The following is a 144,179-nucleotide window of genomic DNA, read 5'->3' on the forward strand; positions in this document are numbered from 1 at the left end:
AATATGGTAAGCGCTTTCAGTGGTAAAAATATTCCACCTTCTTCAGACCCAGAACAACATAAAACTGATGCTTATATAGCTTGTAGTTAATTATCAATTAGTCATTCAATCAACCAATAAAAATAAAACCAGATAAAAGTACAATATTTAAACAGTATGAAACCTGCTCTAAAATGTTACAATGTTAAGTACATAATACTCAATTTATAAATAACATTAAATATATATGTATAACATGTGTAAATGTTATACTAAAAAATCACATTTTAAAAAGCTACTAGGGCAAAACTGAAAATGTATAATATGTGATAATAACATAAATTTACTGTAAGAACTAAGATATTTAGCTAAGTATAGACACATAAAAAATATATAGTAATATGTAAAAAATAAATAATTAATTGCATGCTGGTTAAAGACCAAAATCTGATCATAATAATACTGAATATATGACCAAAAACAAAGTCCATATTTTTATATATATAAAAAACTGTGTAAATGTTACTATGTTTCAAACTTAATCAACAAAAAGGTACAGTATCAAATTCAAAATCTTGTATGCAAAATTAATATGTTATCTATTTAAAGCTTTTAACTTTAATACGATTTTAATAGACACAAATTCATTTAAACCAGGGAAAATGTATGCAGCCGTTTTGATTTGCCAATACAACTCATTGTGTTCTAATAAAAGTTGCCAAGGCCCCCCTCTCGGGTCTAAAAGTGTTTGGTGTATAACCAAAAATCAAAACTCATGTGTTTGAAATTGTAAAATATGCCGAGCAAGAGCATTGTTAACATTACCTTTACTAACAGCATAACAATGCTCGTATATTCTTTGTTTTAGTTTCCGCTCGGTTTTACCTATATAAAATGAGGGACAAACCTGACAGCAAGCTGCATATACTACAGCTTTGGACTCACAATTTAAGGAGCCATTTATTGTGTAGTGTTTGTTATTAATATTGATGTCAGTAGTCACTTGAATGTGTTTACACTGTGTGCAATGCCCACATTTATGCATACCTTTATGTACCCACTTGTTCGTATCTAGATGCTCATTCTTATGCCTTTCCAACAGATTTTTAAGGTTAAAACCCCTTCTAAAAGTGAAGCGGGGTCTGATACCTAGCTTAGTACAAGTGGACGGTTCTTCCAAAATTAATGCCCAATTTTTTATAAAAATCTCTTTGACTCTTGCCGTGTCAGCTGAAAAAGTAGATAGGAAACTGAGATGTAATAACGTGACACTGTCATCGTTTTTGTCATGCTGTCGTGTAATTAGATTAGTATTGGTAGTAATACCATCCTTATATTCTCTACTAGTTAAAATAGGTTTAAACCAACCTGTGGATCTCTTATCTTTAACTTCTGTAAGTGTTTCTAAAAATAATTTGATAGGATACCCCCTACTTGTGAACATGGACTTCATCTTGTTACATTCTAAGTCAAAGTCAACATCTTCAGTAACCATCCATGCAGCTCTCACCAACTGGCCTTCAACAACTACCCTTTTCTGGTGATATGGATGTTCACTAGTATAGTGCAGGAAGGCATTGGAGTAGGTAGGTTTCCTATAAATAGTAGCTTTATACTGCTTGTTATACCTGTCATTAATCAGTTGTACATTAAGATATGTTATGCTATCTACCCCTACTTGATAAGTGAATTCAAGAAAATTGGTTTTGTTGGTTATGTTGTATGAATCCTTCGATCAGTTTGATGTCACCTTGCCATACCAGACACATGTCGTCTTGGTATCTGGTGTACCATAGTACATTTTCCTGAAAAACACTATCAGGGAACAAAAAATTATGTTCCCAATATGCCATGACACTGTTGGCAAAACTGGCACCACATGGGGACCCCATGGCTACCCCTTTGTTTTGTAAAAATATATTCTTGTCAAACATAATATAGTTATTTGAAAGAATCAGATCCAAAAGTGTTTCAACCAGACATATTTTATCATGCTCTACATTCTTGGACAACATAAATTCTCTCACCCATTCTATACCCAATTGGTGGGGGATGACTGTGTATAGATCTTTTACATCGATCGTAACAAAAACATTGTTGTCCTTATACTCCAAGTTGTTAATATTATCCAGGAAACTCCATGAATCACAACATATTTGTAACTCCTGGTTAATAAGTGGTTTAAGAATAGTATCTACCAATTTAGCACAAGCAAAAGTAATCGAACCCCTACCATCAACAATGGGTCTAAAAGGGGGGTTCCTAATATCCTTGTGTAGTTTTGGAGTCCCAAAAATACTAGGAATTCTAGGTGCTGCCATAGAAAGATACTGAAAGGTGTCTATATCAATAGACCCTTCCAGAAATAAATCGTCAAGAGCAGTTCTAATGTGCCTGTATGCAGTATTAACCTGATGTAAACTAGCAGGGGTATATACCTCAGAATCCATGTGTTCACGCATCTTACTAATGCTAGTTAGACTGATTCATAAACACCATGCCCCCTCCCTTGTCTGGCTTCATAACTCTAATACCACAATTGTGTATCAAGTCGATGTATTGCTTGTCCTCAGAAATAATGTTAGTGTGCGTTAATCTAACATGTGTATCATTATCTGATAGTCTCCTTAAATCTATCTCACACATTTTTTCAAAGGACATTAATGTCGGTACAAGTGGGGGGTTAAACAAACTAGAAACTCGTAGAGAGTTCACAAGTGTAGAATTGGTCCCCATCAGAACCGCAATTTGCGCACATACATTTTAAGATCAACTATCATTTTTACAAAATTAGTTTTCTGATGGGGGACAAAGGAAAGACCTTTAGCAAAGAAATCAACCATATTTTGATCTACAGTTAAAGCAGTATAGTTGAAAATTTTAAAGTCACTGTGTGTGCTCAATAACATTTCTGGTTCATTAGGTGCAATTGGTGTTATCTCCTCCTCTTGTTCCTCCGATTATTTAATATATCCATGGAATCCGTTGAAAGAAGATGAAAAAACTGCAATAAAAACAGAAAAATGAGATTTAAAATTTTCCATAATGCAGGGGACTGTCTGTGAAGAACCCTACTTGATAAATTACATGTAAAAGGAAATATGAAGTATAAAATTATGAAAGAAAGAAAGTGTCTTGAATGTAATGTGGAAGAGACAATACAACTTTGAATGTACAAAGAATAAAACATTTCGAGAAAAGTTTAATAATGACAATAGCTGGGATTTAGAAATATCAATATGAATATGACTTTGTATGACAATACTGACAGATGTTGGAAAATAAACGATAACAAACTGAAGAAAATATCCAGGAGTAGCCATCAAACCACGATGCAGAAGCCAAAAAGATATTTTATTGAAGACAAAAGCTCAAATCAAATAAACTGTGAAGCGCTTTTTGTTTGATCTATGTCAAACTTCTTCAGACAAACAGCAGCAATGATGTCATTTCCTTATATAATTTCAAATTGTCAGCTGATGAACAATCTAATGATGTCATTTCCTTTTCACATATTGGTTATCAGTAATGTGCCATCTACTGGTTGGTTACCAAAATAACTGGATGTTTTTACAAAATTCATTAAAAAGAGCACAAAAATTCATTTAACAAAATTCTAATAATAATATTCTGAAAAATGTATATAAAATATATTAAAAATCTAATTTTTAAAAAATTTTATATAAGCATTAGTAAAAAATCTAATTACACACAACACTGTGCATCAAACATTGCAAACTTGTAAAGCATAATTCTAAATATTAATATTAATATATTAATGTATTTTTTCCCCTGTGCAATGCTTTAAGTTTTAATACTGGAGTGATAGATGTTCTCTCATTGAGACCTGGCCATGTATCAGATTGTGTCAATATTTGCCATGTTAATTCTTTCAATTCTAATAAAAGTGGCCAAGCAGACCTATCACTAATAGTAACATGATCTATAATGGCAAAACCGAAAGAATGAGAAGAAAATTCTTTTATATGCTTGGCTAAAGCATTATGTTTAATGCTTTTTTTGATGGCATAATCATGCTCATACAACCTACAAGTAAACATCCTCTCGGTTTTGCCTATATAAAATGCTGTGCATTGGTTGCACTGGGCAAGATACACAATTGCTTTACTTTTACAATTGTATGTGCATCTAATTCTATATGTGATGTCTCTGATTTTAAAAATAGAACCTGTGTTAATTTTATGACACCATTTACAGGCACCACATTTCACCATACCTCTGTTTTTCTTATTACGATCATAACAACCATATTTCAATATTTCTTTAAAAGATTTCCTTTCTTATATACCACGTTCACTGTGTTGGGCAACATGTTGCGACACAAGTTGTCTTCCATAACAATGCTCCAATTACGAATCAAAACATCTTTTATAAGACTGTGATCGTAAGTGAATGTGGTAATAAAAGATTTCATGAATATGTTGTTTTGTTGAAAAGTTGTTCTAGTAATAGTAGTATGCTCATCATGTGAATCTGCCAGGTTGACCATGGGCTTGTTCAATATGGGTTTATAAAATCCAATTTGACGTTTAGTAACAACTTCCTGAGTCACTACATCAAGTAAATCATTTGGGTATCCCCTGCTCAAAAACATACATCGCAGGTTGTCACATTCAGCTAGAAATTCCGTGAATGTAGTTATCATGCGAGCTGCTCTTACAAGTTGACCTTTTACCACTGCTTTCCTTTGTTGAAAAGGATGACAACTTGTGTAATGCAGAAAAGAGTTACTGTAAGTTTTTTTCCTATAAATGGTTGCCGTGTAACATTTATCAAACTCATTTTTGACCAGATGGACATCCAAATAATTCAAAAAATCAAATGTTACTTCATAAGTAAATTTTAAAAATGTAGTAGTACTATTAATGTGTGCCAAGAATTCATTCAAATAATCTAAACTACCTTTCCAAAAGATACAAATGTCGTCTTGGAACCTCTGATAAAATCTGATGAACTTGTTGTAAATACTAGAAAAGACATGTCTTCTCCCAAAAGATCATCACAATGTTGGCATAAGCACCCCCACAAGGGGAGCCCATAGCAATACCACTTTTTTGGAGATAATAATGGCCATCATGGGTAAAGAAATTGTGGCTCAAAACAAGTTCAAGTAATTCCATAATTAAATTAGTTAATGTATTGTCAATTTTTTGTTCAAGTAAAATTTCACTTACCCATTCAAGACCAATATCTTGGGGAATAACTGTGTATAAATCTTTTACGTCAACTGTGACCAAAATGTCACTAGTGCAATATTCTACTTCATTTACTTTTTCTAAAAAAGACCATGAGTCTTTGCAAATATGTGCAAATTTCTGGATGATTTTTTTAAGTTCATAATCAACAAATTGCGCACTAGCTGACGTAATTGACTGACGTCCATCAATAAGAGGTGTCATTGGAGGATCCAGGCTGTTTTTATGTATCTTTGGTATTCCGAAGAAAACCGGAATTCTTGGTGTAATAACACGTAAATAATTATATTGCTCTATGGTAATTCTCCTCTCTAAAAAAATTTCGTTTAACTGTGAATATAGCCTATTGTAAGCCTGGTTTAATTCATTCAAAGAAACCTTAACATATGTTTCTGTATTTAAAATATTACATAATTTTTCATTATATGAATGTTGATTCATTATAACAGTTTAATGCTTTTTTTGATGGCATAATCATGCTCATACGACCTACAAGTAAACATCCTCTCGGTTTTGCCTATATAAAATGCTGTGCATTGGTTGCACTGGGCAAGATACACAATCGCTTTACTTTTACAATTGTATGTGCATCTAATTCTATATGTGATGTCTCTGATTTTAAAAATAGAACCTGTGTTAATTTTATGAATGAATAAATGAATTTTGTAAAAACATCCAGTTATTTTGGTAACCAACCAGTAGATGGCGCATTACTGATAACCAATATGTGAAAAGGAAATGACATCATTAGATTGTTCATCAGCTGACAATTTGAAATTATATAAGGAAATGACATCATTGCTGCTGTTTGTCTGAAGAAGTTTGACATAGATCAAACGAAAAGTGCCTCACAGTTTATTTGATTTGAGCTTTTGTCTTCAATAAAATATCTTTTTGGCTTCTGCATCGTGGTTTGGTGGCTACTCCTGGATATTTTCTTCAATACTGACAGATGTAATATCAATAAATGGGGTAAAGTATTATTTATGATAATCTAGGGAATGCAGAAAAAAAGATGGACCAAACTGACATGTAATACAGAAAATGAAGATGACTGTGAAATAAAGGTTGAAAGGCATAAAAAATGTTACAAGTCACAAGAAATGAGTAATATTAATTGTTTAAGCTATTGCTTAAAATGCTAAACATAGTCTTCTGATGTACAGAACAGTATAAATACTTATGATAGAAGTATACAAAAATATATAATAAAAGAAAATGTAAACAAAGCACCCTTACTCTTTTCAATAAGCACTATGGGATCTTTTGCATCCACCTGACTACCACTCAGGCATATGGGTCCATGGTTTAAAGTCTCATCCAAATGGTGAATTGCCAGAGGGTAGAGGACTAGTTCTCTTCACACCACTCAAGGGCTAGAGGGAGATTATAGTAGACCCTAAAGATTTATGGATGGAGTATTTTTGGGTGATATTTAGAGGTTATCTTAGATGGTAGCAATCTAGCAGGTCTATATCACATTGTCAAATACTTTAAATTCAAGCACCTCTTTGTTGAACCCTATTGGTTGAAGTCTTCATCTGTAATTTCAGCAAACTTTTTCCCCACAGTAAGTAACCAGTGGGCCATTATTGGGAATTTTCCCTTTTCCCCACTGTAGTGCAATCTCAGAGTTGGTATATTTAATTGGGGGGGGTTACTCCCCTCACATGGGGGGATGTGGGCAGTGCAGCACCCCACCAGGGTGGGTTTTAAAAATCCTGTTTTTGTTGTGGTCAGTAGGTTGGCTAACTTGTTACTTACCATGGGAAAAAGTTACACTGAAACGATCGTTCAACAGATGAAGATTTGACAAATAGGGTTCGATGAAGAGGTGTTCAACAGTTAAAGAGTTTGCTGACATGATATAGACCCCAATCTAGTAGTATTTAGTGAGAAGACAGAATTAGATCTGCCAAGAGTGATGAGTAGTAGTGATTTGCCTGTCTGCTACTACCACAGCTACATGTAGCTTGGAATCAATGACTCTTTACTACTTCTCTCACCATAAGAAAAGCAGTAGCAATAAGCCCAAGTTGGTTTCTAAGAAGCAGATGACAGGCTCACTAACAGTTGTATTTTCCCAGGTGTTGCTGGGATCAGTAAACTTGTTATAGTCTACACTTGGTAAAGTCCTTGGAGAACACATATGCATCTCAATGCAACAGAAAGCCAAACTGCACAAAATGTTTCCACCAAAATGGCAACAATACTAGTCAGAAAGGCCCCCCACACAGATTGCTGAATCAGGCGCAGTCAGAAAATGATGCGCCTGCACTTCTCATGCCAGGAGGAAAGTAGCAGCACTAATTATGAAGTGAAATCTAAGAAATTCTCAGGTTATGCAGAAACTGGTAACCTCTAGGATGTCTAGCAAATAATAACTCACTGTTTATTCTGTCTCCAGGAACAAAATAGACACACTAATCCTAGCCTGAGATGTGGTCCATAGGTCCATAGGTCCATAGGTCCTGTAGTGATCAGTAGATTTGTCCCAAATTTTACAGATTTTAAAAGGAAAAGGAAAAAAGGTGGTTATTACTCTATGTACTGCAATGTGTACTACGTGGCTGGGAAGATATGAAAGAGAAGGTAACTCAAGGGACAGAGCCTTCCCAGTTTGATGCTTTATTGCCCAGTGGTATGAGAGGATGAGATAACACTGGGAGGAGCTTCCAAAATCAAATTTACAGTGGGAGTGGGCAACTCCAGAACCACTGAAAGAAAACTATGCAGTATGTAAGGGTCAAGCTTTACAGATACTTCTAGACAGAAACTAAATCCTTTTGTAAGCACAATTATAAGTTACATAAAAACAGGACACATAAACTATGGTAAACATAGTCATATAAAAGGATGTAGGCAAATATATACATAAGTGATTTACACCAAAGCTATGAGTGTGAGCCAGAATTAGCAGAAAGGAAACAACAGTTAAGGGCAACTGTAATGTTATTACTTTCTCCATGTAATATCATTTAGTCGTAGCTGACTGCCATACACTCTTCAGTAGTTTTTAACTTTTTCATTTAAATTTTTGGATCACGGTCCACAGGTCATAAAGGTCTACTACACTTTTCTTATTCAAATTTCATATTGCCATTGAATGTAGTTTGTCTCAGGCTGCTTAACACAGGCTTGACCATATACATTTTGTAATGCTCACTATTAGTCATTGCCCACAGATTTACATCCTATTGCTTTGTTGGCAAAATGTTTATATGAAGAGCAATCAGTAATACTGAAAAACTACAGAGAGAAATTTGTATGTGTGATCATTTCAGCAATAAACTAATCATTTATCAATTTTATTGCACAAAATTAAGAACAATCTGGAAAATCACAATATGCTTTTCACCTGCTTACTAACTCTTTGAAGTGGGAACTGTTAGTCACAGATGAACAAACAGACATGTCTGATTTACACCCCTAAATAAAACTGTGTGGGGGTGCTCTGAAGACTAGGAATACATATTTGGGTATTACACTACAAATTGCTTATTTTATATTGAAGAAATTATTATAGTACAGAATATCAACATATGATAATCATTTTATAGCTTGTGGATGGTATTTCCCTTCAGAGTAGGAAAATCAGAACAGTAAAGGCAGACATCAAGGCAAAAGAAACATTAACAGGTGGGCAGATTAAGGGACATGGAAATCAGGTAATATCAGACAAATATGTCATAGTGGGCAAGAAGGCCAGTATAGCTAAAGATAATAATACACTTTTGAGTGTTTGTTTTTTTCTTTATATGCTTACAGCATTTGTGTCAGTTGTTTTAGTGCTCAGTGAATTTGGAAAATGCAATTTTCAGAGCAGTCTGAACAGCTTTTCAAGTGTTCATTGAATCTAAAATATTAGTTCAAATGTTTGAACTCATTACGAATAGCTGCATTTTCTTTTTCTTAGTTTGTCTCCACTTTTTCAATCAAATTACACATGGAGCTAGAAAACTTAAGACATTTGTCTAAATCCTCCACTGAGCTATTTCTACAAATACCCACAACTTTGGAATACTTGTGTAATTGCACACAACACATGGATTATCTGTGTAAATGCTTAGACAATTTAGAGTACTGTCTAATTGTCCTGAGCATTTGAGCTACTTGTATGTCTCCTAACTGACCATTTGTTGATATAGAGGGGATTTTTGGATATTTTAGCATATGCTTCACCGACTATGTAGCTTAATGTGTAAGGCTTTGGACTGCAAAGCTTTATGCCTATGCCTGCAGCCATCTTGGCCATAACATAATGGGATTTGCAGCAAAGCACATGCCACGTCATTGTTTTCTCTGAGGTGCTAGTGAGATAAGTGAATGTGCAGAATTTGGGGACTGGAAGAGTATGCAGTACAGTCTGGAGACCAAAAAAGAGAGTGAGAGAGAAATATGAGACAGATACACATGCACATGCGCGTGCGTGCACACACACACAAACACACACACACACATGTACATGCACACACACACACATGCATTCATACATAGATAAATTAGAGTTCAGTTTGTAATGCTAACAGTTCACTATGTTGCCAGCTGTAAGAGCAATTCTTGTTCATTGACAGCTTTGTTCAGTGACTTGCAGTTGGTCGACTATAGCACTGTGGTGGGTGCTTTCACTTTAGTCTCTATAATGCAACCACGGAGTTAGTGTATATATATGGTACAGAGATATGGGGTGAAGTTCCCATGTACAATACTAACAGGTATGGTGTGGTTCTTAGGCAGAATATGATATGTACGTGTATGTGAGATGTGGTTAGTGACAGGAAAATTGGATGTGTCTCAGTAATCTGGTAAGATGGCTGGGTGTGCGCTGAGTAAGTTAGTTCCGTTTTCTGCAGACATGGTTGAAAATAAAATTTGTCCCCCCATTATTTTATTCTTTGTCTAGGGTTCTTGCTCTAAGAAGTTACGAGGTATCTAATGTACCTATTTCTAGATGCCCCTGTTTTCAAGATTGATTTACCTGTTCACACAACTTTCTGAAAATCTGAACCTCCCTCATTACATTTCAGTTTTGCAGCTGTCCCATACACAGAAAATCACATTATATGATGAACATACCAGTGGCACCAGCAATTTAAACAAAGAAGTTACACATCTTACAGCTCCTTTTCCTGAAGCAAAAGTAAATTACATGGCAGGATACTGTCTCCTTGATAATGTGCTTATATTTTTCCATCATTTTGTGAATCTGTTTTTTAAATGTGTTTCTAAGTATTATTCCCTAATCCTGGAAGTAGGAAGAGTTATGTGATGTTTGGTATTTACATTTTATGTTAATTCGATTTCCATAATTTAGCTGGATATACCTACTTTTCAAGGGCATTTGCATGTTGAGAGGCATGCTTGCAATCACCAACAAAAACAATCATCAGGAAGGTCTTTGCTTTCACTTGGGGAGATCCACCCCCATACCCCAGGAACATAAATAACTAACTACAGGGTCATACAACTGAAGAAATGGAAAAAGTATTGATTTCTGTTATAGTCAACCTCCTAAAGTTCAATTGTAACATAACTTGGCCAGCTACACCGCCACCATTTCCCATAAAACTCGGCATGCATGCAAAAAGTGTTCATCGACCAAACTAATGAATACATGTACATATATAGGTCTATATATAAAATGGTTTAGGAACAGCTTCCCAAAATGATTGTGTTCAACTCAAACACAAAAACAGCACCCTGAAATGCAAAGAAAAATTTAGCTGACAACTGACAAAGGGATATTTTATCAAGAAAAAAACAGCCCTTTCGAAACTGCAAAACTTCAAAACAATCAGTGCTCAATATTAATTTAGAAGAGGCACAAACTGACATACATGCAAACAACCACACACACACACACACACACGCACACACACACAATACATACCAAGCCTGTAGCTTCAGATCTGAAAACCTGTAATATACATCAAAAAGTGCTTCCCAAAGTTGGTGTGATTTCAATGAATGATACCAGACTCACTAAATTATAAAATATGGGGCTCAACACAGAACCCTGTAGTGAATTGTCACAACTCGTATTTTGCTGGACATTTGTTCTATGCTCAACATAGATGTGTGTACATTTGCACTGGCAATATATGTTCACACAAATGCAGTAACACATTGAAATAATTCCTCAGCCCCAGCTCCTAATGCTATAAGACTTCATAGAAGTCTGTTTTACAGCATCATTTTGGGCCTTCTAATATCCACAGGAGATAATTTTATTCTGGATATCAAAGAAATGTTATGCATATATCTTACACATTAGTTCACAGCACTACAAACTAAGCAGAATAAGCTACTCATTTACATCTATGATTAAACTTGCCCACTTTTTATTATTTATATTTGCTGGATTTAAGAACAGCCATCATGAAATAAGAATACAGTGTAAATCTTGCCGACTAACTCAGTTTGTGATATTGTAATGTATTTAAATTGTGCCTAATAAATTGAAATGATCCTTTCTTTGGAATATTTGACTTCTCATATGATTGAGCTACAACATACAAAACTATATGTTTTTCTGTATTACAGAATTTTAACCCATTAAAATTAAACTTAAAATTCATTTTAGTTTCACTACAGCAATTGAGGATATTGTAATTTTCTTTAATAAAGAGAGTCACAAAGACTATTTTACAATAACTATAAAGAAAACATTGTTTGTCTTAAAGACTGGAATAACAGAGCTTGATTTTATTTCATACACTATACAATAACAGTAGTACTTAGGCTATACTATAAAACCAACATTTAAGAAATAGTATTATAGAATACTGGTTTACCAAACTACCTTCACACTCCTTTTTACCACCACAAGTGAAAACAAGTGGAATGTTTTCATTGTGTCCCAGATAACTCTGTAATTATATTACGCCTTAGCATGTTATAGCACTTCTGCATTTCAAAAAACACATCTTTAGTTGTTATATTTTCACATATAACCCAACAAGCCGACTAGACAATATGCTGAAATATCTATTAGGTAAAGAACTGTTTGCAGTTTTTCTCCATATGTTCTCAATTTGTGGAGTGGGTAAGCATAAAACAGGCTCTGGAATGTCAGAAAGTTTGGGTTGGATGTTTGCTGGGTACAATTCAAAGGCTCTAACACTATCGTTATAGATCTGAAAACCAAATGCCTTCCAGCTTGTTTTTTTTTTTTTTTTTTGCAGCTAAACTTAAAACATGATTTAGCACCCAAAAGACAGCAAATTTTACAGAAGAAAGTCAAGAAAATATAGATACATTTTTTTTTTTCATTTGAAGTGTTTTTTTTTTCTATTTAGGAAAGAGAGTTAATATTTTAAATACTATAAGTAATATTATCAGCTAGTCTTCATTGTTTATGTGCATTTTAATATATTATAGGATTTTGTTGTGAAGATCTTAGTATTGTCACTTAAAATTGTCTTTGAAAAGGAAATGTATACTATTAAAAGAACACATTGGTAAATACAAACATACAAAAGTAGATACTGTTTTACACTTGAACCCTGGCAGTCAGAACTATGACAATCACAACCATGGAGTGCCTACCATAGGTTCCACCACTATGTGGTGCAGGGTCTGTTATCACTTAATAAAGTGAAAATGTGCAACCCAGGTCACTGCAGTTAGTAAACCTGCTTACATTATAAGCAGGTCCTGTGGTGAAGGAGGAGAACTCGCATTCACTGTTAGTAGTATGACAAAAAAACTTGATGAGGAGCGGGTCTGCACACACTTCAATGTGAGAACATGTGCTTAGATGCAACAAGAGAGAAAAATAGGCATGCTACTTTGAAAGGATCTCTGCAATGATTTAATATCTTTTTGACCATAAAAGGAGTGGAAATGGATGTATAATATAATGTATAAAAGGGGCAGCAAGCAGATGAGAATAAATAAAAGAAACAGGAAATGCAGGAGTAGAAGGGGAGGGAGGTTAGATTTTTTTTGGATTGAAATATTCACACTGGATTGAGAGCTGCACAAAAATAGTGAGGACATTGCTGATGGTAAGGATTCACCAACAAATAGGTGACAGCATTGTCACACAAGGGAGGGGAATATGGAATATTGGGATGGGGGGTTACGGTGGGTATGGCCTTCCTTGACATACTGCTTGTGCAATACACAGAAAGAGGTCAGGCAGCACCCTGACCACTCTATCCATTGAGCATGTCATCCCACCTCACAACTCCATCACTGTTGGAAGCTGTGTCAGTGAACCTCCCACCAGTGATGAAAACAGATCTGTTGTTGGTCATCTGATCTTTCTGCTGTCCTGGACCACAATCTACTCTTCAAGTTATTGTTTAAACATAAATTTTAGATAACATATTAAGGTGACTTGATTACTTTGCTATTGTTATAGTTGCAAACAACTGTCATTTGTAAGGTAACTAGGTATCAATTTTTAAAGCTGAGGGAGCTGATTTCAGACCACTGTTCTGGTTAAGTAACTTGCTCAGATTTACATAACAATGATAACAGAGACTGAAGTATTCTGCCATGAAATTACCATCTTAACCTCACTAGCAGCTCATGCCATTATCCCTTTGTTCTATACGGTCAAATCGTCCATCAGCCTATATGTGTAACCTTCCCTTAAAGTGCTTCTTTCAATCCAATGTCTGCATGTTGCCAGGAACCTCAAGACCACCATTTCTGACAAAGTATGGCCTATCATTTCTTGTCAACTTAGAAGTATTCTGAGCCAGATAAATGCCAAGTTGCACTTTTGGCGCATGTACTTTATTCCAATGATTTACTTATTTATTTATGTAGTCTGTGTTAACTCTATAAGCTTCAGCATTTATTTATTTATTTTACATTTGTTGACCTGGATAGTCCGACTGGATACATGTCCATTTTCAGTGGAGGCCTGGGGAGAAAAGCTCCAAGATAATAATACACATTGAACATTTAGTAAATGCTAGTTTCAAGCAGATTACAGTCATAACCAATACCAGCATTTAGCACATATAGTACTTATTATAAAACACTTTACAAAACATAACATTATTTTCAAAGTTAAACATGCATAACATTACATTCAGGTTTAAGACACACTGAGCAGCAGTTATATAATTGACCCTTCCTGAAATGGAGTGGTAGAAAAAAGTTAGAAGTAGTTGAAGGTAAGGCACCTAAGAAATAGAGAGGTCACTAGTCAGGGTTAGTGCAAGGATATAACTAATGAGTTTTGAAGTAGTTCTTGAGTTTGTTTTTGAATTGAGTTAGTGAGGGTTCTAGGGTCAAGTCAGCTGGGAGTCTGTTCCATATTTTTCCAACAGAGTTGGCAAACAGAGAGTCCCCAGCTGAGTAGTTGGATTTGTATGTTTGAACTAGGAGTCTAGTGGAAGATTGCAGTGGCCGGGTGCTGGTGTAGGGGCTGATAATATTTTTACTGCAAGTGTATCTTCTGGTTGGTAAAGGACTTTATGTGCCACTATTAGCTAGTTGAACTGCAGTAGACTTGGCAGTTCAAGCCATCCTAGGTGATTTAGGTTGTAACAGTGGTGTGTCTGGTAGGCTGTGACAGTAGCAAATCTGGCAATGTGGTTATAGCAGGATGATAGTTTATTAAGATCTGTTTTGTTTAAGTTGGAGAATAGTGGTGAGGCATAGAGAAGAGCTGATAGCAGATGGGAATGGGCAATTGCAGTTCTAGCAACTGGGGTAAGGAAAGGTTTGATTCTGTAAAGAGAGCCAAGTTTTTTTATTAATGGTTTTGATAGTTTGATTGATATGTGCATCAAACTTCAGGTTGTTATCAACTATGACACCCAGTAGTTTAGTTTGGGCTTCTGGGGAGATGATAGTGCCATTGTTAGCAGTTATGTTAAAGGCTGGCAGGGGGGTCCTGCATGTGGGGGAGAAGAGGAGCAACTTAGTTTTGTTGGGGTTTAGGATTAGATGTTGATTGGAGAGCCATTTTTCCACTGTATTGAAGGTAATTTGGGTTAATGTGAATAAAGTAGCTGGTGAGGTGTCAGAACAAATCAATGTGGAGTCATCCGCATATTGAATGCAGATAGCATCAGGGATGACTGAATGAAGGTTGTTGATAAAGATGGAGAAAAGAAGGGATCCCAGTATCGAGCCCTGGGGGACTCCTAATGTGATGGGTAGACGAGATGATAGCTTGTCCTGCCATAGGACTGCCTGTTGCCTGCCCTGCAGGTAGGATTGAAACCACTGGAGTGCATGGTTGTTTAAGGAGAAGGCCTTCAAGGTATTTATAAGCATTTTGTGGTCAACCATGTCAAAAGCCTTGGATAATTCTAGAAAAACTGCTGAGGATAGTTTGTTATTATTGCGTTGTGGTTATTGACGTTAGAGAAAGAGAGGATGGCAGAAGTAGTACTGTGGTGTGGCTTAAAGCCATGCTGAAAGCTGGACAACAGCTTTCTGTGTGTGAGGTAGTGCATGAGTTATATGTGTACACACTTCTCCATAATTTTAGCTAGAGGTGACAGAATAGCTATGGGTCTACAATTTGACAGTTCAGTGGAACTACCTCCTTTATGGAGTGGTATGACATGGGAGAATTTCCATATAGTGGGTACAGTAGCTTCAGATATAGCTCTGTTGATCAAGATAGAGATGGGGTAGGCTGTGGTGTCAGCAGCCTTTTGCAGATAGTCTGCTGGGAAGAGGTCGGCAGCCAGGGTGGTTGGTCTTAGTTTCCTAAGTAGGGCATGAATAAGTTGGGTAGGAACAGGTTGGAAGGTAAAGTATGTTTAGGTACTGGGTGTGGCTACATTAGAATTAGGAGCCATTGGGAGTGAGTTGACTAGCTAGAGACTGAATAGTCTCTGTGAAGAAGCTGTTGGAGTTATTAGCAACGTCTACTGGGGATTTTTGTTGGGAAGCTGAGGGAGGTGGAGTGGCGGTTTGGCCTGGGTGGAATAGTTTGTTTATTCCTGCCCAGAACTTTTGAGGTTTGTTTTGGTGTTTTTGCAGTAGATGGTAGTAGTGGTTCTTTTTGTCTAAGGTTATAGATTTTTTGTCATTCCTTAGCTGTCTGAATCTTAGTTGATCAAGTGGGGATTTTGTTTTTCTGTAGGTGGCCCATGCTTTGTTTCTGAATGAAATTTTGGTTTTGTTATCTTTAGAAAGCCATGGTACAATATTAACTTTGGTTCTAATAGAGTGGCTGGGAGCATGGGAGTTAAGAATAGCAAGGAATTTGGTGTTAAAGTATGCTACTGCTTCATCTAGGGGGATACTTTTTAGTACTGACCAGTTGCATGCCTTAAGTTCATTTTGAAACTTGGTGAGAATAAAATTCTTGTTGTTTCTTAATGTTCTATAGGTAGGTTGGTAGGAGCAGTCTATTTTGAACCTGATTACATAGGTGAGACAGTGGTCACTTAGGTCATCAGGCAAAGTGCCTGATTTATAAGATTGAAGATGGGTATTGACAAGTATCCAGTCTAAGGTACTTTCCTTGTTATTGAGTTTTCCTGTCCTGGTGGGGAAGGCTATGATTTGAGTAAATCCATAGAGGTTTATGTGGGTTGTGGGGGTTTCACAAGAGCAAATGTTCCAGTCAATGTCGAAATCCCCAAGAACAGTTGTTTCTTGGGGGTGGTTATTGGATAACCAATATAAGAAGTCTTCTAAGGTTACTGTGTTCCTCCCTGGGGGAATGCAGACACAGACAATGTTTACATTTTTGTTTTTGTTAATTTGTAGTTTTGAGATAAGAATTTCAGCATTATTGTACTGAGGTGATTGTAGGGTGTCTATGCTGACAGATATGGTAGACTTGTAAAGTATGGCTACCCCACCACCCTTTCTGGTGGTACGGTCTAGTCGAAACATACTATACCCTGGTGGCAGAATCTCATGGTCCTTGGTGGCAGGCTTCAGCCATATTTCTGTTAGGCATAATATATCTGGGGAATGAACAGCTAAGAGGGCATGCAGGTGCTGATTTTGTTATTTATGCTCCTAATGTTTAGATGGCAGGCCATCAGTGAGCTAGGAGGTCTATTTGTTGGAGCTCTGGTGATAGGGGATATAGTAGGGGGATTAGGGCCAACAGGTGGGGATGGACCAGGGTTTGGATGGATGTCGCCATCCTTTGTGAGGTTGTAGTGTATCCTGAGTATGAGTTTTAAGATTTTTAATAAAGTTTTGTAATAGTTTGCAGTTTTATGACTAATGTAACTAGGTCTAGTAAGATGGTAGTATTTAGGGGTTAAGGAGGTAAGCATGAGGGGAGTGAGTAAGGGTGCATTATTATCTGTTGTAGATGGAATGGATGTTTGGAATTTAGGGTAGTGGAAACCTGGGTGATCCTGATATTTGTAGGCTGTTAGGATATATGGGATGAGTAAAAGGGGTAGAAGTAGAGTTAATAAGACTGTTTTGGGTGATAGCATACCTACTGAATGGTACTTGACATTTAGGCAAAAGGAATAGTAGAGTTGGAGGACTGGTGGTATCAGGTTGAGAGTGGTGCTGTTGAATGACAAGTTGTTACTGATTGGTTTAAAAAGTAGGGTGTGGTCTAGTACCAATAAATGTAGCAGCACCAGGGGCGGGAGGAATTTGGTGGCAGGGTGGGGTGCAAAGCAAGCCCAAGCGAAGCAGGGATGAACCAATGCCTGTACTAAGTTGTAGCAGTTGAACCTGTATGAGAAAAGGGGGGGGGGGGAGGCAATAAGAGTGGTTAGAGGAATACCTTGATTGACTGACACCACACCAGAGGTGAGTTGAATGCCTACAATCTGCACTTTAATTTTACTTAATGTTTAGCAGGAAAGACCAGACCAACAGTATACAATTCTGAGGATTATTACAAGGGTTACTTGTTCAAATGTCAGACAAGTAAGTAAAACTTTTAACAGGAATCTATGTCTTGAGTGTTAAAAAGCCAGAAAGGTATAAATTATACCTGTAAAAATTAGGGTCAGAGAGACAAATGTAAAAGTCAGTGTACTTTAGTTACAGGGGAAGGAGGCAAACACTCGGGTAGAAAAGAGCCCTATGGCTGACCAAAATGGTGACTTGCTTAATTACACAACACTGTAAGAGAAAGCTTAACAAATGTTTTTTTTTTTTTGTTTGTGTAACCTACTCTGGTTAATTGCTGGGAGAAACACTTTTTGTTGTGTTTTCCAATTGCAATCCTGTAGACACCGTTATTCAGGAGCTGCAGCTTGTTAGTGTAGGTAAATGTGAAGTTCAACTAGGAAAAGAGAAAAGCAGAGATTCTAGGGTAAGCATTAAGGCAACAACAGGCAGTTATTTAATAATAGTACATTCAGAAAGGTTTTTTTTGGGGGGGGAGGGTACAGAAGCACACTTCAGAATGGATTAAGATTGATAACTAAGAAACCTTAGCAAGAGAGCAATGCAATAAACAAAACACTTATCAGATTTTAAAGATATACCAATAAAACTAAATCAATTGTTCACAATTGTACAACTAGAAAATGTCAGTAAAAGCAATTCAGGTAAAGCTAGCACAAGTTATTCATGCCATAAAAGCACTTCATCAATGTGTGTGTGCAATTTAAACATTAAAAAACACATGCAGCAAGGAGGAGCTCTGATTATACACTTTCTCTAGGTACAGGTTCAGTTTAAACACAAATATTACCACAGAAATTCAGTAAAGTCACTAGCTACTTATAGGGCTTCTGAAACAAAAATAGAACAGTCTGTGCAGAATCAGAATTTAGAATCAGGCCATTCAGTTACACACAAAAAACAGTAAAACTCCATACTATGAAGAAACTTATATTGAGTCACACCAGGTCAGCCAAGGGGGGAAGAGAGAGGGAAATCCTAAGCACCTAGGTTTGAAAATGATGCCTGTACTAAGTTGTAGCAGTGTAGTCTGTATGAGGAAGGGGGGGGGGGGGTAGTAGAAAGCAGTAGGAGTGGTTAGAGGAATACCTTGATTGACTGACACCACACCAGAGGTAAACTGAATGTAAGGGCCTACAATCTGCACTCAGGACTGTAATGTTACTTGCACTCAGCACTTTAATTTTACTTATGTTTAGCAGAAAAGACAGACCAACAGTATACAATTCTGTGGATTATTACAAGGGTCACTTGTTCAAATGTCAGACAAGTAAAAACTTTCAACAGGAATCTATGTCATGTGTTAGAAAGCCAGAAAGGTATAAATTATACCTGTAAAAACTAGGGTCAGAGAGATGTAAGAATCAGTGTACTTTAGTTACAGGGGAAGGAGGCAAACACTCAAGCAGAAGAAAGCCCTGTGGCTGACCAAAATGGTGACTTGCTTAATTACACAGCAGTAGGTGTAACGTACTCTGATTAATTGCTGGGAGAAACACTTTTTGTTGCGTTTTCCAATTGCAGTGCTGTAGACACCGTTCTTCAGGAGCTGCAGTTTGTTAGTGTAGGTAAATGTGAAGTTCAAAATGAGTCACACCAGGTCAGCCAAGGAGGTAAGAGAGAGTGAAATCCTAAGCACCTAGATTTGAAAATCATGGAAAACATGGAAAGATTAAGGAAACTACAATTCTTACAAAGGAGTTTAAATACCAAGAAACTGACTGGGTAAACTACTCGGCACCAAATGTTTGAAAATTAATTGTAAATGTTGATCAAAACATTTTGAAACAACTAGCATGAAATCCAACTAAACATAGCAATATCTTACAGAAGATATTACACTGACAACCTTAAGACTCCTATTGCTTTCAACCCATGGTTATTAAGGTTGCCACCTTTCGTTGTGGCTAAAACTGGAGTAAGTCCACACCCCTCACATCATAATGTAACACCGCCCATTCCTGCCCCTTCTCCCATCCATGTTCTGCCCATTTTGTGATGTCACTAGGACACCAGCAGATAGGAACGCCCTCTTTTTTCCATTCCTGATGCCTGTTTTCAGCCAATTTACTATGCTTTTCCATAAAAAAGCATAGTAAATCAACTGAATTAACAAACTTCAATAGTGTGTTTCCTTTTTTCAAACAAAATACTGGAGTTTGTACACTGTTTTCCTGACTACCAGAGAATCAATTTGATTTCTGGATAGGCCAGAAAAAAAACAGATAGGTGGCAACCCTAGTGGTTATACTCTCTGTAATTAACACAATGCACAATATAAACAACAAAATCCATGAAACAACATACTAATAAACTATATAAAACAAAAACCACTACCCAGATGTCACAAGAAACTTTTTAATACTGTTTTTAGCACTTTTGTTCCAGAATCAAAGGAATCTCATTAGAAAACAAAGTAACTACTTCCTGGATACATTTAAAAAGCCACAAAGGCACCAAGTGGCAATACTTAAAAAGTGCATAAACTTTAACATAACATAATAAAGTGCTTTAGTGCTATAGTGCAAGTGCAACAATAAAAAGCGTACTATATAAAAAGTATTGTGTCTTGAAAGCATTGTCTGTAAAAAATATCAGTTAAAAATGTCAATCTTTTGAATATAAAAACAACTTATAATAAAATTAAGTAATAGCAGCTTTAGCTTTCAAAGCAGGTTTGATAGAAAGAAAATCATTCAAGCCAAGGTAAACTGCTTCTGAATGATGGGGTTTATGCACTTTTTTAGCACTGTCACTTTAAGAAGTTTGGCACCTTTGAGTTTTTTAAATGCATCCAGGAAGTAGTTTGTTTCTGATTAAGTTAGTTTGAGTCTGGAAAAAAAGCACTAAAAACACTATTAAAAAAGTTTCCTGTGACATCTGGATGGTGTTTTTGTGGGTCTATATTATAACATCGAAGTTCAAAAACTTTGAATGTTATAATATCGAACCCAGTAGAGCGAACGCTTGAAATAGCAAAGCTGCAGAACACCGAATACTTTCCTAGTGAAAGTATTCAGTGGACCATTTCTGCAGCTTCACTATTTCCTCAACTGTGGAGCGAAGGTTATGGACCGGGTTAAGGTAAGTGTGTGAATGAAGGTGAGTGTGCGATTGGGTGTGGGTTAGGTGAGTTAGGGTTAGAGCGCGGGTCAGGTAAATGTGCGATTGTGTGGACGTGAGGGTTAGGGTAGGGTAGGTGAGTTAGGGTTAGGGAGCGGGTAAGGTGAGTGTGCGATAGTTAGGGAACTTAGGGTTAGGGTTGTGTTAAGGTAAGTGGGTAGCTAGTGGTGTATGTCTGGTTTAGTGTAGGGTTTCATGAAGTGTATGTGTGTGGATAATTTATTTTGGTGTGCTTGAGTTGTGTGTATGTTTGTCGGAACAGTGAATGTTTTCCCTGGGAAAAAATTTGCTATTCTGCCTGTTCAGTTTTCTGGTGTTTTGATTGAATGGGTTCGATATTATAGCATTCAAAGTTTTTAGACTTCGATGTTATAATATAGACCCATTTTTTGTTTTATACAGTGCACAATATAGAGGATTATGAATTGACTGCTAATTATAACCCATTTATTATGTGTTTGAGACATGGATGCCAAAATGTTTACCTTCAGAGTGAAGCTCAAGAGGTGACTCATCCTTGTTGAGAATACATAATTTAGGGTTATGATCAGATAACTGATCATAATTCTTTGTACTGCATGGAGCTTTATTTTCTCCATGTACTATTAGTAACAGTAAAAAAAAGGAAAAAAAATGCTTAGTGTTTTATGGCTTTCTAAGCTGTAAAGCATTTAGCCACTTAGCAAGGTCTGTCAGAAAGGCAGTGTATCCACAGTCCCTTTATGTTTACGCTCACCTTCCAAACCTCCTAATTATCCAGATTTTCACAGAATGTCCAGATGTTTGCCTCATTTGTTTGTTCTGTTCCTCATAAAGTTTGTGATTTTCAGATTATCCACAAAAGATTGAAATCACTGAATAGTGACATATTTTTGAGTTTCAGAGTTTGTATCTTTCAGAGAAAATGCAGACGAACACATATCCTGTTATTCTAGCTACTTTCTTAGTTTGTAAAAGGAAGTAATACCTTATTAGTGTGGACAGCAGGCAGAAACAAATCTTTTATTTCTGACGCTGTCATTTTCTGGTCAGTACTGGCAGATTCTACTGCCTAGCATGGGACCCAACCTTAACAACTTCAGTAGGGGTGCTTAACATTTGTTAAGGTTGAGTCTTGCTCCACAGTAGTGCTTAACTAATTTGCATTTTCCTGAATATCAGAGCGTAATCACTGTGCTCTATGTACTACATCATTTTTATTTGTTTATTTTGTTAGTTATTTTTTTGTTGGCCAGGTTAGTCCCACTAGGCTAGTGGCCTCTTTTCAGGAGAGGCCCAGGGTGTTATTTCTGCTACTAAGGGAAACTTGGTCGGGGCATCAGGGAACTTCTCCTTCTCTTGGTAGTAGGGGAAAGCATTTGTGTGTGACACAGTGGACTTCCTGTTCCTGTTCCAGGTATGGAGGTGGCCTGGAGAAACAGGGAGAAAACATGTCTGATTCATCTTTTGCTGAAACTGGAATGAAAGTTGATGAACATGTAGTTGAAATGGTAGAATTGCTACCAGAAGTTGTTTCTGATGATGTGGGTACAGAAAAACAGTGACACTGGAGGAAAAGGGGACTGTGGCTGAAACAGAGATGGATTCAAAAGAAAACTTTCATACCAGATTGTTTGATGGAGAGACAGTTGCCTCTGAAAAATGCATAATAACAATCCTCCAATCTGGGGGGGGGGGGGGAGTTGTGGAACGATTATTTGGAAGAAATGGTAAACTAAAATAATCCAGAAAATACAGCAGCAATTTCATGGAGCGACATCATGGAAAAAATAGAAGAAGAAACTGTACCAGAAAATGTTCCAGAGACAAAAAGTTATGCACAAACTGTTGGAGAAGGAACAAAGAAGAAATAAAAGAAACAAAAAAAGAAGTATACAGTAAATGTGAGCAGTAAAAACAGAAGAAATTTTGGACGGTTATGAGGTCTGGGACTCTGTCATAGTATCTCTGGATGTCAAAGCAAAAGAAGTAAAAACATTTGTATTAATTAATAAACAGACGTTTTCTGACTTGATATTTGAGACTGGGCAGGCCATGGAAAATTGTTTGGGTGCATATGAACAAAAGAAAGATATTTATCAATGGTCAGAATATATGGTGCAATCTTTTTACAGACAAACAAAAAAAAAGAACAATGATCTAGTTTAGAACTAATGTTGAAGCAAAACAACTGAAAGAACATTTCTTAACTATATGTAAAGAAGTAATGGACACTTCAAAAATATATGATCAAAGAGGACTATGGACTGGGGGATGGGATTGTGAAGTAATTCTGAAAACAGAAAATAATAATGTTAAGCATGTACCTAGTATTATTAATGCTCATGGTAATAGGGGTTTTGTGCAATACAGGGGTCAACCAAAGTCGTGTTATTTTTGTGGGAAAAAATGATCATTTAGTCAATGAATGTGCTAAAAAAGATGTTATTTATGTGGTAAAACAGGGCATAATGCAAAACAATTGTGATTTAAAGTGCAAAAATGTTGCTAGTATTGGTCATTCATGGCTAGAATGTGAAACAAATGTGGAAGAAAATGTAAATGAAGTTATACAGGTGAAAGAGATAGAAAATGTGTTATAGAAGAAAATATACAAAAAGAAGTGACTGGTAAAGAGGCTGTACATGAAGTTAAAGAAAGAAATAAGGAAAAAGAAACAGTGGAGACAAATGTGGAAGAAAGTGACTGGTGTACATTAAGAAATAAAAATAATTCCATTGAGAAAAGAGTAAAGAAAGGAAAAGAAAATTCAAAAACATAATGCTTAGAGAAAATAAGAAAGGAAAGGGATAACAATTTTATTATACAATGATCCCCCATTAATATTCCAAAATGTGCATGCTGATTGGTCAGCATGCATGTTGTAAATCAGACTTATACTAATGGAAAAAGGTCCGGTCGCCTGGACTTTTTCCATTAGTATAAGTCTTTTTTTTACAGCAATGGCGAACGTAAGTAACAGAGATCTTCCTTTCTCCGTTACTTTTTTAAAGCTGTCTCGCTATGTTAAAAGGGTTTAACATAGCGAGACAGCTTTAAAAAAAGCAACAGAGATTCTCCATTGCTTTTTTAAAAGCTGTCTCGCTATGTTAAGCTCCTTTAACATAGCAAGACAGTTTGTAAAAAGCAACAGAGATTTTGCTTTCTCTGTTGCTTCCACCCACAGCTCTGATGTACTGCTTAAACATATGCATGCGCAGTACATCAGAACTGCCACAGAATACCAGACAGCTGTGGAAGGGCAGCAAGGAGGCATTATACAATGCCATTATTTAAGAAAAGTAATATTTTTTTTCTTAAATAATGTCATTGTATAATAGCAATAACTCAAATCTGGGTGTGGGCAATGCTGAATTTACCCACGGTTATCTTTGTTTGGCCACTCGGACTTCACCCTCATGACCAAACCACACCAACCGTGGGTAAATCCAGCATTACCCACACCCAGGCGTGGGTTATTGCTATATTATATTAACTGTTCTTAAAAGCTGAAAATAGATTTAAATGTGAACAGTATGAAAAATCTTAAGAGGAGAATAGGTATATTATGGTGGTGTGCTGAAGTAGATGCACATATTGTTTTAGAAGATATCAGATTAACAGAGGAAGAAAGAACACAAACTGAAACATTTTGGAATGTTGCAGTAGTTTGGAACATGGGGGGAAAACATGCTCAGTCATATGCATATTATGTCACAAAAACATTAAAATATTAGATGTAACCATAGTGGAATTAGGATGAATGACAGTAAAAGACTTGAGATGGAAAAATATGTGTATAGAATTATAGCTTTATATGCATATGTTACAAAAAAGAGAGAGAAATGATGTTTAAAAATATTCTTGAATATGTTTGTGTAAAAATGGACATTATAGCAGTGGGTGATTTTTAATTGTAATTTAAGAAAAAAATAAAAGCAAATGTGATGTTAAAATGGTTAAAGAAATTATGAGGAGTGGAAAGTCAAGTGTATGGGAAAAGAACCATTGGACCTACAAAAGCAATGAAATTGGGACAGAAATGTATTATTTTTTAACATCTAATACTTTAAATGTTAAAAAAAGGAATTAAGAATGCTGGGTTTTTGAATCATGTGGCTATATGTGTTAAAGTACAGGAAATGAAGAATATATAAGAATAGGAGAAAGAATAAAGAGAATTAATGAAAAGAAATTACATTTAGAAGAGAAAAAAAACTTATGGAATTATGGAAAAATCATTTGAATATGAGAGTTTTATAAGAAATGGCCTGTCCGGTGGCTTATTTTAAAGAGAAATATAAAAAAACATTTTTAGAATGTTTAAGGAAGAAAAAAAAAAGAAAAGAACGATATAATATATTAAGTCACAAAACATTCAGAGACTTATTAGAGAAGAAAATTTCATTTTATGAAAAAGAAAGAAAAATACATAAAAGGAATCAAATTAAAATTAACAATTTGTTATATAAACAAAAATATTGTTTACAGGGAAAGAAAAAAGAAGTAGCACCATATCTGAGTAAAATAATAAAAGAAGGAAAAATAATAAGAAAATTAAAGAATAAGGAAGGTAAGCAAATAAGAATATATGAAATAATTAAAGGATATGTATTGGAATTATTTATTAAAAGAGAAGAAAACAGAACAAATTTATAAAGGTGAAAAATTAAATAATGAAGATAATGTGTATGTAGAACAAAAAATAACTATGAAATAATTGAATGAAAATCTAAAGGATATTCTGCAACAGGACTGGATGGAATTGAATATGGCATATATAAAGAAATGAAGGAGTGGCAAAAAATTATAGAAGTTATGAATGAATGGTTAGAAACTGGAATTAAAGAGAAAGAGATATGTGCAGGAGTTATAAAATTTATATTTAAAAAAGGAAATAAAGATGAGATAAAAAATTGGAGACCTATAACATTGAATAATATGGATTATAAAAATTTTATGAGAATAATAACAAAAATGTTACAAAAAAGGGATAGAATTTATGACGAAAATGTATTCGTAAGAAAAGGAAAATGAAGTCAAGAGTTATTATGGATATTAAGAGAAATAATGATGATATCATAAATAAAAGTGTAGAAGTGAAGGTTATGATAGGGGATATAATTAAAGCCTATGATAATATTCAATATGAATCATTATAGGGAATTTTGCAGGTATATAATGTAAGCAAAAAAATGCTCCAAGTAATAAAATCGGTTTATGGAAGGAACTATGTGAAACTATAATGTAAATGGCTGGATTGGGGAAGAAATAAAAATAGAATGTGGAATAAAGCAGGGCTGCCATGCTAGTAGTGTAATTTTGTCATTAGTTATGAATGTAATAGTGAAGGAAATTAATAAAATGTCAAGTATCAGTGGATAAAAAATGATGAAGTAAGTACAATTGCCAGCAATGTATAATTATGCGGATAATATTATACTAATTGTTAAAAATAAAGTATGGAAGGAAGAAGTAAATGAAAAATTAAAACAATTGGTTTAAATATACATAAAGAGAAAATGATTTGGTTTTAAATGTATGATAGGAGGTATTCAGTTCAATGAAAAATATATAGATGTATTAGAAATAATATTTGGAAGGAATGAATACAGACAAAAACAATGGGAAAATGTACTCAAAGAAGTAAAGAATATGACTAATTTTTGGAAATCATATAGATTTTCATATAGAAAAAGCACATTTGTTGAACATCATGGTAATAGGAAAAACAACCCTGCATTACTTTGTGTCTACTCCCTTCCCCATCTTGAACCTACACACCTCCCTTCCCACCCCTGCTTAATTGCAGAGGTATCAAAAAACCTGATGTAGAAAGGCACCATATTTTGACTTAGCTTTTCTGCCTTACTTCACAGGAATCCCCAATAGTGTTATCGCATGTAAGTACACTTACTATATTCTACTAAACAGCTACTGCCCTGTTTTCACCTCCTATCCCCTTTCAACCCTCTGCATCCTTCTAATTTCACACACAGTGCCTTATGCTAGTGCCTCCTTACCTCTGAGCTAGTTCTCAGCTTCACTGATAATTTACTGCTGGCTTTCTTCCTTCTCCTTGGCTCTACCTGCTCTGTTCACCCTGTGGGCTCACTCTGCTCCCCTACCCTGCCCCCAATTTCCACCAACCCCCCACTACTCCTACATTTATTTCAACTACTCCCCACTCACTCAACACAGCCATCCAGTCAAACTTTCCCCTCTTTACCCCTCCTCCTTTCACCCACAGTAATTAAATACATCACTAATTAAAGACATCACTCTTTCACTACCCCCTCTCACCCCACAGCTCTTCTCTCCAACTACAACTCCTCTCATATTAAACTACCTTTTTCCAACCATGTTTTCCTTACCGCTCCTAACACTCCAAACCCCCATCTCCTTCGTACAACTCCTAACAACTTTAAACCATGCCAGCTCCTATACCTCCAATCAGTTTCCACTCTCTACTCCTTTCCATATTTCCACACAAAACCATCTCCTCCCTCATACAAATAATCATTTCTTTTCTATCTCCTCCTCTCTGTTTCAGCTCACCCTCTGCACCTTTTTAATCCTAAAATTATTTCCAAACTGCAAAGACACTTGCTCTTAAACAAATACTAGACCATCCAGAATACCCTAAATTGAAACCAAAACACACTAAAATAATTCCTTCAATAATCTCATCTTAGCTGGAGACATTCACCCCAACCCTGGACCTAACCCACCCACAAATAATTACCACCCTCCTTCCTCAAACCTTTCATCCCCCTACAATACTCTTAAATTTTTCACACTTAATGCCCAGAGTTTCAACAGCAAAGCACATCAGTTTCAAGCATGGCTAAGTCATAACTAACCTGACATTGTAGCCATCTCTGAAACTTGGCTCAAACCCCACATCTCTCACTTTGAAATCCTACCCTCTGGATTTCACACTCTTAGATGTGATCACCCAAAGAAAAAAGACAGAGGTGTTGCATTAATCTATTCCAATCCACTTACCTTAATTACCCTACCAAACCAAATTCCTAAATTTGCCAATGCAGAACTAACAGTCAGTCTATTAAAAATGAACAATCACAAAAGCCTCTGTACCATCACCCCTTATATCCCACCCAGAAATAACGTCTCAACCCTTGAAGACATACTCCAATGGGCCTCAGCTGAAATTAACCTTGAAACTTGCATACTAGGTGATGTAAACATCGACTGGAATAAAATCAACAGTCCCATACCCTCCCTGTCCATTAACCTCTTTAACTTTACTCAAGTAATCCACTCCATCACCAGACCCAATAAAACAAATCCCCCAGGATCCACTCTTGATTGGATCTTAGTCTCCCATCCAAATAAAATTACCAACTCTGGCACCATCCCTGACTCTATTAGTGATCACCTCACAGCATTCATTTACCGTGCAACCACCTCCCACCCACACCAACATCAATATATTCAGACCCACAACCTTAGTAAATTTGACCCCAAAACCTTCTCTAACTATCTCAAACAAATGAATTGGAACATTCTAAAAACCCTTCCACTCGATAAAGCCATAGACCACTTTTAATTCTACTTTCCTAGATGCTCTAAATTCTGTAGCTCCACCAAGGAAAGCAAGAATAAAAACTATAACTGTCCCTTGGCTAACCAAAGAAACAAAGCAAATTATTCATCAAAGAGACAAATCCTGGAAGCGTTACCAAAAGAATAAACTTCCTGAAACCCTTCTCTAATATACACAGCTCTGTAACTTTGCAAAAAAAAACAAATCTTCAAAGACAAAAATCCTACTCCACTAAGCTCCAGTCCAAACATCCCCAAAACCCTAGGCTTTTTGGAACTCCATAAACTCACTCCTCAACCCAGGCTCCAAAAATAACCCATGTCTGGACCCAAGTAATTCTGACCTCGAATTAGCCTGACTATTCAACTTTTTCTTTATAGAGACAATATTCAACCTAACAAAAACCTTTCCCAACAAAGACCCATCTCTCCTACATTCCACCTCATTTAAGTCCCCAAATAATATCCCCCCTATGTTTGAGCTTAAACCTGTCTCCACAAACTACATAAAAATACTTCTATACAAACTTAAACCCTGCTCCAATGCACCTAACAACATCCCCTCTTCTTTTCTCAAGTCTGATGCCGATGGTATAGCTCTCCCAATTAGTATCCTGATTAATACATCTATAAAGGAATCCTATGTCCCTAAACTCTTGTGTTCCACCTTTATTCTTCCTCTCCACAAGGGAGGCAAAAACACTAACATTTCAAACTTCCGCCCTATAGCTCTTCTCTCTTCAATCTCCAAAATCCTAGAAAAATTCATCCACCTCCAACTTATGCCTTTTCTGACTAAAAAACAACTTCGTACCCCTACCCAACATGGCTTCCGACCAGGACATAGCACCATAACAGCTCTACTCTCATTCTTAGAAACTGTCAATCAAGCCCGAGATTCTGGGAACTTAGTATCCACAGAGCTCCTAGATCTCTCTAAAGCATTCAATACTATTTCCCATAAGCACCTTCTAAGTCATCTAAGAAACCTAAATCTCTCCCAAAACACACTTTCCTGGTTCTCAAGCTATCTGTCAGATATCAGGCTGTGAAATGGAAAAAAGGCACCTCATCTTTCTTAACCACTCCTACCAGAGTACCACAGGGGCCCATCATTGGACCAATGCTGTTTAATATCTTTATCAATAACTTTCACTCTGCTATTCCTAATGCCAAAGTCATCCAATATTCAGATGAGTAGTCGAAAGAGAATACACCATAGGGGTGAAGTGCCTTCACACAAGAGTCCAAGAATATATCAAACAAACAGAATGAAAGGCACACCATGACTATCGAAGCAAACCTTCTATAGCTCAAAAACTCAAAAAATCTCAAAAAATCTTTATTGCCAGTAAGCACTTTCACGTCACACCGGACGCTTCTTCAGACTTTAATTAAAGTCTGAAGAAGCGTCCGGTGTGAAGTGAAAGCACTTACTGGCAATAAAGATGTTTTGAGATTTTTTGAGTTTTTGAGCTATAGAAGGTTTGCTTCGATAGTCGTGGTGTGCCTTTCATTCTGTTTGCTCAATATGCAGATGACTCTACACTTGTCTGCTCTGCCTCTAACCTCTCTGAACTCCTATCTAAAACTCAGACTGCCTTCCCAACTACTGAGATCTGAATGTGCCAAAAATCACCTTTCTCTCAATGCCAACAAATCTAAAATACTACTATTCACTCCCTCAAAATCTTTCTCTGTTGATAAAAATTCCTTCCAAGTCCTTAGCCAAAACAACTCTCCGATCGACGTTGTTCCCTTTCCCAAACTACTCGGTGTAACTATAGAAAAACACCTCAAGTTCAACATCCATATTCAGCAAAATATAAAGGAAACCCACCAAAAACTAGGTATGCTATACAGGAACAACCACTTCCTCTCTACTTCTACCAGGCATACTCTGGCCTCCTCTTACCTCCTTCCCTCCCTACTGTATGGTGCCTCACTATTAACTAACCTATCCTCTTCCATCACTTCCAAATTTGAAAGCTGTTATAACAAAATTTCTAAATTTGCCACCAAAGCCAAACATTCCATACATCACTTTGTTACCCTCCAATCCCTTAACTGGTTAGAATTCACAAATTACCTGGAATTCCTCCAGCTCACTACAGCACATAGACTAATATTTAATCCAACCAAATGCCCAGCACTAACCAACATCCTTCCCCCATACACCCCAAACAGAACTCTCAGATCTGAACACCAAAACTTTATTACTATCCACAAACCTAAACATCCTGCTGGACAACTTCTCCTCTCCTTCTCCTTAGGTAAGAAATGGAACTCTCTCCCTTCCACACTAAGGACAATGTCAAATACAAACAACTTCAAAACTCAGCTTTACACCTACCTCTCCTCCAAATGGAAATGTAACTGCATTCTCCCTACCTAGAACTCTTTAACAAAAGCCCCTGGAAGGGTATCCTCCCGAGTTCCTAAGCACCTTATAGCTGGCTATAACCTTCTATAGCTAATTCCCATATGATCTCTCACATTCTGTAAATATTGTAAATAGTTTTTGACTTTGACTTTAACTGTGTTTATTTGTTAAAATATATCTGCACAATATTTTTCCACTATAGGCAATATTGCTCACATTTTGTATTATCTGATATGTATTTGTAGTTGTACCCCATTTTTACTGGACTGCTATCTTTACTGTAATCTGTTTCATGGAGCTTTCCCCACCGGGCCTCCACTGAAAATGGGCTCTCTGGGCCCAGTGGACTTCCCCGGTAATCAAACTGGAAATGAATAAATAAATAATTGTTTATGTTGATAACATCTATATGATTCCTGTTTAGTATGACAATGAACTAATGATGATTATAGTTTGTTTTATATGGGCTCTATACTGAATCCTGTCAAGACAAGGATTCTATATATGAAAGATGAGTAAGGAGGCTTGGGTCTAATAAACCCAATAGCACATGCAGCATTTTTAATTTTATATAAGATATTAAAAGGAATTGTGAAGAAAAATAAAAACTTGATAGAAATGATACTATATTATAAATACAAAGAATTGTGAGAAGGAATGGAAGTTAAAAATAAGAATGTAAATGAAGAAATAAAAGAGTACCAAAACAAAACTGTGTTATGGAAAATAAAACAAGAATATATGTGAGAAAATAGAAAACAATGGTACTTAAATATTATGAAAGCATTTTATTGCATTGATCCATGGAAAGATTTAGAAACAGATAAGAAAAAAGACATAATAATGAAATATAACATCTATAAAAAGATTAAAAAATGTAATGATTTTTTATGGAGATTGTCTATTAGAAAATTGCTGGTTAAGGCAAAAATGCCATACAAGAAAAAGCAAAATAGAATATGTAACAAATGTGTAGAGTTTGAAACTACTGAGCATGTATCTTTGAAATGTGAAAGAGTTAATTTGTGGGATGAAATATGTAAACACAATACTGTGAAAAGTTTGTTAAAATTTGAGCAAATAAATATGGAGATAATACAATTTGGTTACTACAGAGCACAAAAACAGGAAGAAGTGAAGAAAATGAACACAGTAATATTTTATGTTTCATGGACTATATGCAACGAGAGAGTAAATGAAATCAAATACAATGGAGAATGGATTTTGACAAAGATTCTGGTGAAAATAATGTTTTGGTTGTGGATAAAAGAGTGGGGGATGCTTAAATTGAAAGTATAATGTATGAATATTTGTAAATACATGTAAATAATGTAAATATGTAAATAATATGTAATGTATATATCAATGAAAAAACTTACTGTTTGGAGCAGCTAGATGGTGTTGGAGGGCTCCGACAGCAGCAAGAAAAATGACTAAGGGAAGCAGCTGCATAGAAGAGGAGAAAAAAAACTATAGGGAGTTTGGTGGTGGAAAACAAACATTTTGAAAAAAAATTGATAGATATCAGGTATTAGAATGCAGATAAAGATTCTTGTGTGGTGGATGATGCAAATAAGTACCATTTATTTGTCTCAATTGAGAATGAAGTAAGTCTGTGGAGGACTTGCAGATGATATTTTGTGGAAAATAATTGAGCAGGATGATCTGGCTGACAGTTCTGTTGTTTCATGTGGTGAGATGGCAAATAACTTTTTGGGAAGTACTGAGGGTGGTAATGTGGAGAAGAAACCAAGTGATTTGTCAGAAAAGAATGCAGAAGTTAAAATTTATGCAGCAGAGACAGAAAGTAAAAGAAGAAATCAGCAACAAAGTGAGGAGTCTTGTTTTGTGACAGCAGAAAATGCAGTAATTAAAGCATCTGCAGCAATGACAGCAGACAAAAAAGAGAGAGCAGCAACAAACTGTAAGAAAAACGTTGGTAACTGTTCTGGGTTTACATTTGAAACTGAGGGGCTGATAATGAAATTTGGGGAACCATGTAACAAAAAGAAGGACATTTAACCATGGAGCAATTGTTTCTTTTCTGGTATAATGTTACTTTGCAGTTTATAACTGATGAACTTGAGAATAATAATATGTCACAAATGCATGCAGGGTTTGTGTGAAACTGCTGAAAACACTGCTGAAGTAAGAGATGAGAGAAACTTGAGGAAAGAAGGGTAGAGGTTTGAAGCTGTTTTGGAATTTGAAAAAAAAAAAAAAACATGGTGAAACATTTGTCAGGTGGTAATTCTCTGGCTGGTCATAGAGGGACATTAAGATATGCTGGCCAGCCTAAATCAAGTTTCTTTTGTGGGGAATTTTCTCATTTAATTGATATTTGTGACAAGATATAAAGTAACCAGTGTTGGGACAAATGAAATGAAGCAAGACGTTATGTGTAAAGAAATGAGGGCATTTATGAATACATAGTCAAGAGCAAACAGTAAATAATGAAAAAAGAATGGAAAAAGGAAATAAATATCCATGAAGGACAACAACAGGCAGGCTAGAGGGTGAACTAGGTGAAGAAGACACTGTAAAAGAAGAAAAAATATGGGGAGGATAAAGGAGGAAAGAGATTGCATGTAGGAAGAGAGGTCAGGAGAATGAAGTGTCACTAATAATTTTTGAAGATCTAGCCAGTGAAAAATCTGGTTCTGAGTATCAATGATTATTTGCACGTAAACCTAGGAACAATATTCCTTAGGATAAAGAGTAAAAATGAGAATGTGAAAATTTAACAATATTTCCCCTTAACTAAAAAAATAAGGAAAACCACCAATTTTAGAGTGCTTTCAGTAAATTTGAGCAGTATTATTAATACTGTAAGAAGGATAGGGATACTGGAATGATGTGTTAAATGTGTTGTGGATGTTATTCTTTTAGAGGATATAAGATTCCTGTCAAATGAAGAAAGACTGCAAATAGAAAAAATGTGTGGTGGAAATAAAATATAGAACTTAGGAGTGAAAATTCCTCTAAAATGGCTGTGTTATGTAAAAAAATAAAAACAGTGAAAATACTAGATGTAACATTGGTATGGATGGGATTGTTAACTGTTGTGGATTTGAGGTGGAGAGAACATGTGTATAGAATTATAGCATTATATGCATCTATAACTACCAAGGAAAAAGAGAATTTGTTTCATCAAATATTAGACTTTGTGGTGGTTAACACAAAAACTGTAATTGCAGGGCATGTTAATTGCAATTTAAGTGTGAGAGATGAAATCGAAGTATGTGGGGGAAAAAACAAGAAGTGATAAAATGTGGTAAATTAGCTGTGTAGAAAAAATGTTCATGGATGTATAGAGGGATGGGTTTTAAATCTGAAACTGAGTCTTTTACATCATCAGAAGAATTAGGGAAAGCAGATATCACCAGGTATGGTGGTACAGTGGTGCAGTGGATAGTGTTGTTGCCTCACAGCAAGAGGTTCCTTGTTTGATTCTCGGCTGGGGTGCCTTCTATTTGGAGTCTGCATGTCCTACTTGTGTTCATGTGTGATTTCTCTGGGTGCTCTGGTTTCCTCCCACATTTCAAAGGCATGTAGAAGGTGGATTGAACACTCTAAATTGGCCATAGGTATGAGTATTATGTGGGAGAATGACCATTGCAGATGATTGTTACTGTTGAAGTGACAGCCTGATCCCATGTGCAAAAATGTGAAAAAAGGGTACTGGATGGGGATAGCAAATGGTGCTACAGTTGTGACAGGTTTTTCTGACCACTTCGCAGTATGGATGGATAGGATGGAAGAAAAGGAGTATATTAAAATAGTAAAAGAAATAAGAATAAATGAAATCAGAGAGTAAGAAGTATTGCAGTTATGGAAGGATCATATAGCCCTGAAGGACTTCTTTAAAAACTGGCTTGAGTGGTGAATTGAACTTAAAAAAAAGAAATATATAAAAATATATAAATATAATATATAATAATATAATATAAATATATAAAAAAGTTTTTTTTTCAGTAGTAGGATGATGTTAGAAAGGAAGACAAAGTAAAATATTAGAAAATGTATAGAAATATATTAGAGAATTTATTTAACATTTGTTTACCAGGAATATCCAACTTGGAACAAAGCCAATTTTCAGCGGAGGCCTGGAGACAAATGCTCCAGATGCTAGGCTTTTTTAAAGTGGGAGAAAACCAGAGCACCCAGAGGAAACCCATAAAAACAAAGGGAAGACATGCAGGCTCTGTACAGAAGGCACCCCAGCTGAGAATCAAACAGGAGAATCGCTTGCTGGGAGGTGACAACACAACCACTGCACCAATGCACCATCCAGAATAATGCAAAAGAGTATTAGGATATGGAAAATGAAATGTGTAATAAACAGCAAGAATAAAAAAGGCATTACTGTTTAGGCAGAAATACTATTTACAAGGGAGAAGGGAGGAAGTATCTGCATATTTGAGTAAACTAATAAAACATGATATTAGTACAATGAGAGAAATGAAAAATGTAAAAGGAGAGGTAACAATAACACAGGAGGAAATTATTGGTATTATAGTACAGAGTGTGGAAAATAAGAGAGAATAAAAAGTAAAGTAAGGTATCTTTTAGCTTTTTCTTGACTAGTTTTGCTTACTGCACTTTAAAAGCAGTTTTAGTGTGGTTCTGTTATTTCTGCTGCATTTTACTGTTAAATCGTTTTACTGTGTGTGAACCTTGTTTTCAGCTTATAGTTAATAATTTAAACTGCATTTACTGTTGTAGGCATCACACTCAAGTGTGATAGCCTTTTCTGTGCATATTTACTGTTAAATTGCATTTTTCTGTTTTCTGTGTAAATAATTTACTGTTAAATTGCATTTTTCTGTTTTCTGTGTAAATAATTTACTGTTAAATTGCATTTTTCTGTTAATAATTATTTCTGAAGGTAGATTTTCTGTGAATGTTGGAAGACCAGGATAAAGCATTCTTATTAAAATAGATCATAGTGTCCAGAAAAGTAATGTGTGAACCCATACTAGATATATTAAATTTAAGGAAATGTAGACTAGTGGATATATTATTAATAAAATATCAAGCCCCTCTATTTCTGCCAATCATATTGGATTTTTACACACCCACTATAAATAGCATAAACTTGAATGCTATTTCTGAACCGAATAGATACACTGATGTAAATGAGAATGAACGGGATTCAAACCAGGAATCTACACTTATAAATACACATGAAGCTAACCTTTTTACTGATTCTGTCACTAATGTCAAACATGCAAACCATAACTTGGACTGGGTTACTAGTTTCCCTGTTCCCATTTGTAGGGATTCTAGTTACATTAAATGATATTATTGTAAATAACTGGGACATTTTAACTAGCAGTCAGGACATTTTATACAAATTAGGTACACACCCTGTGTTTACTTTTAAGAAAACTAAAACCCTTAAGAGTTTATTTGAAAATAGGGATTCCCAATTTTTATTAACCTCACCTGAATCCAATAGTATAACTATTAATACCCCAGGTATGTTTACATGTGGAAAATGTGTGGCTTGTAATTACATTTATACAGGATCTTATTATAAATTCAAACAACAATTATACTATTAATTTCAAATGTTATTATGATTGTAAATCCTCTTATGTTGTTTATGCTGCCACATGCCTGTCCTGTGATTCATTTTATATTGGAAAAACTACAAGGAAGCTATCTTCAAGAATTAAGGAGCATTGCGCTACAATCAGACACTCAGACTTTCGCAATGCTTTAGCAAAACACAGTATTTTATGTACTAACTTCATAGGTTTTAGATTTATTGTATTAGAAAATGTTGATTTGTTTTTTGGGATGCCAACAACTTATTAGAGGTTAGGGAACTGCTTTGGCAGTTTAAATTAGGAGCTGATGCCCCACCTGGTCTAAATGAGAATCTAAATATTAAGTGTGTGCCTAAATGGAGGTGTTAACTATTTTTATGGTTAACTTACATACAAGTTGCAGTGACAGTTTTTTTACTATGGTTACAACTTTTTACTATGGTTACAGCTTATTTAAATATGCATTATTTATGCCTTTACCATTGGTTTATTCACACTAATATTGTTGATATTTTGCACTTATACATATGTATTTTATTGGTGGATTGTTCTCAGAAAACTCCCATATTTTAGGCATATATATATATATATATATATATATATATATATATATATATATATATATATATATATATACCTTATACTGTATGTCATATTTCATCTGATGACGTCCCAGTATCAGTAAAGGGATGAAAGCGCTAATTATCGGCTCTTTCTTAATTTTGTATATAAGCCATAGACTTGAAGTTTTAGATTATGTTAAACTTATGGTAGGTGATATTAGCAAGGCATTTGATACAGTAGGACCTAATGCTTTGTGGGATTTTATGGAGAAATGTAGAACAGGTAATAGAATTAGGAGAGTGTGCAATCCATCGCTCCTGCTCATCAGCTATATCAGCTCCCAGTTCATTAATGTATCTCAAGTTAACATGAATGCAGCAGCTATTTTATCACCATGGTAATGATTGCTTTACAGTCTTGAAAAATATATAGTAAGTAAAAAATATCAGCATGGAGTAACTGTAATCAAGCTTCTTGAATGTCGGCAGACTAGGGTTGAACCAGGGAACCTGCAACACTTTTTTTCATAGGTACTCAGTCACAAATAATTCAGAATTATATATTGTCCTGATAAAAATTACTGATGGGCGTCATGTTAGTATGAAGCAGTTAATGATTATATGAGGTGCACTAGACTGAAACAATTGTGAGTAAGTAGAAAATTTAAGCAAAAAAAAAAAAAAAGGAACAATGTCACCTGTTCAGTTATTCCAAATAAATTTATCACTATGTGATACACTGACCTGGTTATCAAAAACATAATCAGAAAATATAGCAATAATGTTACCTGTTATAAAATATACTGTCTGCAGGTTTTGATATCAGTGTTGTATACAGTTTTGAAATATGCAACATATTCTCATGAGTAAACTTATTATTTCTTTGTGGACAGCTGCATGTTTTTGCCTTTGATCTTTGTTTTAAGAAAAATCCTTTCATGACCATGAATTGGCCATGGTTATTCTCATGACTGTGTCATATGAATTCAAATAGTCAGTAGTCAGCTGTCCTTCATCCCTCCCTACCTACCATGTTTATTACTGCTGTTATTACTCAGTGATTTGTTTATTTTTTTGCTTTTTGTTTGTACAGCTGTACAGGACAGCAAACATCTCATGCGTTTATGTGTGTAACCAAGTTTTCTGCTACTGTCTTGACTTATTTTGCACATTCACGTTTGAATAAAAATCAGTAAACAAAAACTCAAGCTAGTCAGTAGTTTGCATTTAACCAGTACTGATCTACAAACAAATGATATACTGTGACTGTCTGTAAACAAAATCTACATTTCTGAGTGTTAGACTTCACCAACAAAGGTCAGTGATTTGTGTTTTCCTGCAGCACTGGCACTAGTTATGCCATTCTGTTTACTGAAGTTCATTTCATGTGTATTTAACTGCAGCTCCACAGGCACGTTTTGTCAGTGTAATGAGAAAAGTGATGAGTTCCATTTATATTTATATATATTTATATTTATATATATTTATATTTATTTATATTTATATTTATATATATTTATATTTATTTATATATATATTTATATATATTTATATATATGAGTCCCAGGTTATTGAAGTTTTATGGTCAGGGCCATGTGATTGAAGTTTTGAAACTTTGAAAGTTTTGAATGGAGATCGTGGTACAGCACAAAACAGGAAATTTACCATTTTCCACAATGTAGTGCAATCTCCAAGTTGGTATATTTAATTAGCAGGGGGTGTGTGGGGTGCAGGGAGACTTGCTCCCCCTGCAAAAATATTAAAAATATTTCTTTTTAATGTTCAAAGTTCCGAAACTTTGATCCTATGGTCTCAGCCATATGAATTTCAAAGTTTCAAAATATATTTATGTGTGTCTGCCTGTACCGACAAAATTTAAAAAAATAAATTTCAAAGAATAGTGTTTACCCTGGCTCTGTAACAGCAGTCTAGCCAGGCAGACATCATACAAACCATGATGTACAAATTCACTTTTGATGAGACAGCATTTTGCCCAGCTCAGTAGCATAAAGTATTCCATCTACAACCATATTTATGAAAGACAAAGGGGCAAAGAAGATTGGCAGATAGCGCAGAGAACTGAGGCTATAAGCTGTTAACACACTGCTTCCAATATCCAGGGTTTGAGACTCTCAATCTCTATTTACCTGCTATGTGATTCTGAGCATGCAATTTAACCAGACAGTACTTGGCAGCATTTGGAAAAATGACTAGGATCCCCAATGGTTTCTTATTGTACATGCCTTGTAAATACCTTAAAACAATGAGGGGAACTGTGTTCATAGTGATGTGCACATGATATTCTACTAGATGTATTATTGAGTATAAAAATATAAAAAAGTACATGATCTGCATCTTAAACTATATATTTATAATGTATAAACTTTTCTACAAATTATCTCTTTTTTAAATCACCTAATTTTTATGACCTACACTAGCACATTTGTGTTAAGAGACACCAGCATGTGACTTTCACGTCCATTTTAGAAATGTTTGTAAATGCTCATGCTCCATCATGAAGATCAAATACAAATCAAGTGGTGATTTTCTATCCCAGGGCAACATAAATAACACAGTTACATGTATAACATGTTATTGTACTATTTGTAATATTGCTTATATTTGTCTGCTTGCTTCTATAGACCCCGTGTGCTAATTAAAGTCGGTGTCTACCAAGGCCTTTAAAATACCATTCATTCTGTGGCTTCAGCCAGTAAACCCATAGGAGATCATTTAACACAGAATGACTCTTTCAGCTATAACATTCTTAACTCCTTCTGTCAGCAGCATGCCACAGTCCTGAGAAGTGACTCTGATTAATTAGGCTTTACTGCATAAGCAGCCTTGGCTCTCATCCCAAGTGCTCACTGTCGCCTTGTCTCATATGATAAAGACTGCTGTTAGTTCACAAAGCTGTTAAATGTGAGTGAAAAGGGAAAAATCAAAGGCAATAGGTACTAAACAAGCAAGGTATTTGTCCAGAGTACTGATTAATTTATGCTCAGCTGTACCCTGTAATTATTTTTACATATTTATTTATGATCCATAGTTGTTTTCTTTTTTTCTTTTCTTGTGAGTGTGTGTATATTCACAGACCTGCACTGTTGTGAAAGTTAATTAGTTCAGCATGTCCCACTTCATTCATAATGTGTTGATGTTCCAGAAAGTTAGGACAGAATTTGTTTAACTCACATTTGTTTTTAAACAGACTGACTGCATACAGCAAACCAGGTTCTTAACATTATTTTGTTGATAATTTTTAAAGACACAAGATTGCTATTAACATGGGGAATGTTATTATTCTCAGTAATCAGCATCCAACATTTTAACCTGACTGCTCTTATTTTGCTAACAATGAATTCATTTAGCTGAAGTGCAGTGAATGCTAAAAGTTCTTTCATGGCTCAGTTTTCACTCTTAATTCTAGATTGAACTCCCTGTGAATTAGATCTTTTCAGAGTGATGAATTAAAATATACACAATGCAGTCATGGTATCATAATCAAGCCTGGCTGCTTGCTTTGTTCATTGTTGGGTCAGCTATCACTTTCCCTGTGTAGATCAGTCACATGTTTAATGCTGACCAAAATACATTCACTGTTGTAGTTTTACTATTCAAATTCAAGTTATAATGGTGTTTCTAAGTGCTTCCATTATTTTTTCTCAGTCCTATCTATTATATGTCCACTGCAAAGAGCATGAGTGGGTGCCACTGTGCCTGCTAGGGGAGATGCTGGCTCAAGTGCGTTGTACCAGGTGTACTTATTACAGTACAACTAGTATAAACATACTGACCACCACCCAGGCAACTTGGGTTCGATTAGCGACTCGGGCTACTGACAAAGCAGCAGGGGGATGCACATGCCTCTCCTGGGTAAGAGGGAATTCATCACTGACACTCCCTCAGGAAAGGTGTAGACAAAAAGGGGAGGTGACCTCTGATGTAGATGAAAAGCACAGGAGGCAGCGAAGGAAGTGCGTAGAGTATTTGAAGAAAAAAAAACCTTTGCTGGAAGCAAAGATGGCCAAGCCCCCAGAATGCCCTTAGAATTTATGTCCATCCCCAGCAATACTGGAATAAGTCCAGGGTATAAGAGATTAACTGTTAGACTCAGTGTGGATATGAGACACTGGGAACCCAGGCTGGTGGGATGAAGTACATGGGAACAAAAGTAAAAAATATGTAAAAAAATAGTATAAGCATAAAGAAAGGATAGTTCTGTAAGTAGCAGTGATGAGCTTTATTCTGGTTTTCTCCAAGGACCTAGCATTGTTTTCAATGAAGTGTTTCTCCTGCTATCACCAAAGATACAAGCGAACTATGAACAAGATTGTTATTATTGCACTCTTCCTGGTTTGCAATGCAATATAATGAGATTCCCAGTTACTGTGAGCTAATATAATCTGCCGGATTTTTTTGTTTCTTGGTCTGCCTTTTCTACCAGATCAATTGCTAATTATCATGTATACCTCAGTGTTGTTATTTATTTATTTTCTGTGGAAAACAAAGTTATTTTTGTCCATGATTCCTTGCACTTTCATCAGTACCTCAAGCATGATTTCTTATTTCTTGCCTTCACCACATAGTTCAGATCTTTTACAATTCCTTTATTAATTTCTTAATCTACCACTCATATTTCTTCATTTTCTAAACAGCTTTGTTCATCCACATTTTTTTTATTTGGGAGTAGTTACTAATCACTTTTAAGAATTCAAGCACATTTTCTAAACTTTATCATTTATAACTCAGTCACTGTTGGGTGAACCTTGACTCAAATGTCTTTGCATTTTACTCCAGACAAGGTCTTCCCCAACTACTGACAAATATACCTGCTGCAAGTTTTACCCATCTATTCAAAGCCATCTTCCTCCTCATTGTTGATGATAATATCAGTATTTTGGATCTTTCTTCCTCTTTCTTTGTTAACCCTTGTACCACCTGTGTCACACGTCACCCTTCTAACATCCGTTGCTATGTCCTTAGGTTCATAGGTAAGTAATATGCCAGCTGCCTTTGTGGGTCATTTTTAGCCTATCCAATTTCTCTTTCAAAGGTGAGAATCAGTCTCGGTACCTTGTGAGTGTAATGTAAAAACCTTAACCATTACACCAGCCCTCAACCCCATAATGGTATGGCTTCTACTGACTGGCTTACATCACTGTGTTCATTATTGTATTGCTGACTGGAGATTTCTCTGGTAACAAATCCTAGAATAAAGATCATTAGCTATTATATAATGATAGCTCATTACTATTCAAAAACATGCACACTGATTGAACAGGCCAACCAGCGTGCCCAGTGTAAATTGAGCATATATCAATAGAAAAAAGTCCAGCCACTAAAGTACCACTCAGCAGCCAAATTGTTGATTGGAATATGCTGTGGAGAGACACCACAAAAAAAAAAAAATTAGAAAAATCAGGTACATTTAGAAAAATAAAAGAACAGACATGTACCCAATTTTCTTTTTTGCACTATCCCTCTGTAAATCTCAACAGGCTCTTGTACCTATCAACTGTCCAGCTCTTCACAGAATATCCTGATTTTTGCCTCAGCAGAAACAGAGATTCTCTTTTTCCATTGCTACTATTACAAAAAAATCAACAGACAGAGATTCTTTTTACTCTGTTACTTTTATTTGACAACACTAATATACTGTGCAAGCATGGGAATGTAACTCCCATACACATGTGCAGTACATGAAAAATCACCAAAGAATGGTAAACAACATGGATGAACACTATGGCACCATTATACAAAGACAGCATTTAAGAAAGGTAACTGATTTCCTTCTTAAATAAAGTAAATGTAATTGTATAATAGCAATAACGTATATCAGGTTTTTGGGTAAGTCCTGATATAACAACATCCACTTGTGAGTTAATATATTGTGTGCTTAATTATATATCACTTCTGTCTCTTTGAGCTCCTGTTTGACTTTGCATAACCATTCCTAGGTCTGTCCTGCCCGACATGAACCTGCAGAAACCATTTACTCCAAAATGTGCAGTCATATATATCTTGACCAAATTACTATTTAGCTGGGTCCACGGCCCACCCCATACTTTAAATCATTTACTTTAAACATGGAGTTGGTATATATATAATTAAAGAGATGTATAAAATTTATATATATATATATATATATATATATATATATATATATATATATATATATATATATATACACACACACACACACACACACACACACATACACACACACACACGTGGGCAAATATAATTAAATGTAAGACAAAAACTAATTTTGTATTATGTACGTGTATGTGTGCATGTATGTTTCTGGTATCTAATTAGAATTTGCATAAAATCAGTGGAGAACTGTATATAAGGGGAGCACATTATCTACAATTCAGAGATGCTGGTACATAGTTCCATTGTCTCTGGGTTTGACACTGTAAAACATGCATCATGGGTTAATTACTTGTATGCTGCTCCTAACTGCCTATTAACCTGTCACATGCCAGGCATTTCCTCATCAGACCAGATAGGCAATCTATCAATCCATCGAGAACTGATTCATCATTTTGGTCAAGACCAAGGGAAAAGGCTTTGTAACTTACTGCAAAGGTAAGGCAAACTTGAAGGTTTTTTTGTATTAGTTAAGAAGATACAGGTTTGCAGCTTTCCTACAAATGGGAGCAGCTGAGAGTATTTGTCTTCCAGGTAATAAGCCTTCAGCAAATTGCCTGTTTGGTCTATTATGCTCTGCCTAGTAGGCTTTTGCTGAAAAAGGTCCTCTGTGCTGTAAACTCTATTTGCCCATAGATAACACGTTATGTTTTTCTGACAAACTGTGACAAACTCTGTGGCACTCTCAATCCCCTGTGCTGTCTGCAAGGTTTCCAAGCTCTCCAGGTCTGTTATTAATTGACAAACAGTCCCTGCTTAGACTTAGAGTTGCAAAGATCAAACCCAAACTATTAAAAAATTACCAACACTTTGTAAAAAAAATAAATAAATAATTCCAAATTGGAATTCCTTAAAATTAGGCTATATTTGAATGATTTTACTCCAAATTGGAATTCCTTCAAATTAGAATATATTTGAATGATTTTACGGAATTCTAAGTTGGATTTATGTGATGTCCAAGAGAAAGTTAGAACCATTGTCCGGGAAAATGTGAGTTCCTACACATAACTGACTCTGTGTACTAACAGTAAAACATGTATTTTCTCAGCTATGCTTTCTCCATTATTAATTGCTAGACTATCAATGTTTAGACTCACTGTTGTGAGTAAAATGGATGCCCTGTTTTTCACTTATGTATCCCTGTCTGCATCCACTTCTAACAGTGAATCTAAAGTTCACATCCACACTATTTTTCCCAGTTTAGACTTGGCACTTCAAAGAATAAACAAAAGTCCTTTGTCCTGGACCATGTGCCTGCCTCCCTGCAAATGCCTTTAAGGACAAATAGTAATTGCAAAACACATTTTGCAGCTTTTATTGCTTCTTGTAACACTGTTAATAACTGCAGTTAGCTCATTGTACAGAATTTTCTACTGACCCTGAAGAACCATGGTTTCTTTGTTGCCACGTTTCTCTACGAACAGTTGTCCCTTTTTTACTCTTGGTTTAATTTGGATGTGAACACTTGATTCTATAATAAAAAGACTGTATGTTAAAAACTTATTTTCTGACATTTGTGTTTCTGGTTCCTGTCTAAGCACATCAACAACTTGTTCCATGCTAGGCTTACATGAGAGTGTTACCTTCATCTTAGTGTTAATGCTTCACTTGGTAAATAAGCTAAGAATGGTATTTTGAACTTTAATTTTTTAACTTTGTTGACCAGTCCTTTTTTCCTAAGAATATCTGTAGTTGTTCCAACTGTTCTAGCAAGTATCTACTCCATAGTTGCACTCCTGTGTGGTACTTTGAAGGATTGAGTGGCATTCCTGTTGTTTTGCTCTAAGGTGGTCTGGCTTAATGTTCATGCAGTGTTTTGCAGCACACTGTTTACCTGTGTACAACATATTTAATGTTTAAACATACAGATTAGTTACTGGTAGTTATGAGAATTTAATTCTGCTGTTTATCTGATAATTTGCCTTGAGTATTTAGATGCATTTGCATGTATACATTTTAATCTCTCAGCTTTTAAAATCAGTGCAGGACTATCACAAATTACTGCAGGGGATCAAAATCATAGTATTTAAAACTGTTCTGAATAAATTCACACCCCTGGTGATGGAGGCATAATGCATAGGTTTATACTCTTAGGGGTCAGATCCTGTTCTACTTAGGCCCTTTAGATGTTAAATATAAGCAGACACACGACTGTATCAGAAATGCATCTTTACTGCACTGTAACATATTTAACAATTAAATGTGCACAATTTTGTATGATACAAACTACCCCCTTTGCAATTAACATTCACCAATTCAAACATGACATTTAATTATTTAATTATGGTCTGTCACCACACATGCTCAAAGTGAAATTTATTTTATTTAACATTTGTTCACTAGAAGTACATTTTCAGTGGAGCCCCAAGGAAAATAGCTCCAAGTACAATTAAACAATTTATACTTTATAAAAAAGCATAAAAACAGAGAAAAATCATAACATTGATATAGATAGAACAGAACAATAATATTCAAACCATTATAGTAGGTATGGGCTAATTGAATGGGGGCTCATGCAGAAAAAATAAGGAAAACTAAAAAAACTCATGAGTAATAAATGTTCTCATACATAGTAGTAGAGCTAGCAAATGATTGTTATACATAGAAATATTATGCATATGTAGAAGTGCACCTTGGATGGGTGAATGGGGGTTGGGAGTAGGAATAGAGATGAATAGTGTAAGAGAAAATAAAGTAGTTGCAAGAGTGAGGTGAAGGAATGAGGATATGGTATGGTCAACCAGGTGCTATGCATGAACAAGAGTATGGTCTGGTAAGCCAGGTGCCATGCATGAATGAGGGTATGGTCAGCCAGGTACTATGCATGAATGAGGGTATGGTATGATCAGCCAGATGTTATGCATGAATGAGGGCATGGTATGATCAGCAAGGTGCTATGCAGAAATGAGAGCACAGTGTGATAAGCCAGGTGCTATGCATGGGCAGAGCCAGTTTTTAGATAGGTGTTCCTTGAGGAGATGTTTAAACTTGGATGGGTTTATGGTATTTATGATTTGTTGAGGGATGGTATTCCACATTTTGGATATTTGACTAGAGAGTGTCAAAAGCTATTGTTTGCTTTGTTGACTTTTAATAGGAATTTGTTAGATGATCTCAGGGTCCTAATGTTGGAGTATGGTTATACAAGATTTTGGAGTGCTGTGCATTTATCATGTTGGTATATGATGGTATGGGCAGTTGTTATTTGATTGAGAGGTAATAAACTGGGTAGCTCTAGCTATTGTAGTTGACAGAGAATAGCACAGGGAGGGATCTGTAAGGGGTGTTTGAGGCAAATCTGGAGACTTTGTTGTAACTGGTCTCTAGTTTAGTTAAGTCAGTTTTTTCAGGTTTGAGAAGATGGGAGAGGCAAAGAGTATGGTTGACAGTAGGTGAGTCCTTGCAATTGATTGTCTGGTAGAGTTAGTTAAGAATGGCTTCACTCTGTAGAGTAAGCCTAGTTTTATGTGGGCCTTTTTATGACATCTGCTAGATGCTTGTCAAATTTCAGGCTGTTATTGTTGGTGACTCCAAGTAGTGTGGTGTATGAGACTGGTTCAGTTTTGGTTTTGTTGGGCAAGTAGATAGAGAAAAGGGGGAGTGGGGTCAGTTGATTTGCTATTTGAGAAAAGCATTAATTTAATTTAATTGCTCAATCATCAGAAGTACTAAAAAATATGAACGGCATAACTCTAAATGCTGTTTTTCATAGGAAATCACTGCCAGTGCAGTTCCTAAGGGTGTACTTGCAATGATTCATGTGTTTCTCCCTTCTTTTTTTCCCCATATAATTTTTATTATTTTTTAAAAGATTAAAATTGTACAAATCAAATCAAGAAAAAAGACAAAAAGGAACTATTTACTTAAGTCCACAACAAAATTAGAATAGTGAACAAAGCCATTAATATTTTTCTAATAAATCATTTAGCTTTTGCCAATATTTACTTTGATGTGTAATATTCAATGTCCTCATTTGTGAGGTTGACAATTCTTCTTACATACATCTTTCAGTGAGAGATAAAGCAGTTTTACATTTCCAATTTTTAGTAACCACTTTTCTTGCTATAGTTAAGCTAGGCCAAAGGAGGGGCACCTGTACTCTAGGGATAGCATCTGGTATTGGGGCATTAAACAGAATTAGTGAGTAGGATATAATACATGTGTCTGACCACAAAGCCTGAGAGAAACCTTTAAATTCATTCCAGAAAGGTACAACCATTTTTGCATTCTAATATTATATACATCCAATCTGCAACAAAGTCACAATTACATCTCCAGCATTTAATTTTTTCAGTTTTATAGATTAATTCAAGTTTGCTAGGAGTTAAAAAGATTCTATGAAGAAATTGCCAACTATAAATGTTCCAATAAAGAGAATATGTAGTTTTCCAACTAGATTTTAGAATATTTTTTTATCTTTAATAGAAAACTCACTTCCGTTTATCTTTGAATAACTCCAAATAGAAGAATTTATGATTGTATATTCTACTCTTAAGAGCTTATATATTATTGATAAATATGATTTATTATTTATAGACTATTATTAATACTAAACAGAAATTCTAAAATGTTAGGAATATTTTTCCTGATAATCCATTAGGATTTTAATTTAATCATTTACATGTTTATCACAATTTTGAATATTTAACCAATTATTTTTTTTCTGAAGAGTATTTTGAAATTAATAAATCAGGAGTGTATAATTTATTCCCATTTTAAGAATTGGTGCCAGAATAATTTGTTTCCCTAAATTCTAACAGTTTAGTTGTATTAAATGTCTCTAAACAACCACTTGTATTGGATATAGGGAATAATAGGAAAAGTAAGTCTTTGACTATATAATTAGTATTTATAAATATCTTAAAGGTGCATAAGATATAATCTACAAATAGGATAGATATTAGATTTTTTTATCAGTTGTATAGTAGTGATTTAAGATCCAGTAAAATCTATTAACTCCAAATAAAGTGTGAGGGATTAAAGTGTGTTCCTTATTTTGAATTAATCTTTCATGTATAGATTTCCAATTAGATTGATAAGAACAGTTTAACCATAATGATATTATGTTTAAAATAGTATATTTTTCATAAAGTTTAATATTTGGGAAAGCCACACAACCATCCTGCCAACTCTTAGTATGCCAATCAAAAGATATGCTTGGATTATTAGATAACAATAAAAATGTAATAAGAATTGAATTTAACTTATTGAAATTTTTTAGTGGGAAGAAAAATTAATGACCGCATATAGAATAACATTTTAATAGGATAACCATTTTTATCAGAGTAAGTAAATCTTTCATTGTAAACAAGGATTGATTCCAATTATTTACTATATTTATTAAATTGGTATAATTAATTTGAACTGATTCTTTTATTGAGGATGTGATAACTCCAAGATAATCAATTTGCATATTATCTTAAACAATGTAAAACTCTTTAGATAATTAGCAATTGTTTTATTTATTAGTAATTTTTTAGTATTATTACATTTCAGACCTGAGACCATTTCAAAATAACTTATAGATGCAATTATTTGTTGCAATGACATTTCAATATCACCAGTGGTTATTAAAATATCATTTGCAAACAACTGAATTTTGCAACTAAAATCGTTATCAATAAAGAAACCTTTACATTTATCATTCAATCTAGTATAACTTGCAAAAAGCTCAATAACTAAAGCAAACAGTAAGAGGGATAGGGGACAATATTGCTTTGTACCCCTTACGGTTTTAAAAGAACTTGATAAAAAGGAACACATTTTCACAAATGAACAGGAGTTATTATAAAGATTTGTAATACGATCTATAAACAATTCAGAAAATTTGTATTCTCTAAGCACTTTAAATAAATAAGGCCAGCTAATAGAATCAAAAGCTATACTGAAATCCTAGCTTATAGTTGTCTTTTTTAATTAGCTATATTGATTAAAGTATTTAATCTAATTATATTATCATGCACTTTCCTATTTAAAATAAAGCCTGTCTGGTCCTCATTTATTGCTTTTGGTAAAATATGTTTCAAACTATTAGCAAGAATGGACATAAATAAGTTATAATCAATATTAAGCAAAGATATAGGCCTATAAGAAGAACAGAATTTATGGTATCTGTCTTTTTTAAGAATAGGAGAAACAAGAGTATAATTCCAATGGAAGGATTAGAGATGTTTTAATCTTTTCAAATACTTTCAGTAAAATACTTACTATATTATCAGGTGTTAATTTATATAATTCTGGGATTAACCCATCAAGTCCTGGTGCCTTATTACTAATTTGTTCTTTTAGTTCCTGTAACAGAAATGATTTATCAATGTTGTTTTTTGTCCTTTGGTTAAATGTTGTATATTATTTTTAAGAAAGTTATCTGTAGTATTAATATATTCTAAAGTTATTATTTTATTATTAATATTCTCACAGTGACATCTAAACATTCTAATATATCTTTTATGTCAGTTACTTATTTAACTTTTAATGGATTAGCAAGGAGGAAGTAAGGATAGCTATGAAGGGGATGAAGAATGGAACGGCTGTTGGTCCAGATGACATACCTGTGGAAGCATGGAGGTGTTTAGGTGAAATGGCAGTGGAGTTTTTAATCAGATTGTTTAATGAAATCTTGGAAAGTGAGAGGATGTCTGAGGAATGGAGAAAAGGTGATTTGGTACCAATTTTTAAGAATAAGAGTGATGTGCAGATCTGTAGTAACTACAGTGGGATTAAATTGATCAGTCACAGCATGAAGTTATGGGAAAGAGTAGTGGAAGATGGGTTAAGAAGGGACGTGATGATAAGTGATCAGCAGTATGGTTTCATGCCAGGAAAGAGCACTACAGATGCGATGTTTGCTCTGAGAGTGTTGATAGAGAAGTACAAAGAAGGTCAGAAGGAGTTGCATTGTTGTTTTTGCAGACTTAGAGAAAGCATATGACAGGGTGCCTAGAGAGGAGTTGTGGTATAGTATGAGGAAGTCAGGAGTGTCAGAGAAGTATGTAAGAATGGTGCAGGATATGTACGAGCTTAGTGTGACAGCGGTGAGGTCTGCGGTGGGAGTGGTGGATGCATTTTAGGTGGAGGTGGGATTACATCAAGGATCAGCTCTGAGCCCTTTCTTATTTGCAATGGTGATGCACAGGTTGACAGATGAGATCAGACAGGAGTCCACATGGACTATAATGTTTGCAGATGCCATTGTGATCTGTAGCGAGAGTAGGGAACAGGTGGAGGAGATGCTGAAGAGATCGAGATAGGCTCTAGAGAGAAGAGGAATGAAGGTCAGCAGGACTAAGACAGAATATATGTGTGTGAATGAGAGGGAGGATAGAGGAATTTTGAGGATTTAAGAAGTAGAGGTGGTGAAGGTGGATGAGTTTAAATACTTGGGATCAATGGTTCAGAGTAATGGTGAGTGTGGAAGAGAGGTGAAGAAGAGAGTACAGGCAGGATGGAGTGGGTGGAGAAGAGTGTCAGGAGTGATTTGTGACAGATGTGTACCAGTAAGAGTGAAAGGGAAGGTCAACAAGAGGGTAGTGAGACCAGCTATGTTATATGGGTTGAAGACAGTGACATTGACAAAAAGGCAGGAGTTAGAGCTGAATGTGGCAGAGTTAAAGATGTTAAGATTTGCACTGGGTGTGACGAGGGTGGACAGGATCAGGAATAAGTATATTAGAGGGTCAGCCCAGGTTGGAAGGTTTGGAGACAAAGCCAGAGAGGCAAGATTGCATTGGTTTGAACATGTGCTGAGGAGGGATGCTGAGTATATTGGGAATAAGATGCTAAGGATGAAGCTACCAGGTAACAGGAAAAGAGGAAGGCCTAAGATAAGGTTTATGGATGTGGTGAGAGAGGACATGCAGGTGGTTGGTGTGACAGAGCAAGATGCAAAGGACAGGAAGAAATGGAAACAGATGATCCACTGTGGCGACCCCTAATGGCAACAGCCAAAAGAAGATGATGACTTCTTTAACTTTTACCCCTTGTTTAAATTTTGTTTTTCTGTTATAATTTGTATTATTTTTTTTCTTATTTCTAATGGCTAGTTTATGTAGACTTTTAAGGTTAATTGAATATGAATAAAGTTTCCATTTTTCCAACTGTATTGATATTATATGATGTAAAATATCTAGATATTTTTGATTTAATACTTTTAATTCTGAATTTATAGCCTTATCATTAGGCTTCATATTTAATTTTAGTTTATCTATTTTAGATTGTAAAGTTTTTAATTCTTTATCCCATTCTTTCTTTTTGCATAAATACCAATTTTTAATTCTTCCATATAAATATGTTTTTAATGAATCCCATAGAACAATTTCTGACACTTCACAATTATCATTAATTTCCATAAATTGTTTAATTTCTTTTAAGAAAGAATCTTTAAAACCTTTTAGTTGTGTTATATAAGTCGGAATTCTTTGGTTGTAGACTAAATTATTAGACTTCAAGGTGATAGTGATTTTTTTTAGCATTGCACTTGGACAAAGGGCAAGATGTTATTAGTACTTTTTCAGTTTTAGAATATAAACCATTTGAAATGAAAACTCTGTCAATATTAATTTGAGTACCAAATCTAAATGAATAATGTGTATAATGTAATGATTTAGTAGACTGTAAATCATATAAATCACGCATATTCAAATTTGTGACAACATTTTCTAAATGTTTTCCTGCTGACATTAATTTTAAAGCATGTCTGTTAGTTATGTATAGTAATGATATTTAATATTTTCTTAACCATTTTCACTCCAATTCCAGGAATACAATATGTATTTACCAATGTATAAAATTGTTTATTAATTTCTACTATTATCAATGCTGGCATACCATCTTTGTCAGATTATGTATTTATGATTTTAGGTTTAGGTAATGCAGTTTTCCAAAGAATCAGCATGAATATCTTTTTGATTTGAAATATGAACCTGCTAATATAGTATAATCTTTAAACAATATTCTAGCTATATTTATTGTGTGTGTTTCCTGTAGGAAGATTATATCAGCTAGGTGTAAATTTAAATATTTATTTAAACTGCTTCTTTTTAAAGGACTATTAATACCATTAATATTTAATGAAAGACAGTTATACATAGACATTTAAGAAAGAGAAAAGGAATTATAAATCTAGAGGTTAATGATTTATCACAAGGTAAGTAAATCCAGTTACTTTGAAACATTACTGTGGACCAAAAAGGAAAGGTTAATATTAGATATTTAAATTTAATAATGTTGGAACCATCAATCATGGAATTAAACATTCCTAGTTGGAGGTAACCCATCCAAACCACTCACAAATCAGTCTATATCAATGCAAATAGAAAAAAAGAGCAAGCATATGCTACTACTTCCTAAAAGAAATTGCAATTTGTAAATAATAAACAAATGCACACTCATAGATAATTATGCATCACTAAAAACCAATGAACAAATGAAGTTATAACTGCATTATGACCATAGTAGTTTAAACATTATATACATATAAATAGGAGAAAAACATATGAATCAAGTTTTGTATATCATAGCTATGAGCCAGTATCTTGTCACTGTATAAATAATATAAGAATTGTTGTCATTTCAAAAATATGTAAATGAATCAAGAGCAACTTCAGCTATATGCTATATAATCAACCATTTATTATTCTCATCTGATTGTTACTATTTTCTCTAGATTCCTATCTAATTTTAGAATTTCAAGTCATATATTCTAATATAATAGGAAATATACCCAAATCAAATGAAGAAAATTATGAGTGGTATAAAATAAATATACCTACATAATACATTTTAAATACTTAATATAAAGTATTTCTATAATACCTGGGTGCATTTTCAAATTAAAAGTACTAGTGTAACCATAACATTAATAATAGTAATTTTAATTTATGAGAGTGTATATAAGTAATGTGTTTGTATATTAGTATTTTATATCAGTATTCAATGGCATATGTTTTCATAATTAAAAAAATTAGAATAATGAAATTTATATTACATTATTTAAACTGTAATGTCAGATTAAAATGTAACTTTACGTGTAGTTGTGACATAAGCAAGAGTACCAAGGTCCACATCAGCAGAACAAAACTCCCCCAAAAGGGCCCCAAAACAACCCCAAGCCCACAGGCCACAAGGACATCTATTGAAACATGCTGAACTATTTAATTTCAAAAAGCATGACAGCAAATATAAGGTGCATAGGTCCAGATCTCATATGTTCTTCAAAAGATATGTTGCACCAGTTTATTTTTTCTCATTTCAAGTTTCCCTTGCACACAACTGGTCAGGTGACAATATACTCCACATAATATTATTCACTCTCACATCCATCATTGCTAGAAACTCTGGACCAGTTTTGTCATTAATGAGATTGGAAGACTAAACTTTGCTTCTATAAATTTCCTAGATATATTTCAACAAATGTCCTCATAATCTATGAACCCAGAATCATCCCAAGATCCCTCAAGAGAAGCCCATTCAACCAGCACAGACCCAAGAACCCCCAACCATACCACATACACACCTTTATTTTTTTTTCTTTTAATAAAAAGTACCATATTTATTAATAATATAAAAGGCTAACATGATGTATTTAATTGGATATAAATTGTCTGGTCTTGCTTCATGTTATCAGGTATTTTATTTTATAATTTTCACTACAGACTGTGACAGCCCCTTGAATAGACTCATCATGTTTACTGTCACATTAATATTGCAAGTTATACTATTTAATTTATCATTATCCACAAAGAAATGTCACATTGATATGCCATAAATGAGGTAAGAAAAAACAGTTCTAAACTAATTACTAGCATGATATAATTGATCATTTGGCTTCTACATATCTACGCTGAAAAAAAATAATATGTTATTACAATTGTCCCCTAATGCTTTGTATCTGCATTCTGGTACTGTATTTGCATTACTTATGCTCATAACTATGTGCTATATACCTGTTAAATAATGATACCTGAATTATTAATGCTGCTTATATTGTTTCTGACTATATGCACACCGGATGTGATTTTTATCTCACAAAACTATTATCAATGAAAGGCCTTAACAATGAAAGATTTAATTTATCCCAATTTGCATGGGAGCATCCAGTTAACCTATTGGGATAAAAACAACTTTTTATGCCAGCAGCTGAAGCTCATATTAGCCCTCATAGCTTGGATCCTAAATCTGCAGCTCAAAAAATAAATAAATAAATAAATAAATATTTCCAAAGAGTCATATTGCAAGAAAATAGCCACAACTATGTTCTTATCTTAAAAAAGGGAAAAGCCGTAATAGCATTTGTTTGATTCTCAAGCAGAATCTGCACTCTGAGCTTTGTGTGTGTGTGTGTGTGTGTGTGTGTGTGTGTGTGTGTGTGTGTGTGTGTGTGTGTGTGTGTATGTCTGTATAAAATCTTATATTCATGTCTACATTGGCATAATTCTAAAACTTAATTTGTACAGCATGGAAAATAACTTTTAATTAATTAATCATACATTTGCCTGTGAAATAGTTTCATTTTTAAATCTTCTTCCTTTTGAAGCTGGGTCAAAGTTCATTTCCATGTTGACATATTTCTCATATACTGTGTTCAAATAGTATGTGCAAATTGTACTTGCTAACAAGTAGCTTTAGCTAAAGAAAATGTATTTTCATAGAAGATTAAAATGAAAGCGTTAAAGGTCATGTAAAGAGCTTAGAAAGATGGTCTTTAAAAAAAATGTTCATGACCACTTTTTTATTTCATTAACATTTGTTTACCAGGAAATTCCAACTTGGAACAAAGCCAATTTTCAGCGGAGGTTGGGGAGAAATGCTTCAGATGCATGTATTTGTAATGTGGGAAGAAACTGGAACATCTGGAGGAAACCCACACAAATGCAGGGAGGACATGCAGACTCCACATGAAGACACCCCAGCCGAGAATTGAACCAGAGAGCCTCTTGCTGTGAGGCTACAATGCTACTGCTGCACCACTGCACTGTCCTCAATTTGTGTGTGTACATTTAGCCTTTATTGGACAGTAACAAAAAAAGTTAAATATAGTAATTTGATCAGCGAACTGATAACAGAAAGCCTTATCAAAATACCAGGGTTAAATAGCTATGACAATTTTTTATATCAGATGTAAAGCTCTTCACATGACCTCCCAAATAGCCACAAACTATAACATGAACTACAAAGAAGTTAACGGTATACAAGCAACAAACAAAAGCTTGGAAGTATAATTTCTGTCAGTAAAGTACCGCCTCGACCAAAACAGCAAGACTAAAGTGGATCATTTCAGATATATTACTATAAATGTTTCCCTTTCTTTTCATAGTTTCAAAGGTGTGTACTAGGCTAATGGCCCTGGAGCTTTTAAAAGCCTAGCCCATAGGATTACTCTGGCATAGTGCCAAGCAAACTTAGTTCCCAGTGCCTCTGTCAAGTAGACCACGGAAGTGATCCCCAGGGTGAATTTTCTATTTCCCATCCACTCATCAAGATTTCTCTTGAAGAGGGCTAGTGAGGTGCTCTGTTTGACATGTATGGGAAGTCTATTCCATAGCATGGGCAGTCTCTGGGTTATGAACCTGTCCCTCCAGCATGTTCTGTTGATTGTGGTAATGAGGATGAGGTCTCTGGAGTATGTGGAGGGATTGGGATTTCTTTAGATGTAGCATTTCTAACAGAGTTGGGTCAGACATGGCTTTGTAAGTCAAGCAGAGATCGCCTCTAAGTAGGCGATATGGGACAGAGAATAGTTGGAGTTTTTTGAGTCTGTCCATATAGGACAATTGTTTAAGGCCTAGGATCAACTTTGTGAGGTACTTTTGCAGCCTCTCCAGTTGTTGCAGGTGTCTAGTGAGGTACATGCCAAATGGGGCATTGTACTCGATGACTGGCCTAATGAGGAAAGAGCAGAAGGAGACAATTACCTCTTTCTTCCTGGATGCAAAACCATTGATAATGAGATGTGTGACATAGAAGGACTTTCTGACTACAGTGGCAATGTGGTGGTCAAAAGAGAGGTTGCTGTCAACTTGTGTTCTGAAATCTCTTATAACGCCTTCTGCGTTGAGTGGACTACCATTGATGTGGTAATTCATGGGAACTGGGTTTTTCCCAAAGGGGATGGTGACACATTTTTTGGCACTGAGCTTAAGGCCATGGTTCTGACACCAGTCATCGGTCTCAGTGAGGCCTTTCTGTAGGATGTCAACATCACTTGGGGAGTTAATAATGGCTCCCAACTTGCAGTCATCTGCGAACTTTGTCAGCCAGAGTTCCTTCGTGTTGGCCTGGACTTCAGAGAAGTAAATACCAAACAGGACAGGACCCAGGACCAATCCCTGTGGGATTCCACTCATGACTGGTCAGTAGTCTGACTTGGAGTCAGCTACTTTCACACTATGGGTTCTATCTTTAAGCCAGTTTGCAACCCACCTAGTGATATAGGGGTTAGTGCCTAGCTTAGTGAGTTTTTCTATGCTTCCTGAGTGGGGAATGGTATCAAAGGCCTTGGCCATATCAATGTAGGCTGTATGAACCAACTTGCCTTCATCTACAACTCTGGTGACTGACTCAAAGAGTTGACCAAGTTGAGCAGGCATAATCTACCCTTCATAAAACCAAACTGTGTGGGATCCAGAGTTTGTAGATTCCCTATATCCTTGTTTATTAGGTCCATGATGATGTGTTCTATAGCTTTGCATATCAGACTTGTCAGGCTAATGGGGCGATAGTTCCCAGGGTTTGTAGTCGCCCCTCCTTTGTGGAGAAGGAAGACTATAGCAGTGTGCCATTTGGTAGGGACAACACCTGAGGTGAGGCTGTGATTGAACAGGGCACACAGGTGAGGTGCCAGTTCACTCTGTATTTCATGTAGAACACAGCCAGGGATATTGTCAGGTCCCATAGAATCTGTATTCTTGGCCTTGGACAGTGTTGTTTTAACCTGTGCAGCAGTAATACTGGGTGCCTAGCAATCTACTGGCATTGTGATTGGTCCTTTGGGATTGAGGGGTAAAGGTGACAATGAATCTGTCAGCCAATATATTGGCAATATCTGTTTGCTTGGTATAGGAGGTACCATTGTGCAGTAGCTCAGATCAAATATGGGTATTGCTGTGGAGATTCTTTACATAACTATAGAAGTCCTTGTGGTTGTCTTTACTATCTGCTGCAATTCTGTTTTCATAGATAGCTTTAGAGGATTTGATGAGGGATCTCAACTTTTTGTTGAGGCTGATAAGGGAGTTTTTCCAGTCTTGGGACTTCACCTTATTCCGCATCAGTTTCCTCCTTCTGTTGTGGAGTTTGTTTATAGCAGGGGACCACCAGATTTGGCTTCCTTTTTTGGAGGAGAGTGTCTTGGTTCTATTGGGTATAGAGAGAGCCATGCATTTGTGTACGTGTTTGTACAGTGCATTGGTGTATGATTCAGCAGTCATGCAAATATTCTCTATTTGTATGGGTGCCGTGAAGTTAGCCACCTCTGTTTTTAGGATCCCAGAGTTAGCAGTTTTTCATGGTGGTTACCTTTGCGAGAGTGGGGGGGTGGTAGGGATGTGGATTTCCAAGGTGATTAGTTTGTGGTCGGATCTAACCAGGGAGGAGTGACTTTTGGTGTAGAGCAACAGTCGCCCATGTTAGTAATGACCAGGTCAAGGATGTTGTTACCTCTAGTGGGGGTAAGAACACGCTGGTCCAGGGCATTGGAATTAATGAATTCCAGGAAACGTTGGGCAAGTGTAATGGTACATGAGTAGTTTTCCCAGTTAATGGAGGGGTAGTTGAAGTCGCCCAGTAGGAGAGTGTTAGGTTGGACCCTAATATTCTCCAGGCTGCTTAGGAATGTGGAGTGTGAGTATTGGGACATGGTTGGGGACCTATAACAGGCTATGACCTGAATCGCTGTCTTACCCAATGTTAGCTGCACTTGAAGTATCTCTGATGCATTATGTTGGGCTACCTGTCTGGAGGTGTGCACATCCTTTATGAATATGGAAATGCCACCACCTTTGGAGCGTCGGTTCAAGTTCTGGGGCCAAAAGGTGTGGAATGAGTTATAGCCTGGCAGTGCAGGGGTGCTTTCTGCTGCCTTGAACCAGGTCTCTGTTACAGCACAAATGTTGATGTTCTCCATTTTAAGAAGTGCTTCATGTGAGTGCATTTTGAGATTTAGACTTCTAGCATTGAGCAGCATGACCCTCAGATTGCATTTGTTTGTAGCTGTTACTGTGGTAATTTGGTCTTTGGAACACCACCTAAAAAAGACACTACAGGGGTGGCAAGAGCCTTGGTCAGTATCCAGAAGCCCAGGGGTGACAGATGCAGGTCATCTCTAGCAAAACATTGAGGTCTGTCAATCATGCCATCCCAGGCAGACAGATACTGGATCCCCTTAGAATGACACCAGAAACTTAGCCAATTGTTGAAATCAATCATTTTCTGCTTGCACTGTGGTATCATTCTGGGTGATGGTGGGATGCTGCTCAGGGCTAGGGTCATACCTGCCTGGGCTACATAATCCAAGAGATCCTCCATATCTCTTTTCATGTAGTCCAGGGAGGTATGTCTCAGGTCATTCACACCCACATGTACAATGACAGAGTCATATTTGTACCTGTTGTTGAGGGACCTGAGTGCATGCGGTATGTGGCAGATCCTGGCACCTGACAGGCAGCTGACTGTTACTTTCACCTTATTCAACCTAGTGAGTGGGACATCAATGTGCCTCACTATCGAGTCATCTATGCCTAGTGTGCTGGGCATGCTGTTTTGCCTTAGAGACTTTGATTGAGTGGCACACGGTTTAGGAGAGTTATGTGTCTCATGAATAGTGTTGTGTTGTGGTGATCGAGTGCATTTCTGTCTTGGACGTCTCTGCTGTTTGCGGAGATTTTTATTGAGAGCCTCTGGGAAGGTGGGTGGGTGGTTTGTGTTTTTATGTGAATGCAGTGCTGGTGTGTGTTCTGGAGGGCTGTGTGTTCCATGTGGTGTAGTACAAGTGTTGACATTCTCCTCTTGACCAGCTATTCCGGTCTTGGCTGGAGAGGGTGTGGCTTTCAATTTGGATATATCAGTGCATCTCTCACAAGTCTGAGTGATGTGAGGTAAGAGGAGAGGGTTGTCGGTGTACATGAGGCAGTTGCTATATTGCCTGAGGATGACCAAGTTCACCAGGTTAATAGGAGAAAGCACAAGGAATTGACCTTTAGACATGCCTGAAGTGGTGAGCATTAATAATAAGTGCTGGAGCTGTTTCCTTGTAAAATGTTTAGTGCTGGTAGCACTTTTGTGTGCTACAATAATTGCTACAAGAAGTCTGGTATGGTAAAGTGCTAGACTAATAAGATAGTAAAAGTGTAGGCGAGGAGAGAACTAGCACATCTAAAGGAAAAATTGAAGAGCAGACTTTGGCACCTCTCAGAAGCTTACAAACAGTCCTGGATACAGTAAATCTGCGTCTGGACTAGACCAGCTACAAGAAGGGTGGGAAACAAGTGCAAACATGGGCTTTTACACCAGAAAGTTGAAAGAGATGGAAAATCTTACCAAACGGCCAATAAACTACAAATTCTGGGCCAGAAACCACTTATCTTTTGGTAGATAGGCTACCTAGTGCTTACCACTCCCACTGATAAGCTAGAAGGCTTCCCTCCAACACAGAAAGGCTTGTGGGGCTCAGACGTTTACATGCAGTCCTGGATACAGCAAATCTCATCTGGACTAGTCTAGTTACAGGAAAGACGGGAAAAGCGCAAATGTGGGCTTTTAAACCAGAAAGTTAAAAGAGATGGAAAAACTGCCCAAACAGCCAATAAACTACAATTTCTGGGCCAGAAACCACTCCTCTTGTGGTAGATAAGCTACCTAGTGCTTACCACACCCACTGACAAGCTAGAAGGCTTCCCTCCAACACGGAAAGGCTTGGGGTGGCTCAGAAGCTTACAAACAGTCCTGGATACAACAAATCTCTATCTGGACTAGGCTAGTCACAGGAAAGGCAGGAAACAAGCTTGAATTTTTTATTTTTACAGGAAAGCAGCTAACAGCACTAAAAATAATTCAAGTGCAGTGCAAGCTAGCACACTTGCGTGTGTAGCAATATTAAAGCAAATACCGTTTAAATAAATGCGATTTATTCAAACTGTATTCTGAACTGAACTCAATTATTTTATTCAACTTTGAAAAGTTAAAAAGTGCCAAAAAATATACTTACCAGCTGAGAAGCACACTCAGTTAGAACACAAGGAGATTCTGGCAAAGTTTTTTTTTTTGTTAGTAAAGTGGGAAGAGAGAAAGGAGAAATAGAAGATAATTCAAGGTTAAGGACCTAAGTGGGTTAGCCTTCTCAAATGTTCTCCCTGTGTTAGGTAGAATGAGCTAATGACACTAGACTGGGATAGAGCTGGAATAGAGCTGAACAGATGGGACTGGTAGGAGTATCTGAAATCAAAATATGATCTCACTGTAGTTGGTAGAGTGAGCAAATGAGATGGACCCAGGAGGAGTGTTCAAACACAATACAGGAGGGGAAGGCAATTCCAAAGCCGCCAAGATTAATACCGCAACAAGAACAAGGAGGGAGGGTGGGAAACTAACTACAGTGAGACAGTGAGACCGCAATATTCAGTGAAACAAATAAACAGAAAAATAAAATGTGGTACTATCTTTAACACTGCAAGTTTGTACTTATATCAGCTTGTAATACAGTTGATGTAGGTATATATCAGCCACCCAAACAGCTCAGATATTCAGCAGAAATAAATTCACAGATAACTGACTAACACTTATAAGCAGAGAGAAACCCTCTAGGCTAAGAGTTCAACACCAAATATCAATGAAGTGAAAAAAATAACCCCCACTTACTTCAGAGAGACCACAATAGTCAGTGAAACAAATAAACAGAAAAATAAAATGCAGTACTATCTTTAGCACAATATTCGGTGAAAGAAAGAAATAAACAGAAAAACAAAATGCAGTACTATCTTTAACACTGCAAGTTTGTACTTATTTCAATTTGTAATACAGTTGATGTAGGTATAATCATTCAGGGAATCATAAATGCATCAGTAACTTTAAGCAGTAAATATATATCAACAAAATATATAAAAAACAAACAAAATAAATATAAACAAAAACGGAGTGCAGGAAGATATAAAATGCTAACAAAGAATAATTATAACTGTTGCAAGTTAAATCAATATATTTTAATAAAACAAAAAAGAGAAGAACAAGCGCTTTCATCTCCACATTAGGAGACTTTATCAATTTCAAATATAAAACAAACTGATGCCATTTTAAAATATAGCATGCCCACACTGTAACCTAATCAAAAACGGTCACCAAGGAATACATGAATAAATTAGCAAATGCCAGCCCACATAACATTAGAGGCAAAGGTTTTAAATTAAAGCAATACAAGCCTATATGAATGAACGATATAAGTAACATGTCTGGCAAAAAAGAGCAGTTGCTAAAAAATTGCTGCTAATAAGACAAATTAAATATATGCAATAGCTAAAATTAGATTTAAAACTCGAAATGCCCTATTAACACTATAAACATAAACATGAATATACAGTGCACAGAAATACATCTATACAAACTAAACGCAACATGAAATCTTACTCTACTGTGCAACAAATGTGCATCTGTGTGAGATTCATGTATAAAAATCTAATATAATAACCTTCTAAAAGGGGAACACACTCAGAACCGGGAGCAGTAGATAAAAAAATGTGTGTTAATAAATGCAAACTAATATAAATTCCAAAGTAAAATTCATCAGAATTCCAAAGATATAAAAATATAAAAACAATAATCAAAACAAAATATACAACACTATGCAGATAAACATGTACAATGACATTGATTAAACTTAATAGATACAAAAATATGCACACTAAATATATATAATTAACCACACAAATATATATTTTTCATAAAAAAAATTAGTATACCAAATATATATATATATATATATATATATATATATATATATATATATAAACCTATGTTGTATTACTATAAAAATGTTATGTGTACCATAAATAAGCAGAATTTATCTCTCCAAAGATCTCAATTTTAAAAAAACAAGTGATAGAAAATGACTCACCTGGCCATTGCTAGTCCTAAGCTGCCATAAAACTTCACTTCTCTCAAGCAGCAATGGCCAAGGACCACCTCTTGGATTGTGTTCGAAAGGTTCCACCACAACAAATTTAAAACCATGACCCACATACTCTGCACAATGCTTGGCCAAGGCACTGGACTCTCTTTTAAATCTTATGTCCCCCAGATGCTCATAAATGCGACTCCTTAATTTCCTCTCAGTTTTCCCTATATAAAAACAGGGACATTTACAGCAAAAAGCACAGTAAGCCACCCTTTCTGTTTGGCAGTTTCAATTTTTCTTTAAACATACTTTAACGTCATTGATTTTATAGGTAGAAGCTTCAAAAATATAATTACAATTGTTACATGACCCACACTTCTTCATGGTACCCTTACACAATTTGTAACTACCATTTTCAAACATGTTCTTGAGAGAACGACCTTTTCTGTATACAATCAAAGGTTTTTCACCAGCACATTGCTTAACATCACCACAAGAGGACAGAATGACCCAATTTTTTAATAAAATATCCACAATGTACTTTCTTTCCAAACTATGTCATAATGAAAGCTAAATGAAAATTGGGTCCATTGTTTCCATTTTGTGTTCCCAAAATAGACATTTCATAATCCCCTGTTGGCAGCAATGTGTCCAAATTATTGTGATTTATAATACTGGGAGATATCACAACATTGTCGCAGGTCAAAATTGCACAAAAAAAGCCCCACTCCCTTTTGTTGATAACCTCTAACATAAGATTGTTCACCAACTCTAAGGGATAGTCCCTTTTCAAGAACATACTTTTTAAGAGTTCACATTCAGAGAGAAAGGACTCAAAATGTGAAACCATACAGGCTGCTCTTACAAACTGACCCTTCACCACCCCTCTCTTCTGCCAATAAGGGTGGGAACTATCAAAATGCAAGAAGCTGTTTGAGTTCATCTCCTTACGATGGATTTCAGCAACATATTTCCTTAATACATAATCCTTTTGCAACCTGACATCAAGATAATTAATTTCAAGACCAATTGTATATGTAAAGTCCAAAAAATAGGTTGAATCTTTAACATATGCCACAAATTCAGTAATCATCTGCTCAGATCCATCCCAGAAAAGAAATATGTCATCCAAAAATCTTATATACATTTTACAGTAATCATAAAAAGGAGAATTAAAAAGAAACTTCTTCTCCCACTGTAACATAATATTGGCGTAAAATCCCCCGCAAGGGGAACCTATAGCTACGCCAACATCCTGGATGAAATATTCTTTCTCAAAATAAATACAGTTGTTTTTCAGGACCAGATTAAGTAATTGCTCATACACATTAATGCAAGGCTGAGACACACCTTTTTCTAATAAAAATTCACAAAACCACTCAACCCCAACATCATGGGGGATAGATGTATACAAATCTTTGACGTCTATAGTAATGAATAAACTTGTGTCTAAAAAATCCATTCTGTTAATCCTGTGTAAGAAATCCCATGAATCCTTGCATAATTTTACTTCTTCAGAAACCAAGGCTTTTAGTCTGATATCCAAAAACCTAGCAAGGAGATATGTAATGGACCCTCTACCATTCACAATAGGGCGCATAGTAGGGTCAGAAATGTTCTTATGGATTTTGGGCAAGCCAAAAATACAAGGAATCTTTGGATGGGCCACCTTCAAAAAGTTGTACTCATCAATTGAGATTGAACCATCTATGAACAAATATTTCAGTTCATTCTGATCCTGTTATAACAACCATTAAGTTCATTCAATGATATCCTTTTATATGCAACCCCTTCCAAAATCAACTTCATTCTTTTATTGTAATCACATACATCCATAATCACTATCCCTCCACCCTTATAAGGTTTTAAAACCTTAACATCTTTATTGTTTTCAAACTAAATAAACCTTCAGTCTCATCTTCACTTAAATTCATTTGACATAGTTTTCTCCAAATATTTCGTACATCAATTTCACAAAGTTGTTCAAACACCAAAATGGAGGGATGAACAGGTGGATTATAAGTGCTAGATATATGCAGCGGATTGCTAATAGATTCAACAGACTTGAATAAAACATTAAGATTTAGCTTTCTAATAAACTGCTTTAAATCAGTCAGTGTCTGAGCTTAATCAAAACTCTTGAAAGGAACAAAAGTCAAACATTTCACTAATAAATCACAAATATAAACATCAATATTCATGGCAGAATAGTTAAAACATTAAAATCACCACTAGAATTCTTAAACACACCGCAATTTTCAAACACATGTTCCATAGGAACTAATTCCACCCCAGATGCCCCCCTCCCCTCCGATAATTCGACTGACCCCCCCCCCCACCCTCCATTCATGGAAAATGTCTCTTGGCCTTGATTGTTCTGGTTGTTGTGTTGTTCCTGTCTCTCAGCCTCTCCGATTTCCTGAAAGGAGGAAAATTTGGTTGGTTTAAAAAAGACTCTTGACTATTTGAAGGTAAAGCATTTCTATTCAAATCAACATCACTATTCCAAGCTTGTGACCTGGGTGGTGGGGGGTAAGCCATATTAGCATCATATTGTGCCCTGTGCCTTTCAATCTTTTTCATTTTCCTAGTTTTAATAGACACCACTTCTTATTCAATACTTCTAAAGATGCGATTGTAATCAAAAATATTGTCTTCATGTGCAATATCTTGAGTAATCCTAGTATCCAATTCAGTTGCTTCCCTAGTCAGTTCAGTTAATAAAATCTCATTATGTTTGACCACAAGCTACATATACTCGGTGCCATGGAGGTCAAACTTAACAAGAAGCTCTTTGTGCAAAACAGAATTAGCCACAATACCAGTAGGAAAGCGCCACATACGCATTCCTTTTGGTACAAGTCTCAACCTCAGGCATTCCCTAAAATAGGCATAGTCCAACTGTAATTTCTTCATTTTCAACAATATATGATCCAACTTCTGTAAATTATATGTATAAGAAGATACACTTACATTTCCACCTGTAGAAAAAGCCAAACTCTGTCCCAGCCATTCATTCATATTAATAGGAACATTTGCTGTATTCCTTACTGTATCTCTTCGAGTGTTTTGCCCCACAATAGTGGTGCTGGTTTGTGAACGCTGATCCAAAAGGTTCTCGCCTACTCCAACAGCATTATTTGTACCTCCTCCATACAGGAGGTTACCAGGCATGTCTCTGTTCACTAACCCATGACTGCTTGTGTTGAAATTCACATTTTCAACACCTAAAAGGCTTTGGATGGAGCTCTCGCCATCACGAACAGATGCACCAGTCAGTACTTCCTGATTTCATTCTCCATTCGAAGCTGACGTCATCTGGGCATGCTCAGTACGGTCCATTCTCTGAGAGATCCTTTCAAGTGGGGCAAAAATCCACTCAACTGACTCATCAAGCGGCGAAGAAAATAAAGATTGCTACAAATCAATCCCCTGTACCTCTAAGGCCATAGAAAACCAACAAAATATATAAAAAAAAACCAAACAAAATAAATATAAACAAAAACGGAATGCAGGAAGATATAAAACATCAACAAAAAACAATTATAACTGTTGCAAGTTAAATAAATATATTTTAATAAAACAAAAAAGAGAAGAACAAGCGCTTTTGTCTCCGCATTAGGAGACTTTATCAAGTTCAAATATAAAACAAACTGACGCCATTTTAAAATATAGCATGCCCACACTGTAACCCAATCAAAAAGGGTCACCAAAGAATACAAGAATAAATTAGCAAACGCTAGCCCACACAACATTCAAGGCAAACTTTTTAAATTAAAGCAATACAAGCCTATATGAATGATTTATATATGTAACATGTTTGGAAAAAAAGAACAGTCGCTAAAAAATTGCTGCTAATAAGACAAATTAAATATATGCAATAGCTAAAATTAGATTTAAAATGCAAAATGCCCTATTAAGACTATAAACAAAAACATGAATATACAGTGCACAGAAATGCATCTATACAAACTAAATGCAACATGAAATCTCACTCTACTGTGCAACAAATGTGCATCTGTGTGAGATTCATGTATAAAATCTAATATAATAACCACCTAAAAGGGGAACACACTCAGGACCAGGAACAGTAGATAAAAAATTGTGCATTAATAAATACAAACTGATATAAATACCAATGTAAAATTCATCAGAATTCCAAAGATATAAAAATATAAAAACAATAATCAAAACAAATATACAACACTACACAGATAAACATGTGCAATGATATTAATTAAACTTAACAGATACAAAAATATGCACAATAAATATATATATAATTAACCACACAAATATATATTTTTTATAAAAAACTATTAGTATACTAAAAAAAATATATATATATATATACATATATATATAAACCTATGTTGTATTACTATCAAAACTGTATGTGTACCATAAATAAACAGAATTATTCTCTCCAAGGATCTCAATTTTAAAAAACAAGTGATAGAAAATGACTCATTTAAACTTGAACATTGCATGGCATTAGTCCTAAGCTGCCATAAAGCTTCACTTCTCTCAAGCAGCAATGGCCAAGGACCACCTCTTGGATTGTGTTCGAAAGGTTCAACCACAACAAATTTAAAACCATGACCCACATACTCTGCACAATGCTTGGCCAAGGCACTGGACTCTCTTTTCAATCTTATGTCCCCCAGATGCTCATAAATGCGACTCCTTAATTTCCTCTCAGTTTTCCCTATATAAAAACAGGGACATTTACAGAAAAAAGCACAGTAAACCACCCTTTCTGTTTGGCAGTTGCAATTTTTCCTTTAAACATACTTTAACGTCATTGATTTTATAGGTAGAAGCTTCAAAAATATAATTACAATAGTTACATGAACCACACTTCTTCATGGTACCCTTACACAATTTGTAACTACCATTTTCAAACATGTTCTTAAGAGAATGACCTTTTCTGTATACAATCAAAGGTTTTTCACCAATGCATTGCTTAACATCACCAAAAGAGTACAAAATGACCCAATTTTTTAATAAAATATCCACAATGTCCTTGCTTTCCAAACTATAAGTCATAATGAAAGCTGAATGAAAATTGGGTCCATTGTTTTCATTTTGTGTGCCCAAAATAGGCATTTCATAATCCCCTGTTGTCAGCAATATGTCCAAATTATTGTTGTTTATAATAGAGAGATGTCACAACATTGTCGCAGGCCAAAATTGCACAAAAAAAGCCCCTCTCCCTTTTGTTGATAACCTCTAACATAAGATTGTTCACCAACTCAAAGGGATAGTCCCTTTTCAAGAACATACTTTTTAAGATATATATATATATATATATATATATATATATATATATATATATATATATATATATATATATATGTATATGGGTCTACCTGACAACGCTGAAAGCTGATAACGCCGATGATGAGAAGACCGACACCAGAAGATCAAAAACTGGGATGATCGACGGATGAAAACCCCGATGCTGAGAAGATCAACATGTGAAAAAAATGTGTAAGTATGCGGTAGTGACGGACGTTAGGGTTAGGGTGTGAGTAAGGTAAGTGTGCGATATTGATGGACTCTAGGGATAGGGGTGGGTTAAGTGAGTTAGGGTTAGGGCGCAGGTTAGGTGAGTGTGCAATAGTGACAGTCTTTAGGGTTAGGGGCGGGTTAAGTGAGTTAGGGTTAGGGCGCGGGTTAGGTGAGTGTGCGATAGTGACAGTCTTTAGGGTTAGGGGTGGGTTAAGTGAGTTAGGGATAGGGCGTGGGTTAGGTGAGTGTGCGATAGTGACAGTCTTTAGGGTTAGGGGTGGGTTAAGTGAGTTAGGGTTAGGGCGCGAGTTAGGTGAGTGGCGATAGTGACGGACCTTAGGGTTAGGGTTTGGGTTAAGGTTGTAGATAGTTGTGTATGTAAGGTTTAGTGTGGGTTTGTAAGGATTTTGGTGTGCTTGTGTTGTGTGTGTGCTTTTTGGACAGGGGATTTGTTTTGTTTGTTGATTGTCGGGATTGTGGTGTGTCGGGCATGTGAGGTTTCGTGTTTGTGAACTTTCGGTTATGTGGTGTCGGTGATTTCGTTGTCGGTGTTGTAGTGCATCGGTGTTGTCAGGTAGATCCATATATATATATATATATATATATATATATATATATATATATATATACACTGCCTTCTACATGTGGCTCCTCATATATATTCTTATGTAGCAAAACATCTTAAATAATAATAAAAATCTTTACATTTTTAAAGTAATAAGCATATAAACCATCAGGCACTGTTAAAACAAGAAATAATAAATAAATATTTACCTTAAGTTTTGATTACAAAGATGCAGTTTAAGATTAATAATAAGGAACCACCAAGTTAGTTAAATAAATGAAACATTACTTTTATTTTTTTTAGCTTTGTTCCCTTTCGAGTCCAACCATTTTTACTTGAGTATCTTTTTTGACCAATCCATTTCTTCAATTTTACCAAGTAGTTTGTTTTTCTTTGTGTAATCTAATGCTTCTTCTAATGTATTAAAGATTCTCTGTCCATCTGGAAGAAAAATCCTAATTTTTGGCAGGAAAAAGTTGGATTTTTATGTCCAATTTCTTCAAGCTCTTGATAAATGGAACAGCTTCTTTTCGTTTAGTCATAACTGAGGTGTAATCATTGTCAAATCTATTGACACTGTCTTTTAGTTTAATTGGAGAAATGGCCCAGGCTGACTTCAATATTAAGTATTTATCTTGACTAGACAGGAACTTAACAGTTATGGATCTGGATACAGGTGGATTCTTTTTTAATGAAAATGTAGAAAGGGATCTATGAGCTCTCTCAATGCCAAAGGAGAGAGCTTCTGGCAGGTTAAGAGCTTTAGGCAGCCAACTGTTTAAAAAATGTATCATAATGTCCCCTTCCTTTTTCTCTGGGATTCCATAAATTCTGATATTATTTCTTCGAGATCTGCTCTCAAGATCATCTATTTTTTCTAGCAACAAAGTATTTTGTTTTAAGAGAAACTCTACATGACTTTCATTAGCTGTGAGTCTTCCATCTAAATTACTGACTGCTTCCTCAGTTGAAGAGATCTGTGAAGATTGCTGTTTTAAGACTTCATTTAACATATCCATCTGTTTTTTTTACAGTCTTCTTTTATGTAGTTCGTCTTGGTTTCCATTGTATCTAGCTTAATAGAGAGTTCTTGAATTCTCCTCGTAATGGTTTGTAGTTCCTTTTTTATATAGTTTTCTTGTAAATTCACTTAGGCTTGGCTCATATTATATTTATAGTCAGAAATAACACTGGCAGGAAAAAGTAAAAAATAAAATGCCTTAAAACTGAATTTTTCTTTCAAAAAATTATCAGAGTTAGACTTAAATGTTGTAAAGAAACAAGTTTCTGTTGAATTAGTATAATGAAATCCTGTCAGAATAAATAACAGAAACCAGAGCAAAAGCTTTGTGCTGCTAGTTAGCCTCTACCTTGGCCATGCCCCACTTCCTCCCTTCTTCATGTTGGTGTGACCATGGAGTTGATATATATAAGTTCAGGGTCCCTCTGCAAAAAAAAAACAATTAAAGTTGACTTTTTTTACCCTTCTGAGTTTCAGGCATTTTTTATTTCCTTTTGGCTAGGCTTTCAGGAAGCCAGAATTTCAGATTAAAACATTAATTATATGGGGATGCATACCATTTGCTGCTGGGATGTCTGCTAATTGCTATGTGTCGGGGTAAACGAAATTCTGCTTTCTCTTAGATGCAGCAAAATACAAGCATGCAAATAATTTACATTATCTGCCTACTCTGTCCTTAATTAGAAGAAGATTTTAGCGTGCTGAAATGCAGCAGGGAGGCAAATGAGGAAATATATTTATAGTGCACACAAGAAATGCTTTCTATTACTGCATGATGTTGTTTCAGCAGTATGAACCTCCAAACAAAACCATTATTGAACTGTTAAAACATGAACAAGATACAACAAAACACACAGCTCAATAATATAACAAAAATAAATGTTAGATTTGTTTTTAATAAATGCACATTACTGAAGGTCTGATAATTATTGTAATGTGCTACTGAAATTGTAAAAAATTAGTTCAGACAAATCCATAAGAAGTAATAATAACTACTAGGAGCAAAAAAACTATAACACTTGCACAGATGCTGTGCTGCTCCAGTTCATTTTATTTACTTTGCATTTATGTTTCCTCTATGTTTACTGTGGTTTGTTTGAACTGGGAAATAATCATGTTTCCTGATTATTACAAGTGGTATAATTGCTCTGCTGGTTTGCAAATAATATGCTACAGTTTATTAAGACTTTCCTTCAGTAAACGAGCAAAGTATTATTCCAATGAGCTGCTGAATAAATGGTTAACTTTTTAGACAAAAAAAGCACACCACTGAAGAAAAGAAGTTAACCACAGGCTAGCCAATGAAGAGTAGATGCAGACAGTCACTTTTAGAATGCATCTCCTCTTTCCAGCCAACAGCACAGAGCTGGGAAATATTAAACATTGTCATTCCTATATTTTTCTTTGTCCACTTTGTCACTATTTTTACTCATTCAGAGCAGAAGCTGGAAATACCAACAGTCACCCAGATCTTTTAAATTCCTTATCACAGATCAGATTGTTTCCTGTCTGCACTACCTTAGCAATGGGTAGTAACCCTAAGCCTAATGCTGCCCCTTCCCTCAACCATAACCTTACAACTTACCTTAAAAAAATCTTCCTATAACACTGCCACTACGCAAGACACACTTGCTCACACAAACACTCACAAACACACACACTAACAACACTATGGTAGGGATTTAATAAACTCCATATAGGAACAGTGAGAAGCCTACACAGAGTGTACTGATGCCATGTCTGCAGCTCCCCCTCGGCAGCATGCCTTGCATATTAATGAAGGATCTTTACTGAGAGAGGGCTGTGTAACAGTTGCAGAATCAGTGTAGGGGGTGCGTTTCATTGTCCAGAGATGAGTAACACACCCTCTGTACTATTAAAGTGCTGGAGGGCACTGAAATATTAAAGTAAATGTTATTTCCTTTTGTGTGTGTGTGTGTGTGTGTGTGTGTGTGTGTGTGTGTGTGTGTGTGTGTGTGTGTGTGTGTGTGTGCTTGCATGGCATGGCACTTAGCAATGGACACGTGGCAGACATCTAAAAATAGAAACCAGATACTTTTCATTTTAACTTAAAGGTCATGTTTAAGCATAGCTGAGCATGTTTGTTTGGCACAATGTGGTGCTCAGCAGTGCTGAAACGTAACTGAGAGCTATACAGAACTGTAGAGGTGTAGTCACCATATCCTTGGTAGCTGAATGGTTAGAGTCATGGCCTTGTGTGCAGTAGGTGCATGGCTCAAATACACAGACAGGCTATTCAGCTTTTACATGAGATAGCAAAATGTTATACAAATATAGTTTTTTATTATGCATACAGTGACATTTGCTAACCAGGTTAGTCCAGCTGGGCCAGAAGCCCATTTTCAGTGGAGACTCGAGGAGAAAAGCCCCAGTTAAACACAAGTGTCCAATACATGAAAGTCATACTCCAAAATAATGTAACTAGAGTACATAAGGTTAGGAGATATAAGTAAAATAGATACACATAATAATAAAGTATCATTAATGAGCAATTAATTTCAATATTTTTTTTTTATTATTTTTAATGAACTCTGGTTTGCTATTAGCTAAGCTCTGCTAAGCACTACTAAGCTAAGCCAAGCGATGCTTAAACAGGACCCATTTTAGCAGTACTTAGCAACGTGCAGCTCTGCTTAGCTGGTTTGGGAACTGTTAAGCAATGCCAGTTTAAGCACTGCTCAGCAAAGCTTAGTCAGTTTGTGTGGTGCTAAGATTCGCTTAGCATTTTTAAAAATGGTCCAATGGTAGGAAAGGACATGAAGACACCCTTATTTAAGCTGAACAGGTGGGAATACAGCCAGAACCTGTTGGAGTTTGACCCATGCAGGAACTATGGCAGGATTTGAAGAGGGTGCACACTGCCGGGCACAGCAGTGGGGCATGTTGGAGTCCAGGGTCATGGTTGGACTCCTTATGAAAGACCATGACATCCGGCTGCTGCAGAGCCAGTAACAGGGATCAGAATACAAATCAGAGGCCTGGGACTGGCTGGCACATGACCTCACCAGTGCAACTGGTATCCTCCACACAGGTGAGCAGGTGTGTCACCACTATGATGACCTGAAACATAGGAAGGGGGAACTCTTGGCCCAGTGGAGCCAAGATGCTCAGGATGACAATGCCCCACACATATGTAAGTATAGGAAGCATTGATTTACCAAAGTCTAGTATGAATATCTGATAGACAGGTACACATAATGGTGTGTTTCTCTCCCCATAGCTGCAGAGCTGAGAACTCGAACCTGGAGACCCATGCAGTGTGTCTGGCCAGGTTGCACCGAGAGTGTGGTGAGTACAGATATATCCTGCAATGTATAGTAATATAATTAAGAAAGAATACAGTAGTAACCACTAGTAGGCATATTCTGTTTTTAGTGCACTGCAATGAATGTGTTCATAGACCTGGACTTATATAAGTGAGTAATGCCAGGTACAGTTCAATATAGATGAAAGCATGAAACCTGTTAATGTGAAGGAAAGAAAGTTACTACTGCATTACTAATGCTAAGGAATAACAAGTGTATACTGTATTATTAATAATGTTCTATTAATGAAGTACTACTGCATTCATAATGTGAAGGGAATAAATCAACTGCATTCATAATTTTCAGGAAATAAAGTACAACTGCAGTCAGAATTGTTAATGCAATAAAGTTAGTACTGCATACATGGTGGAATAACAGCTGCTTTTCAATGCCTGCATTATTTAAAGTGTTCAGCAATAAAGACTGTTAGATGTATACCAGTCACTGTTCCATGTCACCCCAAATAAAGGTGTGTTGTGACAAATATGTGTATTTTGGGCTGTTGGTCAAGAACATTTATTATTACAACTCCTGTGAAGTAAACATGGGTATAATACCATGAAGTGAATGAAGGTTGGCCGATAAAGAACTGTTTTTCCTAAAGTGTAGATGTGGAGCTGTACTACAAGATATAATGCATTATGATATTTGCTCTGCACTAAGATCTGAACTTAGAATAGTAATGGCTAAGGTATAATAGTGTGTTTACCACAGGATTGTCTTGTGTTAACCATTGCATTTCAGCTATATGCATTCCTGAAGTTAGTTACACTGCTGGAGGCAAGTATGGAACTGTAATAGCTGTAGACTGCAAATATACCATCTGCAACTGTATATGGGTCAGACAGGCAACCCAGCACCTCGATATGATCTGTACACATCACACATAATCCCATCCACTAGGGGTTAAATGTGTACACCTGCATTCAAAGTATTAATACACAGTTCACCTACTATCTCTGTCATGAATGAATGCCATGCATGTGTGTTCAACTGTCACTGCAGTCTTGTTGACATTCTACTTATATTACCAGGTCAGACTTTGTTACCAGGTGAGCTCTAGGCACATATCAGTCAATCAATGAACAGCAGTAGCTCAAGTTGATAAACAATATGTATGTTGCTCATTTTGTCACACACAGACTGGGGTTCGAATCCAGGGACAAGTACTACTATTTATTTATAGAAACAGACAAATACTACTGAATATGTATAGAAACAGCTATGTATCATTAACAGATTTTCTCCCTACAGGACTTACAGGTAAATAAATGTCTGTAGTAGCTGTATGAATGGTATAGTAATTTGTATGTCCAGATGTATTAGTCTGTAAACAGCATTCCTCAGCAAGGCAATAAGACTTCATTAAATAAACTGTCAAAAAGTACACCACTATTCCTAGTTAATAAGACAAATAAAACGGTTTATTGTTTGTACAGCTGCATGCCTGGTTCATCTGTGAATGTCTGCTGATAGTCTAACCCCAAGCCTGCCAAGGATGGCAAGATAAGTGTAAACTGTCTGTCATGGGTAGTGACCACTGTTTCCAAAATCCTTAGACACACATATAACATCCAGCTGAAGTATGTCAGTAGCACACTCACACAACAACAGTGCACAGTACACCTTGGTAGTCATATATGTCCACCTGATATGTAATAGTCCCCTGTACTTTTGTACCTGTAGGTGTTATAGCTTGGCCCATACTGTCCCATGTGGATAGCTTGAGAGGTATGTATGTGCTACAAAAGCTATAGGGCACTTGTATACATAAAGCAAGGGAACACCTGTAGAGTACAAAACAGTACTGTTGTAAATAATATAGCCTATACTGTTGTTAATGGAATGTCTCTATCTCCCTTCACCCGTTATCTGTATCACAAATTATTATTGTTATACAGTGGGCATGGTTTCCTTTTCACGTATGTTGATCTCAAAACCTAATGGCCTTGTGTTTTATTATTGTTATACATTACAAAGGTTGCATACTAACATACTTTGTTGAAATACCAATGTTGTTGGCCTTATGCCGTAACTGTTACTGGCATGCTATTACAATATGGACTGTTATTCGATTTATTCTTGTGTTTTGTATGCTATGCAAGATTATCATTCTGGGTTAATTGGAACACCCTTGCATGCTGTTATAACTAATGTTTAAATATGCTGTAAATGACTAACCTATATACTTTGAAAAAACCTCATCACCATACCATGAGTTGGTAGGCCTGTTCTTCTGGATCCACCTACCCCACCTCAACTGGACATGGCAGTGGGTCCAAGCATGTTTGGAACCCAACATGCAGCTGCCCCCTCCACTGGTCCTTCACCACCCACAGGTGGGTACAGAGAGGGAGTGGTCACCCAGGAGAGCTCCCAGGGATGGTGCACAGGATTGTCCAGTGTGATATGGACAATCAACTGCACCAGATCGAGGGCAGACTGGTGCACCAGGAGGGGCAGGCCAGCCCCAGCACCCAGCCTGCAACACAGCCACCTTTGGGGCTGTGAAGGAGCAGTGATGACTGCCCATGGGTGGAGAGCTCAGTCCCACTACTTGCTGTCTAGGGGCATTTGGTTTTCCAATTCCGTAACACCATCCAAGGTGTTTACCACCCTCATGTGTCATACAACTGTCTTGTCTGTCTTATCTGTTTGCAAATGCTACCTCTCCTACCCACACATACCTATATCGCTTCCCCAACATTCCACTCTCTCCTTAAAAAAAATGGGCATCTGTCGCACAAAACAAATATCACCTCATACATAGCTCTCCATTTTGCCCACACCTACACTGCCATCAATCAATCATTACACCAATTAATCAACAAGGTTATGTCACCCACACCCCTCCCTCTGGGATGTGAGGATCCAAATTCCAAATTGTCCACAAACTGTAGAAGAAATGGAGAGCTATGGCCTTTTCCTTCACATCCCTACCTGTCTTTCACATTGTTTTTGCCCTGCTTGCCCCCATTTCAACACTTTCCTATCACCCCTTTTTCTTTTCTTTTTTTGGAAATAGTGCGGGTTTAAGCTGGGCTAAGTACCACTTTGCATCGCAGCGCATCACACAAGCCCACTTAACTCTGCTTTAATCATTTTCTGTCTTTCTGACACTGTTCGGCACATCAGCAAGATGATTATCCTGGCAAGTCATGAAACCAGGATCCTGCCAATTATGATGTAGAGCATTAGCCCACTAGGTCATTCACCTTTGATGGCTAATAGGTGTTTCCATAAACGTATCCTGTTTATCAGTGATGCACATCACAAAAATATTCAGCCCTGCCAGGTTTCAAACCCAAAAACCTCTCAATTACAGCACAGTGCATTAGTCCACTAGGCAGTGCAGGTCTGAGGTGTCACAGGTGTTTCCAGAAACATATCCTGATTATCAGTGATGCACATCACAAAAGTACTCAGCCCCACAAAGTTTCAAACCCATAAGTCTGTCAAATCCAGCACAGAGCATTAGCCCACTAGGCCATATATCTCTAAGACATGTCAGCTGTTTCCAGAATCATATCCTTATTGCCAGTGACACAATGCTTGTACATATAATGGGAAAAATTACAATGTACCTGGGACTGTGATACATACACCAAACCAGTACATAAACAAATAAATGTTGATGGATGTACGTGAGGCCTTGAATATCAGCTGGAGCTGACAACTGCACAGACTGTTGCAGAATGTCCACAGTTGTGCCAACTACATTGGGCGCATTTGTCATACAACCTATGCTATGTGCTGACATACTGGCAAGTCAGTACACATTCAGATTATGAAATCATGACAGACAGTTCAGTGTCACACACCATACCCATCTGATCACACGTGCTAATTCCAATCCTGTGTAACAGACTGTATGCATGCCCATATGTCTTGCAAATACACCTGCTAGAGTATTGACTCAGTAGCTCAATATGTTACATTCCTGGCATGCGTAACAGTTTTTCCACCCACAGTCCTGGCTTCCATTCCAGCATGTTGCATTTCAAGTACATGGTTGTCGAAGCAATTGATGACTGAGCTGTGCAATCTTAAGCACAACTTTTTCTGCTACTACAGTCACTGCCATCCATATTAGCTCCTCAAAGGCCTGTAGGTTGGTACACACTTCACAAATATGTATAGATGTCCTAAATGTCACCTACCACTCTCTGGATGGTACTATTAAATAACATATGTACCAGAGGCACATGCCTCACCTGGACTGTTATGGTTACCCTCACCCTGGCTATGCTGTGACAACAGAGCTGACACTGCCCCCTCACTCACATATACAGCTTGCTGTCCCACAATGTGTTCACAATCCCCAGTATGACTTCTAGGCAGAATGCAGCAGCTGCATCCTGCAACATATGCGTCAGTATGTTCAGCTACCTGCTAATGACCTACCATACCTCCCAAACACCTAGAACAGGGAATCCACACCACACCCATACATAAAGGGGTGTGGGCAGTGGCGGCTTGTGATATCGGACGGCAGCCCCCCGAGCTGTGAACCACAATGGTACAATCCAATAACTTCCTCACATAGAAAGTGAATCCGAACTGCTGACTTACCAGTCCAGATTCAGAAAGAAGGCAGCAGACTGATTATGCCCCAGAAGTCTATGCGGTGCTAACCACATAGACTGGAAGGGGATCAGATTGCAAGGTCAGCAGTCTTGGAACATTCACAAACAGGAACCAGAAAACCAGAAATGTGCATTCTACTACACACAAATGCAGATGAAGCTGTTTGGATTTAGTTTGCAGAGCCAGCTTTGGATTTTATCATTGCAGGTACATTATCAAAGCTGTTTGGATTTATTTTGCATCACTGCAGGTATGAGGATTAGCAGTGCTTTGGAGTGTGTGTTTGGATTTATTTTGCATCATTGCAGATACGAGGATAAAGCTGTGTGTGTGTGTGTGTGTGTGTGTGTGTGTGTGTGTGTGTGTGTGTGTGTGTGTGTGTGTGTCCATGTGTGCGTGTGTGTGTGTGTGCATGTGTGTGCTGCCCCAGTTGATTTATACTGGTGGCTATAGAGAGAACTCAGGATAACTGCTGGTGGTGGTTAGAGAATACCTCAGGCTTGAGCCCTGTACACTGGGATCAGGTAACAAGAGCCTGAATTCTCTATCTACTACCATCTGTGAAACTTTTGCAGATTTTTGCCTCATATTTTGTTCTGTTCTGTTCATCATAAAATCTGTGGTTTCTAAGTTTTGAATTTCTTAGATAGTTGATGGTGCAGTGGCAGCATTGTTGTCTCACAGCTAAAGATCTTCTGGTTTGATTCTTGGCTGGGGTGGAGTCTGCATGTTCTCCCTGTGTTTGTGTGTGGATTTGCTCTGGTGTCCTCCCATGTTGCAAAGTCATGTCTGCAGTATTTCTCCCAGGGTCTCTGCTGAAAATTTGCTTTTGTTCCAAGTTAGACTTTCCTTGTTAACAAATGTTAAATAGATAAAAATGACAGGCATTTGAATTTCAGACTTCATATTCTTCAGGAAGTACATAGTAACACAAAACCTTTTATTCTAGCAATTTTCTAAGTTTATAAGATGAAGAATTAAAATTTGTCCCTATTTTTGGGACTGTATTCCCCCATTATTGGCTTCACCCAGGTTTTTTGTGCTAAGGTTGAGAGCTATGGTGAGAACTGAATTCACTGAATATGTCTGAGGGCTGTATTCCCCCATTACTGGCTTTGTCCAAGTGTTTTGTGCTAAGTGGTTGACAGCTATGGTGAGAACTGAATTCACTAAATGGTAGCCATTTAAGTTTCAGTCTTCCTCTTTTTCACAAAACAGCTGATTTGGCATAGTGGTATGTTGCTCTGAGTGTTTTGCACAGCGTTCTGGGTTTAAGACTTGGCCGTGAAATGTATGGTGGTAACATAGCATTTTATATTAGCAACTTTCCAAAATTATACAAGCAATGTTTAAAATGTGTCCCTGGTTTTTGGGCTTTTATCAGCCCCCCCCCCAATAAATTTTGGCTTTTTCCAGATTTCTTGTGCTGCTAAGTTGAGAGATACAGTTGACTGTCGAGTAGATTTTACAAGGAGCTGAGAGCTGCAGGGAAGAGAAGTTTAATGCTAGCTTATGCTAAGTATGCTTGAATTGTTAATAGCACAACAGGTAGTGTGCTTGCTTTTGATACAGAAGGCTGTGGGTTCTACTCCCCCAGGGGGTGGATGCTGCTATACTATGAATGTCCTATTTGGTGAAGACACAGCCACTTTATTTGTAGATGAAATGTAAAGTTGTTTGCTAGCAGCAACCTCTTCATTAGTTGCAGATCTCTTTAATGTGGAATTTTATAGATGACTTTTACTTCTGCAGAGATTGTGCATATTTACTGATAGTGGTGGATTGTAGAAGTTTGAGTAAACTTTTATTATGGAAATGTTCTCAATTGGGCAGTTTTGTCATTATTGGTGCATGCATTTTGTTTCATTGTTTAGTGAAACAATGTTCAAAACAATAAATTTAAAACACCCTGTAACAACTGTACTGTATTATACAACGAATATAATTTAATACAATCAGGAAGGTGTATCACACAACACATGTATGTCTTGTGTGCAAAGGGCCTATCATTTGAAAACAGCCCAAAGTTAATCTTTATACTAACCAAATGTATTTTTTTTGAATGTGGATTTCAATGCTGTTTCAATTAATGTGAGTTTCAAGGGCAGAGAAGTTTTAATGCAAAGTCTATTTTCATTGTGAGACTGCATTGCATTGTTTAGCAGATGTCTTAGTGTTTGTGCTGTAAAACGCAAAATAAAACTTTCAAATGGAATCCAAATCATTGTAGAAGTAAAGCAGTACGCACATTACAGAGTTTATGGAAAATGGGGTGAAATAGCCAAGTAAAGGGACATTGGAATGGCTGCAGGGGAGAGGCTCCATTCGACCATGATTTTGTGAGGGGGGAAGGGCGGCAAACTCAAAGACAGCCCCGGCTGAACTATACCTCGCAACTGTCCAGATTTTCACAGAATGAATAGATTTTTGCTTCTTATTTTCGGTTTGTTCTTCATAAAATTTGTAGTTTTATGGCAAATCATTTAGGAATTAAGTCACTAAATAACAAACATTGAGTTTCAGACTTCATAACCTTCAGAAAAATGCATGCTAAAGCAAGATCTGTTATTCTATCAACTAAGTTTATACCAAAGCAATATTTAGTACTGTTTGTATGTTCCCCCAATATATTTGGCCTTGTCCAGATTTCCTGTGTTAACAGGTTGAGAGGTACGTGCAAATAAATTGCTTTATAGAATTAGGCGTATCCAAACCTCTCAACTGTCTCTGATTTTGGCTCAAACTGTTGCTGTCCCTCTAATAATCCCTCCACAAAATGGCAATTTTGGAAGAAAATATGGAGGGTTTACAATTAATAAATAACTGTAATAATCACAGTTATAAATTACTTTTATTTCAGAAATACATGTAGATTCATTTATTTTGTCAGCTGCTCAAATTAACAGTACTAATATGAAAAAAAGTGTTCTTTCTTTGACAGGTTCCCAGCTGTATTGTGTGGCTACTTTATATTTTTGCATCACATTTTTGGTCCATTTTTCATAAAATTGTGGTTTTCTGACAAGTTAGAGGCAAATCATTAAAGAATGAAGTTAGAAAATAATGACAGACATTTGAGTTTCAGATTTCATACCCTTCAGAAAAAATCATACTAATGCAAGACCTACTGTTCTATTAATAAGTTTATAAGAACAATATTTAAATATTGTCCTTATTTTTGGGCCTTTGTCCCATTTCTATGTATAGCTTTGTCAATATTTCTTGCTCTGAGGTTGAGAGGTATGACAGATGTGTCAGGACCATCACAGTCAGCCAGAGACATTTCAAATTGTGACATACTTGTTGCACCCCACTCCCCCATGTAGTGACTCTGGATGTGTCCAAGCAAGGCAAGGAGCAGTTATGCAGTGTAAGTGCGCAGAGTATCCCACCATCCAAGGTAGACACAAGTACTACAGTGGCTTTTCATCTGTCCTTGCTTGATTTTGCAGAATGTTCTGGTTTTCTGTCATATTTTTATACTGTTGATTTATGCTTATTATCCAGAAAGTGCCCGCTGCTGTGTGTTTAAGTAGCAATGCTTTCATGACCATCAGGTAAGTTTGTCTGAGATTGTAAGATGCAAGTAAGCATTAATAAACATACTGTTAAAGAATTACCAACATTGAAAGCCTTTTTGTTGTTGCCATGCAGTTAATACTTACATAACTAGATAATGTATAAGCCTTGGGTATTGAAATACATAGGACAGTATTTGTAATAAAGGACAGGATTCCAGTATTTTAAGAAGCTCATTACCCTTGTTGGAGATTTGCAGTCATCTTTGCAGGCTTTACCCGTAAACTAAACAGAATGCCAATCTATCATGTGTACTCCATAACGTGTGCAGTAATCCCTTAAGCAATTTATCTTGAGCTTGTTTCTTGTTTGCTGTTCATTTTTTACTTTGATCATGTTTTCCCCATGAAATAAGTATATAGTTGTTGTCAGGCAGCAGGTCTTTTTTGGATAAAAAACATTTGTACATCTGGGGGTATCACAGAGATTGCTACTTTCAGCATGTTACTTGGTACTTTTATAAAACTGAATATAAAGTATAATTAGAACTGCAATGCAAGGAGAAGTGGTATGAGTTGAGTGCTGCTTGTTTTCTTTATACTTGACTTTGACTGGCATTCCAGTAATGTATTTAAAAAGTCATTTTTTTTATGCCTTGCAACCTTTTTTCCATCTAGATATTAAGTAATCTGTCATGCAGCCAATGCATTGACATATTTTTTTTTCTTCTAAACTTCATTTTGTCTTGATTGGACTCTCATAATGACGGTTTGGCACCCAGGAGCAGACTGACAATACATCATGTGATATGGCAGCTGTATCCATCACTACTGACTGTCACTACTGTCTAATACACAATCCAGTCACATTCATACATGACCTGACCATTGCTGGGGGGACTCAGGGGCCAGAGCTGTGATCTATGTCACAGCAGACAGAGCCAAAAGGGAAGCCTGTAGCTGCTGAACAGCTGACTTAACAGCAACATGTAATTCCAAGATATTTACCACAGACGTCTATTGTTGTAATCACTATTTCCCATGCACGCATCCCCCAACTGCGTCTGATTACATGGGGAATACTATTACATACCTGGTATAGTGCTGTACTCCATTATGTGCAGAAATCCTGTGGTAGAATGCTGGGATAGTGCAGTCTGTCATCATAGAGAAAGTCACAGACCTGTGTACCATAGGCAGCAGCTTGCCTTTTGTAGATAATGCTCATGAACAGCAGATTGCCTTTGCACCAGTCTGTGGCTCAGACTTGCTAACTGCATTCAGAACAGCTGGGTTGCATTTTCATTAGCCAAAGCCATGGCAATACAGTGCTGTATTTGAGGCCTTCATGTAACCCTTCACCCTTTTCCTGGCCTGTGAGAAGGACATTATTGAGGTGTGGGGACTACAGCATCACAGAGGGCAGGTTGACAAACTGTTTGGATTTATGTGGTATGTCCACAGTTTTGCATGCTATGTTTGGCCATTGTGAACAGATTTTCTGATTATGTGGCAGTTTACTGTTTAACAATGTGGGTTGAGGTCAGTAAGGAGACAGACAGATGTGAGTGTCATACATCATTTGCATCAGAATATGCATGCTGCTGCAGTAGCCGCTGGTATATCAAGTGTGTATGTTTGTAGCAGAAGACTTTGACACATGTCCCTGTCACTTGGGCAGTGTATTTAATTAAAGTTCCAGTTTTTGTTGTTTTGAGCATAGCTCCTCCACTTTGTAGTTGGCCTCACCCCTTCCCATTGTCCCCACCCATTCAGCTGTCTCCTGCAGCTCCCTTTGTTTTGAAGTCACCAGCCACCACTGGGTGTGGGGGATGGTCAAGCATACGTCAAACATTGTCCAGGTGTCCCTAACTGTTCCTGATGTACTCTGGCTAGGTCACTGTGTACTCAACACCTATATATCATTGCCTGAGAGCTATGGTTAGCATACCTGTTGACCCCCTACAGCAGGACAGCAGGTTATATCCAGTAGTAGTGGGGGAACATGGGGTCCACATCAGCAACTGAGTGCACATATTGAGCATGCAATGTGAGGGGATGAATACAGTACCAGATATTAAGGTACCATAACTATTTTCTGTGGTATCTGGAGTGTGACAGCTAGATTCCCCACAGTCTGGTAACAACCTTTACATATTGTCGAACTGTTTTCCAGACATCCACATTTGTCTGGCAGAGGGTTCACATATATCAAGCACATGTACACATTCTACAAATATCTGTGTACTGCAGATGTTGGATACCCATAAGTAGGATACCCTACAATACGTTTGCAGTGCTGTCTGTAATTGTGTCGCACAGATGTTGCTTGACTATCCCCATATACCTGTGGTACCACTCACCTATTTGTCAGATGGTGGATGCATGACACGGTACTGGTATGTGGCCCATAGGGGACACATCACAGTAGATGGCAGTGATAGGAGTGGACACATAACAACACAGTCCATCACAGCACACAGGGCCATAACTGGTATACCTAGGATCATATGAGGTTACTAAGCTATTGGCCCTAATGTTCTCACAAGCCTAGCCCAGAGTTTAGCCCATGCGTATGCAAATTAGCACCCGATGCTCTAGTCCAACAGGGACATTGGTGCTATCCCAAGTGTGTATCTCCTATTAACCATCCAGTTATCCAGGTCTCACTTGAAAAGGTATAAATAGCCAACCTGGCTGATGTGGACAGGTGTCCATTCCATAGCTGGGTGACTGTGTGGAACACACACCTGCTCCACCAACAAGTCCTGTTGATGTGACACCAGATTGAGGGTGTGTGTGTGTGTGTGTGTGTGTGTGTGTGTGTGTGTGTGTGTGTGTGTGTGTGTGTGTGTGTGTGTGTGTGTGTTAATAGAGTGCAGCCTGACTTCCAGTTGTGCAGCAGTCCCATCAAGGTAGAGTCTGTGATCACCTTGTATGCCAGAGAGAGGTCACCTCTGAGGAGTCTATCTGAAACTGGGTAGAGGGATCTGCTAATCTGTGTATAGTAGATGTGTGAGGCCCTGGTATTCCCTGCTGGGGAACCTCTGTGATCTCCACAACTGCTGCATGTGCTTTGCCAGATAAATGACCACGAGGGCATTATACTCAATAATGGTCCTTATTGGAAGGAATACAGGGATGTTGTGGCCCCCATGTCCCTGGATGACATACCATTATGTATGAGGTGGGCCATGTAGAGGGTTCTCCTTACAACGGAAGCAACATGATGGGCAAATGTCATGTTGCTATCAACCTGTGTGCACATAACCCTCTTGACTGATTGCATGCTTAAGATGTTGTTAGCACTGTGATAATTTGTGGGGACATCACTCTCCCCAAAGGAGATGATGCTGCATGTCATGATATGCAGCCTGAGGCCATGTTTCTGGCACCAGTGATGTGTCTGTGTGAGACCCTCTTGGCAGATATTCACATCACCAGGGAATCTGGTGACAGCACCCAACATGCAGTTGCCTGCAAACATAGTTGGCTATAGCCCAATGGCTGGGCCCTGCACCTCAGAAAAGTACATCACACATAACAGTGGCCCAAACACAGAACACCAAATTATCCTGCTAGTTATGGGTCTACCCCTTGGGGGTATTCTCTATGTGGACTACGTGGGTCCTGTCAGTGCACCAGTGTGCTACCCATCTGGTGACATATGGACTGATGCCTAGATGGGACCGTATATCTATTATGACCAAGTGGGGAATACTGTCAAAGTCTTTGGCCAGATCTATGTAGGCAGTGTGCACTGTCACGCACCATCCATGGCTTTGGTGACTGTGTCAAAGAGGTTAACCATTTGTAATAAACATGATCCCCGCCTTGACAAAGCTTAACTGTTCTTAATGGAGTGTGTGGAGATCGCCAGTGTCCTTGTTAATGAGGTTCACTATAAACTGTGCCAAGGCCTTACAGATCAACCTGCTTAGACTTATGGGTCTATAATGTGCTGGCTTGGTAGACACCCCACCTTAGTGTAAAGGGGTGACAATGGGTGTCCTCCACTCAGCTAGGACAAAGGTGGTATTCAGGCTTTGGTTGAACACAATGCCTTATGTTGCTGCAAGGTCATGCTTGGGGTCATGTAGGATGCATTCTGTGATGTGATAGGCTCCCATGGTGGCTGCTTACCATGACTTTGAGGTGGCAATGGTGACCTGTTCCTTACATATAAGGGGAAGGGGTCAGGTACTGGGGATGTCCTGATGTAGTGATGGGGGGACAGGCAGTGAAGCCTACACTGAATCTGTCAGGCATCACATATGCTATACCTACAGCACTTGTATATCTGGTGTCCTTGACCACCACTATTGAGCAGATCTGAGTGCTTCCTGTGATTTTGCAGACATATGTGAAGAAGGGGAGATGATTGTCTGTGGTGGATGCCACCAATGTGGGCTGGGGGTTGCTTTGCATGATTCCAGTAGTGATGTTATTTGCTAGCTCAGGCTAAGGTGACATTGTGTCAAACGTGCACCTGCCCCTACTTTGTCTCAGACAGCAATATGTCATCCCTGTTATAGACACTATTTATTGCAGATGTCCACCAGACAGGTGTACATATCCTTGCAGAGGATGATGTAGTCCTGTCGGGTATACCAGACTCCATTCATCTATACAAATGTATTTGTGGATATTGGTGCCAATTCCTACAGAGGGGGTGGGGGCTGCAAAGCTGTGTATACCACCCCTCAGGAGGCTATATTCAACTTTGGAGTTGTATGTATGTCTGACCCTAGCTAGATGGGTATTGTGGGAGATGGTGACTGCAAACAGGACCACTTTATAGTTGCTTTGACCATGGAGGATGACACTGTGGGGTTACTGCAGTGGTTACCCGTTTTGTCAAATATCAACTCCAACAGACTTTCACCTCATGTGGGGGTAGCATCTACCTGCTCTGAGTTGTTTGCATTTCCACTGCTGATGGATCTCTGGCCATTTGTATGCTGGCATGAGTACATCTTCCAATGCATATTTGGGAAGTTCAAGTAACCCAGGATCAGCATATGGACCAGAATCCTGATACAGTTGATCAGGTCCATATAGGCAGAATGGGCTTCCTGATCACATGTGGGGCCAGTAGCTAGCTATGATGTGGATAGATGTCTTGGCAATGGTGAATTGCCTATGCAGTGTCCCCTGTGCATCTTACTTTGTGTACAGCCTGGATGTGTGTATGTCTTTCATATATAGTGAAACCACATGTCCCATGACTTTAGCGCCCACACTTTAAGGTCTGACTGTATGATAGGATGGGTGTCCAGGTAAGGGTGGGGTGCTGTCTGCAGCTTTGAACCATGTGTCTGTAACTGCACATCTGTCAGCATTTGCCAGGGTTATGAATGCTTGCAATGAGCACAGATTCATGTTTAGACTCCTACTGATTAGCAGCATGGCCTTCAATGTGTGATGTGCTAACAGTTGTATGTTGGTAGTGCTAACAGTTGTATGTTGGTAGTATTAACCTCACCACATCTCCTAATAAAGCCACTATGGGGGTGGCAAGAACCATTGGCAGATGCATGAAGACCAGTTGAGACAGATGGAGGCCATCTCTAGCAAAGCATCATGGTCTTTTGATCATATCATCCCAGGCTCTCAGGTACTGGATCTCCCTGGAATGGCACAGGACCACAAGCCAATTGTTAAGGTCAATCATTTCCTGACTGAATTGCGGCATCACTCTGGGTGACAGCAAAATGCTGCATAAGGCTACCTAGAACACATAACCAGCGTGCTGAATCATGTCGCATATGTCGGTGTGTGTTGTGTAGGTGTGGTTGGTATGTGAGGTGTGCTGATTGTGATGACAACCTCTTCAGTGCCCTTGACAGGGAGAGAGCATGGAGTGTAGGTTACTAATGTCATTGCATCTCTCACAAATTGTATTCCTTGGTGGTGGTTGTAGGATGGCTGTCTGTGTGCATGAGGCAGTTGCTACACTATGGCAGGATGCCCATGTCAACAAGACTGGCAGGGGAAACTGTAGGACATTGTGCAGCTGTACATTACAGACTCTGAGGGATGAAGGACAGGGAGACCTAAGGGATGGGCCTACAGCATAGGTGCTTAAAACAGTAGTAGGAGGATTACACCACTGCATACAGTGTAGGCAGGTTATAAACAAACAGTAGTAGGTGCAACAGTAAAATGCAGTGGAACACCTAAGAGAATATGTAGCAACTAGCAGGAAACAGCAAGATCAGGAGGGCAACGCATGATGTATTGGCACTATGTTGCTGATAGCCACATATATACTGTGGTGATAGATGGTGGGGTATGATGTGGGAGTTAGCGGAGAATATTGCTGGCAAATGTTGATGTACAGGGTGTGTACATAATGTAGAGCAATATATGTGGCCCTGTGATGTTTTCCCCTCTTCTTGTCTTTCAGGTGTGATGTACCGATGTAGGAACCCACCAATTTCAAACACAGTGAATGCTGCCATACTCAACAGACCGAGACTCCATTACCAGATCCTGCTGTGGAGGAGTCACCATAATCAGCAACAATGAGCTGCACTGTGGGCAGACCTCATGGCATCAGTGAATCATGTCAGGCATCAGGAAAGGAGCTATGAACAGGTCTGACACAGTGCCACAGACATGATAAATAATGCATGGCAAAGGGCCACAGCTGTGGCCAGGGATCGTGCTGGCACCGATGGAGGGATTGCAACACTACAACTACTCTCGGCCACAGAGGGGTTCCAGGCAAACCTGGGTCCAGCCACCAGATCACAAAGATCCATCACACCATATGTCGTGGAGGTGGCTGGCACAGCTTCCATAGCAGAGGAGCATCCAGGTAAGCCTCCTGTGGTCATTGCATTAATACTGTAGCAGTCATAGTGGCAGCCTCTGCATACCTGTACATGGATGTCAGGTTATTCTGCATTTGTTGGGGGGGGGGGTTGTAACACACACAAGTGCACACATACTCAGAATGTCAGGAATGTGTATGGAATCACATTTTGTACTATACATGTTGATATATGCACATATTATCCTGTACCAATGCTACATTTGTGCCTGCTAACAGTACCTCTCCCCCACAATTCCATAAGTACCTCTATTGTGGCCGGGGTCCATCCTCCTGTAGCAAGTGAGTATGCAACTGTATTGTCATGGCTCATCTATACTTTAGGCATGTTAAGGGCTGCCAGTTTGCCATGGACACAACTGTTAAGCTTAGCCATATTGCAATACTTGTATGTTCAGTTGTGGAGAGGTTCACTGCAGTGCATTACATTGGTAATCACAGTAGCATATTTGCAGGAGCTGTAACATATTCGGACGCAGTTTTGTGAAGGTCTAGGTAGTCTGCTATACAGGGGGGCATTAGTATCACATACATTGACATATCATATATCTCACGGGTGTATAGTACTAGCAACATTAACTGGACATAGGTGCACTGCATTTAAGTGACTGTGTTGTCTGTGTCTGTTGTGGTCTGCTTGTGTGTTGTGCATGGGATTAGTAATAAGGTGTGGTATGTATAATGCAGTTGTGGCACTGTGTGTGTGTGTGTGTGTGTGTGTGTGTGTGTGTGTGTGTGTGTGTGTGTGTGTGTGTGTGTGTGTGTGTGTGTGTGTAGCAGTAGACATAATAGTGCAGGGAGTAATGTAGTCATGTTGTCTTCCTCCTCACAGGTGACCATGGAGGTTGGAGTGTGTCCCCCTCACAACCTGATGTCAGTGTCTCATCGGACTCTGGTGATGATGGTGGCCATAGTGAGGCAAAGGTGGTGTTGTTGGGGGCTGAATCTGTGCAACGTGTTGACATCCCATTTTATCCCCCAATGTCCCTGCACACAGCCAGTATGCGCACACATACTCAGTCCCCTGCGGCTACAGATATTGGACAGTCTGAGGGAGGTGGCATTGAACAGGAGAGTGTGGCAACTATGGCATCTAGAACTGTGGAGAGTCGCTATTGCCAGGGCAATAGAGAGGTCCTACACAGGCAGGTTGACATGGGTGCTTGAAGGAGGACTGCTGGCCATCCATCACGTGTCAGAAGTGTCATAGCACATGTCATCCAATGCATGTTTCAGTCAATCCTGCAGGCGCAGGCATGTTCTGAATGCAACATCAGATGGATGCAGAGGATCATGGGTGCATCCCTGCCTGGCATCCATGACTCCATCAATGGCATTGGTGATGCCCTACATTATTTCGCCGATGCAGTGGATAGACAATGGGGTGAAACATGGTCACTCCTTAACCGTGCAATGTCCATGCTGGAAATGTGATGGGAGTAGTGCATTGGACACGTTAACATAGGTCAGCAAAAACATCAGCTGAGATCCCACATGGCCATGCATAGTCACACTCCTGCAGTGGCAGTACCACCAGCACTACCGAAGGGGGGGCTGTACACACCACAATGTGGTAGGCCATGGGCATGTGTTCCTGGGTGGTCCTGCAAGGGACACCGACCCAGCAGACACCAGTCATGGTTAGTAAGTAGTACCACATCTGACCCTGGCCATGGTGGTTCCAGTGGTATTCCTGGTGGGGCCAGTTCCTGTGTTCATGTCCAGAGATGGTAAACTGTACATTCTGCCATGTATGGTCCACATCTATCCACCATACCATTGTGTAGGGCTAGCACATGCCTTGACTGTATACATGCACACACTCACATATCACTGTCACATGCAGGTCACCACCAGACACACACAGCTTTTCTCCATGGCCCAGCTAACCAGTACCCCTCCAGACACACATACATACATCATGTCCACTGTGTGGCACAGCCTAGGCCTCTGGCAAACCCACACCACACGCTGCGCATGTGATGATACCTGTGCCACAACCCTGTCATCTCTTCCATCAATGCAGGGACATGCTAATATGTGTCTGATGCACAGGGTGACTATAGTACAGTTACTGACAGTTAGTAGTGCAGTAGTGTTACGCCCTGTAAGGTGGTGTCTGCTGGCATGTGTCATAAGTACACATCACAGTGTATGTGCCTTTATTCCATGATGTTGGTATTGCTGACTGACTGTTGTCTCTCAGACCTTTTCTGTTTCTGTTCTGGGTGTCTGTGTGTCTACACCACAGGGAACCGCTGCCAATACAGATGCTCAGGATGGCATGGTGGCAATGCAGGAATGTGACATTGCCAAGGTATGGCTGTACATGTGCATGGTTAACTAGGTGCGTATGTGTAGGACAGTGTGTCAGGGACAATGGGAGCAGACTGTGTAATCTTACATGCATGCATAACCCTTGACATAGCATGCTACTCTTGATAAATGTCACCTGGGTGTTCAGTAGGATCATAGGCTCACAGGATCATAGACAGTTACTACAGTAATGGCCCTGGGTCCCTAACAAGCCTAGCTATTAGTCTATCCCCAACAGAATCATCTATGAGCAACTGTTGCCCTTGTCATTGAGGGACACAAGTGGGAGCCCTGGGACAGATTCTTGGCATCCCATCCACTCATCACAGTTGCACTTGATGAGGGTCTGCATGGTACTCTGTTTGACATGTAAGGGAAGTGTATTCCTGAGACGGGGCAGCATCTGGGAGACAAACCTGTCAGTCCAGCAGGTTTTGTTGATGTTGCCTATCAGATTCAGGCCTGTTGTTCTGGTAATGTGCGGGGAAATAGAGTCACATATATGGGGCAGCTGTTGAAGGGCAGGGTCCAACATTGGATTTTAGGTGTGCCACAGCCCTCTGGGCAACCTGTTCGATACCGAGTTGGGCACTAATGATTAGAGGCTGTCTGAAAGGGACAGGTGGTGGAGGGCATGGATACCTCTGGGTATTACCATGGCCTTTTCAGTTGGTGCAGAGATCTGGATAGTTACATATCAAACAGGCCATTGTATTACATTATTTTTCTACTTGCTGAGGACTATACAGAGGTAATTTCAACCATTTTTTCTGGATGCACACCCTTTACCTATGAGTTGCACCATGTACAAAGCCTTTCTGACCACTGCCACTACATGATGGTTGAATGCAACATTGTTATCAAACTGAGTACCCAGGTCTCTCAACACAGGTTGTGTGTTTATGGAGTTGCCAATGATATGGCAAACAGTGGGGCCATGTCCTTGCCATATGGTATGTTAGTACTGTTTTCTGCATTTAGCTTGAGGTCAGCACCTTGGTACCAGTCTGTACTCAATGTAATACCCTGTTGCAGTGTGTTAACATCATTTGATGGGTCAATGACTGACAGCACATAACGTACAGTCACCATAGCCTTAGTGGGTGCAGGCAGTTAGCATTCATGCCTAGATACATGTGGGTTATTTAAGAGCAGTGGCTACCCACAGGGCCTCGACATGTATACATATTGCACACACATAGGCAACACAGAGTAGGGTTGCCACTTTAACAAATGCCCAAATGTGGAACACTTCTTGCAGTATCATGAGAGTTGGCATGACAAACCATAGACATGGCAAGTACAAAGGTCAGGACTTCTCTTAGTCTGCCAATATGACATCTTATTTTTGAAGCATTTACCTGGGTTATGCTATGTCTCAGAACATTTGGGTGTTTTTGATGTAAAATGACTGGTTTATGCAACTATTACACACATGTAGGAAATGTTTGTTGTCCTACACTCTTGGGACCTATGTATTGTTTTAGATGTTTTCATAGGACACATCTGGCCAAACATGGACTGCATCCTGCACAGTGGGATAGGTGTTGGGCCTAACACAGTCATACTGTTGCAAGGGGATATATGTACACACACACTCTTGAACAGCCCTTGTTGAGAGTAGAACTCCTACCTGCCTAGTTGTACATACTATAGTACTACATACATATCACATGTGCCATGCAGCTTATATGTTTTTCTATGTTGGACATTACAGTTTAGGTGGATGACATCTGCAGGTGCTGTAAATGGTGCCACTGGGGGGGGGGGGTTTACTAGGTTTGCACAGGTCCTTAAAATGGTCTAACCATTACACACACACACGGGAGACACCCACACTACTGCAAGGGATATGCATGCACACACACACACACACACACACACACACACACACACACACACACACACACACACACACGCTCACAGAGCTGCCTGTTTTGAGATTAGAACCCCTACCTATCTACTTGTATGTACTATACTGTAATGTACGTATTACATGTGCCACAGAGGTTATGTACCTAGAGGGTGGCTCACCGTGCATTTAAGGTGGATGACACCGGCTGGCCCTGTAACATAATCCAATGAAGGGATTAACAGGGTGGAACAAGCTTTAAAATGTATTGGCATTGCACACACATAGGCAAGACATACACACAGCTTCAGGAGGATATACTTACACACACACACTGAGTTGCTATTGTTGAGATTAGAACCACTGCCTATCTAGTTGTATACACTATAGTGCTACTTACTTAATCACATGCACCATGGAGCTTATATGTTTGGAGAGTGTGTAAGTGTGCATCTAAGGTGGATGACATCAGCAGGCCCTGTAAAGTAGACCAATGTGGAATTCACAGGTAAGCACAGGCTTTAAAATGTATTGGCATTGCACACACCTAGGCAAGGACTGCACACAGCAGCAAGGGGATATACTTACACACACTCAGTAAGTTGCCATTGCTGGAATTAAAACCACTACCTATATAGTTGTATACACTATAACGCTACATAGTTATCGCATGCACCATGGAATGGGCATGTGCATTCTGCTGTATGTGAAATATATATACAAACAAACACACACAAGGTGGCTGATGTGAGATGAGAACCCCTACCTACCTACCATTACACACTAGAGTTCAGCATACTATTTGCAAGTGGCATTGATTACAATTGGTGTACAAGTAGCTGCAGCACTACATCACTCTGTGCCTTTCTGTGTGTCTCTTTCTTTCTGTCTTTGTCTCTGTCCTCTCTATATATGGTGTGTGTGTGTATATGTATATGTATATATATATATATATATATATATATATATAGCTATATGTATCTATATATATATATATATATATATATATATATATATATATATATATATATATATATATATATATTACATATATATATATATATATGTGTGTGTGTGTGTGTGTGTGTGTGTGTGTGTGTGTGTGTGTGTGTGTGTGTGTGTGTGTGTGTGTGTGTGTGTGTGTGTGTGTGTGTGTGTGTGTTTATATGTGCCACATACGGCTAGATAAGGGTAATCATGTCTGATGGGGATAGGGAGAGACAGTTAAGGCATACATAGCTGTCTGGATGCACAGAGATATACAAGCATCACAGTTCTATAGTCATATGTGGGTTCAGACATGGGCTGAAACTGTAGGAGCATGCCCAATGTGAACATCTATATGTACAATGGGACTCCAGGCCAGACCTACCTGTACTCCAGTCCAGGATTTTGTGTGGTACAGCCGATTGTCTGCTGAATCTGATTAAACAGTCCAGCACCTCCCTGATATAATGCCTGAGGGATTTCCTGGTTGTGTGCGGTCCATACTAACTGACCCATATCTAGAGTGTGTACAGAGTGTATTGAACTGAACAGAGTTTTGCATAATATGTCTGTTACATTTTACATAGCACTGTGATTTCTTGGTATGTTAGTGGTAGATCATTATAGATTGATGTGAGGAACTGCTGACAGACATTTGGGTTACCAACTCCATACACTGCAGGGAGCCCATGTTACTGCACAAACTGGTCTAGATTGCACTTTCTACATTTGTCTGGCCAGTAGCGCCTCTTTCACCTTATATATGGGCCTTTGTCCTGCCCTGCTCTAGTTCCTGGCTTTGTCCACAGTTGCTTCTCTGTGTAGTTGTAGGTGTGCTGTGACTGGGTTAAGAGATGTAACACCACACCCAGGGTTATGGTCTTCACACCTCTGACTGCCCCTGTTTTGCAGGTTGTCCAGCATTGTGCCTCATACGTCTGCTCTAGTCCTCAGATGGTTTGTGTTGTGCTGTTACTATAAGGCTACATGTTGCCCATACCTCTAAAACTCTTACAGCCAAAAATCTGGACAGAGCCATACATAACGTTGGGACACAGGCCCAAACATGGGGACAAGATTTTAATATTGTTCTAACAAATGTAGACAGTTGGTAGAATGGTTATGTATTAGCATGCATCTTCTGATGGGCATGAAGTCTGCATCTCAACTGTGTCATTATTTTCTCACAGCAACCTTTATTGATCTGCCAATAGTTCGCCAGCCAACTGCAATGTTATGACAAACAGAACATATATATATATATAAATATATATATATATATATATATATATATATATATATATATATATATATATATATGAGGCATACATGTGGACATTCTGTGAAACTCTGTATATTTGTGAGGTATGGAAGGTGCCCACTGACTTGTTTTAACTACTAGCACAGTTACTTGACAGCCTTTATATCCTGGTGCTACACGGACTTGTTACAACATGTTGTTGTGCTAGCCACCATCTAAGTTACTCAAAGCTGTGTACTGTCCATATCTGTGGCCCCCTGTTCCTCCATTGTGTCTATCTTTGTCCAGCTTTATTGCAGTAAGAAATACTGACATATGGACAGTCTGTAGAACTCCTACCATAGGTGTAGCTCACATGCAAAACAGTAGACACAGCTAGTCTCAAACCATGTGCTCCATCAGCCATGGTAATGTACCTAGCCCATTAAGCCACATCAGCCCCCAGACAGTGCAGTTTACATCCTGACACTATCAAGCACAGACATATATAACACATTGATCCCTGAATATTGGGGAAATGGTACATGCACATGTCATTAGGTTGACTGGGACAGCCCAGGGATTGTGTGGCCTGCTGATATTACCATGCAAACATACTGTTACTACAGTTGTATGGGAACATGGGTGTGTTGGGGGTAAGGGACTTTACCATTGACAGTCAAGCATCTGCCCTGTGACTCCTCTGTTTGTAATTCCCTGGCATAGTGCAGTGAGTTTTGCTGGCTTTTGGCATATTGCATATTATGGGTTGGCCAGTATTGGACAGAGAGTTCCTGTTGTCCCACACAGCTGTTAGTTGTCTACAGCTATCCTGGTAGCCCACTCTATTCCCTTGCATATGTCTGGCAGGTCCATACATATGCTACCACAGTCTACTACCCCATTCATTTGTTGTGCAGAATAGTGATCTACCTTGTGCCTGCAACAATTGAGATAACAGTGCTTCAGGGCTGTCTCTGTCTGATGCATGCAGTACACAGCCAATACATGGTAAGGAACAGGTGATGTGGTGTGACTAACATCCTTTTTATTATGTATGTGAGTCGGAATGAGGTGTCAGTCCCTAGGACCATAGGTTGTCAGTGCATGTGATATGCGTTGCCTCTTTGCCAAGGCCAGGGCATACTGGGCATGCCTACATCTGCCTACAGGGACAGGCTCGGGCAGTTCCTCCTCTGAGTCCCCCTGTGGCTGTGGGGACCTTGGCATTGATGGGGGGCTGTCTGTACCCTCCCTGTGATGTTCCTACTGCTGCTGTTTCTGCAGGATCATATTGTGTAGCATGGCACATACTGTGAACATGTGTGCACATGTGGCTTGTGAGTGCTGCAGGGCTCCACCAGATATATCGAGGCAGTGGAACAGTGACTTGAGCAGCCCAAACACACACTCTATTTTATTTCAGTTTGTTAACTGGGAAAGTCCATTGGGCCAAGGTAGCCCATTTTCAATGGAGGCCCGAGGAGAAAAGCTCCAGACAGAAAGACAATATACAATGTATTAGTAAAGCATATAAGAACAACAGTTTAATGTTCAGTGTACAACAAGACAAGATTATACATATCTTGAGATATATGAGCTGAGTCAATCACTTATAAGATATTAACAAAAACAATAAATTCATGTTCATTTAATACAATATGTTTTTAGGCAAAGGAATTTTAGGGAGAGGAATTGAAGCTGAATGGAGTAGGGTTTTAAAGGGGGTAGGTTTGGGGTGGTTCTAATGTGAGGGGGAAGAGAGTTCCATAATCTGACAAGGGAAAATGATAGTAGAAGTTGCCCTGGTGTGTGTAAAGGCTTGTAAAGTGCTAAGAGGTTCTGATTTGTGGATCTAAGTGTTGTATGTGGCTGGTGAAGTTTTAGGGAAGAGGAGAATAATGGACAGTTAGAAGGTTTAAAAATCAGCTTGTGTGCTGTAGTTAGTTGAATGAAATTTAGGTAGCCTGGGAGTTCCAACCAATTTAGAGCACGGAGGGAGTTATACTGGTGAGTAGAGGATTTGGATCCTGTGGGCAAACTTGGAAATTTTATTATAGCATGAGGAAAGTTTAGATTTTAGGGATGATTGGAGATTAGAGAGTAGTGGAGCTCCATGCAAAAGGGAAGGTAGGCGGTAGGTGGTAGATAGGAGTTGTCTAGAAGACAGAGAAAGGTAGCATCTGTATCGATAAAGCATTCCATGTTTTTGATGAGTTTTTTTAATATTGGTTTTTAGGTGGATGTCAAATTTTAGCTGGTAATCGATAAGGACGCCCAGAAGTTTTGTATGTGTGTAACTCTTTCAATAGATGTTTTGTTTAGGCTAAGTATAGAGAAGGATGCTTTGTCAACAGCAGTATGTCTAGAAGGGGTAAAGATCATTATTTTGGATTTGGAGGCATTTAGGGCTAGATGATTGTCAAACATCCAGGACTCAGTGTAGTAGAAGGCCTCATGAGTAAGGTTTATTAATAAGGGAAGAGTTTTGGCAGAGCAGATGATAGTGGAATTGTCTGCATATTGTACCAGTTTAGCATTGGGGATCTTTTGGTGGAAATCATTGATGAAAATGTTAAATAGTAAAGGACCCAAAATAGAACTTTGGCATACACTTGTTGGGGTGTGAAGGAAAGAGGAAGTGCAGTAGTTCCATTTTACAGCTTGTTCCCTGGCTGAGAGATAGTTGGAGAACCATTTGATAGAAGAGGAGAAGAGATTAAGATGGGAGAGTTTAGAAAGCAGAAGCTCATGAGAGACAGTGTCGAAAGATTTGGATAAGTCGAGGAGGAGGGCATAAACTATGTTCCCAGAGTCACAAGCAGAGTTGATGATTTCGAGCAAGGAAAGAAGGGCAGTGGTGGTGCTATGTTTTGCTCTAAACCCATGTTGGGTAGGAGTTAGTAGTTGGTTGTCCAGTAGGTTGAGTAATAGATGGAGGTGAATACATTTTTTGAGTATCTTACAGATAGGGGATAGGATAGCAATAGGGCGAAAGTTGGAGATTGAACAATTTGTACCTCCTTTATGGAGGGGGATGATGAAGGCTTTTTTCCAGAGGTGTGGTACATAGGACTCCTGAATGTAGTGATTGATTAGGATGCTGATTGGAAGGGCTATGCCATCATTAGCTAGTTGGAGAAAGTTGGATGGAATGTCATCTGGGGCATTAGAGCAAGATTGTAGGAGCTTTTTTATAGTGTGGGTAGGAATGGATATGACAGTAAAAGGGGAGGACTCAGGTTTCTTGGGTGTTGAGTTTTTGGTTTTAGTTAAGTTGGGGAGGATGATGTTAGGGAAAGAACAGGTGAGTTTGCTTATGGAGTCATTGAAAAAGGAATTGAATTGGGTAGCTAGGTGGAGGTCTGGTGTATCTGGGTCAGGGCAAGGGTTCTCTTTTTTTGCCTGGGGATAATATTGTTGCAATACTATTCCAAAATTTTTGGGGGTTAGTTTTATGATTATTTTGAAGTTTAAGGTAGTAGGATTTGCGGTCAGTGGCTATTTGTTTTTTTACTTGATTTCATAGCTGCTTGTATTCGGCAACAGAGTTGGGAGTTTTGCATTTTTGATATTATTTACAAATTTTATCTCAGCAATGCATAAGTAGTTTTGAGTCTTAGTTAGCCAGGGGGCTGTTTTGGATCTAAGTCTTTTGGTTCTACAGGGGGTGAAGTGGTTAAGTATATCAGTGAAAATTCTATTGAAAAGTGAGACTGCGGCATCTAAAGGGAGGGACTTTAGAGGGTTCCAGTCTATCTGTTTTAAGGCATTAGAGAAAATTAGGGGGTTGAGGTTTTGCATGTTGTGGGTGGTAATGTGTCTGTGCTGAAGGAGAAGGGTGGAAGGGAAATGACATATGTAGGCAGGGAGATGGTCATTAAGGGGGCCTGGGAGAGTACCACTATCAGAAACTCGGTCTGGGTGGGAGACTAGTATCCAGTCAAGGATGCTACCAAGCTTTGGATAAGTCGAGGAGGAGGGCATAAACTATGTTCCCAGAGTCACAAGCAGAGTTGATGATTTCGAGCAAGGAAAGAAGGGCAGTGGTGGTGCTATGTTTTGCTCTAAACCCATGTTGGGTAGGAGTTAGTAGTTGGTTGTCCAGTAGGTTGGGTAATAGTTGGAGGTGAATACACTTTTCGAGTATCTTAGAGATAGGGGATAGGATAGCAATAGGGCGAAAATTGGAGAGTGAACAGTTTGTACCTCCTTTATGGAGGGGGATGATGAAGGCTTTTTTTTCCAGAGGTGTGGTACATAGGACTACTGAATGGAGAGATTGATTAGGATGCTGATTGGAAGGGCTATGCCATCAGCAGCGAGTTGGAGAAAGTTGGATGGAATGTCATCTGGGGCATTAGAGCAAGGTTTTAACTTTTGTAGGAGCTTTTTTATAGTGTGGGTAGGAATGGATTTGAGAGTAAAAGGGGAGGATTCAGGGTTCTTGGGTGTTGAGTTTTCGGTTTTAGTTAAGTTGGGGGGGGTGTTGTTAGGGAAAGAAGAGGTGAGTTTGCCTATGGAGTCAATAAAAAAGGAGTTGAATTGGGTAGCTAGGTGGAGGGCTGGTTTATTTGGGTCAGGGCAAGGGTTCTCTTTTTTGCCTGGGGATAGTATTGTTGCTATACTATTCCAACATTTTTTGGGGTTGGTTGTATGATTATTTTGAAGTTTAAGGTAGTAGGATTTGCGGTCAGTGGCTATTTGTTTTTTTACTTGATTTTGCAGTTGCTTGTATTCGGCAAGAGAGAGATGGGAGTTTTGCATTTTTGATAGTATTCACAAATTTTATCTCGGCAATGCATAAGTAGTTTTGTGTCTTAGTTAGCCAAGGGGCTTTTTTAGATCTAAGTCTTTTGGTTCTACAGGGGGTGAAGTGGTTAAGTATATCAGTGAAAATTCTATTGAAAAGTGAGACTGCGGCATCTAAAGGCAGGGAATTTAGAGGGTTCCAGTCTATCTGTTTTAAGGCATTAGAGAAAATTAGGGGGTTGAAGATTTGCATGTTGTGTGTGGCAATGTGTTTGTTCTGAAAGAGGAGGGTGGAAGGGAAATGACGTATGTAGGCAAGGAGATGGTCACTAAGGGGGTCTGGGAGAGTACCACTATCAGAAACTCGGTCTGGGTGGGAGACTAGTATCCAGTCAAGGATGCTACCAAGCTTTGGATAAGTCGAGGAGGAGGGCATAAACTATGTTCCCAGAGTCACAAGCAGAGTTGATGATTTCAAGCAAGGAAAGAAGGGCAGTGGTGGTGCTATGTTTTGCTCTAAACCCATGTTGGGTAGGAGTTAGTAGTTGGTTGTCCAGTATGTTGGGTAATAGTTGGAGGTGAATACACTTTTCGAGTATCTTAGAGATAGGGGATAGGATAGCAATAGGGCAAAAATTGGAGAGTGAACAATTTGTACCTCCTTTATGGAGGGGGATGATGAAGGCTTTTTTTTCCAGAGGTGTGGTACATAGGACTACTGAATGGAGAGATTGATTAGGATGCTGATTGGAAGGGCTATGCCATCAGCAGCGAGTTGGAGAAAGTTGGATGGAATGTCATCTGGGGCATTAGAGCAAGGTTTTAACTTTTGTAGGAGCTTTTTTATAGTGTGGGTAGGAATGGATTTGAGAGTAAAAGGGGAGGATTCAGGGTTCTTGGGTGTTGAGTTTTCGGTTTCAGTTAAGTTGGGGGGTGTTGTTAGGGAAAGAAGAGGTGAGTTTGCCTATGGAGTCAATAAAAAAGGAGTTGAATTGGGTAGCTAGGTGGAGGGCTGGTTTATTTGGGTCAGGGCAAGGGTTCTCTTTTTTGCCTGGGGATAGTATTGTTGCTATACTATTCCAACATTTTTTGGGGTTGGTTGTATGATTATTTTGAAGTTTAAGGTAGTAGGATTTGCGGTCAGTGGCTATTTGTTTTTTTACTTGATTTTGCAGTTGCTTGTATTCGGCAAGAGAGAGATGGGAGTTTTGCATTTTTGATAGTATTTACAAATTTTATCTCGGCAATGCATAAGTAGTTTTGTGTCTTAGTTAGCCAAGGGGCTTTTTTAGATCTAAGTCTTTTGGTTCTACAGGGGGCGAAGTGGTTAAGTATATCAGTGAAAATTCTATTGAAAAGTGAGACTGTGGCATCTAAAGGGAGGGAATTTAGAGGGTTCCAGTCTATCTGTTTTAAGGCATTAGAGAAAATTAGGGGGTTGAAGATTTGCATGTTGTGGGTGGCAATGTGTTTGTTCTGAAAGAGGAGGGTGGAAGGGAAATGACGTATGTAGGCAAGGAGATGGTCACTAAGGGGGTCTGGGAGAGTACCACTATCAGAAACTCGGTCTGGGTGGGAGACTAGTATCCAGTCAAGGATGCTGCCTGTGGTGTAATCTTTATTTGGTTTAGCAGGGGTTTTGGTTAGCTGAGTGAATAAATATAGGCTGATGCTTTGAGAAGGGGTAGATGAGTCAATGGAAGACCAGTTTATATTGACATTGCTTGGGATTATTGTCTCATTGTTTATGTTGGAGGTGAACCAGGCAAGAATATGTTCTAGTATAAGGATATTGTTACCAGGAGGAATGTACAGGGAGGCAGTGCATAAAGTTTTATTGTTATTTACTTTGAGAAGGGCGAGGGTTAGCTCGGCGGTGTCAAATGAGGGTATGAGCTTAGTATAGGGTGTTACTGTTAAGGAGGAGGAGAAGAGTAAGGCTACTCCTCCACCTTTCTTTTGGGGTCTGTCACTTCTCATAAGTTTATAGTTAGGGGGCATAATTTCGGTATCTTTTATGTGTGGTTTTAGCCAGGTTTCTGTGATACAGAAAATATCTGTTTTGTTATGAGAGATCCAGGCAAGAAAGGAAGGTATTTTATTACAAAGGCTCCTGGCATTAAGTGTGGCAAGGAGAAGAGATTTGTGGTGCAGGGGAGAGCTATGTGAATGTGGCTTGGAGGTGGAGTTGTATGAAGGCCCGGGGTTAGGGTCTATGTCTCCAGAACGGAGGAGGAGGGTGAAAATGTTTGAGTAGAGTATGGATAGGTATCTATGTTCTAATGAGTCATAGGTGTAGATGTTGGAACCTAATGAGATGAGTTTGGTCGGTATGGGAAGTGGTTTACTAGGAGTAAGGAAGAGCTTCCTTTGAAATAGAAAAGATTTGTTATGTTTGTAGAGGTGGGGGTAGGCTTGGGTTGTAGAGGGAGAGTCTTTTTAATGTAAATTGCAGTTGTGTGAAAGGGAGAAGAGTGTTGAAACTTTGGGAGACTAGTAAGGTAGAGTAGGCAGAAGAGGATTAGGCTTAGAAATAAGGGTAGTATAGCATAAGCAGCTTTTGGTTGCATGATAGGAGACAGAGTATGAGTTAAGTGAGAGGGATGTGTAGGAAGAGAGATGGTTAATAAGTATGAGAGGTGAGGATTACAATGGAATGTGTGAGGGTATATCCACAGGGATATAGAAGGGTGGAGGGTGATACAAGTAGTTGGTGGTGGGTTGGTGTAAGACAATAGGCCTAGGATAGTGATAGGGTGTAGAGGGAGGGAGGGACTTAGTTTGATGGGTAGGGTTTATGTTGGAGTGGTTAGAGAGCTATAAATGGCAGCTCTCTTGATCCCCATTAATGCTGCCTTCTCTCTGGATACATACATAGCTCCATAAACATGCTTTCCACTTGTTGCTAGTTCTGTCTGCAATACTGGCAGTATATGGTTAGCAGGCCCATGCTTCTTAGGTTCTCCACCGGGTTTCACCCAAATAGCCAGCCAAAACAGCATCCCTCCTCAAGGATGGATGAGTCAACCAACAGACAATTCCATCTTCCCCAGACTGTCCTCTCCAGCCCTGTATCAGTAATTGAAGACAAGTTGGGCTGCAGTCTCGATTTAATTCCTGCCCACTATGAGGATGCCCCACAACATCTTACCTTTAATGTGCATTGTTGGCAGTCTTTTTTGAACCATGCATTTACTTCTCATTTTATTTCTAGCTGAATGTTTTCCTGCTGTTAATTCCCTTATCCTCTGATGAATTATTTAAGTAGGTTTGTTCCTTATGATATCAGATGTATCTTCATTGATTGTCATTATACATATTTTGAGGAGATCTACCATTCAATGCATGATAACTTTGTGAATACTATTTCCCCTGACCAAAAGTCCATAAAATCACTTTGCTCAGAATGGTTTTACAGACGTTGACACTAAGGCAATATTGTAGTTTTACAAGCCACTTATTTCACCAAATGGGGAATTTCCCTTTTCTCAACAGCTGAGAGGCACTGGTGTTAACTAATGAGATATGGTGGTAAACCTCGCCAAATGGATGTTTTTTTTTTTTGGTGGGGGGGGGGGGTTCCTTTTTGCAAAAATTCTTTTTTTTTTCTGCATGCTTTTTTCTACCCACACCTGCTAAATATCAAGCCTCTACTAGTAAGACTTGAACCCATTAATTCCTTAGAGGTAGGAATCATCTCCAGATCCACTAGGGGAAGAGCCATCCAGACGGAATCATTAAGGCACTAAAGCAGCCATAAAGGTTGCTTGTGTCTTCCCCATCATTCCATCAATGAAAATATTTTTACTTATTAGCCTAACACCACCCCTGGACATAAGGACATGCAACCCCACATCACCACAGGGCCCATAACTCCTTCCCATATGCAAGTAAATGCTCTCATATACTGTTCAGTTAAGACTACTACCCAGCAGCAGCTTGGTAGATCACACACACACATGCACACGTGCACTCAGGTTGTAAGTCTGACCCTCCATCCGAAGGACTACCCATGATGAGCTCGGACCTCCTCCCCACAGTAAAGGCACACTCATCCTTGCTGCTTGCTCCATCAGGTATCTGATCTGCTAATCTACTTCAGTCACCTCACTTGTAGTCAGGGCTTTGTCTGTTCATGCTACAGCAGCTAGCCTCCTGCAAAAATACTTTAAGATGGATGTAACTTAAAATTCAGACATGAGTGTATTTCAGCAAGTCTCGTCCATCTAGCTTGCTATTGTCAGGGTTACTGTTTGAAAATATGTATTGGATCATACTTTTCGAAGCAGTATTCATTAATCTAAAGCCTACTTCAAGTACTTTTTGTACATTCTTTATTCTGAATCCTGATGCTATTTTCCCATATGCTTGGTATAATGTTAATATTAATGAGAGATGATTACTTTCTCAACCCAGTCTAGCCTCCAGTTTTATTTTCATACTTGGAGGTTGCATGAAGTAATTAAATCAGATCTCCTTTACCAGATAAGTTGGTTTTTGAACCACATAGTTCTTATGTTCTAGTATAGTTTATGGGAATAAGATCATATTTATTGATGTATTCTAATATTTGTTCTCAGTGATATTACCTTTTCTCCACTGAGTGTCCAAGGTTGATGTAACTTTTGCTTCTATTCTGCAATAATTCTGTTAACTGTTCATCAACTACATTGCTTACATTACTACCTGCAATCAAACTTGTAAAACATTCTTTCCTTGTAGATCTGATAGGAACAAATCAGATTCACTCCAGATGTCATTTTGCAAGTCTCTCTCTCTCTCTCTCTCTCTCTTTCTCTTTCTCTCTGTCCCTTTTCAAAGGCAACCTTGGAACTCCATCTTGTTAAGTGACTTGCTCAGAGTCACACAGTAGGCAAATGATGGAGGATTGAATTAAACCCTGTACCCTTGGCAACAAGAAATTGTAGAGATAAGCTGCAATTCATATCAAAGGTGTGTGATTTGAATATGATTATTGATTAGAAACCGGCTTTTAAGGAACTGAGTTCCACTGTTGTCAATTGCTTTTGTTTCACCTTTAGGAACAGCACTCTCATATAAGGTGTTACCTCACCAGCTGATCTCCCAGCAGTGATGCACTTGGTGTCTCCTCCATGTAGTAATTTGTGCAGTACTATTTACCTGGGACTACCAGATACAGAGAATGACTGCTTATAGTTGAGGAGAACTATGCAGTCAGTTTACTGAACAAAGTATTAAGGTAACAACATATCACACTGGTTCTGTGGGGTCTATACCAGCTACCTATTACAAAGTAGAATGTGGTTGAAGTTCTTGCACTGGTCTAGCATAATTGTTAAGGTGTTTTCCTCACAACACAAAGTAAAGAGTCTGATTTTCACCTTTGCGGGAAGTTGGCAAGGATTAAAAATGGCCCAAAATGGCAGCTAGTCTAATACTTGCCTATTAACCTACATGAGTTGGGTTTACCTTACCTGTAGGATAATTTTCCTGATACTGGCTGATATGGTCTTTGCTTTCAGTCTCCCAAGGGCTGCTGGGAGTTCCTTTGGCTCACCTTGAGTTCTGAGGATTTGTGTTTTTGTTCACTGTGGTATTTACCTTTGCAATATGCCACTTGTTTTTTTTTTCTGTTAACGAGATAAGACCATTTGACATAAGCGTCTCTTTTCAAAAGCAACCTTGAAGCGCTGTTAAATTAATTGACTTACTCGGAGTTGCACAATAGGCAAATGAAGTGGAAGGAATTAAACCCTGTACCCTTGGCTACTGGAAACAGTACATTAACAACTGACAGTCATAATCCTCTGCATGAACTGCCAGACTACAGTTATTATACTTTAACATTGGCAGCTTTAATCATTGCTAGAAAACCTATTTATTTACCTTGACTTCAAGCTAATTCTAGCAACAGAGGGAGGTGCATGGCATGTAGCATATGTGTTAGAGATGTGCACAGAAACATATGAAGGCATTGCAGGCTTTCAGCTCTGTGAGCATTCATGTCAGCCCCAAGGAGAACACATACTATAGAGCTAATCAAATGTTTATTTGTTGTCTCAAATTTAATTTTACTTTTGATTTTATCATAGCAGTGTCTGTCTGCCTATCTGTCTGTGAGAGGTTTGAACTCTTTTTGTTTCCAATTCATCCATGTCAGAGGAAATTCTTTGTGTCCTTCACTTTCTAAACATTGAGCTCTGGTACAGACTGAGACAGCTTTGTTGCCTTGCATCAATAGTCTAAAAGACTAAAACTGTGTATATGATAGATATACATATATACATGTATATATTCCAGTGAAAACTCTTACAGCAATATACTGTTCATCTCTGATATCATAGAAATAGTTAGCAGTTTAAAAGTCTGCAAGAGTCCGTGTATTCAACCTTCAGGAATCAAAAGGCATACTGGCATCACGTGGACTGCTAATAACTGCTGATGTAATGTCATATAGTGCTATGAAATAAAAACAGTGTGTTCCATTTTCAATTTGTAAATTCAAAAGGACACCAGAGACAAGACTATATAAAACAAAGTGTTTTTGCAATACTCCAACAAAGCAAAATATTAGCCCACTTGACTTTACAAATTCAAATAAATCAAACAGTACGTTAGTCAATTTTCATACCAATGTTCAGTCCACACAGCCTCTCCAGAACACAGTCCAACAAAATAAAAGTCTAAGGTCTGAAGCCCAGTTCTGAACTTTGTTTGTGAACAATTTACAGTCCAGAGGTTCATTCTACAAGTTAACCAGATCCCGCTAAAGTGAGTAGTGCCAAGAATCCGATGTATAAAGCAGAGAAAAGGTGAAGAATTGAATGAGTGCCAAAACACAAAGGATAAAACACCAGGGCAAGCAAAGTCTGTCATCTCCCACCTAAACAGATGAAATGTATAACACTGGCAAAGATATGGACTGAGATAAAGGAGATGAAGCAATCTGTCTCTGACAATCTATTGGTGCAATAGAGGAGAATGAAGGAGAAGCAGGAAGGGCTGAGCAGTACGCTTTCAGTTGTCATTTCAACAGTCTACAAACCCAGATAGAAGACCATGACGAGTTGAGAACCAGAGTCAAAACCATCAAAATGAGACTAGATTGTCTGGAAGTGAAGGCAGTAGATTTTCAAGACAGAGGCAGAAGAAAAAAAATATAAAAGTAGCAGAAGCTCAAGGAAAACCTGAAGGAGCAGACTGTATGATGCTAATAAGACAACTTTTGGCTCAATGGGCAGAGGTTCCTGAATAAGAAATAAAATAGTATGGATACATAGAACAGCATGGTGACCCAGCAACAAGGGCAAGACCGATCATAGTGAGCTTTCAAACATATGAGATGTGAGAAAGGATCCTAAGAGATATTTAGAAACTGGAGAATTATTAAAAGCTGACAGACAAAAATTATATATACATCAGAAGTCTTTGAGACAAGGAACAGAAGCAATGCCTTTATGCCAGTGATAAGGAAATGCAGAGAACAGAAGATCATTTGGAGGATGATTTACCCAGCAATGTTTAGGATCTTTATGCAAGGAACAGTTCCACGAGTTATAGTAAGAGTGAAAGGGAAGGTCTACAAGAGGGTAGTGAGACCAGCTATGTTATATGGGTTGGAGACAGTGGCATTGACAAAAAGGCAGGAGTCAGAGCTTGACGTGGCAGAGTTGAAGATGTTAAGATTTCCACTGGATGTGATTAGGATGGACAGGATTAGGAATAAGTATATTAGAGGGTCAGCCCAGGTTGGAAGGTTTGGAGACAAAGCCAGAAAGGCAAGATTGCATTGGTTTGGACATGTGCTGAGGAGGGATGCAGAGTATATTGGGAAAAAGATGCTAAGGATGAAGCTGCCAGGTAACAGGAAAAGAGGAAGGCCTAAGATAAGGTATGGATGTGGTGAGAGAGGACATGCAGGTGGTTGGTGTGACAGAGCAAGATGCAGAGGACAGAAAGAAATGGAAACAGTTGATCCGCTGTGACGACCGGTAACAGGAGCAGCTGAAAGAAAAAGAAGAAGAAGATGCAAGGAACAGTTCCTACACTAACCCAAAGACTGCCACTGGCTTTCTGCAGAAGACTGCTAATTAAAGGATGGAACTCGGTAATGAAGAAGGTCAAGGGAGTCAACAGACAGAGGATCAGAAGAGGGAAGGTCTGTAGGGACTGAGACAGGGCTTTTCCCACTCTTTAAAAAGCAGCATAAACTCAAGGAAAAGGATAAAAATCACAAAAGAAGCTAGACAGACAGAGCACCACTGAAGGTAAACAAAGTAGTAACTAAGTTTGAAAAGGTAGTCAGGTTGATGGATGGTTGCAAGAATAGACTTAGTGGTCTAAAAGGGAGAATCAGAAAGTCAAATTACATTAAAATAGTTGTAATTGAAAAATTATCATTAAAAAGCAAAGGGTTAAGCACTAGAAAGAATGTATTAGAAAGGGTGGAAGTTATTTAGAAGGTAAATTAAACATGAAAAAGAGGCAAAATATTATTTCAGTGGGCACAGTGAAAACTGGAATCTAATTACAAGCTGAAGGGGGCATAGCTCATAGGCACCCAAAGTAAAAGAAGGAAAGAGGAAGCAATTCCATGAGGGGTCATGTAATTATGGTCCTATAGTTTTGGTGCTAACTGAATGAGGGGAAAAGAAAGTGCTCTCAAGACTGCCTGAGCAAATAAGAGAAATAAGCATAATACATATCCAAGTCAAGATGGGGGTGGATTCAGAGCATAAAGTGGGAAATAGTGGATGAATATAAAGTAAGTAATGTAGCTCTTTGTGTGAAGTCCTATTGCAAAAAATTTTTTACCATACTTAAGAGTAGCTTCCCCAGCAAAGTATACAGCAATTGTCAAAGTGCCCTGAGAAAGAGAAATAAGGAGTCATTACAGGAATAATAAACAGGATAGAAAGAAGGTTTCAAGATTAGACATAGCCCGTCTGAGAAAGTATAATACTGAGCATAATAGAAACATCTAAATTGAAAGTGGGTAGGTTATTCACTCCTATCCTTCATTCGAAGACTACCATGTAAATTTTAAAGATTTGTTGACAGAATATCATTTAAGATAGCATTTTACAGATGATCACGTGGTATGAATGAATACACACGTCTACATGGGTAGCTAATGTTTGTCTCTAGAGATAATGTCTCCATTTTAAGAAATAGAAGGATAAGAGATAGATTGGGACAGGCGTCACAATGAGATAAAATATTTTAGTCATAGACACAAAACCTGTCTGCATGTAAAACAAACCACCTAATATCGGAGAAGATTGTTTGACTAATCATTGTAAACAAAGCATGCTGAGTTGGAAGTCAATTACCAGTGTTTGCTTTGTAAGATTTAATGAAAAAGGTAATTGTAGTGGAAATGGATGCTTTAATAGATTACGAGCATTGCAAAATGTCTGTGAATGTATGAACTATGCCAGTGTCTTAACACAAAAAAGGGGGAAAACCCTGTTAAGATATGTCCTAATTAAGGGCACTGATGGTTTCTATTGCACAGTAACAGAAGAGAAGTGATTTCAGAGATGACTCATTACAGAATGAATTACACGGATGACTCATTGCAGAATGGATTTCACAGATGATTTATTACAGAATGGATTTCATGGATGACTCATTACAGAAGTGATTTCACAGATGACTCATTACAGAATGAATTTCATGGATGACTCATTGCAGAAGTGATTTCACAGATGACTTATTACAGAATGGATTTCATGGATGACTATTACGGAAGTGATTTCACAGATGACTTATTACAGAATGGAATGAGGGCAGCTGATACAGACATAAAGTAGCAAAGGGAAGGAATGAGGTAGAGTAATAATTATTTAAGAAGGTGGCCAGGAGGGATGAAAACAACTGGATACTCCTGAGAGTTAGAGGGAGAACAATATTAGGCAGAAACGTGAAGAGACTCAGTAAATCAGCATGCTCTGGCTTTCAAGGATAAAGGATGGAAAGCGAGGAAAGAATAAATAGGGAATAAGCTCAGTATGAAACATGTGACGAAGAGAGAGAGAGAGAAGGAGGAGCAGGGCAAAAAGACAGAGACAAATAGACAAAAAGGAGAGGAAAAAAGACAAAATTAAATAGAACAACATGTGGAAGATGTAAAAGAAAGAAAGAAAATGAAAACAGAATACAGGGGAAGTAGATGAGAGGGGGTGGGACAAAATTGCAAGAGAATGGCACTAGAAGTAAGAAGAGTAAATAGAAAAAAGGGGCACAGGAAGTAAAAGAAAGGGAGGAGAGGAGAGAAAAAAGATCACAACAAGAGTAGGTAGAGTAGGCAGTAGGTCCCGATGCAATCAATTGCACTATTATAGTTATGACAATGTTAGGGGACAAGGGGATGGCCATACCATACAGAGTGATGGAAACTCCAAAGACGGAAGTAACCATTGTATGTATGTATATAGTTATGGCAATGAGGTAAAGGGAAAGAACCTATAAATACACAAGAAGAAAGAGGTAGCTACTAGAACAGTAGGTGGAAAAGAAAAATAAAGAAGCAGGAAAGGTAAAAGGGAAGTCTCCAGGTAGTGATGGCCTACCCAAGGAAGTGTGGGGTTAAAGAAGGAAAGAGTAATAGCTCATTGAATGGCATTATTTAATCATATCATGATAGGGGCAACCAACAGAGTCCTGGAAGGAGGAAGTGATATCGCGAATTCATAAAGATGGCAAGAATCTACTGTGCATGACCTCTTACAGACCAATATCAATATTAATATTAAGCCATGATTATAAATGATTTATGAAAATTCAAACAGATAGACTGGGAAAAACATGACCAACTTTGATTCGCAGGGATCAAACTGGGGTTTGTGGGTGTAGGTGGACAGCAGACAACTTAATTAGAAAGCCGATAGTAATACACTACAAGCAGGAGAAAGGAGAGGAACTGGCCCTCATATTGTTGGATGCAGAAAAAGCCATTAATAGGTTGGCATAAAGATATCTGCTTGAATTGATTGGGAAGTGGGGATTCCCATGAGGGTGGGTGGATATGATAGAAACAGTGTATAAAAAAGAAACAGGAAAAATTAAAATAAGAGTAAGATTCTCAGAAAAGGTAAATATAGAAAAAAGGACTAGACATGGATGCCCCCTATAACTATTATTCTTTGCATTATATCTTGAACCACTGGTAGAGGCAATAAGGAGATCAGATAAAAAGGGGTGCAAATAGGAATAAACACAGAAAAAGATAATTTTGTATGCTGATCATATGTTATTAACCATGACAGCATAGGCAGGACATGGGAAAGTTATGGAACACAATAAAGGTATTTGGGTTAAAGTCAAGATATTAGGTTAACCAAGGGAAACACAAAGGCAGTTGCCATAAACAGAACAGAGGACAGGAAAGAGGAAGAAGGAATATCAGAGATGAAAATCAAACACTTGGGAATCAGGATAGGCAGAACAGTAGAAGAATCATTGAAAAACATGTATGAGAAAGTGTATGAAAAGGGATGGAGCAGATATGTAAATGCAAAAAAAAAAAAAATAAATAAAAATGGACCTAGAGCAAACAATTCCAGGTAGTGCAGATGTGCAAAATGCCATGGTTCACATAGCCGGAGGAAATGCCTGAGAGGGTACCAGGGAATGGTCTACTGAAGAAGATGGAGCAACTATGTAGGGACTACATTTGGTGAGGAGAAAGACCAAGGACAGCCTGTGAGATGGTTACATAACCGATAGACCGATAGAGATTGGGAGTGCCAGATTTTGGGACAAATCTGCAGGTATGCATGAAGCCAATATCCTCAGAGTAGTGGATGAGAATTGCCCTGCAGATTGAAAGGAAATGCTTTGGGAAAGGAAGAGAAGCTGTTGAGCCAGGAAGGATATTATAGCTACATTACCAGAAATACTGAGTGGGCAAATAACACTTTCGTGGAAGAAAGAAACTAAGAAGTTTTTTCAAATGAAATAGCAAGAACCAGAATGGGTAAAGTGGAGAAAAAGACTAGTCCCTATAGTGGGGGTTGAGAAATTATTTATTTATTTGTTTCCAGTTTAATAACCGGGGATGTCCACTGGGCCTGAAAGCCCATTTTCAGTGGAGGCCCGGGGAGAAAAGCTCCATGTAACAAACACTTTGCACCTTTAAAGTTGCATATTCCTTAATATTGCACACTTAAACAATTTAATAAAGTGAAATACTATATATATATATATATATATATATATATATATATATATATACATATATATACATATATATATATATATATATATATATATATACATAGATATATATATATATATATATATATATATATACATTGGTAGAATAATGCAGATTGAGTAGCTGAGAGAAGAGGGAAAAGATAAGTAGCAGGAGAAGGCATATAAGCAGAGGGGAAGTGAGGATTTAAAGGGTATCTGCAGCAAGATTAATATAGGGGAAAAAAAGAAATGTAGAGTATGGGGAGCAGAAGAAAGATTAGAGAGATGAGGGGCAGGAGGGGGAAAGTAGAAACTAGGAAAAGTAATAGGACCTAGGTGGGAAGTATACAATTACATTTCCTGTTTTGGAGGAGGAGGGAATGTAGTAGAGATTTGAATTGTTCAGGACTTGTGGTGATTCTTAGCTGGGGAGGAAGCAGGTTCCATTTCTTTGCTATAGTATAAGAAAGGAGTAGGTGACCAGGTGGTCGTTTAGGTTTGTGTACAGAAAGAAGATTTTTGTGGCCTGATCTTAGGGGCCTGAGAGGAGTATAGAAAGGTAGGATATTCAAAAGAGCTGGGCAAGTATTGGGTTTGAAAACTAGTTTGTGGGCAGGAGTAAGTTGGAGGTAGTCAAGATGATTAGGGAGTTCGAGCCACTGGAGACTATGGAGGGAGATGCAATGGTGAGTAGAATGAGAAGAGTTAGTGGCGAATTTGGCAATTTTGTTCTAGCAACTTTCTAGTTTAGAGGAGATGGAAGCTGTTAGGTTCGTTAGAAGAGGAGCACCATATAATATAGAAGGTAGAAGGAAGGTGGAAGCGAGGGTTTGTCTTGTAGCTAATGTTAAGAAGTTAGCGTTTCTATAAAGCATACCAAGCTTCTGGTGGGGTTTTTTTATATTTAGTTGAACATGAGTATTAAATTTCAGGTGTTCATCAATAGTAACACCAAGTAGTTTGGCATGAGTAACAACTTCTATTGTGGAGTGGGTGAGGCTTGTAATCTTTAAACAGGATTTATCAAGTAGAGGAGCTTTAGAGGGGGGAAAGAGGATGATGTGGGATTTATTGGCATTAAGGGAGAGATGGTTTAGAAGCATCCAATTCTCTGTAGCAGTGAAGGCCAATTGGGTCTTGGACTGGTGTTCGGGAAGGCTGGAGGCAGAGCAGACTAGAGTGGGGTCATCTGCATATTGGACTATTTGAGAGTGAGGAATTGCAGAGTGAAAATTATTGATGAACACGTTAAAGAGTATAGGTCCGGGAATAGAGCCCTGTGGAACTCCGGTGGGGATAGGAAGGAAGGAAGAGGTCCCTGTTTGCCATTTCACAGCTTGCGATCTGTCTGAGAGATAACTTTTGAACCAAGAAAGGGAATCAATAGAGAGATTGAGGTTAGAAAGGTGGTTGAGAAGGAGTGTGTGTGTGATACAGTGTCAAATGCTTTGGAAAGATCGAGAAGGACAGTGGAGACAATGTCTCCAGAGTCACGGGCATGGTTGACAATATCTAAGAAAGAGAGTAGAGCAGTAATGGTACTGTGGCCAGTATGGAAGCCGTGCTGAGTTGGGGTAAGGAGATGGTTATTTGGTAGGTGGGGCATGAGTTGCTGGTGGATACATTTTTCCAGGATTTTAGAAATTGGGGAAAGAATGGATACTGGGCGGAAATTAGAAGTGCTATTATTTTTGCCTCCTTTATGAAGGGGCAGGATGTAAGCTGCTTGTCATAGTTTGGGAACATAAGATTCTTGGATGGATCTATTGATGAGAATACTGATTGGTATGGCAATGCCATCAGCTGCAAGTTTGAGAAAGAGAGATGGGATATTGTCGGGGGCATTAGAGCAAGGCTTGAGTTTGGTCAGATGTTTTTTAATATAGCTGGTGGATACAGGTTTTAAGTGGAAAGTGGGAGGGGGATTAGGAGAGCAGGAGTGGGGAGAGGAGGGGGGAGAAGGATTGGGTGGAGGGCAGGGTGTAGATTTCGAGAAGGTTTTGGTCAATTTGGCTATAGAATTGGTAAAGAAGGAGTTAAAAAAGGATGCAATTTCTGTGTCGGTCTTGTTGTTGTCGGGACAGGGATTGGATTTGGAGCCTGGGTGTAAGAGGGAGTTAATGGAATTCCAGAATTTTTGGGGATCTTTTGAGAGGGTAGACTGTAGTTTAGTGTAGTAGGATTTTTTTATCTTTTGTGATAAGTTTTTTGGTTAGATTGCGGAGTTGCTTATATTGAAGGAGTGTATCTGGGTGTTTATTTTAGTTATCAATTTTCCAGGTTTTGTCCCTTTGATGCATAAGAGTTTTAGTGTCCTTGGTTAGCCAAGGGGCAGAGATTTGTTTTATTTGTTTTGTTCGCAGTGGGGCTTGAGAGGTTAGGATTTTAAGGAAGGTAGTATTGAAGCTTACCACTGCGTCATCTAGAGGAAGAGTTTTAAGGATATCCCAGTTAGTTAGTTTAAGGGTTTCAGAGAATATAGAGGGGTTAAAATTAGTGAGATTGCAAGTATGGGCATATTGGTGTTGGTGAGGGAGGTGTTGGGCAGCTCGGAGAATAAAGGCTTGAAGATGGTCGCTTATTGAATGAGGTAAAATGCCAGAGTTGGAGATCTTATTAGGATGGCTGACTAGGATCCAGTCTAGGATGGACCCTGGTGGGTTATTTTTGTTGGGTTTAGTAATGCTGTTTATTAGTTGAGTAAAATTATAAAGATTAATAGAGAGAGTGGGAGTATTGTTATTAATTTTATTGCAGTCAATGTTGACATCACCTAGAATATAAGTCTCAAGTTTGATATTTTTTGAAGCCCATAAGAGAATATTTTCTAGGGTTGCGATGTTTTCACCAGGGGGAATATAAATGGCTATAATACAGATACTTTTAAAGTTGTTCATTTTGTGGATTCCAGTGATTAGTTCGGCATTATTAAACTGAGGAATGGTATTCTGGTAAGGGGAGAGATTCAGCAGGCAGTTGTATATTAATGCTACACCACCTCCTTTTTTGTTTTGGCAATCGGATCGGAGAGCTTGGTAGCCAGGTGGAATAATTTCAGAGTTTGCAATGTGTGGTTTTAGCCAGTTTCTGTGACTACTACTATGTCAGGTACAGTGTGACTTAGCCAAGCATAGAAGTTTGTAATTTTATTATTTATACTCTGGGTATTAATGGTAATGAACTTAAGATATTTCTGGTTGTTTCTAGAGGAGGAGGTAGTGGGAGAGGTATTGTTAATGGGACCAGGGTTGGGGTATATGTCACCTGCTAGAGTTAGCCATGTAAAGGGAAAGGGGAGGAGACTCTTGTGATTGTGACATGACGTTAGAGGGAGATAAAGTTTAGATTTGGTGGCAAAAGGTTTTAAAGAGATTGTATGGTGTTTTAATTTAAAATAATGAAATGGATTAGGTTGAAGTAGGGAGGGGGATATTGGAAGGAAGTGGAGTAATAATGGGGGAGGAAGGGAGAGAGTGGAGGAGGTGGGGAAGGAGAAAGAAGAGGGTAGTTTGGTGGAGGTGGAGGAGGTTACATTATAGAGAGTTATTAGGAGGATAAGACATGTAAGAGAGGTGAGTTTATGTGCTAGAGACATGGTGGGCAGAGTAGGAATAATCTTTAGAAGAGAGGATAGAGTAATTGGGGAGGGTTTGGAGCTGATAGGAAGAGAAGTATATGTGAGAGTGTATTCAGATAAGGGATAGGAAGGGGAGGAGCAACTAATTGAATTGCAGTATAGGCGGGGAGAGGTGAAGGAGTGGGATAGGCTGATGGGAATTGGGGAGCATTTTCAGGTGTGTATAAAGTTAGAAATACTGGGGGTGGGTGGGAATTGGGGGTAGGGTAGGGGAGCGGAATGAGCCCGTAGGGCGAACAGAGTGGGTAGACCCACTGAAGGAGAGATCCCAGAGAAAAACTATCTGTGGAGAGCTGGCTTAGTAGGTAAGTATGGGATAGGTAGAGGGTAATGATCTCAACAAAAGGGATAGTAGACAGGGAAGGGTAAGAGAGTTTGAGTACAGGTAGAAGGAAGGAAAAAGATTGTAGGGGCAGTAGATCTACAAATAATTAAACCGTAAGTCTAGGGGAAGCATTAAAGTCAGTGAGGTAAGGTAGAGGGAAGGGTGCCACCTAGTGGACAAATGTAAAATAGCAAGGAATAGCTTCTTCTATATGGAGAGATCCCAGAGAAAAGCTATCTGTGGAGAGCTGGCTTAGTAGGTAAGTATGGGATAGGTAGAGGGCAATGATCTCAACAAAAGGGATAGTAGACAGGGAAGGGTTAGATAGTTTGAGTACAGGTAGAAGGAAGGAAAAAGATTGTAGGGGCAGTAGATCTACAAATAATTAAACCGTAAGTCTAGGGGAAGCATTAAAGTCAGTGAGGTAAGGTAGAGGGAAGGGTGCCACCTAGTGGACAAATGTAAAATAGCAAGGAGTAGCTTCTTCTAAAAGTAGCAGGGCTGAGAAAAGTACAGGTACTAGGGGGAAGGAGTTAGCTTTAAAGAACGGAAATGAGGATCAAAAATGAAGTAAGCCATAACATGAACGTTGAATAAGAAACAGGGCAAGGTAAAATTCTAGGCACAAATGTTAGTAGAGGGAGGTTGAAAACGTGAAGAAATTAAAGTAGGATTTCAACTAAAGGACAGTTTAAAATGTGAGTATCAGAAAATCAAATACAGATAAAACAAAATAGAGAAGGAGATATGTGATGAGGCAGAACTACTGATAATAATTCATGAAATCAACATGTGAAGGGAGGATGTGTGTTCACTTATCTTGTTAACAAACTGAAATAATTAAATAAATAAATAAGGGGAAGAAAGGAAAGAGAAGAAATGAAGACAAAGTGGGAAAATGAGCTAGAAACAGAAATAATTACAGAAGAATGGAAAAATAATGTGTTAAAGCTACCCAGACACACAGCCAATGTATGTAGATTTAGAATATTTGTATGTAAGTGTCTATATAAGTATTTGTATAATCTGACTAGGACTAGCTAAGATATTTCAGGGGCAGATGGGAGATGTTGGAGATTTGGAAGGGTAAGGGCACATGGATTCATACATTTTCAAGTCATAAGGAGTTAGAGATTTATAGGCAGGAGCTGCAGATGCTTATTGATGAGGCGATACCAGGGTTAGGAGAAATTCCTAAAAAAATATTTTTAATAGGCTTTGAGAGAAATGTCCCAGAGTAAAGTAAGAAGGTATTTGGGTTACTAATGACTGTGATGTTTTTTATGTCAGTGGTAACCAAAACCTTTTATTTTACTGTCTATCCATTTTGCGATAGTTTCCATTTTGGAACCATGTACCACCATAACTGGGTGGAAAAGGGGAAGTAATCACTGTTTTTATGCACTTTGGGAATACCAAAAATGCTATGTATAATAAAGATATCACAATTAAATATTCTCATATTTGGTTGACTTGTGGCACTTTTTAAGTAAAATCAGAAAAATGGCATTTTGTGAAAATTGTGATTTGGTTACTATTGATATTAAAGACCATTTTACTGTGATATGTCTCAGTTTACAATGGTTCATAGAGACTTTATTATTATAGGATGACTTCATAACTAGGAACATTCAAAGTTAATGGAACCCATGAAAATAGTACTTTACAAAACGTGTATTCAGTTTGTATACTTCTTAACCTGTAGACATTGAACATAGGAACAAAGACCCTTGAAAAGTAGGAACATCCAGCTAAAACTCTAAACATCTAATTAGCATACATTTGAATACTAAATAGCACATAGCTCTTCCCACTTTCAGTAGGAATGTGGGATACTATTTACAAATGTATGTTTAGAAAACAGTGATAAACATAATGGAAAAATATTATCAAAGAGACAGTGTAAAATCTATAGACTTTAATGAGCCACATTGCAAAAATTTACCACAGCAGGTCATTTATTTTTGCTTTAGAAATAGAAAGCTGTAAAATGAATGTTTTCTTTATTTAAATTATTGTTGGCCCTAGTATGTTGACCATGTAATGTGGTTTTCTATGTACTTTACAGTTTCAAAGATCACATACAATGGGGGGGGGGGGGTCAGAAAATTGTATGAATGGGTAACTTTGTGTCTTTCGGCTTTTCCCGGTTAGGGGTCGCCACAGCGGAACTCCAGTCCGCCAATGACTGGTAGTTGATTTTTACATGCCGAGTTACCAGCCCTGACACACAACCTTCAACGATGGTACGCCCATTCACGCATGTCTCCACGCAGAAGACGCTCTAGCTGAGAATCGAACCGGAGAGCGTCTTACTGTGAGGTGACAATGTTACCACAGCACCACCACCTCCAAACATACAGACATCCTGCACAGCAGTAACTTAAGCCTGAAAATATGAACATTCTTCCAAAACAGGGGCAGTTGAGAGGCCTGATTGGAAAATATTATCACCAGCTTTCTTGTTGTAGCAATGTTCATAGGTAAGTAATAGGCTAGATGCCCTTGCAGGCCATTTTTAGCATACTTAACTTCTCCTCAAAGGTGAGAATCAAGCCTTGCATATTGTGTTTAGGAGGTAAGCACCTTAACCATTAAGCCAACAACCAACAACCTGTGCATGGCTTTATGATAGCTTAGTGCTTTTGTATTGGGAGATGCATTTTGTTTTTCCTTTATTTTTTAGCATTTTATTATAAGGCCTTTTATAGGTACCTGGATAACATTTTTATTAAATTGAATGGTCTCACAGACGTCATTAGAATGTTTTAAGTTTATCAGTAAAATTAAAAACTTTTTGAACTTCAATTACAAATGATCATTGGACAAAATTGAGTTTTTGAATTTGTGTACTATTAAAGATTATGAGAAAAACTGTTTTACATCAACTATGTTTCGTAAACAAACATTCTCAAACTCTCATTTACATTTTGACAGCTGCCAACCATGCAAGCAATAATCAGCTTGGTAAGGGATCAAATGTTCAACCAGTCAAGATTGATTTCTGAGGATGATGTATTCATTAGTAAACTGAATGTTTTGAATATGTTATTCATTGACAAAGGTTATCCCAAAAATTTGTTGATTAATATAATTGCTACAGGGAACAGAGGTGTGACGTACCCAAATATTAAAGCTTGGTTTCCGAATCCAACCTGCCTAAGGGTAAGAATTATTTAGCATATTACAGAGCTATGGTTCTGACATATTCTAGAAATGTTATTTTAATTAAAAATATTTTACTAAACAACTAGAGTCTCCTGACACACACTTTGACAATATCAGAGGTTTATATATAGGAAAGGCAAAAATGTAAAAGCATTTTTTGAAAATAAAGTAAGAAGCAAATTTGCAGGTTCAAATGTTTCATCAACTCAGAAACGTGGATGCTCCTCACAGTGTTGCTACATATATGTCACGCTAAAAGGGAACATGGATGTGCAAATCTAAAACAAGAATCCAGTTCTCAGAGTTAATTATAATACAAAAGCTGTGGTGCATATTGCCACGTGTTCATCATGTTTAGCATACTACACAGACAAAATTAAAAGACCTCTTAGAAAGAGGATTTATAAACATATGAATTATATCAAAAATATGATGATAAAATGCTCGTGGAAACGTTAGGAAATGTAAGCACTTTAGAAATTTTATATTTTTTGTAATTGATAGGCTGTAACCTACCCAGTTTATGAGGCAATGGAAATCAAGATTAGAAATTAAAGAATTCACATGGCAATTGAGACTTGAAGCCTATACTCCCTCAGGTTTACATGACAGCAGTAATATTAATTGTGTTTTACATGTACAAGCTTCTTTGATTTACTACTGAAGTAATATTTAATTACTAAGTATTGTATTTTTACACTGGGTGGTTTATATATTGGTTTGAAATTTGACAAAATATATAGGGTTGAATTTTATTTAATATATGTTTTATTTATCATGACAAGGGGCCAAACATTCTGGATTTGGTGCTCACTAAGATGGGTGATCGTTGTACCATCCCATGTGTGTGTGTGGCCCTTCCTAGTGAGGTCTGATCATAAATCTGTCTCATTAGAAGTAACAATAACATCTGACCCCCTCATTGGCAGCAACAGACTAAAAAACTTTTCCAAAGCTAATTACAACTTATGTGATGGCATTAATAGCTTCATAGCCCTTGCTCTCACTGATGGCATTTACACCAATGCCTTATATAAGCATCTATACAAATGTATTGACTCAGTTGTACCTAATAGGATCAAAACAAGATCCTCAAGAAACAACAAGCCTGCCTGGTGGACATCTGCCATTAACAGCCTATACAATAAGAGAAACAAAATTCCTGTCCAAGAGCAGGAAGGAATGGTCTCTGAATTAGAAGCATTCTCTCCTCGGCTTAAACAAGCAAATAAGACACCTCATAAGGCATTCTAAAGCTAACTATGAATCCAAATTAGCCTCCTTCACTAAGGATAACCATAAGGCCTTCTTTAGTAACATCAGAAACCTTTACGGAAAAACCCAGATCTGGGAGAACTGGTTGCTAATGACACCAAATATACTGAACTCACAGAATTAGCCAACCTGCTAGCTTACAGGTTCAGTGAACCCCCCCCCCTCCCATCCCTGCCACATATCCCCCAAACCATCTCTACCACCTGTCCTCCAAGTATCTTCAAGGAGCAGGTCATAAACACTCTGTCCAAAGCCAAGAACATAGACTGTATGAGACCTGATAATATCCCAGGCTGCATTCTAAATAGATTAAAACAGGAACTAGCTGCACTGCTGGGTACTCTTTTTAACCACAGTCCAAGCACTGGTTTTGTACCTTTTGAATGGAAAACAGCAACCATCATCCCATTACATAAAAGAGGCACATCCACAGACCCTGGAAACTATACACCCATAAACCTGACCAGCCTAATCTGCAAGACTATGGAAAGAATAATCATGGGCCTTATCAACAAAGATATAGGAGACATCCAAATGCTCGATCTGAAGTTTGGCTTCATTAAAGGGAGATCCTGCTTCTTGAACCTAAAGGACTTCTTTGAGACAGTCACCAAAGCCCTGGACGAAGTCAGATCCATGCATACAACTTACCTGGACCCTACCAAGGCCTTTGACACTATTGCCTACTCAGGCATCATTGATAAATTAACCCAGCTGAAAATCAACCTGTATATTCTTGGGTGGGTTGCAAACTGTCCCACTGATAGAATGCACAAAATCAAAATAGGTGACTCTACCTCAACCAGCAGACTCAAAACCAGTTGTATTCCACAGGGATCATTGCTGGGGCCCCTATTGTTTGGAATCTACTTCTCAGATGTACAGGCTAAAACAAAAGGCCTATGGCTGACAAAGTTTGCTGATGATTGCAAACTGAGTGCAGTCATCGAGTCCCCAAATGATGTCAGTATCCTACAAGAAGGAATTACACAAACGACTGCTGCCAAAGTCATGGGCTAAAATTCAATGCAAGAAAATGCATTATAATCCCCTTCAGCAAGGGCGATGTCCCTGCAGATTACCACATTAATAACAACACCCTAAGTATGCAATCAGTGGTAAGAGATTTGGGCACACAGGTTGAAAGCAACCTTTTCTTTGACCACCATGTCTCCACAGTGGTAAGAAAGGCTTTCTATATCACCCATCTCATAAGTAAGGGCATTCTACACAGAACAAAAGAGGTTATAACCCTCCTGTACTTCTCAATCATCAGGCCAATAATAGAGTACAATGCTACCTTTGGTATGTACCTTACCACGCACCTGCACCAACTGGAAAGACCTCAAAGGTTTCTTACAAAGAAAATTCAGGGTCTTCATACAGTGACAGACTGAAATCACTGTCACTGTACTCTGTGTCTTACAGACTACTCAGAGGTGACTTCTGCATTGCATATAAAGCAATCTCAGATCCTGCTGTAATGGAAATACTGCACATCCATAAATCAAATGGTATAAGATGCACTCGCTCTAGGGAACTCAACTTAGTATGTGACATCAACAGGACTTGCTGGACAGACAGATATGTCTCTCAGAGGTTACCTCTCCACTGGAACAAACTTCCAGTTCAGGTGAAGCAGATCCCCTTAATGGCCCTATTTAAGTGTAATTTAGATGATTGGATGGGAAACCGCAAATTCACTCCAGAAGCTTCACCTGTGTCCCTCTTGGACAGGGGCAGTAGTTGTTGACCTAGTTCCACTAAATACATTGATATTCTTAGGAACAGGGGTTGTACTTGGTTAGGCTTGTAAGGGCCCTAGGGCCATTAGCCTAGTAACCTCCTATGAGCCTATAATCCTATGTATTTTGACAGTGTTTAATATTAATTAATCATGTGACTGCTTTTGGTTATTTAAGAAATGCTGGTGTGTGTGAATAACATACTAATGAAGTCTTATTTTGAGAGATGAAAGTGCTAAAAAAATGGCTATTTTTTCCAGCTGTTAGTGACTTAGTGTACTTGTTTTCTTACTGAGCTTCTGACTGGCTGCTCTTGTTTATGACCGAAGTGTATTCATGGAACTATTACATTACATCTACCACATGTAATCTTTTAGATAATAGCAATTTGTTGATATCAACCATACTTCTTGCTTTTCTGGTTAAAATCACCTTTATTAAAACAATTCAACTTATTTTCTGCATTGAATCTAAAGGGAAAAAAGATCTTGAGTTTTAAATTAGAATATAATGCTTTAAAATAATTTTAATGTCACCACTTATTTAATTTTTAAATATAAGTTCAAAATTATAAACTTAAAATTAAGAAGTGAGTGGTCGGCTTCCACAGAATGTCTCCCTAAAAACTGATATAGTCTACACGTCTAACATCTCTATTGTTTCTTAAAAAGTCTGATTTTATTTGTCATAGTCCTATTAGGGCAAACATTTAAATAGGATAACTGATTTAGATAAAAAGATCCCTGAATGTTATAAGTAATTTGTGTTAGCAAGGTACCAGGAAATTTTTATGTAATAATAAAATGTATGTTTTAAACCAGAAAGACTGCAAGTATGACAAATGACTATTACAGCACATTCTGAGCTACTCAGTTTTGTTAGGATGGTGTCAGTAGATTGGATTTATAACACAGTGAGTTGGTGTTTCATCCATACTTTCACCAAGAGTTACAGAGTAGAGACATTTAAAAGCTGGGAAGGCAGTATTACCACAAGATGATATGAGTACATTGTTCTTTTTATGCTATGTGGCACTGTATTTTGTATTTAATGTTGATTTTGTGACCTAGAACTAGTTAACAAACAACAGTCTAAATAAATAATCAAATAAATATATAGTAGCAGGGTCTGACCTGTCTGATGTGGTTAATAACTATAGGCTGGGGGGTCCAATGGTTATTCCAGTCATGCTTGTATGATTTAGTTTTATTACAACTAGGAACATTAGCTGTAAACTTCTACATTACTTTTTGTTCCTACATTCTGAAAGGAGTCCTAGTTCTTTGGTTTAAATGTTGGCATCTCAGAGAGCTGATTTAGCCTTATAGCAATGGGGTCTATTCACTGCAAATTGTTCTGAAAACAAATTCCATATGAACTGTTGTGAAAGTCACCCATTTGTTATGATATACCTGATAGAAAAGAAGGTCAGACACCTGCTGTTACTGTAAGTAACTGACACAACTGTATTTTATTTCTGACAGATAACTGGATTACATATAGAACAATGGATGGATAGAGAGATTATAGATATAGATATAGATATAAATATAGAGGGAGCAAACAAATATGGAAGAAACCTTGAGTAACTGAAGAGATGGAAGTTGAAAGTACTCAAAGGACTGCAGCATTTAATGGGTTTACTAATTTAAAAGCCTGAGTAATGAGGCATATAAATTGATGAAGTCACTAAACACACACACAAAAAAAAAACTTACAGAGGAACATTCTAGTGTCTTAGGTTTATAGGTAGGTACTAAGCTATCTGCCCGAAGGCATTTATAAGCCTAGCCAGAATGTACTGGCTTTCGCCGCCTCCCCCCCCTTAGATTAGTTCCCTGTGCCTCTGTCCAGCAGAGTCATTGAAGTGATCCCCGAGGTATACTTTCTGTTTCCCATCCACTCATCAAGGTTTCTCTTGAAGAGTGTTAGCGAGGAGATCTGCCTAATGTAGATTGGAATCTTGTTCCAGAGCATGGGAAGTCTCTGGGACAGGAATCTATCCCTCCAGCACGCCCTATTTATTGTTGTGGTGAGGCTTAGATCCCTAGAGCATGTGGCTCGAGGGGATATGGTTTTCGTTAGATGAAGCATGTCCATCAATTCTGAGTTAGGCATGGCCTTGTATGTCAGGCAGAGATCACCTCTTAGTAAGCAGTATGCAACTGAGTACAACTGGAGTTTCTTCAATCGAGCTGTGTAGGACATCTGTTTTAGGCCAGTGATCCTCTTGGTGAGGTACTTTCTGTGGTCTTTCCAGCTGTTGCAGGTGTCTTGTAAGGTACATCCCAAATGGGGCATTGTACTCTATGATGAGTCTGATGAGCGATGAGTAGAGGGGCACAATGACCTCTTTTGATCTGGATGCAAACTCTTTTCTGATTAGGTGGGCCACATAGAAGGATTTTCTAACCACTTTGGCAATGTGATTATCAAAGGAGAGATTACTATCTACTCGGGTCCCCAGATCCCTTATTACATCTTCCGTATTTAAGGGGCTACAACCTATGTGGTAGTTTGTGGGTATGTTGTTTTTTCCAAAGGGGATGACTATGCACTTTTTGGCATTTAGCTTGAGGCCATGGTTTTGACACCAGGTATCTGTCTCAGTGAGACCCTTTTGGAAGATGTCTGTGTCAGCTGGAGAGTCAATTATAGCCCCTAGTTTGCAGTCACCTGCGAACTTGGTCAGCCATAGTCCTCTTGTGCTTGCCTGTACCTTTGAGAAGTATATGCCGAACAGGAGGGGTCCTAGGACTGAGCCCTGGGGAACGCCACTTGTAACCGTTTTAGAGTCAGACCTAGATCCCGCAACTCATACCATGTGGGTTCTGTCTGTGAGCCAGTTGGCAACCCATCTCATGATGTAGGGGTTTATGTTCAGGCCGGTGAGCTTACCTATAATACCAGAATGGAGAATGGTGTCAAAGGCCTTTGTGAGGTCTAAGTAGGCTGTGTGGACCACCTTTCCCTCATCTATAGCCTTGGTAACTGTCTCAAAGAAGTCCACCAGGTTTAGGAGGTTCCCAATCTCTCTGTTAATGAGATCCATGGTGATGCACTCCATAGCCTTGCAGATCAAGCTAGTCAGGCTTATAGGGCAATAGTTCCCAGAGTCTGTTATGGCTCCACCTTTGTGGAGTGGAATAACCGTTGCTGTGCTCCACTCTATGGGCACGTAGCCTGTGGAGAGGCTGAGTCTGAACAGGGTGTTTTGGTGAGGGTTAGTTTTATTTATTTATTTATTTATTTATATTTGTTGACCGGGAGTGTCCGACTGGACGTAGGTCCATTTTCAGCGGAGGCCCGGGGAGAAAAGCTCCACAGTTAAAATAAACAGACAGTAGTTACATTGGATTACATAGCAATTAACAATTTACATAGCAATTACTTACAACATATTTACAGATGAAGAACATAGTACATCAGTAGACAACTAGAATCTTTATCTGTGAAGTACATAACAGGCATTAACAAATGTTACAAGAAGAAGTTCCTGCTGTATAATAAGTACTGGCTTATGAGCATCTGAGCTTGCTATAATCAAGGTAGTTAGTGGAGTGGAAAGAAAGGTAGTGGTTGGATGGGGAGGGTGATATTAGAGTGGGAGTTGCAAGGGCATTGCCAGCATGTTTTTAGGTGCGCTTTTAGTAAAGTTTTGAAGTGGGTGCATGATGGTATGGAGGTAGTTGTGGGTGGGAGGGAGTTTCATAATTTGGCTATGGTGCAAGAGAATAGTGCTTCACCAGCAGAGTTATTGGCTTTAGTGATCTGCAAGTGATTTTTGTTGCTGGATCTTAGTGGTCTGGTGGCGCGATAGGGTTGGAGTAGATTCTGGAGGGATGGGACATTCAGTGGATGATTTACTAGTTTGTGGGCGAATGAGAGTTGATACCATTGAAGGAGGTGAGGGAGTTCAAGCCAGCCCAGTTCAGCAAGTGAGAGACAGTGGTGACTACGGTAGGATGCCCCTGTGGCGAATTTGGCGATTTTGTTGTAGCAGGTCTCTAGCTTGTTTAAATCGCATTGCCTTAGGTTGGTATATATTGGACAGGCATAAAGTAGGGTGGAGATAAGGTCAAGGATAAGCTCATCTTTGAGCTTGTGTAGGACGCAGCCTGAGACACCATCCAGTCCCATTGATGCTGCGTTTTTGGCTTTGGAGAGGGCTGTTTTAACCTGAGTGTCTGTGATTTCAGGGGCACTACATTTTTCTGGTATGGTTATGGGCCCTTTTGGGGGTGAGAGGTGGGTGAAGTTTGCACTGAACCTGTCTGCCAGGATGTTGGGAATATCGGTCAGTTCAGTGTATTTTGTGCCATTCTGCACTAAGTATGAGCAGATCTGAGAATTGCCACTTAGATTCTTGACCTAGCTAAAGAATGCCTTGTGGTTATGTTTGAAGTCCTTGGCAATTTTTCTTTCAAAGATAGCCTTGGATGATTTTATGAGGGATCGTAGTTTCTTGCTGATACTGATCAGGGATGTCTTCCCTTCTTGGGATTTTACCCTTTTCTGTACTAGTTTCCTCCTTCTATTGTATAGCTTGTTTATGGCAGGGGACCACCAGACTGGTTTCCTTTTCTTGGAGGAGTGAGTCTTGGTTTTGCTTGGGATAGCATGATCCATGCATTCCTGTAGGTGCCCATAGAGTGCATTAGTAAAGGATTTTGCAGCTTGTGCAGCATTATCCTTTAGCATGGGGGCTTTGAAACTTTCCACCTCGGTCTTAAGTAATGTGAAGTTTGCTTTTGAAAGGTTTTTCACGGTGGTTTCTTTGACTGGGGGTGGGGGCGGAATGTGGCTACCCAGAGTGATTAGTTTATGGTCAGATCTAACCAGCGAGGGGTTGACCTCCAGTGTGCAACACTGGCCGCCAATGTTGGTGATGACCAGGTCCAATATGTTGTCACCTCTGGTGGGGATGTTGACCAGTTGATCCGGGGCATTTGAATTTATAAATTTTAGGAAATGTCGGGCAAGGGAGTTAGTACTTGAGTAGTTCTCCCAGTTAATGTTTGGGTAATTGAAATCACTCAATATCAGGGTACTTGAGTAATTCTCCCAGTTAATGTTTGGGTAATTGAAATCACTCAATATCAGGGTGTTTGGTAGGACCTTTATGTTTTCCAGTGTTTCCAGAAATGTGGAATGGGGGTCCTGAGACATGGTGGGTGATCTGTAGCAAGCTACAATTTGAATTGCAGTTTTGCCAGTTGTTAGTTGCACGTGGATGATCTCTGATGCATCGTGCTGTGCCACTAACCTGGAGGTGTTGGTATCCTTGATGAATATGGATACGCCCCCATCTTTTGTATTTTGGTCCAGGTTTTGTGCCCAAAATGTATGGTATGAGTTGTAGCCTGGTAGTGCTGGGGTGCTCTCTGGACTCTTAAACGAGGTTTCTGTTACCGCACATATATCGATTTTCTCCATACTGAGGAGTGCCTCGAGTGCATGCATTTTGAGGTGTAGTAGCATTACCCTCAGTTTTTTGTTACTTGTGCTATTTATGGCGGTGGGTTTGTCTTTTGAGCCTTGCCTAAAAAAGGCACAATGGGGGTGGCAAGAGCCTTGGCCAGTATTCAAAAGCCTAAGGGTAACAGGTGCAAGCCATCTCTAGTGAAGCAGCGTGGCTTGTCGAGCATGTCATCCCAGGCAGACAGATACTGGATCCCCTTTGAATGACACCAGAAACTTAGCAAATTGTTGAAATTGATCATTTTTTCTTTATATCATGTTATCATTCTTGGTGAAGGCAGGATGCTACTCAGGGTCATGCCAGCCTGGGATACGTGATCAGAGAGCTCTTCCATGTCTCTTTTCATGTAGTCCATGGAGGTATGGCTCAGGTCATTCACACCACCATGGACAATGACATAGTCATATCTGTACTTGTTCTGGAGTGACCTGAGTGCTTGCGTTATGTGGCGGATGCTGGCAACCGACAGGCAGCTAACAGTGACCTTCTCCTTGTTCAGCCTAGTGAGTGGGACATCAGTGTGCCTGACTATAGAGTCACCTATTACTAGTGTGTTGGGTATGTTATTTTACCTTAAGGGCTGTGATTGCGTGGCACACTGGTTTTGTGAAGTATGTGTTTCATGGTTTGTGTTGGGGGGTGGAGGTTGCTTGGATGTCTGCTTTGGAGGTCTCTGTTGCTTTTGCAGATTTTTATTTAGAGCCTCCGAGTATGTTTTTGTGTATTTATGTATGTGAGACTGGTGGCATGATGCAAGTAATTCCCTTCTCCTCTTGATTGTCTGGTCCAGTCTTGGGTTGAGAGAGCTTAGCCTCCAATTTGACTGTATAATTGTATCTCTCACATGTATTAGTGTTTGATGGTAGGAAGAGAGGGTTGTCTGTATACATGAGGCAGTTGTAACATTGCCTCAAAATGCCAAGATTTACCAGTTAGACCGGACAGTACACCTGAAACTGCCCTTTGGATATGCCTGGATAGGTACAGTAAACTTTTTTACTGATTGGCTGGTAAGGTCGAATAGAGAGCCTTGTCCTTCTCTACAGTATAGGGGAGTCTAGTGCTAAGATTTATTAGTGCTTGCTATGAGTTTTGAGCAAGTGCCAGGCAGCAAAGTGAATGGTTTGAGTGCTTAAGTTGAAAGTTTGTCTAATTCCAAGGGAAAAATTGAAGAGTAGACTTTGTGGAGCCAAAATAGTTATACCCTAGCTAACCAGCGCTGCCCGACACACAAAACCGTGCTAATGTAGGTTTTATAGCAGGGAAATGAAAGAGAGAGAAATTAGCCCAAAATGGCCAATAAACTACTAATTTCTGGACTGAAACCACTCCTCCAGGGACAGATAGGCTGCTCAAAGCTCCCCTTTCTCACAGGTGAACAGAGAAACTTCCTTCTATCCAAATAAGGTATGGGCAAACACAGAAACTTGTAACACAGCCCTGAATTCAGCACTAACCTGAAAACTGGACTATACTAGCTTAGAAAGGTGGGAAAACAAGTATTTTTTTTTTTTCAGAAAGTAAAGCAGATACAATAAAAAAAACCCACTTTAAATGCACAAAAATGGCTATCACACTTGAGTGTGTAGCCTACAACAGTTAAACAGGTAATTTAAACACAAAAATGACTTTGTTAAAATGCAGGCAGTAAAATAAGTACAATATGTAGCTGAAACAAACTTTTTAAATCACAGAAACTCTAAAAAATCAGCATTTTAGGCAGAATTAACTAAAGGCAGCAAGAAAATGCAGAAAAATGATACTTAATCACTCCAAAGTCTCTCTTTTGTCTTTCTGCTGCTGTAGAACTCTGCAGGGCACCAGGGAGGAGCTTGCTGAGCTGTATACAAGAGCAAAAACCTTGCAAATGCAGGTTTTATAGCAGGGGGATGAAAGAGATAGAAATTAGCCCAAAATGGCCAATAAACTACTAATTTCTGGGCTGAAACCACTCTTCCAGGGACAGATAGGCTGCTCAAAGCTCCGCTCTCTCACAGGTGAACAGAGAAACTTCCTTCTATCCAAGTAAGGTATGGGCAAACACAGAAACTTGTAACACAGTCTTGAATTCAGCACTAACCTGAAAAATGGACTATACTAGCTTAGAAAGGCGGGAAAACAAGTATATGTATATATATATATATATATATATATATATATATATATATATATATATATATATATATATATATTTTTTTTTTTTTAGAAAATAAAGCAGATACAATCAAAAAAATGCTTTAAATGCGCAGAAATGGCTATCACACTTGAGTGTATAGCCTACAACAGTTAAACAGGTAATTTAACCACAAAAACGACTCTGTTAAAGTGCAAGCAGTAAAATAAGTACAATATGAAGCTGAAACAAGCTTTTTAAATCACAGAAACTCTAACAAATTGGCATTTTTGGTGGAATTAGCTAAAGGCAGCAAGAAAATGCAGAAAAATTATACTTAATCACTCCAAAGTCTCTCTTTTGTCTCTCTGTTGCTGTAGATCTCTGCAGGGCACCAGGCAGGAGCTTGCTGAGCTGTATACAAGTGCAAAAACCTCACAAATGTCGGTTTTATAGCAGGGAAATGAAAGAGATAGAAATTAGCCCAAAATGGACAATAAACTACTAATTTCTGGGCTTTCTTAGGAAATTAAGTACACATAGTGCAGACAAAGTAATTTGAGAAGGCCACAAACAAGATGAAATAATTTGACCTCAACATGTTATCATTTGGATATTAAGAAAGAAGGCACCCTAGTAACACTAAGGCTTATAAACTATTTTCATAAACAATTAAAATGGCTGGATGCAAGCCATCACAAAATTAGTAAGCTGTAGCAATTAATTGCATGTTGATGCATAAACGCCTTACTGCGATTATTTATTATGTCGCCTGTCCCTAAACTGTGGACAAAACACTGCTGGATTCCTTTTGTTGGAACAGCATTGATGTTGCAGAAGAAAAACACTTGAGCTTTGGGTGGGAGTAAGCCTTTAGTCATCTGCCCATAAGTCACTTTTGTAAATAAATAAATCTAAAAATCTGACTGAAAAGGGTGCTAGAATTTTCTTTTTTTTTCAAAAACAGATGAATATTGCTAAGAATAAATGCATTTGGATATCTGTGTGGGATTCCACAAGCTTTGCTAAATTAAAATATTTGAAATTACTAATGATTGTATGGGATGAGGTAACATAGGCATGTATGTTTCTCATAAATTCCAGGAAAGCTTTTGACCTCATAAACCACAGTGCACAGTACAAACAAAATTATAAGTGCATGGGATATGAAATGTTTTATAACATGCACATGCCTTTTTACAATGAGAACTGCAGTTGATGTCTCTTGATATCTGGAAGTAGCAGTGGATTATTTAACTGACTGTGCTTGAAGTACTGCTTGATAACTTTTGCATTATTAATGATCTGCTAATGAAAGTTGAAGTAAAATGTAATGTTGTAAAATGATATTAAAATGCAATAACCATGATTTAAAAGGAAAATGACAAGACAGTCTCCCTAATGATTTGGGCAAAGGGATGAAAATATAAATTAAAAATTAACTTTGATGATTTTTATAAAGTTGAAATTATTGGACAAACAAGTTTTGCACATTGTACACTTCATGACATGTTTTCACATGTACCGGTTGAAAAGGGTGCATACACTAGTCTGTCTACCAGTTAACCAATTTATTTGGTTATTAGTCTCAAGGTCACACTTTTTAACAAACAGCATTTATAAACATATCTATTACTGGGTGGGAATTCGAATTCATAACATATTATGATATGTGTCATCTGTTAATTCCTTGTGTATACCCATTTAAAAAGGCTGCAGTTCATGAATTGTAAATAAAGTCAGCATGAGACAGGGAAGCTCAACATAATGGCATTTGCATAGAATTATACAAATTAGCCAATTAATATTCTGTATGGATTTCATGATTAGACCTGTAAGACATTTAGCTATGACTGATATGGTAGTCAACAAAAATGGTGAGTATATAAGGTGTGTTATAATGGGATACAATGCTGCCCACATCAGTTTCTCAGTTACTATTAACTCTCCTTTCTATAGAGATGTTTCCTTGGACATATCAGCCATCTATTCCAGTTAGGAAAATGACTATGATTGGGATTCCAGAAAACAAAGCCACATTGTTATAAGCAAATTTGCATGATAAGCCATCACAGATAGGGTGTGTATAATTCAGAGACACATATACTGTTAGTAGTAAATAGGGAACAGCAAAGCTGGGTGCAGTATATGCTAATGACTTTGTAATGACATTGTATTAGCAATTGAGGGAAATCAAGATGGCAGTGTGATTCAGAAATGTATAAATGACACACTGCAGAGTTACACACACCATGGGATTGAATGCAATGGATTCCTGGTATTCTTGCTGAGGAAAAAGAAACTACAGTACTAGTTAATGTGTATTTCCAGCATGTCATGTCATCTGACCATGCTTACCTTATCATTCATTCCATGACAACAACATTATGAATTCCTACCAATTAGATAGAGACACCATGCAGGAAACAGTGGACATGTGTTGGCCTCATCTGCGCTCCAGTGAGAGTCGAAGACTGCCTACCCCAGTGGATAACTATATGTTTGGCTTTACATATACTAGCTATAGGTATATTTTAGTGGCATACTGGAAATAATGAGGGGTATTTCAGGCATCAACCTCAAGAATATTCCATCAATCCCTCAATCCCATGCTGCAGCATATTGGGTAGTATATGTTGTTTCCACATACCACAGAAGAGAGACAAGGGGACCACCACGTCAGACTTCTACAATGCAGCCTATTTCCCTAAGGTACTAGGAGGCATAAATTACACATGTATTTTAATTAAGGCCTTTCCTGGAGCAGTGGGATAGAGGTACACAAACTACAAAGAGTAACAGTCTATGAACTATCAGGTGGTCTGGAATGCATAGGGTTTTCTCTTCAATTTGTTTGCAGGTCACTTTGATAGTTTCCGTAACTCCCCACATATGGCATACCTGTGACCTGTATCAGCATTTTGAAATGGGTGATTTCTCCCAAGGCCATCTTTTTGAAGATGCTGGATATGTCCTGGAACACTGGCTAATTTCATCCCTTAGTCAACATGCAACAAAATGAAATACATCAGGACTGCCATTACATACAGTCACAGGAACAATATTGAGCATGTGCTTGGGTTGCTGCAGGCATGCTTTCACTGTCTAGATTCATCATTTGTTACCCTGCAGTACAATACTGGCATTTGTACAAACTATTTACAGTATGAACAATATTACATAATAACATACTGACAAGGTGACTATAGCAAGGGTCACAGCTACAAAAAGAGGACAATGCAAACAGTAGGTAGTAGAGCCACAGCCATATGAGAAATCAGTGGAGTAGTCATTTGCTGGGGATAACCATGATAGACAGAGGTGGGCGGAGTGTCCTTCTGTACTGGCAAAGAGGCAACATCTCTCACACAGCTTCAGCCCCTGTGAAAGCATAGTAAGTGCATATATACAATATTAAAACTGCTGCATGCAAATCAAGCACCACACAGTGCTCAGCCATGTTTAGGCTGGCCACATGGTTTGTCAGACATGGTCATACCAAGTAACAATATGCAAAGGGAAGACACAGTTGTCATCATATGCACAGGAAGGGGAGAATGCACATGTATGGATGCCTTTCACAGGTAGATGTGTGAGTGTGGAGGTGATATATGAGAAAGAGTGCAGCTGTGTGCATGAGGTGCTTTAAAGGCCCACTGCCTTGGGAAACGTGTATAATGTACTGTGGGCAGTGGTGGTGTGACTGGATGTCTGCTGGGATACAGCTTCAGCAGTAGGTGCAGCACTGCAAATTGATCTAGTGAACAGTTCTAAAATCCTGGACCATGGGGGTGGGCACAAAGGCCCAAAATCAAGGCATATTTTAAATATTGCTCTTTTAAACTTATAAAGTTGCTCAAATAGAAGATTTTGCATTAGTCTGCATTTTCTGAAGAATATGAAGTCTGAAACTCAAATAATTGTCTTTATTTAGTAAATTCAGTACGCAATGATTTGCCGGAATCCCCCAAACTTTATAAGGATCAGATGAAAAATGTGAGGCAAAAATATAGACATTATGTGAAAATCTGGACAACTGAGGCATATAGGTCAAGGGTACACATGTCTGAGAGCTGAACATCCTGTTCATACACCCACCCATGGATGCTGCCTCTTCCATTTAGCAGGTCACCTAGAGAGAACAAGACACATTCCAGGAAGTGGGTAAGTAATCAAAACAGCCATACATGTCCTGAGATCATCCAACGCACCCTGCATTACCCTGACCAACTCTGCCATGGCTGTCGTGGTACTACCTTGTGCCTCCATGATGAACCTGCACAAACACAGATTTGCAACCACTGACAACCTAGCTTCAGGGGAAGGGTGGTAATCAAGTATCCATTGAGACTCAATACTCACTCCCCATGTGTTTCCCTCTGGCCAATGAAGCTACTGGAAGATCGTAATGTGTATCCAGAATGAGGTACTACATATCCCTGACTGCTGGTTTCTCCAGTAACCTGTTCTTGCTGTGTGGTGTGTGACTGCTGGATGTCCACAGCAGCAGACATTATGCCCATAAACTGTGTAGGGGATGCACATTCCTTGTGTTAAATACACACACAATACCTCTTGGCTGTGCCACCTCAGGCCCACCATCATTATCAGAGCCATCAAATCCTCTGACCTCAGGCAGTGGTAACTTCACAGTGGTGGTGCCAGATGCAGAATCACCTGTGAACACAGTAAAACAAAATTTGTAAGTAAAGCCCAGTACTAGAAGTATACTATTAAATGAGGTGAATGAATAGTGGCTATCCAAAGCTACACCAGTAGATACAATACTATGAGCAGAGGGATGTGGAAGTGGAATCCTGATATTCCTGTATAACCCAAATAGATAACATTGACAACTAGGTCAAAGAGGAATGGTTATGAAGGACCCAAATGTGTTGCTACAGAGAAATAAGTATACATAACTGGGACATCTTCAGTAGATATTCTCAAAGCCTGCTGAACCTCTACCATGGCATCCAGCACCACACAGTGGGACCAATTTGAGGTTCCAGTTCCTCTCAGGAGACCAGAATCTCTTTCATCTCCACTGGAGGTGGCTTGAATGATGACCCACCACCCATCAACGTACCTTCCCATGTGAGCAGCTTATTTTGTAACATGAATAAAATCACTGGCTGTGCATCAGACCATTGCATATGGATGGTCTTGGTTACCGACAGTATTTATATCCACCATTATATTTTCCAGGGATGGACAAGGTAAGCCCAGTTGGTAGCATCCAAGCCAAACAGCAGTTGTTCAAGGAGATGGAAGTCTTTGGTATGCACCTCATTTTCTGCATCTGAGAACCTGACCTTCCATATGATTTGTCAGCAGAGTCATAAACATGCTTTTGCTTTACATGTCATTCAGCTATTGATCTGTAGGGTTCCTATTACAAGACCGAAGACACATTCTTTCGAATGCATCTCGGTCGAACTGAAAAGACTGAAAGGGCAAAATATCGAAGCGGATTTTAAGTGAATTCTTTCCCTGGGAAAGAATTTGCTTGGCCACTTTGTTACTTTTCCATTATTAGCACTGCAGTGCGATCTCGGTGTTGGTATATTTAAGTAGGGGGTGGGGGGCAAAGCCCCCCACTAAATGTAATGTTTAAAGTGTTTTTTTTTTTTTTTTTTTTTTTTTTTTTTGTTGGAACAGCTATTTTTTTTCCCTTGGGACAAAAAAAATCACTGTTCTGACAGTTCGACATTGTAAGCTTTCTCATACATAGGGTCAATTAATCACCGTTCACTTTTAAGTGTTCGGTGATGTAATATAGACCTAATCTGTAGGTATGGAAAACACACTGGTATGATTATCATGGTTGAGAGTGTCCCCCAAATCTCATTCTTCTTTTTCTCCAGTGTACATACGCCATGCTACCTGTGTGTCTGAAATTCCTTTATTTCTAACCAGGCTGAGCATCCAACTTCAGTAACATGACAGTAATGACCAATCACATAGCAATAATGACAAAATGTTCCCCACAGTACAACAGCTGTACTTCTGCAACTTTCCTGGATAACATTTGTATGACATGGCATTGTTAAAATCAGTTTACCAAATGTGGCAAACTGCTAAGGCATACGACAGTCATATCACACAGGTATTACAAGCCCAGACTAAAGAACATACACAGGAGAGCAGATGGGTGTGTTTACCTTTAGGATTTACAATCCCTCTGCAGAGCAATTACCAATACTAGGAGTACTCCTGGCAGATTACTTTGTTCTATAACCCCCTGAAAGTATTTTTACAGCTTCCATGTGCATCTGATAAATGAAGCAACTATCGGTGCATAGTTGCTTTGTAAGTTAAGCTGGAAAAGTTGATACTTACCTTGCTAAAGGTTAAATGGATGTTCTGGCTTACACCAGCGGTGAGTTCTTAAACAAAACTACTGCTCCATGGTTTCTTCTGTAGTGCGAAGGAGCTCAGAGTCTTCCTTGATCCTTATATTGTGCTAATTTCGGTGCCTGGGTGTGATAATTATGCAAATCAGGGCTCAGCACAGAAATGTTTCTGAGTCTCTCAATTTGCACATGGCACATACTGGCCAAACTCCACCTGGGCACCTGGGCTCTTGTGGCAGTGCTGCACATGTGTAGTGCTCCTGCAGCAGCATTGCACATGGTCGGATCAGCTTATGGCTCTGGGGGCAGTCTGTAATTCCACATAAAACATACTAGAAGAGGATTTGCTGTAATGCATAGTTCACTTGCAACATATACAAACAAACTGGCCTACTATGTTTCATACCTCAAACTGCTGTATTTAGACATTGGTGTACAGTTCATATATTAGGTTATCCCACCAATAGTCATGTAAATGATCTGGTCAATGACTATGAATTTTTTACCATTTATTTCTGCAACTTCTCACATGCTTATCCGTGGTATCTGAAGGAGACAGTAGAGTGTGCTAGACATCTACATGGCATATAGTGACAGTTTGCATGTGGGGTAAGTCAGGGATTACTTACAATATGACTGTTAGTGGGATAACCTAATATATGACCTGTACAACAATGTTTAAATATAGCAGTTTGAGGTATGAAACATAGGATGCCAACTCGTATATTTCATGTCTCACATGCTAATCCATGGTATCTAAGGCAGACAGTAGAGCTCCATTTCATGTCTCACATGCTGAACCATGGTATTTGAGGGAGACAGTAATGCTCCATTTCATGTCTCACACGCTGAACCATGACATCTGAGGGAGACACTAGAGTTCCATTTCATGTCTCATATGCTGATGAACCATAGCATCTGAGGAAGACAGTAGAGTCTGGTAGATATTTATATGGAACACACTGGCAGTTTGCATGTGGAATAAGTCAGAAATTACAGTACATAATTTGCATGACTGTTGGTGGGATAACCTCATATATGAACTGTACAACAATGTGCAAATATAGCATAGCAGTTTCAAGTATGAAACATAGCAGGCCAGTTTGTTTGTATATTTCATGTCTTACATGCTGAAACAAGGCATCTGAGGCAGATGGTAGCATTCCATTTCATGACTCACATGCTGAACAATGGCATCTGGGGAGACAGCAGTGTTCTATTTCATGCATAGAGGTGGCATGTGGTGGAATTAAAGATACTCCTCCACCTACTACACCAAAATTACAGCCAAAGGCTCCTGGAAGAGGGCTACGAAGGAGTGCAATATAAAACAGAGGCTTGGATTTGACATGTGCCATGCCCACCTCCTGCATGGGGGAACAATATCATCACTACAGCAGTGATGTCAAGAAATGCATTTCCAAACTTCTGGTCCAACAGGAGCCAAGGTTAGAACACATCCAACACTTATGCACTGTAAATAATCCCTGACTTACCCCACATGCAAACTGCCACTGTGTGCCATGCAGATATCTAATATACTTCCATTTCTTTCTCCTCAACCCCTAAAACAATTGAAGAAAATGTGCATCTACACAGCAGAATGCTGGAGTGCCTCATAGAGCACTTGTGTCATACCTCTCAACTTCTTAGTGCAAGAAATCTGGACAAAGCCCAACAAAATGGATGGACAAAGGCCCATAAATAGGGACATATTTTAAGTATTGTTCTTATAAACTTAGAAAGTTGCTACTGTAATAGGGTTTGTTTTAACATACATTTTCTGAAGGATTTGAAGTCTGAAACTCAAATGTATGTCTTTAAATTACTTCAATCCTCAGATCATCCCAGTGATTTGCCAGGAAACCGCAAATTTTATAAGTAACAGACAGAAAATATGAACCAGAAATCTGTACATTCTGCAAAAATCTGGACAGTTGAGAGGTATGACTGGGGTGAGTATACATGTTACAGGCAATGGACATACATATAACAATCTAGTCAGTTCTTATAGCTGTAGTCAGGAAATGTATGAGTTTCCAACAGGATTACTATGTTATCAAGTGTCCATAGGGGGATTTTAATTTTGGCAAAATAAGATTTTGCTAGATAAATCACACCTTCAAGCAATGAAAATGATTGGATTTCAATTATTAGCCTACATACAAGGTCAGTGTTGTAGAAAGTTTTTGATCTAGCATATAATATTAAGGTGTTTTAGATGCAATGGTAATAGTTTAATGCAACTGCAACTGGAATCTACGGGAATAGTTTTTGACAAATATCTCAGGTCATTTGCTTTTGCCTTTGCTTTTTCACAGAGCACAACTGCCCATATAGGGACTGTTCTGCATAAAGAAGAACAGGTGGTAACCCATGTTTTCTGCAGTATTGGCATTTAAGTTGTAAGTTCAATATTTAGAGGTAGGACTATGGATTGCTGAAGCTAGATGTGATGATATGAGGTAGTGCCATCTGTGCCATGGAGAGTAGAGTAGTGCAAGTGCAACATATGCCAGCATAGCTAGCTGGAGTTTTGTAAAGAATTTTATGTCATTTGACTATCACACTGATTTGCACAGATGCATGTGTTAAAAATGTGTCAACAGTGGGTCATGCTGGACAGAAAAATTATATATGTGTATGTCAGACAGTATTATTATAACTGATTAAATGTGTATGTTTTAACAGAGAATTCTGGAAGGGTAGAAGTTAATTTCAGTCCAGCTAATTTTGAAAAATAGTTTGAAAACTAAATGGATTGGTTTAGGGCATAAAGATTTTATCTTACAGGTCTGATTGCAGTCAGAGACAAAACTGTCTGGAAAAAAACAGGACTAGGAATCTTACTGTATTGTCCTTGGGGGTGAACTAATTGCTACCCTGCAAGGGTAGAAGATTCTGAAATTGTTTATAGCTTTCTGATGCTGCAACAATTCTTAGCAAAGCTTTGGGTATGTATTGTGCCAGAGTCAGGTGACCAGGTGTGATGTCATTCTATAACCAGCACTGAAATGATTTTTCAGATATTATTATGAGATATTCCAGAACTCTCACAGAAGCACTTTGGAACCCGACAGGAAAGACCTCTCACAGATATCTCACACAACCACACACCTCATCTTGCCTTGCTGTAGTAAGCAACTCAACAAACTTCATCTTGCTTTGCAATACTAAATAATAGGACAGTGACTAGTAATTCTTTAGTCAGTCAGGAAATATATAGTGAGATTAGTTAAATATGTTTTCTGCATCTGTGTGAGTCTATCCAACTGTGTTATTATTTATATCTCCATTGACTGAAACTCTGGTGTTTATTCTAACTACATATTCAGTATTTTCATGTTTTCTGTTTTATTTATTATTAAATATTACTATACCTTTCACTGTGGCTGGTCTTTTAGAGAATACTTTTAACATCTTGAGAGTACTTATATTTATTTGGTGGCACTGTGGCCACTACTGAAAACCTTGCTGTTTGGTCAAGACTACCATTTGTTTGTTTGTGTCTTTCGGCTTTTCCCTGTTAGGGGTCGCCACATCGGAACTCCGGTCCGCTAATGATTGGCAGTAGATTTTTTATGTGCCAAGTTTGCCAGCCCTGACACACAACCTTCAATGAAGGTACGCCCATTCACGCATGTCTCCACACAGAAGATGCTCTAGCTGAGAATCGAATGGCACAACATCTTGCTGTGAGGCGACAACACTACTGCAGCACAGACTACCATTTGTATTAGTATTAATTTTACTCAGTATAATTGTGTGCCCTTGTAAGAGCCTTAAAGTAGTTGACTGGTGGCAACATAATTACCTTATAGTCTGGGCAGAGTCCCAGGTGTGTGTGTGTGAGTGAGTGTGTGTGTGTGTGTGTGTGTGTGTGTGTGTGTGTGTGTGTGTGTGTGTGTGTGTGTGTGTGTGTGTGTGTGTGTGAAAAACAAATATTCAAGTGTGCATGTCAACTACCTGGAACATGGTAACAGAGCTCCAAAGTGGTCAGTCTAGATTCTTGTTTGTGGTCTGGAGAAAGATCCAGAGTCCAGCCCCAGGTCTGAAGTGCGCTCCCTGTGTAGTCATAAGAAAAACTGTGCTTGGTGAAGACAGCTGCATCTGAAAATACTGTCTATATCCATTTGCGTTCCTAGTGGCTGTGCCTCACTAGTGTCAGTCATGAGGATTGAGACTCCTTGATTACTGGCCTGGAGTAGGGACCATCACACTATATACATCTGTAGGTGAAGGCTTCTGCATTAAATTGAAGTCCCATCTGATGAGTTAGTGGTAGCTTGGTGGATGTAAAAGATCCCATGGAACCTATCAAAAAGAGTAAGGGGAAGTTATCCATTGCCCCAGCCAAATTTGCCCTAGTAGTATAAATAGCACCTCAGGTCTCCCCCCCCAAAAAAAGACGCAACACTAGCCTAGTGGAACAAACCCAGTAAACAAAAGGATAAACAAATAAATAAAAATGAAGTTTAAAGATTTCAGGATTTCCAATTGTGGTAAAGTACAACATAGCTCATCGAAGAAAACAATTAGATCAATAAGGAGACTATATAAAAACAGGCATCAGAAAAGTAGCAAACTTCTTCATAATACAAATATGCATGACAAAAAAAAGAAAAATAAGCTACAGTGGACCTCAAACAAACAAACATCAATATTTTCTAAAAAAAAAATGCAGTCTTTAAAAAATTTGAAATTCAGAAAGAGAAAACTATGCAATTGCAGAAGATAACACAGGAGAAAAAGGTAGTATAATTAAAAGTAAAGACGTTAAATATGGAAAAATGTCTATCAAATTCAAGAGAAGAGATGAAACAGCATATTATGGGGACAAAGAAGGATGTGTAATTAGAAAAATAAAGATGTCAAACATTGAAGACAACTAGTTCATTTAGGATTGTAAAATCATAGGAAATACAAGGCTGTTTGACTGGAGGCCATGTGTGCCTTTCTAATAATCTACCCTCAGACTCTACCAAACAGTTGAGGGAGTGCAAGCCTGTAAGTCCTGGAGTATATTTTAGGGTACCCATCCAATTACCTAAGTTATGTTAGAAGGCAAACATGCAAGGGGAGTCTCTTACATGGTAAGGAGAGTTTCTGGGTGATGAACCTGTTTCTCTGTCTAGTTTTATTTATTCACTGATGTAGAGTCAGCTCTCTTGTTCTAGAATTGGTTGTACTGTTTGACATATCAAGAAAGAGGAGATCTTAGATACTGGGATCTCTGAGGGCAGAGAAAGCAGACATCAGTCCCCCCCCAAAAAATATATATATATGACTCTGAGAACAGGGAGAGTGACTCCAGCCTTTCCTGACAGCTAAGATTTTTTGAAGCCTGACATTCTTTTTCATGGGAACCTCTGGTGTCTTTTGAGTTTTTTTATATGTCTGGTCAGAAGCATGCCAGTGGTTGCATTTTATACTATAATGGGTCTAACCAGGATAGAGTACATGGGGGCAATAATTTCCTTTGTTCTAGAAGAGATGCCTTTCATGATTATTTGTGATATATAAGAGGACTTTTTGACTATGGTCACTCCATGGTGATCAAAAAAAAGAGAGCCATCCACTCAAGTGCCCAGGTCTCTGATGACAGACTCATTGAAGACTGGGGTGTAATTCATGCAATAGGCGGGTTCAATTGTTTTCTGCAGGAGGATATATAAAAATAAGCATGAGAAAAGAAACAAACTTCTTCATAAAACAAGCACTTAAAAATGCAGATTAAACAGCTTAGATAAGGGAACAAAGAATGATAAAAAAGCAGGACAGTAAAATTAGAAGATGGGTAGGAAAGAATATTGAGAAGTAGGGCTGCTTTGTCTTTTTTTTAATGGAATGTAAGTGACCCATATAAAGTGTTAATTTAGATATTTGACTGAGCTATACCATCCATTTTCTAACTGATTTTTTTTTTTTAGTGAGGGTTGCAGTAATCACCACCAGCTCATCCTGTCGGCCTTCCAGGCCGTCCCAGGCAGGATGACAGATATAGTCACTCCAGCATGCCCTGGGCCTTCCACAGAGTTCCATCCCAGTATTCCATGTCTGATATATATCTTGTGAGTAGTATCCAGTGGGGGCCCTCAGTCGATACCCAAACAAAGTCAAACTATTCTCCATAACCTGAAAGAGTTGCTGCTGAGATCTGCACTTTGTCACAGAAACTTTGTGCAGCTACCCTGTAAACAAACTTAATGTTCACTGCTTGTATCTTTGATCTCATACTTTCAGTCTTGCAGTCACCACCCAAAGCTTATCACTATAGTGAGGCCAGGTACATGATCTGAACTGTAAATGGAGACCTTTGTCCTATGACTCAACTTTCATTTCACAGACTGGTAGAATACTTGCATTACTGCCACTGCTACACCCATCCATTGGTCAGTCTACTAATCACCTGTACAATCCCTCAAAGGAGGACATTTCAGATGAGTTCAGGAATTCCATAAAATGTGTCTTTGACCTCTTCACATTTCAGCAGTCAAAGTCAGAATTTCTCCCCCATAGCTGAGAAGAACTTGAATAAAGTCCTGCCTACCTTTTCTGAGTTTCCATATCTTTTGCCAAAACCTCACAAGGCCATCCAGGAGTTAACCTGCATGGCCTTATCAAATTCCTCCCTCAGTCAGATCTTAGATGTATTGACTGATGCACCTGCTATCTTCATTGTTTGCTAGTATCTGTCAGTCACATCCAGAAAAAACTGTTAACATTATATGGAATGCTGTTTTATTTAACTTGATAGCTTCCCTCATTGGTGATATCTACTATCCCCACCAAGACTTGTAACAACCACCTTGTGATCACAATTTCTTGTTGCCACCCCAACATTTGAAGTTTTGAATGTGGACAATTTGAACTCCACAACTCCAGCCTCATCTGCATCATGTCTGGAGCTGTATTCTTCACTTATTGTTTTGATGAAGTAGACATGAATTGCGTCCATAAGAGTACAACACAGCAGCATGGAGTGGGTAAATATTTGAGGCAAGGTGCCACAATGAAGGTACGTTTTACTTTTATTACAGTAGCAAAACTGAAGTGATGGGTTTGTTCTTAAAAGCACTGTAGGGCATGGAGTGTCATTGTCAAGAAAAGATAAACTTGTAAAGCACATCCCTAGTGCAAGACTCGATCTAAAAAATACTTATGGGTGCTTACGAAAAGCTTGTTAAAGACTCTGAAGCAGTACTAAGATCAGGTTTCAGATGGTGCTGATCAGCAAAGAACAGTGGCAGAAGATAAAGCAGCCTTTAAAATGTTAGAACTTCACATGGTAAGAAAGTGTGGCAGAACAAAGTGTCATGGGGTCATAGGCTAGCTGCCCTGAAGGACCAATTTAAGCCTAGCCAATAACATAAGGTCAGAATCAAACTTTGTACCTTGTGTCTCCTAGCTGAAGACCTTAACCATAATGCCAAAGCCACCCACCTGTGCTGCTGCATGTCTAACAGCTTTAAAAGCTATTCACTCACCAAAGGTGCAATTTCTTTCTGCTTGCTGTTTTTTTTGGCAGTGCTAAGTGCTTTACTAGCTTAAAAAGGATTTGAAAGCCAGTAAAACATCATGCTCTTGCATTTTTTCTTTTTTTTTCCTTCTGTAATTGGTAGTGCATGGAGCAGACAAAGCAAATAATTATGATCATATCTCATACTATCGCACTCTATTATTTGTTCTTAACATGGATGCCAAGATGCGCCTCTTGAACTTCATTCTCAAGGTGAATTTATTGGCATCCATGATTAAAACATATAATAAGGTGTCTGTGATCTGAGACCATATCATAATTCTCTGTTTAGTCTAGAAGGTTCCCTCATATCAGTGTAACTGCTTGCAGTGGGAGAAGAAGACTAACAGCAAAAGTTTGAAATACTTCAATTCAATATGCATTCAGAATCCTAATCACAATACATAGGAGAAAAAAGAAAAACAACCAATGGCTCTTTTCACACAAGTGATGAAAATGTATAAATCAGTGGGATTTCCTGAAGCTTCTTTCTTGTAAAAAGACTAATGATTGTTTTGCACCTTTTAGAATTTGTCATTGCAACACTGTAAGTCAATCCAACAAGGAAGAGCAGACTTTTAAGGGAAGCAAACTCCCTTCATAAGACCACTGCATATGGGTGCTTGGCCTTGTAAAAACAAAAGGATAAAGCCAGCTGCACTGCCATAGTACCAGATTACTAAATCCAGCTTTGTACAATAAAATAAAGATTATAACACCCTTTTCTGAGGCAGATTAGACACCAATAAACTCTTACACATCATCACACATTAGTATATATGTAGAGTACTTCCAGGTGAGGGAGATGAACTTTTTCCACACAGAATTGTCTCCTAGGTGTTACCAGGACATTTATACTAAAGGTGTCCTTTGGAAAACTGTCAACCAAGTTAGTTATTCCATTAATAAATTGCCCCTAAGAGTCAATCTAGTAGTAAGGGATCTGGGAACATATGTAAACAACAATCTGGCCTTTGACCAACATGTAGATAAGATAATAAGAACATCATTCTATGCTGCCCAACTTATAGGTAAGGATATGGCATCCAGGTCCAAGGAAATTATAGTACCACTCTACTTGGCCCATATCAGACCTATCATTTAATACAGTGCCCCGTTTGCCGTGTATCTAACCAGACATTTGAAACAGTTGGAACATCTCAAAGGTTTCTCACCAGGAGAATTCAGGGCATGCACACTCTGTCCTACACTGATTACCTAAAGACTCTATCATTGTATTATCTCTCCTATAGGCTGCTGAGAGTAGATCTGTGCCTGGCTTACTAGTCTTCCTGCAGTCCAAGCTTGAATGGATCTGTTGCACATGTGCAAAAGGAACAGCAACAGAAACTCTAGATCCAGGGATCTAAATTTTGTTGTGGCATAAAGACAACATGCTGGAGAGACAGCTATGAGTCC

This window comes from Protopterus annectens, chromosome 1.part0 (assembly GCF_019279795.1).
Source record: "Protopterus annectens isolate FY-2018-M chromosome 1.part0, PAN1.0, whole genome shotgun sequence".
Classification (NCBI taxonomy): Eukaryota; Metazoa; Chordata; order Ceratodontiformes; family Protopteridae; genus Protopterus; species Protopterus annectens.